This window comes from Xenopus tropicalis, chromosome 8, assembly GCF_000004195.4.
Source record: "Xenopus tropicalis strain Nigerian chromosome 8, UCB_Xtro_10.0, whole genome shotgun sequence".
In the NCBI taxonomy this organism is placed as follows: Eukaryota; Metazoa; Chordata; class Amphibia; order Anura; family Pipidae; genus Xenopus; species Xenopus tropicalis.
The window spans coordinates 48,414,623-48,536,518 of record NC_030684.2 but is presented as its reverse complement, the minus strand read 5'-3'; the positions used below and the strand labels follow the sequence as shown (position 1 = coordinate 48,536,518).

General features: G+C 38.8%; 1 long non-coding RNA gene across 1 annotated transcript; it reads right to left on the bottom strand.

Annotated features, from left to right (window-relative positions):
* Window positions 1–3,322: 3,322 nt before the first annotated feature.
* On the bottom strand, window positions 3,323–95,192 carry LOC108648387. Its single transcript, XR_001925232.2, has 3 exons — window positions 95,171–95,192; window positions 84,171–84,226; window positions 3,323–3,697 (listed from the first exon to the last, which is right to left on the bottom strand). It is a non-coding gene; the product is annotated as an uncharacterized LOC108648387 (long non-coding RNA).
* Window positions 95,193–121,896: the final 26,704 nt, after the last annotated feature.

The window sequence follows — 121,896 nt, the reverse complement described above, 5'->3', positions numbered from 1 at the left end:
CACTTTAGTCTAAATAATATGTAAGAGCTACCCGGATATACACATTCAGCGAGAACAGCATCATTTTCTCTATTGTGTGTGGAACCAAGCGGACCAAAGGGTTTATTTGTATTCATTAGTGAACTTTTTATCATTTGCTTCAAAGCAAAATGATACAAACATCCATTAAATGCCATTAGATCCTTTTTGTTAGGGGGTCATTACACATGAACAGCTAAGATATGTTACTACATTAAATGAAACAGAGGCAGTAATTATGGATATAAATCCTGTGTTTCTTTGTGTTCCAGCACACAGTGGTTGGAAAGAGGATGACGAGGGGAAGAAAAGGAAAATATACTAAATCTTATCTTCATGATAGAATAAAAGCAACCAAGCAAGGAATATGTGGATAATGCTAATGGGAAAATATTCAACATTACTGCTTTTTAAAAATGTTCTCTTACTATTACAAAGACAAAAATATATAAAAAGAGGATTACTCTTTAGAAAATGCATGAATGCGGCAAGCTAACAATGCACGTTTCCAGGGCCGATATGGTTCTGACTGCCGCCCTGAGGTGGCCAAGCCAATGCCGTCCCCTCTTTCCTTAGTTTTTTGCATTGAAGTGGGTCCGGAGGGGGCGGGGGGGCTACATCCTTAGCTCAAAAACACTCTCTGCATTAGAACAGCTGAAATGATTTAAAAATCTTGAAGTTATGTTTTTTGTTTGGAAACTTGCAGGGTGCTGCTGCCTGGGTGAGTTTTTCAACTTGCCAGGCTCCTCCAGCAAGTCAGGTCTGTCAGTCTGCTGGAGTTTGGCACATTGTTTCAAACCCCAGAGCCCCCAGGGCAGAGAATAGAAAAGGACAGGCAGACACTGCTTTTAATAGCAATTATATATACAAATAACTTAAAAACCATTACAAATATGTAATGAATGTATATTGCAAAGCTGCTTAGAATTAAGTTTTCTTTTATTAGGAAAAAAAATAATTTTGGGTTGACATGTCCTTTAATAGTATAACAATGAACTTTTTTTTTTTGCAGGTTTGCACTGAGATGTCGGCTGAATACTGGCACATGGCGTGCATTACAAAAAAAAAAAAATTATATATATATATATTACACTGTGCAAAATTTAAATGAAAAGAAATTGGGATGATTTGCAACTCTTTTAAACACACACATATGCATAATAGTACAAAGACAACATATCAAATGTTGAAACTGAGAAATGTTACCATTTTGAATTCTCTTTTTATTTACATTTTCCAGTGTCCTGACCCTTTTAAAAATGGGGTTGCAATCTGTTTGAAGCACATCCTGCACATTTTGATGAAATATGCAAATCTTGTTGTGTTGGCCCACAAAGGGGAAATTTATCCCAAGAAGTCCAAAAAGATGTAGAGCAAAAAAATACAGGAGTCCCTTTTTTGTATGTACATTTATGTATGTTTTTGTACCATGTTATATGTTAAAGTGCTAGCGAAGTGCAGAGAAAAAAAATTTAATAAATCTTGCATATTTACCTTTTTTCTATTTAAATATAAGGTTCCAAGGCAATGAGGCTTTTCAATTCTAAAAATGCAGCATTGCATATTTTATAGAATACCAACCATAGTCATGTGAAGCGAGGGGGCAAGGACCACTTTAAGCATTCATTCTGAGCTTCTAAAGCAAAACTGAGGATAGCTGTGGAATACTGTGATATTCTGTGGTGCCTGTTGGGGTTCTATTAAATTGAGGTTTACTAGAGAAAGTAGAAACTCACTACAGATCTTCATATTATTGCAAAGGTAAAAATGTCCTTTTCACATATAGGTGTTAGAAGATGCAACATGATGGAGAGAATTGTAGGAAGTGTGGAAGATTCTGGGTCAGTGTTGATAGTAAATTGTTCAACTCAAGGCAATGACTGGATTAGTTAATCAGGGATTAAGTGTAATCTGCAACAGATGCAAGTGGCTTGATTTACTCTGAAGAGGTGGATGGTCTCACATTCTGAGCTTCACATGATATAAAGATCTTACATTGAGCCACTGATGTTTAAGAACGTGTTCTTTTCTAAAATCCAGACAGGGTTGACTTGGGGTTGTAGGGGCTGTGAAAATGAGCCACCAAAGGCCAAATCTGGTCAATCACATTGTTTCCAAAAACATTTGACTTTGGGCTGCCAAGACCTATTTATTATTACACTTATTTAAATGCTGTGGTATGTAAAAGTTTTCAAATTCAGTTTTAGTTATTCATTTTATAGGCCAGCCACGTTAAACCTCCCATTAAGGCAGATACTTTATCTAGTGGCATTTACTATACTGTAATTAAATGGGAGGACAAATTGGGTTGAAAATATACTTTGGCTTTCTCTAAATGCAACCTTCAGGTGCAGGTTTTGTGTCCCAAAATGATTAAGTGTTGGGTAAGCATGAAATGCGTTAGGTGGTATGCATGAGTTTAAGAAGTTTTTAAATGCATTGTAATAAAGAAAAGATCTTTTAACTTTGATACTGGTGCAGATTTATATTTGTTTAGCATTTTCCTTTTTTTGGCCACAAGGGGATATTTTGCACTGATTTTTAATGTACTGTAGATAGAATAACTTTTCCTTGAATTGGCCTTTATTAGAACCCTTAAAGGAGAAGGAAAGGTAAAAGCTAAGTAAGCTTTATCAGAAAGGTTTATTTAAATACAGCCATAATCACTCACAGAAAAAATGCACTATAGTCCTCTATCAAAAGAAACGCAGGATTTATTTTCTTCTTTTGTTTACACATGTTCTTCAGTATCAGACTTCCTCTCAAAAAAATCCTTTATTCCTGGGGCCAGAGTCTGTGCAGCTCTCTCTTCCTTCTCCAGCTCCACCCCCCTATAAGAATTCAGAAGAATTCACTCCCCCTCCCATCAGAATGTGTGATTTAAGGTACACGGGAGCTACCGATACCAAGCTACAATGGCAGCTGCTATCTTAAATAGAGGGAGCTTATAGGCCTCTTTACTCAGGTATAGTAAAGCTTTCTGATGAATAAATATTGCCTTCAGTCTTGCACTACTGACTTTTCTTCTCCTTTAAACCAGAATATGGTGTCTTTGTGCATAACCTTGGATACAAGAAGACTAAGTCCATGATGTACAGTATTCATTAGCATGGGTGTCCATAATGATGATTCAGTTCTTTAGTAATTGTCAAGGCCAGCTTACTGCTCTTTCCAACACTTACACACCTTTACAAAAGCAAGCCCTTATTACTATATATTACTATAATATACTTCCTTATATATATAGAACCTGTGATTCAGCAAGGAATTCTGAAACAATTTTGCTGTGCTTTTGACAAAGGGGTTATGTTTTACCTTTAGATTATGCCACTATATTTCAAAAAGCACCCTAACTCCTTGCATATCTTAGTAGCCAAAAGGCTTGCCACTACATATTTATTTTGAAGGGTTAGAGGTGTGGCCGCACCCAACTGGCATTCACACTGCCCATATGAGGTACATTGACCCTATTCATATATTGACTGAGGTGAAATAACACTGAAAAATTCTCTTTACTGTCAAAAAAATCTGCTTCCAACAGGCAGTTGTTCCAATTAATCGCAAGGCTGCCGCATTTTTGTGTGAGTACTGTATCCCGGTTTGACAGTGTCGTCTTCAAATAGCTGCCAAGTGATGGAAAGAATGTTCTGTGTCAATTCCAGAGCGAATATCAGCAAGTCTGAAATGAAAGCAGGAACACTTTGAAGCTGAAGTGCATGTTCTATTCAGCATGTTACTCTGTAAGTGTGACAACATGGCAAAAGCACAGTAAATGGCCAGGAACTTAATCCAATTCCTTATGGTGTATTAAAGGAGAGCGTGTAAATATTTAATCCTTTTTATTACGCCTTGTAAAATCGTGTGGTGAAGTTAGTGATCAACTGGAATAGCACAGCAACAAAAACTTAGGGGTAGATATATCAATTGAGTATTTTAGTGCTAAAACTTGCACAATTCGAGTTATGGTTCAAAAATGTCTGGTTTTTATTAAGAGCAAAAATCCCAAAAACTCCAATATAGGACGAAAAGCTTGTGACTTTCTATAGAACTCAATGGCAGTTGTCCTAGGCAAAGTCAAGGCATAGTTTCAATTAGAGATATTCGAGTTTGAGAGTTTTATTGGCATTTGTAAACCCAACAATTTGAGGTATTAAAGTTTTTTTAATCACACGAGTTTACCACATTAATAAATAAGTGAGCTTTCGATATGAGAGCTTATTCAATTTAGAAAAACAAACTCGAAATCACAAACTTGAAAATTGCTAAATAAGTCCATAAATGTTGTATATGTGCATATGGGAAATAAGGAGCAATGTTTTATATAGAGTCATTTGGCAAACTTTGATTTACAATTTTCTTTCCAATATTCTACAATGGTGTGCCTTCATTTAAATGGGAAAGTAAGTTGTCTGCTGTTGCTGAAAAGCTCGTAGCTGTGCCTTCATGTGGGGGCTTAGGCTGCTTATGCTGTCCTGAAATAGTGATTCTCAGTAGGGTTATACAGGTTTGCAGACCCAGGGGCAGATTGGGATTCCAAAGGACGTCCAGAAAACCTGGACCTCCAAACTATGTTTTTTTTCCTTTCTTAACCTCTTTATTCTCCTACTCCCTTCTCTTTGACATACTATCATCTATTCTTTTTTAGCCTCTTTGTTCCCACACAGTATTAAGGAATGACCATGAAACAGACCAAATTGTTTGAAGCATGAGGGGCTGCTGACACCTGGGCCCACAGGAAGTTTTCCTGGTATCCCGGTGGGCCAATTCAACACTGGACCCAGGTACTTTTTGCAAATCACCAAGTTGCACAACACAATAAATATATATATATATATATATATATATATATATATATATATATATATTGTATACATACTTTAAAGGGACCAAGAACCTTTCCTGCTGTTCTGGCCATAATAATTGCACAAAGAGCACACAAAACCTGAATAGTAAACTGGCTTGATTTCTGTTGAATACCTTGTCTAAAGCCATCAGAGGCATGGGAATGAGCTAACCCAGGAAAATCAGAATTGGGGGAGAGAGGGAAGAGAGAATAGAGAGAGACATGAATTAGAATGGACACAAACAGAAGGATTCCCCCTAATGAATACTCCTTTTGGTGATTGTCACAGGTAAAATTAATACATTCCAGCACTATGGAGTAGGTTAGTATTTATAAGACTCAACTTATTTCAACTTAGATATAATATGTAAAGGTTGTCCTAAAGATTAGAAAATTCATTTTTAGCTCATACATGCAACAGGGCTACCTGGTCCTGAAAGTGTTTATTAAAGAGGAACTATTCCCTGGTTTCCACTTCAAGCCAATGCAAAATCTGGAAAAGCCAAAGGGGCTTATGTAATAAATAGTACTATGTTTATTACATATGGGGGGAAGTAAGCTAAACATAAAAGTGAAGAGAAAAATGTAATGGTAATGCCATCTGTGTCAGTGTTATACAGTCAGACATCTGCTTCTCTTGTGTCTATACTCTGGAGTATCTGGAATGGTTTCCATCCTTTTATGTATGGGTTGGATGTTGCCACATGCCCTAGATATAAATTGCATGTTTTAGACTAAGCATAAATAATCCCTATCTTTGGGTTGGGGGATATTCACTGTTTACATATACAGTATGTCACTGCTACACTTTTTTTCGTTCTGTTGGAACATGCTGGCTGTAGAATGGAAGAGATATTGTTGACTTTTCACCTTACAAAATAGTCCACCTACAAAGTATTATGGCTTCTTTCTAAATGTGTGTTTTGCTGAATAGTTTTATTTTTGCTCGCACTGCTATTATTTGTTCCTGAGTCAGCAGAATGTTTCCTCCGAAACAGTGTGATCTGTTGATTTTCTTATTTGTCAGGTCAGTGAGTATCTGCTCTTCCCTCTCGCATAATGCATATTGGCCATATCGTTCTTTAGCAATTTTCCTCTTATTAATCTATTCAGATCGGTGTTGAATTATTATGATTTAAAGCTATACTGACTTATTTCCAACCATTTGGTTTTCAAATGGTCAGTGAGAGTCCATAGTATAGCCCTATTCAGAGGAGAGGAGTGTATCTGCATGTACAGCAGACCTATTACTATATAAAATCCACCTACAAGGTAACATGCTCCCATATCTGTTTCTCATACTCCCCCCTGCTGCTGGAGGGTCAGCACATGGTTTATTTGCGCTGGGTTACTATAGGTGGTATGTGGCTGATGTTAGCAGTAGGGGGGGCTTGCTTTAACTTCATGCAGAAGTTACCTTTTCTAGAGCAGTTGTCTAACTCTGTCCATTAGTAGCTCTACTTGTAGTTGCTGCAGGATACCTGAACAGAGCATCAGTACAATGTCAACCATTCTCCATTTAATAACATTTATTCCAGAACTATCAAACCATCTAAGCCATCAGAGTTAATATCTAGGTATGAGCAAACATTTTCAGCTGGTACAGATTTGCAGCAAAATGTAGGGCTTTGCAAGCTTTTTTTTTTTTTTCCCAAGATTCCACACTAAGATTTCCTCTTGTGTGGTGCCTCCTTTAAGACTGGCTCTCCTGCAAAATCCCTGTGCCAAAATTCACTTGCCTTTCACATCCCTCTGTTGAGATTAGCTCACCTGCTATATATGGGGCAGCCTGGTGGCTCTTTTGTCTTGCAGCGCTGGGGTTCTGAGTTTAATCCCAGCCAGGGCTCTAGCTGCATGGCCCATGTATGTTGGCCCATGTATGTTGGCCCATGTATGTTGGCCCATGTATGTTGGCCCATGTATGTTGGCCCATGTATGTTGGCCCATGTATGTTGGCCCATGTATGTTGGCCCATGTATGTTGGCCCATGTATGTTGGCCCATGTATGTTGGCCCATGTATGTTGGCCCATGTATGTTGGCCCATGTATGTTGGCCCATGTATGTTGGCCCATGTATGTTGGCCCATGTATGTTGGCCCATGTATGTTGGCCCATGTATGTTGGCCCATGTATGTTGGCCCATGTATGTTGGCCCATGTATGTTGGCCCATGTATGTTCAGGTTTCCTCCTACACTCCAAAAACATACAGGCAGGTAAATTGGCTTCTTACCATAGTGCGTGTGAATGTGATAGGGATCTTAGATTGTAAGCTCCTCTGGGGCAGTGAATGATGAATAATCTCTGCAAAGCACTGCAGAGATGTGTTGGCACTATATAAGTGACAGGAAATAAATAAATAAAAACATACTTGTGCCACGATTGACCCACTTACCTACCATCCTTGTCTTAAGATTGACTTGACTACCACACATCCCTACATCAAGACTGACGTCTCTGCATCAAGATTCACACATCCAACATGTTCATTTTGTTGCCGTTTGCCAAGTGTCAGTCGGAGAGGCCAGTTTCACTCATCATTATTGATATCTGCTTTCTATATACTGACTAATTAAACGAAAATTTGACCAGACATATCGATAGAGAACAGACATTTGTCTGGAAAATTGTTAGTGGGCTGTCATAAAGCCACCATGTAAGAGGGTCCAGAGATCCAGTGAAGTGATAGGTAATTTGGTCAGCTCAGCATTATTGATCTGTCCTTGACCAATGTTAGATAAAGGATAAAACAGATGTCAACTAAACCCATGTCAGTAGTGATCATATTACAAGCCATTTTGAGTCTTTAAGGTTTATTTACGTAGTGAGCAAGGTGCAATTTTGAGTGCAATTGCCATGTTTTTCCCCATAATGCAGTGTTTTTTTTTCTAGAATGCAAGTGTCAATGACTGCACTTGGTGCAGCTCCACTGCAGGGAAGTCTGGCTGTTTCCTGTGGTTGACATGTCTGTGCCCAATTCTTTAGGTGCAAGTGCAGTGTCTATTGACTCAGGGCACTGTGAAACCCTGGAATTACTGCCTGGTAAGGAAGTAGCAGTAGCTTCAGGGTTCCCCTGGTCAATAAGCAGCTCCTGTTTTGGAATGGGAGGCATGAAGGACACCTATATAGATGTGCAAAGAGTGCTTTTGATACAAGTACCTTTAATGAAAGTGGTTTTAGGCTCAACTCATTGCTGGGTTATGCGAAAGTTGCTTGCTGCAAAGGTATACAATAATTAGCCTTTTTATTTCATGTTACTACCTAGAGAAAAGAAATATTAATGTTTATCAAATTATATACTGAATCATTATGACCCGAATTGCATGACCCGAGTTTGTTAACATTTCTATTCAAATAATGCACAGGGCAGCATCTTGTGGTGTCTAAATGTTATTATATATGAGACATAAACGAAGTAAAATAAGGCGTACTTGGATAATTCAAGTAAATACATATATAAATGATGTAAAGGTGTGTATAAATATATATACATATAGCTTTTGCTCACTTGTAGGCACAGCTAGAAACGATAGATGTGGATCAGATAACAGCTACAGATTCATTTTTTTAAAAAGCGTAGTACAGGGGATCACTAAGTAAAGGCAAGGCGATGGCTTCACAAAAAAGCACATTTTTAATGAGGAGAGCACAGGCAGTTACCAGAGTTTCTCCGATTAGGATTCTAGGAAAGGCAATGGGTTTCTTCAAAGTTTTCTCTTTTAATGAAATACACCACAAGCTGATGTTCACCCACTGGATTTTCAAAGTGCAACTCGGACAGGAGCTGAGGAGACCCAGCCACAAATGGGGGTTGAACTTGTTAAAAAAAAACAGCTATGCTGATGATTTCTATCAGAAATGTTGAAGCCGCATTATCTGGGAGGGTTTTCTGTGAAAAGGGCAAACTTGGAAAGGTATGGATTCGTAGAGAATATCCGCGTTTCGCCATTGCCTGCAATATATGTGGCAATGGTTTAACAATTTTGTTTGACGCTTGACATTTTTGTGGATTTTTTGGCGAAACGAAATGAGATGAGATCACCACTAAAAACCAATGCATATAGGGTATTCCATGAAAAGGCAAAGCTTTTGAAGCAGAGAATACATTTTCATTTTGCAAATGCAAAATGCACATAGATTAAGTAAAGTTGCGGTCAAAATTTGTGTTGATGTATAAATATTCTTATGCCAATGATCCTTTTGTTTTATTTCCAAGTACTTTAAATGCTCCTTTACGTAAGTATTTTGCGTTCAATCGTACACATCGTGGCTGTTCAGACTGCCTGTGAGAAAGACATACCTTTATTGGTTTAGAATGCAGTTGTATCAGACATGCAGCATTCAGTTTGTTTCAGTGTAAATAGCTAGTGATGAGCGAATCTGTCCCGTTTCGCTCTGCCATAAAATTCACTAAGCAGCAAGAAAATTTGCCAAATGGCAAAAAATTTGTGAAACGCATTTGTCGTACGATTTTTTTGAACGCCCGGGTCATTTTTCTGTCAACCCGGGGTTAATTTTTGTCGCCCGCACTTTGAAGCAACTGCGCCTTTTTTTTACATGACCACGCCTTTATCTAACGCGGGTGTGCCTTTTTTTTACGTGACCGTGTCCGTTTTACGTGACCCGCCCTTTACGCGACCATACCCGATTTGACGCGCAACAAAACCTAATTCCGTGCAACAAATTTTTCTGTGGCGAATTTTCACAGAAGTTTCACAAAACAATTCACCAATGCTGAAATTCAGAAATTCGCTGCGAATCCATGCCTGGCGAAAAAATTCGCTAATCACTATAAATAGCCTCTGATTTATTTATTTTTTTTATAGTTTTGAATTATTTACTGTCTCCTAACTCCAGAAGCTACAGTGCTCTGTGAAGCTACAGTTTTATTGGTATTGTAACTTTGTATTACTTATTTTTCTATTCATGTCCTCCTCCTATTTATAAGCCAGCCTCTTATTCAAACCACTCCCTGGATGCTAAGGTAATTCAGACCATAGCAACCAGATACTTGCTGAAACTCCATACTCGAGAGCTCCAAAAAAATTAAAATAAACTACAAATAAAAAATAAATTGCAAACTATTTTAGTATATTACTCTCTACATCATACTAAAAGTTAACTCAAAGCTGAACATCCCCTTTAATATGTCCAGTATCCTGTGCTTTTATTTAAAAAAAAACAAAACAAATTAGATCATGCTATTTTTATACAAGATGCTCATTTTAGCACCACAAAACAGCTAAAATGCAAAGTAGCAAAAATATCACCACTGGGAAAGGTGCTGCACATATGGGAACTGTTATCCAGAATAATTAATCCATGGGGGGCTTGCAGATTAGAGGTATTTCTATACTACAGGAAATCATGCCTTAGGGTTACAATATAAAATATATATTTTACCATTAACACAAATATATGCAGCTTTGTTACCATCAACTATGATGTACAGTGTTTTTTTTGTTACAAAAATCAGCCTCAAATGAGGAATTGTTTGTTTAAATCAGATGCATTGAGGTCATTTATGAATGCAGAAACAAGTGCAGTTGCAATAAAATTGACACATATCTTATTTATGCCATTTATTAAATGAATTTATATAGTTCCATTTAGTTTTCTGCCTCTTTTGCTGAATGTGCATGTGTGCCTATGGCAGCTGTGGAACTCTGAAGCTACCACCAAATGGGGTAATACCAGGGATGCCACAATGGTTTGCACCAATAGGCAAACCAGACTTGCAGCAAAAGAATCATGCACAAATGTTATTTTAACACGGAGCAGTTCAGAAGTCTAAATTTGCAATTTGCTACCATATACACATGCAATTGCTTTTGTTTTCATTTATCAGTTGCGATTTACCCATGTATCTGCAATTCTGCTGGCAACATGGTGATTTTCAACCAAAAATGCCCTTTGCACTTACCTTAGTAAATGGCCCTTTATGTGAAATGGCATTGCCATATTTCTATGGGTTTCCTGGTAAAAGATCCCCTATCTGTGTTTCTAATACGCTACACATTCCCTAGACTGCACATAGACAGCCTTCCAAATAAGTATCCCCATAACAAAGATCAAAGATGCTAAGATGTGTACGAACTAATTATTGTCATTTTCACTTTTTTATCTGTTTCATATTAATGTGATAAGCAGAGGAGCTAGACTGATTTAATAATTGGCTGCTAGAGACTCTAGATGCTGCTACCAACCATATGTTGTAGGCCACATGGGAAAGTTCACTTTCATGTATACAATGTATGTAAATAAGAGCTTAGAATATCAATTTCATTGCATAGAACACAGAATGAAAGAAGTGATTTGTCACAATGAATCCCTATACAAGTCTCAAATTGTGTATCCCCCTTGCTCCTGGGCAAACTCAATGGCTTTTATTGCATAACATGAAACATAAAATCTCAATCTAGGACCATGGCCTTCTTTATTGCTATCTGTAGACCATCCCTAAGCTGCATATTAGGATGCTCTTGCAATTTTTTATTATAAATTAAATATAACAAAAAACACAGGAAAGAATTTGGTGTAAGGTTAAAACAACATCGGTAAATAGTAATGTGTCTTCCAAACATTTTTTGCTTCAATTTGTCATTGCTTTAAGCCTTAATTTAGTTGCAATTAATGGCAAAAAGAGCAGCTAGGTCACCAAGATCACCTAAGCCCTTGCAAGGCTCCGTCCATTTCCCCGTCTGCCTTTTCAGCTGTGTTTCAGCTCCTGTGATTGATCTTATGCTTACAGTGGCACCACTTGCTCTTAAAATGACATTTGAGTCGTTTTCTTAACAAACACAAACTTTTTCATCAAGAAAAAAAACAAACCTTTTTGCTGAGAGCGCTAAAGAATAAATGCCACATTTGCAATTGTTTCTCAAAACTCCTGACCTTTAGATAAATATAGTCAGTGTGTAAAAACATGCAAGCTCTTTGGCTTTCTGACTAAAGCCAACAAAATGTTTATTTATTTTATATTTTTTTTCCAAAAGGTCACTTTACAGAAAAGTTCGCCCATTAATAGAAAACAGAACTGGCGAGTCTGAGTGAATGAATCAAGTTCATTGCATATTTATGCTTACACTGAGGGCTGACATTTTGTTACAGTATAAATACAGGGTTGCAGAATAGGAGGCGATGCACGAATGCAACATTTTTTAATAAGAAAGCAAAAAAAAAAAAAAGTATGCTGCTGCTTTGCAGAGCGATTTGACAAAATTGGGAAACTGGGCAGCAAACTGGAAAATGAGGTTCAATGTTGATAAGTGCAAAGTTATGCATTCTGGTAGAAATAATATAAACGCGAACTATCTACTGAATGGTAGTGTGTTGGGGGTATCCTTAATGGAGAAGGATCTAGGGGTTTTTGTAGATAACAAGTTGTCTAATTCCAGGCAGTGTCATTCTGTGGCTACTAAAGCAAATAAAGTGCTGTCTTGTATAAAAAAGGGCATTGACTCAAGGGATGAGAACATAATTTTGCCTCTTTATAGGTCCCTGGTAAGGCCTCACCCTGAGTATGCAGTGCAGTTTTGGGCTCCAGTCCTTAAGAAGGATATTAATGAGCTGGAGAAAGTGCAGAGACGTGCAACTAAACTGGTAAAGGGGATGGAAGATTTAAACTATGAGGTGAGACTGTCGAGGTTGGGGTTGTTTTCTCTGGAAAAGAGGCGCTTGCGAGGGGACATGATTACTCTGTACAAGTACATTAGAGGGGATTATAGGCAGATGGGGGATGTTCTTTTTTCCCATAAAAACAATCAACGCACCAGAGGTCAACCCTATAGATTAGAGGAACGGAGCTTCCATTTGAAGCAGCGTAGGTGGTTTTTCACGGTGAGAGGAGTGAGGTTGGGGAATGCCCTTCCTAGAGATGTGGTAATGGCAGATTCTGTTAATGCCTTTAAGAGGGGCCTGGATGAGTTCTTGATCAATCAGAATATCCAAGGCTATTGTGATACTAATATCTACAGTTAGTACTAGTGGTTGTATTTATAGTTTATGTATGCGAGTGTATAGATTGGTAGGTGTGGGTTGTGTGTGCTGGGTTTACTTGGATGGGTTGAACTTGATGGACTCTGGTCTTTTTTCAACCCTATGTAACTATGTAACTATGTAAATCTGTTCTATTATTTTCACCTTAAATAAACAACTAGGATTGCCAGCCAGTGGGTGTTCCAGTGGCCTAGCTAGTTCTCCAGCTAAGATGGGACAGGTATTACATGTAGGGATGAGCGAATTTGTCCCATTTCGCTTTGCCATAAAATTCACGAAACGCATTTGTCACATGATTGTCGCCTGTGACCAATTTGACGAGACAGCACCTTTTTTCCCCACACGAATCCGCCAAATTTTTCCACAATGAATTTTCACTGAAGTTTTGTGAAACAATTCGCCAATGGTGAAACGAGAAAATTCGCTGCAAATCCATGCCTGGCGAAATAATTCGCTCATCACTAATTACATATTTATCAGCCACTATACTTTGCTTGCCTTCAATCCTCCTTTTTACTTTCGATCTGCTAATCCCTAATTCTAAAACAGCCAGGGGCTGTAAAAGCAACCCTGTAAACAACTAGCAGCTTCATTTACTAAAATGGGGTAAAATGCTAAATATTGCCTGGCACCCTATGGACCTGCCCCTATGTGTTTGCACAGACAAGGGAACCAGGTTATGACAGGCCACGTGCCTTGGGCCTTATTGTGCATGCATAATTCAGATCTAGAGATGTAGCGAACTGTTCGCCGGCGAACTAATTAGCGCGAACATCGGGTGTTCGCGTTCGCGCAAATTCGCGGACTTTTGGCGATGTTCGCCATTTTGGGTTCGCCGCGGTTTTTTTTGGCGGTTTTTTTTTTTGGCGTTATTTTTTGGCGTTTTTTTTTTTCTTTCGTTATTTTTTGGCGGTTTTTTTTGGCGGTTTTTTTACGAAGTATTTTTCAGAGAAATTTTTGCTTGATCCCCCCTCCTGCATGCCACTGTCCAGGTCGTGGCACCCTTTAAACAACTTTAAAATCAGTTTTCTGGCCAGAAATGGCTTTTCTAGGTTTTAAAATTCGCCTTCCCTTTGAAGTCTATGGGGTTCGCAAAGTTCGCGAATATTCGCGAGTTTTGCCGAAAGTCCGCGAACGGGTCCGCGAACATTTTTGGCGATGTTCGCTACATCCCTATTCAGATCATACATCATGATGCGCAGGTGAGTTTAAATGGATGTCAGGACTATTCCTCTATGCCAGAAGAATGTTCTTATATGTATTTGACACTGTGCCTTTATTCTCCTGTTGCCAAACTTTGCATTACTTGGATTTTGTCTTCTGCTTTCTACTTGCTAATGACTGACCTGATTCCCATTTTCTGAAAGCTGCTGCCTGACCTGACCTAAGCCGGAAATTAAAATACTCAACTTCTGTGTATTTGCAGATAGGTTGCTATATCAGTGTCTTTGATTGTGCGGCTCTGTATTTTATGTACATTGGCTAATGTGAGCAACAGTTCATGTCTTTTGTTACCAAGCATGTTTAAGGGACACTTTTGCTAGGCTTTAATGCCCAGTAGATGGCTGTCAGCAGGTTCCGATCAGAGTTAATCTACATGTTCTAACCAGTTTTCTCTCTACTACAAAATTAGATCTGGCTCCCATTCTAATTCTTGACCTTTGCCTTGAACAATTAGACCATGCTAATTTGCAGTCTGCTTCATGTTACTCTTAGGGGCACATTAACTAATCCACGAACGTCCGAATGCGTTTTTTCGTAATGATCAGTATTTTGCGATTTTTTCGTAAATTGTCGCGATTTTTTCGTAAATTGTCGCAACTTTTTGGCCAGGTTGGAGCTGCAGAGTGCCATTGAGTCGTATGGGAGGCTTCCAAAATCATGCAAAGTCTGAAAGGTTTGCCTGCCGTTTATGAGCGCTCAATACGAAAAAGTCAGACAATACGTGCAAGTCATAACGGCTATGAAAAAGTCACGACAATTTACAAAAAAAGTCGTGACGGCGACGAAAAAAACGCAAAAAATACGAAAAAGTCGCAAAATGTTAGTTTCCAATCCGATTTCTTCCCATTTGGGATTCGGATTCGTGGATTAGTAAATCAGCCCCTTAGTCTAACTGCCCTTACTCTTTGGAACACACTCAAAAATGCAACACAAAGTCTGGAGACCTAAGTTGGCATCAAGATGCCAGACCTGGACTGGGATTCAAAATAGGCCCTAACATTTCGAGTACACAGAGGCCCAAATAGCATCCACCAGCTCCATAAATAGTGAATGTGGTCTATGGTATCTTACAGCAGCAGCCTTAGATAGGCTAAGGCTAATACCACTCAGGGATGATTCTCAGACGCAGGACAAGAATCAGTCCCTCTGTTGGCATCAGCCTCCTGCCTTTCCTGATTCCTGCACTTTTCAGCAGCCCAAGAATCAGCCCCATGTGGCATTAGCCTCAGTGAGAATGGGATCTAAAACCACAAGCTCATATTTCTACCCATACCAATGTCCAAAGTTGCTTTCCTTGTATATATACACACCACTGGGTGTATATACATGTAATATCATTGTTTATATAAACAAGATTACTACTACCTTCTGAGTATTGTTGTTTGTATCTACCTATCTCAGCAGATGCAGATGAGGAAATGAAAAAGTGACTTAAGCAAATCTTTTAAACCCAAACCCCCAGCTCTTATTGGTCAAAGACAAATTTACTGAGGATATAAAGTACAGAACTCTATCCATAGTAAAAGCTGGAAATTATAACAATTAAAATACAGCTTCAATGACTAGTTAGATTCTATCACAAGGGATGAAACGCTCTTAATCTTTTTCAAACTTGCCTTTGGTCATAATAGGTCTCTACAGAATATGACAAGTAAATAACAAAATGAGACTTATAACTGATGGTGCAGGGTAGATTATTTAAATCAGCCTTGGGTTCCATTTAGACAGAGTTGCTGGTTCAGGTACTAGGATCTAGTACTGGTACTGGTACTAGGATCTGTGTGCAGAACAACTGGTTCAACTCTACTAGTGCCTTGTTGATATACTGGAGACCCAATGAGCCAACTATTGTGCTGAAGATTAACAATATTACCTTATTGTAATAGCCCCATAATCTCAGAACCTCTATGTATAATAGTTCCTCCAACATTATGGCAAATATTAAAGCCATATGGAGATGGAGCTAAGGGGGGTGGGGGAACTAAACAGAGTTTTCCTAGTCATGGCTAAAACTAATCCTTACAGTATTACAGTGCATAGAAGTTTAGAGGTCAAATGACTTTCTAAACAGAAATGCTGTGGCAAAAAACATTAATTGCATCTTTCTAAATATAACTCTCCTGATTTTGTTCAAGTATGATCAAGTTATGCTAGTTTGCCTGTAACCAAAATATATTACTCAATGTTTTCTTGAAATTATGCAGATGATTTGCTAAAATTGATTATGCACACTCCTTAATCGAATGGCATTTCTTATATATTCACATATTTATTTTAATCTTTAACAAAGACAAAATATACACTTGAGTTCATTAATTTATTTATTTTTTCCCTTTTGAAACACTCAATTACCAAACAAGGCCACAAAAAAAAAACAAAAACAAAAACAAATAAACTCAGCAAGGTGGAAGAAACTAGAAAGAAATGTTTGAGTTTGATTCTATATCACAATTCGAGTTTTGCACAAAAAAACTCGAATTCAAATTCAGGAGGCCTGAAGACCTATATTGCTTTTAGTAATGTCCTTTGGACTCTTATGGAACCATCGACCCCGCTGGATCTGTGTAACCTGGAGGAACTGTAACATCAAGGACTGCAGTATACCAGCCTACCCGTGGCTTGACTACACATGAACTGTGGGACTCTTTAGGTATGCCCTACCAGTTAAACGGTTATGAAAGTATGTCTTAAAATGGCACAACAGCTGATTGCTGATTAAAATGATTAGATAACCATATTCCTGTTATATATTATATCATATAGATTGTAAGCTCTACGGGGCAGGGACCTCCTTCATCTTGTGTTTCTGACTCTTATTGCAACTGTACCTTGTATTTATTTGTATTTATTGTTGTACTTTGTATTTATCCATTATCTTTAACCCCCTGTTTGTATTAATGTATTCTACTGTACAGCACTGCGTACATAAGTAGCGCTTTATAAATAAAGATATACATACATATATACTGTTTTATTACTTATGGGTCAAGGCGGCCTGTTACACAATTATTTACAAAGATCAATACCAATCCTTATTGGAGAATTCTCTTGCATTTTTGTATTACCAAACCTAAAGCACTGCACCCTTAAAATATTTTAGGCCCCAGGTTTAGCTTGTAAAAGTTCCAAAAGTTCAAAACTGCCTTTAGGGTTCTTAGGGTCACTGATTGCTAAAGTTGCATTAAAGCAGAACAACATTTACATTGCAGTATTCTATGAAAACAACATTGTTAATGACACTAAAATGAGACTTTAACACTATAATAGCATGAATAAAATATGCATGAGGGTAGTATCCATTAAGCTGTACTTAAGTATAAATGTAATAGATTGCATAGTCTTTATACAACCCTTATTTAGCGGTCACAGTTGACACAAATGGACAGAAATTATTTCATCCTTGCTAATGAACATGAGCAAAATAAATCATTTTTAAACTGGGTTTATCCATAGCCCCTAACAAAACATAATTAGGACTGAAATTGATGCAGAAAACATTTCCATTTTCCAAATGATCAGATGTTGTACACAAGGATCCCTTTACAAGCATTAGCCGTATGCATTTGGGCACTGATCAGCTGGACTAGGAAAAAGTTGGAATTTCTCCCATGCTGCAAGCAAAAAGCTCTTGCAAATGCAAAAATAGAATGTGCAGTGTTCTATTGAAAAATTGACTGTTTAGAACTATAAACAAAGACACTGTTTACAGACACAAATTATGAACATGTTCCAAAATCATCAATAAGAAAATGTCTTGCATAAAGAAAGTACAGAGCTGTGGGTGTACTAGACTGTGTAATCACCGCACACTACAAAGTCTACTTTTTCTCCTGTAAAAAGACTTTGTGTTTGCAACATGCTGACTTACAGGCTCTTCTAACACTACCAAAAAATACTGCAGATATCAGATGACCCCCAACAGTAGCTACTACCACAGAGTGGAATGGTTTTCAGGAGGTACAATAAAAATTAGAATAGAGAATGGCCTCAATGACTGGTGTATATGGAACAGAAAAGGTGCAAAGCCTTAAATGCTCCAGGACAAAATGGTTAGAGAGGGCAGCTTGAACTGAAATATGTGATGAGTATATACTCTGTCAGGATTAAAAGGACATGTGTTTGGTGATGATGAAGGTAATGTTGTAGTGAGCCTGCCCCCTCTCTCTGGCAGGGACACTGGGAGAGATCCTAATGGGCCCCAGCCCTGGTGAGCCTCTCTGCACCTGACCTGCTGCCAGCCCAGGATCTGTGGGGTACAAGGAGGGTGTAGCAGAGGTGAGCTAAAATGGGTGAGGGGATGGTGAGAAGAAAGGTACACACAATGATGGGGAGGGGGTGCACGCACTTGTACTAAGATTATGGGTGGGCCTACATACCTCAGTCCGACACTGCCCCTTATATTGTAACTAGTCATGAATGAACCAGTCCTGTTATGCTTGGAAAAAAAATTGCGAAATGTTGTGCGCATAAAAAAAAATGATGCACCCGACAATTTCTTTGGCGCACATTTTTTTTTTTTTTTTTTTTAAACGCTTGCGACAATTTTTTTTCAACAGTGAATTTTTGTGCCCATTTCAAGAACGAAAAACTGCCAATATAGAAACAAATTTGCAGTGAAACCATGCCTGCTGAAAAACATTCACTCATCACTAACTGTAACCTTTCCTTTTTAAATGGTCTCAAAGGTCTTAATGGTTTCCACGGGTCTCAATGAAACCCTTTACATTTTATTATTCATTCTCCATTTCTCTTTTGCCTCCTGCATAATTGCATGACTTTTTTTTTTTAAAGTGAAGAAATTTTCCAAATACAGATACAGGGCTTTCATTGGTTGGGGATACCCTTTGAACATTACTGCTGGCTTCGTCTTTAACTTAGATGCCGCAAGTTGACATTTTTTAATGTTCCTATTTCGCATTGGTGTAACTAAATGTTAGTGGGTCCCACATCAACTTCAATTTAGGGCACCAAAACATGTGTGAGTTGACCTATTTTTCCAAAATATATTGCAATTGCTCATTATTTAGGGCCTTATTGGGCCTTCTACACTCCGCTGCAGATTCTGCTTTCTCTGTAATTACGCCCTTATTGTGCCGGTACTTTTTGGCTGTAAGACCATGGTCTTGTTGAAAACATAAGGTAAGCCATTTTTTTTTTTTTTTTAAACATTTTAAAAATTCCTTCATGTTAACTTTCACATAGCCCTTTAAAGCTGTTTGATTGTTTTGAATACACTCTCTCTAACACACTTATTGAAGGACTTGTTTTCTGTACCATGCAGTGTATGCAGCATGTAAAACTAGTAATGCTTCTATAGGATAATTTTGAAAGCAGGCTTGGATATCAGGATTATTTAGTAATGACAAATGCAAAAAGCATGAAGTTGGAAGACTGACAAACTACCCGGTCTGTGAGTAATTGATAAATTGAACTCATTATGCATAAATGAAAAGTTGTGTGCTGCAGGGACTTTCAGATGCCAGAATTGGCAGCTAGAGATGTAGTGAACTGTTCGCCGGCGAACTAATTCGCGCGAACATCGCGGACTTTTGGCGATGTTCGCCATTTTGGGTTCGCCGTGGTTTTTTTTTGGCGGTTTTTTTTCCGTTATTTTTTTTTTTTTTTTTTCTTTCGTTATTTTTTGGCGGTTTTTTTACAAAGTATTTTTCAGAGAAATTTTTGCTTGATCCCCCTCCTGCATGCCACTTGTCCAGGTCGTGGCACCCTTTAAACAACTTTAAAATCAGTTTTCTGGCCAGAAATGGCTTTTCTAGGTTTTAAAGTTCGCCTTCCCATTGAAGTCTATGGGGTTCGCAAAGTTCGCAAATATTCGCGAGTTTTGCCGAAAGTCCGCGAACGGGTCCGTGAACATTTTTGGCGATGTTCGCTACATCCCTATTGGCAGCCCTATATGGACAGTATGAGTGCATGGCAGTTCAAGCAAAATGCTTTTATATGCTACTGAGGCAAGCACCTTGCCTCAGTAGGCTTTTTCCAGTGGAGTCAAAAAGCTGCTAAAAGGTACTTGTGGGTCCTACAGAGCACAGGTAACGAGTTAAACTTCACATTTCTTAACAGGACATTGGGCCCTTTTACAGCACAGCAGCAGCCATGGCAATTTTTCTGGTGATTCTCTCTATATACTCAGTAATAGGTGTAGGGAGCCATAAGGTTAATATAGCCCCTATGGCTTTAAATTCCTACACTTCCTATCACCTGTTACTAGGCAGAAGTATCTACTTTAGCTTATTATATTTCTGTTATTGGGCCATAGGTATAGTGACCACTTCCTGCACAATGTAGTATAGTGTCTGGAAAGGGGTGGCACTTCCTCTTTGACCTTCCACTTGTAAGTTGCACTGGGAGACCAGCATGCCTAGAGGTAGGAAGGCACGCCAGTCTCTGCCTATGCCAGTCTGCCGGTGCTTCTTACGCCACTGTTGTACCAGGTGGATGTGTTCAACAAACCTGGAGTCAACAAGGTCCAGTTAAGTTATATCCTATCTAGGGTAAGACAGATTAGCTACTATTAAAGCATGTTTAGAGCAGAGCAGCCTGTGCTCCAACATGGATTGATGGCAGGAGGTAGGCTGTTTTTTCTCACTCCAAATACACTGAAGTCAACCGGCTTTTTTCTTCACTCCAAATGCATTGAAGGGACTTGTGTTTTGTTTTGTTTGTCACATTTTTGTCACTTTTTTTTTTTAAATGTGGAATTTCACCGCAAATCCATGCCTGTTGGAAAAATTTACTCATCACTACTGACAATGAATTCAAGCTATATTCTTCTCCCTGATCCATTTCTGCCATAGGGGATCCAGACCACATTCGCTGCCCTAGAAGGTGAACTTTAAAGCCTCCAAGCTATCACCACATTGGTGTCACGGGATCTGTCTCTGCCTTATTACTGTAACATTTATCTACTGTCTACAATACTGCCTCATTGTTCTTGTGAGAATTAACCCTGTGGATTGTCTTGGACAATAAAGCCTTTGTTCTGTTTTATTATTGCAAGAAACTGTGGTGTCCTTTATTTTACTTCTACACAGCAGCAAGAGAGGTGTAGGTAGACAACACCCTCACTTCACCCTCCCACTTAGCAAAGGCCCATCCTGGGTGTTATAGTGCAGTGTAATCCGTATTCTGTCTTATCCAGCCAGACAATGCCTTTCTAGCCAAGACAGGGTTACACAAGCATTTGTAAATCTGTCCTATATTCTTATATGTATTTCACTAATATTCCTTAGTATCTTGGGAGTGTTAGATATTTGCATTGTAGAAGGTGCTAGAGAAGTCAAGCTAACAAATGTACTTTAAACAGGTGGTGGCAAATGTATATATTGTAAGTACTTATCATAATCCCCCGTTGTTACATAGTATTTCATTTGGGCAGCAGAGAAGATTAAAGGGAATTTTTTTCTTAGGAGGAACAATCTCAGAAACCAGCATGGAGATTAAGGAAAGGTTTATGGAAAAGAGTTTTAATGAGAATGAATAAAGTCAGTATTATAACAGCAGAAACAGCAGAGGTGAAATATTAGGTGAGAAGTCAAAACAAACACAAGCAGGAGTTCTACTAGATATGATATTATTGTAAGTGTGGCAGGGGAGCATATAAAACATTGCTGATATATGATAAAGGATAACATTAATACAGATTTACGTTGTGTGTAAACTTGAAAACAATATAAGAATTACGGCAAAATGATGGAATAAATAACTAAGGGAACAGCAAGAGTTTAGATGTTCAAGCACAGCATTATATTAGGTGTGTTAAAAAATATTAAGGTCCTTTAGACCTATTTGGCAGCTTATCTGCCCATGTATGAGGCCGCCAGATGGGTCTCCCCGATCAATATCTGGACGAAAAATTGGTCAGGTGTCTATCGGACAGGTTTGATTTTCCCGTCGGATAGGAGACTGCATTAGCTCATTGATGCTGTCGTTGCTCAAACGGCTCCTATAATAGACATAATCCAGTGTGGTCCTAGGGCAAAATGATCAAATTAGCCCAATATTGCCCACCTTAAGCGGGCATATCAGGAGAAAAATCTGGTCATATGGTCTTTAGGCCACGCACAACAATTGAATACTGTTTAAAGTACTTCACCTTCATTTAAATTATAGATAATAGATAGATGGATAGATAGATAGATGGCTGGATGATAGATAGAAAATTAGTACAGAGACAAAGATAGATGATATATCACCTGGAGTAGCCTTCTGGCATGGAAGGTTCACCTACACTTATCCATTGATTCCAGGGACTCTTCCTTTTGGCTTTTATTTAGGAATAGGAAATAGGAATAGGAATTTTAAAGAAACGTACAACTTGTCATCCTGTGTCCCTGTTTCACAGACTTTACCATCCCAGAACACAGCTAGAAATGTTAACTTATCCAGCACTCAATGAAACACATTCATCCAGTGATATTTCTTTTTATTGGAGCATTTGGGATTATCAGGTTTCATATTCACATCCTTACTTACGTCGATTGCAACATTCTGTAAGAATAAATACTTCCAATATGTAGCAAGAAATAACAGGAAATGTGAATATACTAAACACCTGTTTTATTAACTAAAGCATTACTATATATATTTTCTATAAATCTCATTAAATTATTAGACGCACTCACATTTTTATTTCTACTCAATAGTAGGGATGTAGCGAACTGTTCGCCGGCGAACTAATTCGCGCGAACATCGGGTGTTCGCGAACGCGGAAGTTCGCGAACTTTCGGCGTATGTTCGCCATTTGGGTTCGCCTTAGCTGGCGCGAAATTTTGACCTCTCACCCCAAACCAGCAGATACATGGCAGCCAATCAGGCAGCTCTCCCTCCTGGGCCACCCCCCCCCCCCCCTTGGACCACTCCCTTCCATATATAAACCGAAGCCCAGCAGCCATTTTACATTCTGCCTGTGTGTGCTTGAAGAGATAGTGTAGGGAGAGAGCTGTGATTGATTTGAGGGATAGTTTAAGTAGGTTTTCTGGCTAGTAATCTACTTTCTACTGCTCTGTATTTGTGTGGGGAGAGGACTGAGGAGCTGTGTATTTATTTTGAGGCAGAGTTTAAGTAGGTTTTCTGGCTAGTAATCTACTTTCTACTGCTCTGTATTTGTGTGGGGAGAGGACTGAGGAGCTGTGTATTTATTTTGAGGCAGAGTTTAAGTAGTTTTTCTGGCTAGTAATCTACTTTCTACTGCTCTGTATTTGTGTGGGGAGAGGACTGAGGAGCTGTGTATTTATTTTGAGGCAGAGTTTAAGTAGTTTTTCTGGCTAGTAATCTACTTTCTACTGCTCTGTATTTGTGTGGGGAGAGGACTGAGGAGCTGTGTATTTATTTTGAGGCAGAGTTTAAGTAGTTTTTCTGGCTAGTAATCTACTTTCTACTGCTCTGTATATTTTGTCTAAATAACAATTTGTCTAAATAACAATAATAATTCCGTGTCCAGAAACACAACCTGAGTGACGGTTTTCCACCAGCAATAATATATTCCGTATCCACTACTGTATACGTTGCCCTTGCAGGCCTTGTTGCCCGGTGTCTGCAACCAAGTGCCACCTAGCTGTGTGAGCTTTTTCACAATCTGTCTAAATAATAATAATTCCGTGTCCAGAAACACAACCTGAGTGACTGTTTTCCACCAGCAATAATATATTCCGTATCCACTACTGTATACGTTGCCCTTGCAGGCCTTGTTGCCCGGTGTCTGCAACCAAGTGCCACCTAGCTGTGTGAGCTTTTTCACAATCTGTCTAAATTACAATAATAATTCCGTGTCCAGAAACATCACCCAAGTTGTTGTTTTGTAAAAATAAAAAAAATGCCAGGCAAAGGCAGGCCGCCACGCAGAGGCACTAGGGGCCGTGCTGCTATGATATCCTGTGGCCCTAGGAAATTGCCCAGTTTTCCGAAGGCACTTACCCTGAACTCCCAAAATGCTGAAGAGGTAGTTGACTGGCTTACACAGCACACCCCATCCTCTACTGTTTCTAACTTTGCCACAACATCCTCATCCTCCTCTGCTATGGGCACCCCACGTACCACTTCCTCCGCCACCGCCGCCCCTTCTTCACTGGAGTCAGAGGAGTTATTTACTCATGAGTTTGTTGAACTGAGTGATGCGCAACCATTATTGCCAGAAGAAGATGAAGGAGATGCGAACATTACACCAGATATCATAATTCAGGCAGGCAACACAACAGAGATGGACATAAGGTGTGATGAGGTCCCCGCTGCTGCTGTCTTCTGTGAGCTGTCAGAAGAAATTGATGCATCTGAGGAGAATGATGATGAGGAGAGTGATATTTTGTGGGTGCCCACAAGAAGAGAGCAAGAGGAGGATAGTTCAGATGGAGAGACGGAGAGTCAGAGAGGCAGGAGGAGAATAAGACTTAGAAGAAGCAGGGACAGCTCCCAGGGAACAGTAGGGCAACAACATGAATCGGCACCTGTGGTCAGCCAGCCAACGCACCCGCCAACTTCTACTGTTACTGCTAGAAAGCCCACATCAAAAGGCTTAGCAGTGTGGCATTTTTTTAATGTGTGTGCCTCTAAAAAAAAACGCTGTAATTTGCAATGAGTGCAGTCAGAAACTGAGTCTTGGGAAGCCCAACACCCACTTAGGTACAACTGCTATGCAAAGGCACATGAACGCCAAACACAAAGCACTATGGGAGTAACACCTCAAACGCAGCAGCCAAACGCTAAGCCACCCTCCTTCTGCTCCAGCATCTTACTGCTCTACCTCTGCTGTCCTTGACCCGTCTCAACCACCCTCCACTCCGCCTTCCAGTTCCTGCTCATCTGCCCCCAGCCAAGTTTCTGTGAGGGCCATGTTTGAGCGTAAGAAACCAATGCCTCCGAGTCATCCCCTTGCCCGGCGTCTGACAGCTGGATTGTCTGCGCTCTTAGCCCGCCAGCTTTTACCATACCAGCTGGTGGACTCTGAGGCTTTCCACCAATTTGTAGCAATTGGGACACCGCAGTGGAAGGTACCCAGCCGCAATTTTTTTTCACAGAAGGGAATACCACACCTGTACCAGCATGTGCAGAGCCAAATCACCGCATCTCTGTCATTTAGTGTTGGGGCAAAGGTCCATATGACTACTGACACATGGTCCTCCAAGCATGGTCAGGGCAGGTATGTCACCTACACTGCCCACTGGGTGAACCTGGTGATGGCTGGGAAGCAGGGAATGCGTGGTTCAACAACAGTGGAGTTGGTGTCACCGCCACGGGTTGCATGCGGGTCTGCCACCACCTCTACTCCTCCTTTGCTCTCTAAGTCGTCTTCTAAGTCGTCTTCTAAGTCGTCTTCTAAGTCGTCTTCTAAGTCGTCTTCTAAGTCGTCTTCTAAGTCGTCTTCTAAGTCGTCTTCTAAGTCGTCTTCTAAGTCGTCTTCTAAGTCGTCTTCTAAGTCGTCTTCTAAGTCGTCTTCTAAGTCGTCTTCTAAGTCGTCTTCTAAGTCGTCTTCTAAGTCGTCTTCTAAGTCGTCTTCTAAGTCGTCTTCTAAGTCGTCTTCTAACTTGGCTTCTTCCTCCTCTGCTGCTGTGTCCTCCTCCACACCTGTGCACCCCCAGCTCCACATAGGCTATTCGACGTGGCAGGTACGCCGTTGTCATGCTGTCTTGGGCATGATGTGCCTGGAAAGTAGAAACCATACCGGATCTGTACTCCTGTCATCTCTGCACTCACAGGCCGATCGGTGGCTGACCCCACACCAACTGAAAATTGGAAAAGTGGTGTGTGACAACGGAAGCAATCTGTTGGCAGCACTGAGACTGGGCAATTTAACACATGTGCCCTGCATGGCACATGTTTTAAATTTGATAGCCCAACGGTTTGTCTCGAAGTACCCAGGATTGCAGGACATTCTCAGGCAGTCCAGGAAGGTGTCTGGCCATTTCAGACGTTCCTACACAGCCATGGCACGCCTTGCTGACATTCAGCGGCGGCACAACTTGCCAGTCAGGCGTTTAATTTGCGACAGCCAGACTCGCTGGAATTCCACGCTAATGATGTTTGAACGTCTGCTGCAACAACAAAGAGCCATCAATGAATACCTATTTGAACTGGGTGGTAGGACTGGATCTGCAGAGCTGGGGATTTTTTTCCCCCGTTACTGGGTGCTTATGCGCGACGCCTGCAGGCTGATGCGCCCTTTTGATGAGGTCACAAATATGGTTAGTCGCACTGAAGGCACCATCAGCGACCTAATACCCTTTGCTTTTTTTCTTGAGTGTGCCGTGCAACGAGTGACAGATGACGCTGTAGACCAGCGTGACCAAGAGCCTGATTTCTGGGCGGAATCACCAGAACGTTCCCAGGCACCTGCTGCAACGCAGGGAGAGCTGTCAGAAGTGGAGTCAGAGGAGGAAGGTGGCTTTGTGGAGGCAGAAGACCAACAGGAGCAGGCTTCCCAGGGGGCTTGTGGTCACCTTTTGTGGAGCCCTGGTCTTGTACGTGGCTGGGGGGAGGAGACAGTGGTGGATGAGGACGTAGTCCTTGATAACGAGGAAGGGGAGATGGATACCTCTGCATCCAACCTTGTGAGAATGGGGTCTTTAATGCTGTCATGCCTGTTGAAGGACCCCCGTATCAAGAGGCTTAAGGAGAAGGACCTGTACTGGGTGGCAACGCTACTAGACCCTCGTTACAAGCATAAAGTGGCAGAAATGTTACCAACGTACCACAAGTCCGAAAGGATGCTGAATTTCCAAACCAGCCTGCAAAACATGTTGTACAATTCTTTTAAGGGTGATGTCACTCCACATTCCAGGGGCAGAGGTGCCGGTAATCCTCCCACGAGCACACCTGCAAGGACAATGCACTTTGGCCACTCTGTAACGTCAGACATGCAAAGTTTTTTCAGTCCAATGCAGCGCCAGGACCCTTCTGGATCCACCCTCAGAGAACGCCTCGACCGGCAGGTAGCGGACTACCTGGCATTAACTGCAGATATTGACACTCTGAGGAGCGATGAACCCCTGGACTACTGGGTGCGCAGGCTTGATCTGTGGCCAGAGCTGTCACAATTTGCCATAAATCTGTTGTCTTGCCCTGCCTCAAGTGTCCTCTCAGAAAGGACCATTAATTAGTGCAGCAGGAGGGATTGTAACTGAGAAGAGAACTCGCCTAGGTCACAAAAGTGTTGATTACCTGACCTTTATTAAAATGAATGTGGCATATATCTCGGAGGGTTACTGCGTGCCGGAAGACTTGTTCTGACTGCCCATGCAGCTGTCCTTCTCTGCACGCCGCTTGACACCACACACAGCTGTCCTTTAGCGTCCTCCTCCACCACCGTACAAACTAGGGTGCAAATCCTACTGGCTTAATTGTAAGCCAAACTTTTTGGACAGGTAAATCCTGAATTTTTCTCTCTTCTACTCTTCTGTGCTTGTCACCCTATCTGAGTTCTTTGAAAGGGTTTGGCTGGGGCATGGTTATTATACCATCTAGCTTTGATGTTTTTAATGTCTTCTGTGCTTGTTGTCACCCTATCTGAGTTCTTTGAAAGGGTTTGGCTGGGGCATGGTTATTATACCATCTAGCTTTGATGTTTTTAATGTCTTCTGTGCTTGTCACCCTATCAGTTCTTTGAAAGGGTTTGGCTGGGGCATGGTTATTATACCATCTAGCTTTGATGTTTTTAATGTCTTCTGTGCTTGTCACCCTATCTGAGTTCTTTGAAAGGGTTTGGCTGGGGCATGGTTATTATACCATCTAGCTTTGATGTTTTTAATGTCTTCTGTGCTTGTTGTCACCCTATATGAGTTCTTTGAAAGGGTTTGGCTGGGGCATGGTTATTATACCATCTAGCTTTGATGTTTTTAATGTCTTCTGTGCTTGTCACCCTATCTGAGTTCTTTGAAAGGGTTTGGCTGGGGCATGGTTATTATACCATCTAGCTTTGATGTTTTTAATGTCTTCTGTGCTTGTTGTCACCCTATCTTAGTTCTTTGAAAGGGTTTGCCTGGGGCATGGTTATGATACCATCTATCTAAGATATTTTTTCTGTCTTCTGTGCTTGGTACGCTATCTTTGATTTTTTAAAGGTTCTGCCTCAGGATTGGTTATGATACCATCTATCTAACATATTTTTTCTGTCCTCTGTGCTTCAGTGGCTGCAACAAAAAAACCATAATTTTTTAGGAATGTACACATTCCTGATTTTTCAGGGTTCTGCAACGGCGGCAAAATCGTATCTTTTATAGTCACCACAGGTGATCGAAAAGGTAGGACAAACCTGGGCCCACACTGCAGAATCAGTGTTTTTTGGTTCACGTCACTGTACATTAAATTACCTCTGCCTAACCATGCACGTGCGCACAAGCACGGTGACTGCTAAACATACCACTACAGAAATATTCCCACCGACGGGACGAACGTCCTGGAGGTGACAAGCAACTAGTAAAAACTAATATTCGCACACTTGACAGTATCATTAAAGCTTTTTGCGTTTTTTTTCGTTGCAGTAAACGCGGCGTTTTGTCTTTGCTTGTGAACCGGCCGTAACCTTTACACGACTTGATTGGAATGTAGATGCCGGACTTTTTAAAGCAGTTTATTACATAAGTTTAGGAATGTAGTGTGTTTTCTCCCCTTAACAGCACAAAACGCAACGCTGTGTCAACAACGTATTTTTCAGAGAAATTTTTGCCCTTGATGCCCCTCCTGCATGCCACTGTCCAGGTCGTGGCACCCTTTAAACAACTTTAAAATCAGTTTTCTGGCCAGAGATTGCTTTTCTAGGTTTTAAAGTTCGCCTTCCCATTGAAGTCTATGGGGTTCGCAAAGTTCGCGAACGTTCGCACTTTTCGGCGAAAGTTCGCGAACATTTTTTTTTAGGTTCGCTACATCCCTACTCAATAGTTGAATTCCCCTTTTTCTCTGTAATAATAAAACAGTACCTTGTACAGGTATATGATCCATTATCCAGAATGCATGGGACTAAGGGTGTTCTGGATAAGGGGGTCTTTCCGTAATTTGGATCTCCATACCTTAAGTCTACTAAAAAAATAAATAAAACATTAATTAAATCCAATAGGATTGTTTTGCATCCAATAAGGACTATTTATATCTTAGTTGGGATCAATTACAAGGTACTGTTTTATTACTACAAAGAAAAAAGAAATCAGTTTTAAAATTCTGAATTATTTTATTAAAATGGAGTTTATGGGAGATGGGCTTTTTGTAGTCTCCGGATAAGGGATCCCATACCTGTACTTGATTTCAACTAAGATATAATTAATCTTTATTGGAAGCAAAAAAGTCATTTTATGTTTACCTGATTTTTAGTAAATGTAAGGTATGGAGATCCAAATTCTGGAAAGATCCCTTATCTGGGGAAACCCAAGGTCCTGAGCATTTTGGATAACAGGTCCCATACCTGTAATATGTGCAGCACAAATGCTGTAGAGTTTGTACTGAAAACGGACCCCTTCTCACTAGTGATGGGCGAAATGTTTTGGCAGGCATGTATTCGCTGCGAATTTCAGCGTTTCACCATTGGCGGATTGTTTTCGCGAAACGGATGAAAAAATTAGACGTGGAAAAATTTGCCGCGGGCGACAAAATAGCAGCCGCGGGCGACAAAAGAATAGCCGCGGGCGACTTTTTTTTGCCGCACAACATTTTCGCCGTTTTGCGGATCTTTTGAAAGATTCGTGAATTTTTTGGCGAAGCGAAACGGAACAGATTCGCTCATCACTACTTCTCACTAACTGAGGTTTCTGAATCAGAAGTCATTTGCATTCTTGCAGTTAGAAATCCTGAATGACTGCCAAGGACAATAATTAAATATTTAGTATCCTAAATATGCATGCTTTGAACAAATGTCTTCCTATTATAATTTTAAGCAAGTCATTTTTCTGATCTCCAACTGCATTTGATAAGCTAATTCCAAAGCACAGGCTATGTCATGTTGTCACAATCAGTCCAAATAATTAAGTATTAACAGAGGGTGGAAACTATAGAAGTCTGGCGATTGTATCAATGGAATGATATGTTACTTACATATTTGCAGATTTCAGAGCCAAAATAACTAACCTTTTTCCATCAGAATCAAACTTAAACAGTTGCGTAATCAATAATGCAAGATCATATATAATCATTTAAGGTTATGCCTCTATGTCTGGCACACCCACTGCATACAGATGGAGCAGATACTGTGACAAGCATTTTTTTCTGGATGGCATTAAATCAGTTATATTGCAGGTATAGGACCTGTTATCCAGAATGTTGGGGTCCTGGGGTTTTCCCGATAAGGGATCTTTCCATAATTTGAATTACCATACCATATTTAAACATTAAATAAATCTTTCTTAACCCCTTGGATACTGCGCATTGGATTTTCTGAACTCCGCTTCCTCCTTGGTCTTGACTTCAACCCTTGGTAAGGACATCAGGCCATGACAGTGTAGGGCTGGCAAGACCAGGGCATCTCTTGGTAGCTTCATGCACAGAATGTCTGAATGTCCTATATATATTCATAATAGGTGAGTGCAGAGGATTTCTTGTTGTTGTTATGTATTTTGTGGTCACAGCCTCATTGCACCCCCGCCTAATGGTTTAAAACTTAGTAGTGAGGGCAACTTTCTTTTTTTACTAGCAAATACTTACCTGAATGACCTCCTAGTTGAGACTGCTGATAAGGCTATAAGCCCTATAAATTGTGGCTGACTCATACAACCTACCAGAACATTTCTACTGTATTTACTACAGTGCAATAACCTAACTTGCGACCTGGAGGTGGGCATACAAAGTACTGTTTCTATTTTTGCTGACACTAAATTGTGCAAAACTAAGTTCGATGCAGGATGATGCTACTTTGCAGAGCGATTTGACAAAATTGGAAAACTGGGCAGCAAAATGGAAAATGAAGTTCAGTGAGGACAAGTGCAAAGTTATGCACTTTGGTAGAATTAATATAAACGTGAGCTATCTACTGAATGGTAGTGTGTTGGGGGTATCCTTAATTAAGAAGGATCTGGGGATTTTTGTAGATAACAAGTCGTCTAATTCCAGGCAGTGTCATTCTGTGGCTACTACAGCAAATAAACTGCTGTCTTGTATAAAAAAGGGCATTGACTCAAGGGATGAAAACATAATTTTGCTTCTTTATAGGTCCCTGATAAGGCCTCACCTTGAGTATGCAGTGCAGTTTTGTACTAATATCTACAGTTAGTATTGATGTTTGTATATATAGTTTATGTATGTGAGTATATAGATAGGTCAGTATAGGTTGTGAGTGCTGGGTTTACTTGGAAGGGTTGAACTTGATGGACTCTGGTCTTTTTTCAACCCTATGTAACTACGTAACTAAGTGATATCTATTCTTATATTTTGTATTGAACTGTGAGAAACATTTAACAAGTCTCTGCACAGGACACTGTTGCTTGCAATGTCATGATATTACCTGTAATCACTCTTTATCCTCTTTAAATTCAAAGTGCAAAAAAAATATGCTTTTGTTATTTAATTTGCATGAAGAAGTGAATTACCTATTAGTCATGGGGCTCTTTCTTTCAGATCATCCATAAGCAGCAGTCTTTCTTGTTTTAATACTGAACTTACAAGTATAAATCTTTATAACAGAGCTGCTTTCTTGTAAAATTTACAGATTATTTTCTTCTTCATATGAAATGTTCACAGCATTCAATATTTACTTTTACCTCCTATAGGACGGAGTGTTCCCAACAGAGGAACAACTAGAGGAATGGAAGAGCTGAAAAATAATGGCTGGAGTAATAAAAAATGCTCCTGATGGTGTCTGCACTCCAAGGCTTTAGTATTCTGTGGGGTACACAGCCAAAATCTGAATATTTAGCATGAAATAATCCATGGCCGGCACACCCTTAAAATTCAAAAAAAATTTTTTATTGAAAACTCATTGTTTAAAAACCAACGTTTCGGTCCTCATTAGGACCTTTATTTCATGATATATATATATATATATATATATATATATATATAGCATGAAATAATTTTTTTTTTTTATATATATGTATATATATATATATTTATGAGACAGTGGGAAGGTGGTCCCTGCCCCATAGAGATTACAATCTGAGTGGTTGGGTAACATACAGGCACAAACTGGAAGGTAAGAGTGCACCAGGTATGGGCATTTGACCTTAAGTGCAGGACTAGGCAAAATAATGTTTTAGTGCTCCAGAAGGTAACAGCTGAGCTTTTTCTTAAAGAGAGTTAGTGAGTCAGGGATAGAGTTCCAGAGGTAAGGAGCAGCGAGATAGAAAGGTTTAAGACGAGACAGCGCAGTGGGTGTGGATGGTGTAAAAAGACGGAGGCTCTGAGAGGAGTGGAGGAGACAACCGGGAACAAGCAGGGAGACCAGTGAAGAAATGTAGTGAAGGTCAAATTTTTTTGAAAAATTTAAAAACTTGCCAAACCCAAGATTTATTAAAAAACTTGATCATGTTCAAAGGTGAAAAAAACAAATGCAGCTAAATAACATTCTGTAATACATATGGCAGAACCCCGTGAAAGAAACCCTGCCTTAAAACATGGTGTTATACCTCTAGGGAGAGAATTCTCCAAATAGTTATTTTTGGAATAAAACCCAAATTGTGTCCGTATCTACGTTCATATTTATCTACTGAATTATTTTACAATGTATAGCTAGCTACGTAATCATCAGAACATTATTGCTTTAAATACAATCTACAAAGCTATGTGTTTTTCCATGTCAACAAGGTGCTGAGTTTATTTTTGGTGCATTCTATGACAAAGTTGTGTTGCTCTGACAACAGCAGTAGGCGGTTGCCTAAGAGGAACAGTAGTTAAGCTGCAGACTGATTATAGCATTTCCTTCTAAAATGGAACATATTTGGAACTAAAAGTACTTACAGTAGTTCTAAAATACTTTAGTAAAAAGGTTCCAAATCTGAGGCTCAGTTTTGTAGTGAATTAATGTGTTTCCTGGGATTTTTGTAACACAGAACTGATGGCACCATTTGCATTTAAACAATTGCAAGAGTTATAACTTCATATCATTGAATAGGTTGCTGAGACAAGAGACTGAGACATTCTGTGCTGTGTTCCACAACTTCAGAAATTGACAACATATAACACGGGGAACACAGAAGGTCCATGTATTAAGTTTCTTTCTCAGGGTTCTCAAAATCTTTTGTAGACTATTTATATTTTTGGAAGAAGACCCTCATCATAAAGGGATCATTGGGACCGACCCTAACAGCATGGGGACCCATTTTTAAATCCTGACCCATAGGTTAAGAACCCATTTCAAGGATAAGCAAAAACTGAAATCAACAACATATAACTCCAGAACCAAGTGTATCCATACAGTATGCTTGTTTGTATGAATGATGTAAGCAATTTCCTGTTACAGGTATATGATCCATAATCCAGAAACCTGTTACACAGGAAGCTCCAAATTATGGGATAGTCATCTTCCACAGACTCCATTTTAATCAAATAGTTCCCAATTTTCTCTGTAATAAAACAGAACCATGTATTTGACCCAAACTAAGAATTATTTCATCCTTATTAGAGGCAAAACAATCCTATTGGGTTTATTCAGACTTAAGGTATGGAGATCCAAAGAGCCCTTATCCATGTCCCAAATATCCTGAATGGGTCCCATACCTGTATATTAAATATCATGAATTTCTCATTGAAAGACATCATGCCACATAGGGCTACTGAGTGCACAGAATCCCCCTCTCATCTGAGGGTCTGAATCCTAAGATATTCTGTTTCCATGCTTTACAGACCCCCACACTATTGCCTGCCAGGAACTACACTTCTGTAGTTGCTCCAAGTCAAACTCCCACCCAACTCCTACCCAACGTTTGCTGAACTGCTTCCAATATGTAGTCCTTAAATTAGACATTTTCTTCGCAGAACTTACAGCAGCTACTGCTATGTATCAGAAGCAACAAATCCCTTCTAACCTCACTACTCAACTAAATGCAATAATACATTCATCAATTTTTTCAAGGTAAGAAAATGCCTATAAAGTTAAAATCATTGTAATAACAGTACATTCATATGGTCGTGAATTACATGGACCACAGATCAGCTTTATACCTTGAAGAGACAATACATTTTACATAACAGTGTTGTTCCACCCAAATGTTACAGGACTACAATTCCATAATCCAACATATTTTCAAGTTTCATGCCAACAGCTCTAGTCCACCAAAATCAAGGATGTTTTCTTAAAGTAATTTCATCTAATACAATTTTCACCAGCTTTTCATGGCAGCCAGCACAATGAATGCAAGAAGATCATAGAAGATCCTCCAATAAGCAAAGTACATGTATGCAGTATGCATTATACATATTTATTCTAGCCCAAACACCTCAACAGCACTATGTCTTTCCTATAAATGCCTGATGTCAGAGTAATATCAGCAAGGAACAGTGGAAGTTATTCTCATTATTTTAGATAATAGTAGAATGATTTCTACTGAAGAATCTTTAGATGCTACTTTGAAATGCTAGTAAGGACTTCCAAGGGTTTCAAGGACTGTATATATTCATATTAAAATCAATGACCAGTGCCAAACCATAAACACAACTATAAGAGGGATAAAACCAGGTTATAGAGATACAACACCCAGAAGCAAGCATCTTGAAAATACAAGTAGGGGAAGAAATGTCTCCACATACTACATGCTGCCACAGGGCACACATTATGGATACATCTCCCTGCGTCTGTTGGCTTTAATGACACTTGTGGAGGTTTCTCATAAGGAACATATCCTCAACTAGTTCCACAGGTAGCGTGATTCATCCTGGTAGGGAATTCACACTTATATTTATAAGTGAGAATTATATATTTTTTTATTACTATGGAAAGCCTTATAAGTGTGTTTTTATGCCTGCATATGATCATAATGTTATTAAAAAGTCATAGCAGCATTATGTAGTTTTCAAGCTGTATCTTGTTTGGACACACTGCTTTTCCTTGTTTCTTTGGAACACAACAGGGTATTTACTATTGGCTATAATGGGATCTGACTGGGATGCACATGGAGAATGGGGTATTGCAATAAAAGCCTCAGTGCTCGAAGAGCAAGCCTGGAATTGTCTGTTTGTATTAATATTCCTCATCCAAAAAAAACTGGACACATTCTAATTGTATTAAATAAACCAAAGCCATTTTTAGTATTCCTCTGCTTGTTGTCTTTATTTGTCGTATTTCACACAAACTTCTTCTAACACATTAACTATCATATCTTCCCCATGATATTAAATATAGAATTCCTTTTCTGCTTTTAAATATCGAATTCTACCTTCTCTGCTCCCCTAATGTTTTCTTTCCATTTGTGAAATCTTGCTGTTGCTTAAATTACTAACATTATTGCCGACAGATATATCCAATAACTATCATTCACACCTAATCTCCTTACTGGCGCTTATACTATCTTAGGCTCATAATCATGCCTCCTACCTACAGTATATGTTAAATGCCTATTTTGTCTGTAAATAAACTTATTTGATATTTGCATTTCTACAAACCCGTAACTTAAACCATTCTCTCCTCAAAAGATGCTGTTTCACTATCTACCATTTTTAATTTCGGACAAGTGGGTGTCAGCATGTATAATCTTCATACATGAGGCTGATAACCCAAGACATAAAAATATTTAAGGAATAGTGTTGGTATCTTTTTACTTTCACATTCATCTTCTATATATATGTAAACACAGTTACATGCATGGATTCTGTTATCCAGAGTGCTTGGACCTGGGTTTTTACAGATAGAGTGTCTTTCTGTAATTTGGAAAGTTAAGCAAAAAGCCAGACCAACAAACTAATGGGAGGAGCATAGCAGGCTAAGCAGCATAGTCATCCAATATGTTGCTGTAGCATCAGAAAAACTTAAGAGAATTTTCAGCAAACATCATATTTGTGTTTTTCAAACCCAGCAACAGAATTTGGTGGACAGAAGTTGGTGCACCATAAAGTAATATAGTCTATGCTGTAGTAAAGAGTGCCCAGGTGTACACATTGGGGAGACAAAACAACCACACAGAGAATGGCCCAGAATAGAAGGGCCAACTCCTCATCTACATCTCAAGAAAAATGGACACTTGAGGACAGCAACATGAAGTTGGATCGAGAAGACTGTTGATGGTTTGAAAAAGGGTGAGAAAGAGTCCATCTTTGTCAAACTGGAAAAACCGTCCCTGAACAGAGGACAGGGCCTGCGACACTGCTCATCAGCAACATACAACTCATAACAATTCACACTTCTGGTCTTGAACATTAAAAGATTAACACCTAGCTCAATGAGAATCATGGTACCATTGTGACTGGATAGCACTTATCACAATTATCTGAGTTTAGGCCAGCGCCTAACTGAATAAGTTCAATGGAACCACTGTGATTGGATGTCTGTGACTGCACTTATCCTTAAGTAAACTTGTATTATGAGAATTATATGCTAATGCTGGTCTAACTAAATGGTGGCATTAAAAATGTTAGCTGCTATTGGCTCCTACACATTGAGTGAAATTGCTCTGGAATTCTGAAAGAAAATGTTGCATTGTGGGTAAAAAAAGTACCTTTTACACTGCACTTTGTAAGATTATTTACAAACATAGTGCAGTGTAAAAGGTACAATTTGTGCCCCAAATTTCATATCATCTGCCTTACACAGGTGACCACCTCATAAAAACCTGGTAATTTTTTACAAATATGATAGAAACGAAATAAGTCCCCACAATGTTGAACTTGTGTGCCTTAGTTTTATAGGAAACTGCATTTTCTTTAGATTCGGTACAAGCAATCTTTCATCGCAATTACTTTCATCACTTTACTTCACACCCACAGTTTTCCCTCCAACTGTTTGCCGATATGTTTTGCTGCAGTTTGTTGAAGTCAATAGGAAGATTTAATTTCTTTCGCTAACCGCTTGTAAAGCCATTGATTTCACTGGTACACAGGCAGCAACAAGAAGTGCACTTTTGATGAACTAATTAGAAATGTAAACAAAGAATGAATTAAAATCGGAACCAGAGAGGAGTGAGTTCAGGTCATCTGAGCAAAAAAGTTTGTTCCTTTTAAAGATAAAATCATTATCTAGTCCCTTGGTGAAACCAATTACAGACCTTTTAGTGGGTGTGGACAACGTACCAAAGTTTATATAATATAAAAAAAAAAAATGATTTTTGGGTTCCCCATACATAAACTTATTACTAATTTACTTGCATTGAAAACTTTGACCCAAGAAATACTGCAGAAGTTTGTGCTTCTTTCCCTGTCCCTTGTGTATCATTGATCTTCTGACAGTTGCTACGAAGGAATTTTTGGCTTCGTGATTCACTGCCCAAAACAGTCGCCTTACAACAGAAGCTTCGCTGATAAACAAAGACGTTTTATCCTGTGGGTCAGTGGAGCACACCATCCAAAATTCCTTCTAACTAAGCAGCATGGCTGCCAGGAGATCATCGGAAATGACTTCCAAGGCACAGGGGACAAACTTTTGTTGGTATTTCCTAAACACCGCAAAATTTTCAATTCAGGTAAATTGTTGAAAAGTTTATTTATATGTGGGGAACCCAAAAAATGTTTTTTGACTATAGATCCCATTTAAATGTTTAATTTTAATTCATACAAACCCTGAACCTATTATAAAGTTCTAGGTATTATATAGTAACATGGATAAAGTAACCATATACCCAGTAACTATAGCAAAACCAATGCAAGGTTTTCATTCACAAGTACAGGCCAATTAAAGATTCGCTGTGAAATTCTGCATTCCCTGACTGACTTTTTCTTTCATTATCCCAGTTGCTTCTCAGTCTTCTATATGTCCACACAACCCCCTCCTAGAAAGTGGTACCTACTCCGTAGATCCATAGGTCATTCCAAACGCATCCCCTCGCAAATGGAATGCTATTTCATCTCCTTGTTCCAATCCTTCTGGGCTGTAAATATAAAGCAGTATGGACCTTCTATAATTAAAGGTGTTCAACTTAGACAGGATGGCACCACTGCCTCTAAGGGCTGTAGCAAGATGACTTGACAAATTGCTTATGACTAATTTAGCCTTTTATATCCAGTAGAACATGGTGCTGATTCACCCACACATATTCAAGAATATAAGTTCAAGATCTATAGGAATAATATACAAGCCATGACAGAGATACATGTGTTTCTTGAGTACAGTATCTCTTTTTGTAGTAAGATATGAGCTGAACCATTAGCAGCACATGGTCCTATATACCTGACTCATTGGGGGTCACAGATTTGCCATATTTACGCCTAATTCCTTAAGCTTCTCGCATTTCAGGATTAGATATCCACCACGTTATGAAAACTGGTCAGATCCCTATGACCTTTGCCATGGCACATGATATTACTAGGCTTCACACACAGGATTTATTGTTTAAAAATTAGTAAAAGTAGAATTATGATGTTTGATTCTGACATTTGATAATGCTTTAATAAGGTCAGCGTGCTTAAGAAGCAGCTCATGTCTTATGTCTTAAAAGATTCACAGAAAGATCAATAATCGCTTATAAGGATTTCATTCCAATTAATCTTCTTGTGTTTATATTACTCTAGCTTGGATAAGCCTTGGACGCATTATTGGCAAGAGTTGAGGGGGGATGGTAACATTTAGATGAAGTATAAACAAACCCATACTAACTTTATACATTATTAATTTATAATCATTTATATTTTTTATACATTATATGATTCTAATCTCATATGGAAGATAATGACACAGAAATACATAAACCCCCTTTGCAATGGGTTGCAATGGCAATGCTGTATATGAAAATGCTTGAAATGATTACAAATAAGCAAAATAATTTAATAATCTCATTTTTTTTGGACCCATGTCTTTATAAAAAGAAGTCTGTGTAATTAAGAGCCTTCATGGGCACATAATGTTTTTGACTTATAATTCCCCATCAAAGGTCACTTTTGGATGTGCGTCATCTTGCATAATGGAAATGCTTCCATGCTTAATAAAGAAAAAGCAGAGAAATCAGTTCCACAATGGAAACTGCAGATGATTACATTTGAGCAGAGAATTCTCCAAATCAGATCAGAAAATGTATTAATGACAGCTGAAATTCTGAAAGGAATATACGAGTGCCTGGAAATACAGTTTATTGAATGGACGGCTATTTAATTAATACTGTGCGGTGCAGGGAGTTTATGGGAAAATTAGCAAAGTTGGATTTAAGTGAATAAATGGAAAGTAGAATTTACAAGATGATGGGAATAAGGTTTTATAGTGACAGTCAGAGAATTTGATGGCGATGCTGTTTTATGTTAACTGTAACTATAATTGAGGAAATGTTCTGGAATACTGTACAGGTATAGGATCTATTATCCAGAATGCCTGGGGTCTGGATAATGGTTCTGTAATTTGGATCTCCATACCTTAAGTCTACTAAAAATCATTTAAACATGAAATAAGCCCAATAGGATTGCTTTGCCACCAATATGGATTTATGCATATTCTTTACCATCAGGCACAACCAACTGTTTTATTATTACAGAGAAAAAGAAAACACTTTTTAAAAATTAAAATTATTTGTTCATTAACTATGGGAGAATCTGGAACCTCCTGGATAATGGGTTTCTGGATATGGGATCCCATACCTGTATATGTGTTTGAATACAGGAAAGCCATAAGGGGCCCTTTATAATTGTGGGGCATTAAGGGACATATTTATCAAAGTGTCAAACTGTAAAATTCCACCACTATACTTATTCATATAGGATTTTTAGAGGTGCATTTATCAATGGGTAAAAGCTAGAATTAGAGAGTCGTACACAGAGCAGGCAGAGTTCTAATTGAGGGATAGTCTTGCATGAATAGGACCGCTGGCTTTGCACAAGCCCCTGAGGCCTATTTAGCAAAATTTGAGTTTTAGTGAAAACAACCTGACAAAACGTGCGCAACTTTTTAAATGTTTTCCTCCAAAGCTAGCTTATTTAAGAGGAAGCGCGTACAGAATAGACAATTTTGTATTTCTTGCAAATAGAAGTTTCACGCTAGGAAGAATAATACAGTTATATTAATTTCCATTAAGACTGAAAAACTCAAACACGAACTGGGAAATGAAATAAATAAGGAATAATAAAAAAGGAATATTGCCAGCTTTTACTTGCCAGATTTTGTCTGATTACGTTTCACGTTTTTTTTCCGAAATAACTCCCATCTATTCAAGATTTCATAAAATACTGGTGCAATTATTCACATTCGTGTTTTTGCCACAGGTTTTCTTAAATCAAGAGAAAAACCACAAACTAGATTTATAATAAATAACTCCCTATGTCCACGCTGGGGACACGTGGGAAAGGTAAGAAAGATGCAGTACTATTTCCCCCTTTGCCATGTATTTTTTTTCCTAAAGGGATCACTGGGCAGGGGAAAACAACAGTGATCAAATTCAGCCATGATTCGAGGCCAAATGTCCCCCCTCTTACCTTTATAGCACCAAAGGGGGTCTGAATCGATAATGCAGAGAACGGGAAATTCAGCTCTTAAACATTTGTCATGGCAGCTGCATCCCAGATCCACCATCTAACATATTAGGATCAGTAAACTTTCCTTATACGTAAATTATGAGTGTTAAAGAATTTACCAATTCTGTTGAAAAAACACTTCAAGGTCCATTTATTAACATTCTCATTTTAGTGGTTTTACAGGTTTTTGAAACCACAAATAAATGTATTCTCTAAAATCATGAATGCCAAGTGATTACATCAGCAAAAATTCTAAAAAAAAGTGGAAAATGCAAAAAACACACATTTGATTTATTGCACAAATGGAAGCATCAAAAAAAAAAAAAAAACCTCTAAAAGACAAAACAAAGAAAGATTAGCCAACTGAAAATTGATGAAAAAAAATACAACCTTTAGTAAATGGGCCCCTTAATTACACATGTAAAAGAACCCATTAATAGGAATACTTCACTTTGTCAGTCATCTTTTAGCTATCTTACATATAGAGGTTACTGTGTAATTCTGGCTTCATTATATAACACTGTACTGTAATCATATTTGAGCAGGGAGGACACATTTGTAACATTCTAGGAAAACCGTGTTTAATGCTTCCATCTCCAGATCAACAGCAGTGGAAAAGCCATTGGAAAGCAACAATTTCCATAGACTTTAATGAGGGTGCTTTTGATACATTGACAAGGGCTTTTATCAACTCGTCAGGTGATAGCAGCCTGAAAAAGCACAAGTAAGGGTTCTAGGCTGCTATTGCCTGGGGACGTGTGTTCTTGTCATATGACTTAAATGAAAGTGTATTGGGGGCTGATTTGGGTGCCCAAAGAAGCCTTGTTTGCCATTGTCCTTATAGTGAGACAAGCAAAGCAGAAAAGCAGACCGTTAGATTGAAAATTTCCTTGCAAGATGCAATTAGATTAAATGCTGTTATGTAAACAAAGTAGCCCTGTGAGTCTTGGTAATCACTAGCAGATAAGAGGCTAAAGAACAGCATGGCCCAGAAATAGAATAAAGAGCCGGAGAAGAGAACAGCAGTAGATGAGAGTTTGAGAGAAACATGATAAGTCTGAGCTTTCTGCCTTTCATCCACCGCTGCTCTCCTCTGAAAATATATGGGCAGCCAGGGTATCAAGGACACCTTTTTTAGTGCATCATTACACAGCGTACTAAATGGCCATACATCCTTCAAATAACTCACAGCCACAAAACAGATACACGGTGTATCTTGATTGGATATTTTTTGATAGGTGAAGTTTATATAACAAAAAAAAACTCCTCGGTTCATTGTCAGGTAACTTCTGTCAGCCAGGATCAAGGACTAGAGCTATGGAAGCTGCTAATTTTGCTTCAGAGGCAGTTAGGCCCATGACAAATAGCATTCCTTTGATTTACTATCCAATTCGTGTGAAAAATAAGCCTTCCCAGATGATATATTAGGCTTGTTTGCAGGTTACAGTTGAGGCAATACATACAAGTGGATCTGTATATAATTTTGGCCTTTCTTTCCAATGAATATTTAATTGTGAGTGCTGTGTATTTTTATGCCCACTAAAATATGTAGGTGATTTTTTTTTTCACCTTACAGTTGATAAAAGTAACGACATAATCACCACTGGATTATTTAACATAAATCCAAAAATAAGGATATTTCCTTTTTCTGCAGTATCAGCTACTATTCTACAATGCAGAAACATGATTTTATTAAGAAGATGGACAGTGTTTATGCAGCTGCAATAGTATCGGTTTGGGCATGCATTACGCTGTAATTGCCAAATGTTCCTCTAAAGGGATGAGAGTATAATCCACTGGGTCTAGGGTTGCCACCCCGTTTTCCCAATTTGGAAAACCAGGCAGGATTCTCCAAAATCGGCGATCACTACTTCATAGCCCCACCCCATGATTTTACATTCCCGCCCAGCAACCCTAAGTGGGCCCTATTTAGTATTTGGCAGTACAATGTAATGAAAGGCACTAAGTTTGCCCAGGAGCACTAACCCATAGCAACCAATAAGATGCTAGATTTCAAACCGGTGACCAGAAAATTCTACCTGCTGATTGGCTGTTATAGGTTTTTGCTCCTGTGCAAACTTAGTGCCTTTTAATACATTCCACCCCCCCCCCCCGTGTCTTATCTATGTTATGCCTATAAACACAGGCAAAATTTAATAAAGGTTTGGGTAGGGTAAAAGGCACCTCTCGCCCTAAAATTGTCTTCCCGACCTGAGGCGCAGGCTAATAGAGCCCTACAAGCCCCTCTCAGAACAGATGGCAATGTATAGTGAGTGCTTCTTGTGGCGCCTTATTAAGTGCATGACATCACACGCATGAGCAACATGGATACCCACACCAGGACCTCCTTCCTAGTGTGTGTGGCCTACTGTTGAGGGGGGCAATTTTATTTTTTTAAACAAAATATGGTTTCCCCCAACCAGACCATGGGCCCTTTTAGCCCACATCTGTGGCACTTTATTCATACTGTTATTCTTAAATGACACTATAGATGGAGTTAGCCCCAGGGCTGGAACCAAGTGCAGACATTATAAGCATGTTCCTAGAGTACGATGATGTGGGTCCTAGGCACGTACCTCTTGCCTGCGTACTGTGACGTCTGCCCCTTCTATAGCTCCTTGCCAGCCCAAATCATCAGCATCAACAGTATCATACAAGATACAGTTGCAATAAGTTAAGAATCAAAGACACAAGAGGATGGAGGTCCCTGCCCCGTAGAGTTTAGCATCTAGACACTAGGCTCAAAATGCTTGCCAATGAGCCTGATGGTACAGATTCATTAACACTAACTTTTTCCCAGTTCTTTGGTAAATTCAATTCAAACAGATAATACTTCCTGTTCTGTAATCCTGTGTGCAGAGCTGGAAACATTACACTACTTAGAGTTCCCTTAGTGTGTTACTCCTACACATACACAACAGACTAGTGGATTAAACACATCCTATTTAGCAGGCACCAGCTATTCAGAAAACAGAGACTTGTACAGGTATACGACCTGTTAACTGGTAACCTGTTATCCAGAAAGCTCTGCATTACGGGAACATCATCTCCCATAGACTGCACTCAATCAAATTTTAGAAAAATATTTCCTTTTTCTCTGTAATAACAAGAAAACTTTGTACTTGATTCCAACTAAGATATAATTAATCCTTAATGAAAGAAAAAATTCTATTGGGCTTATTTCATGTTTAAATGATTTTTAGTGGATATAAATTATGGAGATCTAAATTATAGAAAGACCCTTATCCAGAAATCCCCAAGCTTCAAGCATTCTGGATAACAGGTCCCATACCTGGACAGGTAAATTCTACCTGCTGCTTTGTTGCTATGGGTTACTGCTCCTGGGCAAATGTTTAGCCTTTTATTACATATGAGGGTTGTGAATAAGAAAACCATTGTATATAGCCTTTTACTATCATCAAATACACCAAACTGCCAATTCCCAAATAATTTTAATCCCAGATAAGAATGAATATAGATTATACTTTATTTATATGATTTTTGTGATATCTACCACAAAATTTGTCCGAGTGCCTGTAACACATGTATGGGTATGTATGCAAATGACAAACAGATGCCAGTAATCGTTCCTGCTATAAGTATCTGTATAGTACTCGTTTTATAGTCTCCCACAAAAACAGTTCTTGCATTATACATTATGCCAGGCTTATTACCACAATTTATCAAAAAGGGAAAACAAATTTTTTTTTTTTAAATTCTCTTCTCAAAATCCAGTAAACATAGGACATGTCAGATTTACTTTTAGTATAAGATAATGAAATAAGATAAAGTGCAATGCATGAAACCCAAGCCCTTAACTCAATCAATTCTAATAAAAGTTAAATTTTTTTGACAAATGCAATTCTGACTTTATTTTGCTAGCCTGTATGTCAGCTCATGTCTAACTGGAATATAAGTTGCTACCATGTAGTCCATGTAGAGCAAATAGGTAGGGTACAAACGTTTTGTACATTCCGTGCCTCCAAAAATGCCCCCAGTAGGGATGTAGCGAACTGTTGGCCGGCGAACTAATTCGCACCATTTGGCGCCAAATTTTGACCTCTCACCCCAGACCAGCAGATACATGGCAGCTCTCCCTCCTGGGCCACCCCCCACCCCTTGGACCACTCCCTTCCATATATAAACCGAAGCCCAGCAGCCATTTTACATTCTGCCTGTGTGTGCTTGAAGAGATAGTGTAGGGAGAGAAGCTGTGTATTGATTTGAGGGAGAGTTTAAGTAGGTTTTCTGGCTAGTAATCTACTTTCTACTGCTCTGTATTTGTGTGGGGAGAGGAGCTGTGTATTGATTTGAGGGAGAGTTTAAGTAGGTTTTCTGGCTAGTAATCTACTTTCTACTGCTCTGTATGTAGCTGCTGTGGGCAGCTGTTCTGCTGATCTCATCTGCTGACTGCTGCAGCTCCGTCTGTGTGTGTTGGAGACAGGCGTGCTGCTCATAGTAGTGCACCAAACACGTTACACATAGTAGTGACATTGCATTGCAATAAAATCACCTGAGTGACGTTTTTCCACCAGCAATAATATATTCCGTATCCACTACTGTATACGTTGCCCTTGCAGGCCTTGTTGCCCGGTGTCTGCAACCAAGTGTCATCTAGCTGTGTGAGCTTTTTCACAATTTGTCTAAATAACAATAATAATTCCGTGTCCAGAAACATCACCTGAGTGACGTTTTTCCACCAGCAATAATATATTCCGTATCCACTATTGGATACGTTGCCCTTGCAGGCCTTGTTGCCCGGTGTCTGCAACCAAGTGCCACCTAGCTGTGTGAGCTTTTTCACAATTTGTCTAAATAACAATAATAATTCCGTGTCCAGAAACATCACCCAAGTTGTTGTTGTTTTGTAAAAATAAAAAAAATGCCAGGCAAAGGCAGGCCGCCACGCAGAGGCACTAGGGGCCGTGCTGCTATGATATCCTGTGGCCCTAGGAAATTGCCCAGTGTTCCGAAGGCACTTACCCTGAACTCCCAAAATGCTGAAGAGGTAGTTGACTGGCTTACACAGCACACCCCATCCTCTACCGTTTCTAACTTTGCCACAACATCCTCATCCTCCTCTACTATGGACACCCCACCTACCACTTCCTCCACCACCGCCGCCCCTTCTTCACTGGAGTCAGAGGAGTTATTTACTCATGAGTTTGTTGAAATGAGTGATGCGCAACCATTATTGCCAGAAGAAGATGAAGGAGATGAGGACGTTACACCAGATATAACTCAGGCAGGCAACACAACAGAGATGGACATAAGGTGTGATGAGGTCCCCGCTGCTGCTGCCTTCTGTGAGCTGTCAGAAGAAATTGATGCATCTGAGGAGAATGATGATGAGGAGATTGATGTTTTGTGGGTGCCCACAAGAAGAGAGCAAGAGGAGGATAGTTCAGATGGAGAGACGGAGAGTCAGAGAGGCAGGAGGAGAATAAGACTTAGAAGAAGCAGGGACAGCTCGCACGGAACAGTAGGGCAACAACATGAATCAGCACCTGTGGTCAGCCAGCCAACGCACCCGCCAGCTTCTACTGTTACCGCTAGAAAGCCCGCATCAAAAGGCTCAGCAGTGTGGCATTTTTTTAATGTTTGTGCCTCTGACAAAAGGGCTGTAATTTGCAATGAGTGCAGTCAGAAACTGAGTCTTGGGAAGCCCAACACCCACATAGGTACAACTGCTATGCGAAGGCACATGAACGCCAAACACAAAGCACTATGGGAGCAACACCTCAAAGGCAGCAGCCAAACTCAAAGCCACCCTCCTTCTGGTCCAGCATCTTACTGCTCTACCTCTGCTGTCCTTGACCCGTCTCAACCACCCTCCACTCCGCCTTCCACATTGACCACAAGTTCTTGCTCATCTGCCCCCAGCCAAGTTTCTTTAAGGGCCATGTTTGAGCGTAAAAAGCCAATGCCTCCGAGTCACCCCCTTGCCCGGCGTCTGACAGCTGGCTTGTCTGCGCTCTTAGCCCGCCAGCTTTTACCATACCAGCTGGTGGACTCTGAGGCCTTCCACAAATTTGTAGCAATTGGGACACCGCAGTGGAAGGTACCCAGCCGCAATTTTTTTTCCCAGAAGGGAATACCACACCTGTACCAGCATGTGCAGAGCCAAGTCACTGAATCTGTCATTTAGTGTTGGGGCAAAGGTCCATATGACTACTGACACATGGTCCTCCAAGCATGGTCAGGGCAGGTATGTCACCTACACTGCCCACTGGGTGAATCTGGATATGGCTGGGAAGCAGGGAATGTGTGGTTCAACAACAGTGGAGTTGGTGTCACCGCCACGGGTTGCATGCGGGTCTGCCACCACCTCTACTCCTCCTTTGCTCTCTAACTCGTCTTCTAAGTCGCCTTCTAAGTCGCCTTCTAAGTCGCCTTCTAAGTCGCCTTCTAAGTCGCCTTCTAAGTCGCCTTCTAAGTCGCCTTCTAAGTCGCCTTCTAAGTCGCCTTCTAAGTCGCCTTCTAAGTCGCCTTCTAAGTCGCCTTCTAAGTCGCCTTCTAAGTCGCCTTCTAAGTCGCCTTCTAAGTCGCCTTCTAAGTCGCCTTCTAAGTCGCCTTCTAAGTCGCCTTCTAAGTCGCCTTCTAAGTCGCCTTCTAAGTCGCCTTCTAAGTCGCCTTCTAAGTCGCCTTCTAAGTCGGCTTCTAAGTCGGCTTCTAAGTCGGCTTCTAAGTCGGCTTCTAAGTCGGCTTCTAAGTCGGCTTCTAAGTCGGCTTCTAAGTCGGCTTCTAAGTCGGCTTCTAAGTCGGCTTCTAACTTGGCTTCTTCCTCCTCTGCTGCTGTGTCCTCCTCCACACCTGTGCACCCCCAGCTTCCCATAGGCTATTCGACGTGCCAGGTACGCCGTTGTCATGCTGTCTTGGGCATGACGTGCCTGGAAAGCAAAAACCATACTGGATCTGCACTCCTGTCATCTCTGCACTCACAGGCCGATCGGTGGCTGACCCCACACCAACTGAAAATTGGAAAAGTGGTGTGTGACAATGGAAGCAATCTGTTGGCAGCACTTAGACTGGGCAATTTAACACATGTGCCCTGCATGGCACATGTTCTAAATTTAATAGTCCAACGGTTTGTCTCGAAGTACCCAGGATTGCAGGACATTCTCAGGCAGTCCAGGAAGGTGTCTGGCCATTTCAGACGTTCCTACACAGCCATGGCACGCCTTGCTGACATTCAGTGGCGGCACAACTTGCCAGTCAGGCGTTTAATTTGTGACAGCCAGACTCGCTGGAATTCCACGCTAATGATGTTTGAACGTCTGCTGCAACAACAAAGCCATTAACGAATATCTATTTGAACTGGGTGGTAGGACTGGATCTGCAGAGCTGGGGATTTTTTTCCCCCATTACTGGGTGCTTATGCGTGATGCCTGCAGGCTCATGCGCCCTTTTGACGAGGTCACAAATATGGTTAGTCACACTGAAGGCACCATCAGCGACCTAGTACCCTTTGTGTTCTTCCTGGAGCGTGCCGTGTGACGAGTGACAGATGAGGCTGTAGACCAGCGTGACCAGGAGCAGGAAGAGTATGATTTGTGGGCGGAATCACCAGAATGAGCCCAGGCACCTGCTGCAATGCAGGGAGAGGTGTCAGAAGTGGAGTCAGAGGAGGAAGGTGGCTTTGTGGAGGAGGAAGACCAACAGGAGCAGGCTTCCCAGGGGGCTTGTGGTCACCTTTTGGGGACCCCTGGTCTTGTACGTGGCTGGGGGGAGGAGACGGTGGTGGATGAGGACATAGTCCTTGATAATGAGGAAGGGGAGATGGATACCTCTGCATCCAACCTTGTGAGAATGGGGTGTTTCATGCTGTCATGCCTGTTGAAGGACCCCCGTATCAAGAGGCTTAAGGAGAAGGACCTGTACTGGGTGGCAATGCTACTAGACCCTCGTTACAAGCATAAAGTGGCAGAAATGTTACCAACGTACCACAAGTCCGAAAGGATGCTGCATTTCCAAACCAGCCTGCAAAACATGTTGTACAATGCTTTTAAGGGTGATGTCACTCCACATTCCAGGGGCAGAGCTGCCGGTAATCCTCCCACGAGCACACCTGCAAGGACAATGCACTTTGGCCATTCTGTAACATCAGACATGCAAAGTTTTTTCAGTCCAAGGCAGCGCCAGAACCCTTCTGGATCCACCCTCAGAGAACGCCTCGACCGGCAGGTAGCGGACTACCTGGCATTAACTGCAGATATCGACACTCTGAGGAGCGATGAACCCCTGGACTACTGGGTGCGCAGGCTTGATCTGTGGCCAGAGCTGTCACAATTTGCCATAAACCTCTTGTCTTGCCCCGCCTCAAGTGTCCTCTCAGAAAGGACCTTCAGTGCAGCAGGAGGGATTTTAACTGAGAAGAGAACTCGCCTAGGTCACAAAAGTGTGGATTACCTGACCTTTATTAAAATGAATGAGGCATGGATCTCGGAGGGTTACTGCACGCCGGAAGACTTGTTCTGACTGCCCATGCAGCTGTCCTTCTCTGCAAGTCGCTTGACACCACTCACAGCTGTCCTTTAGCGTCCTCCTCCGCCACCGTACAAACTAGGGTGCAAATCCTACTGGTTTGAGGCATGGATCTCAGAGGGTTACTGCACGCTGGAAGACTTGTTCTGACTCCCCATGCAGCTGACCTTCTCTGCACGCCGCATGACTCCACACACAGCTGTCCTTTAGCGTCCTCCTTTTTGAACAGGTAAATCCTGAGTTTTTCTGGCCTCTGTGCTTCAGTGGCTGCGACAACAAAAAAACAAATATTTTCAACATTTATCTAACATATATTTGTCCAAGCTTTTACATTCCCTATCTGATCCCCCATGTCCCTCTATGAGGGGGTGGCCATATTTGTGCAGTAGATGTCTGTTAGCATTAGAAGCTGTAACTGACAGGCTGAGAAGGGACAGTCAGGCTGGCGTTGGAGTTTTCCAATGTGCAGCTATCGAAATTCGAGTCGCTGTTAAAACATGGTTGATCAGTGCTTGGTACGCTATCTTAGTTTATTTTAAAGGTTCTGCCTGCGGTATGGTTGTGATACCATGTATCTAACATATTTTTTCTGTCCTCTGTGCTTCAGTGCCTGCAACAAAAAAACGATTATTTTCAGCATTTCTATGCCATATTTTTTCTGGCCTCTGTGCTTCAGTGGCTGCGACAAAAAAAACAATTTTTCAGGAATGTACACATGCCTGATTTTTCAGGGTTCTGCAACAGCGGCAAAATTGTATCTTTTATGGTCACCGCAGGTGATCAATAAAGTAGTCCAAAACTGGGCCCGCACTGCAGAATCAGTGTTTTTTGGTTCACTTCACTGACATTGAATTACCTCTGCCTGACCGTGCACGTGCACACAAGCACGGTGACTGCTAAACACAGCACTACAGAAATATTCCCACCGACAGGACGAAGGTGACAAGCAACTAGTAAAAACTATTATTCGCTCACTTGACGGTATCATTAAAGCTTTTTGCGTTTTTTTTTTCGTTGCAGTAAACGCGGTGTTTTGTCTTTGCATGTGAACCGGCCCTAACCTTTACACGACTTGATTGGCATGTAGACGCCGGACGTTTTAAAGCAGTTTATTACATAAGTTTAGGAATGTAGTGTGATTTGTGCCCTTTACAGCACAAAACGCAACGCTGTGCAACAACGTATTTTTCAGAGACATTTTTGCCCTTGATCCCCCTCCGGCATGTCACTGTCCAGGTCTTTGCACCCTTTAAACAACTTTAAAATCAGTTTTCTGGGCAGAAATGGCTTTTCTAGGTTTTAAAGTTCGCCTTCCCATTGAAGTCTATGGGGTTCACAAAGTTCGCGAACGTTCGCACTTTTTGGCGGAAGTTCGCGAACGGGTTCGCGGACTTTTTTTGCGAGGTTCGCTACATCTCTAGCCCCCAGTAGATCCTCATCTTTTCTGCTGATTCACTGCACATGCTCTGTGATGCTGTCACTTACTGAGCTTGGAGACAGACAATTTATTGTATACATACAACATAAAAGTCATAATAAAAGGCCAATTAGCAATTAATACAGATGCTTCTTACATGGCAGCTCAGAAACCAGTGCAATTGGCACCAGGATGTAATAAACAGCCCTATAGCATTAACTTCCATGATATGTGAACCTCAATTTCTGTATGGTGATTTGCAACAACCCCTCAGCTTTGCTTCTTAACAGCTGCCCAGAGCATACTGATCATGTTCAGTGTCAGTGACACTCCTTACAAGATCCAAGATGGTGACCTCCTATGCACAACTTTGAAAGCCTGAATCATGAATTTCTTGATCTAAAATAAAAGGAACTGTTTTAAATTGGAATGTAATTGCTCCATATTCTGCATGTTTCAATCTACTGAGCAAAAACCATAGAAATAGAGGGGAAATAAAGTCAAGTGATTGATCATTTCTATAGACGGTTCTAGACTATAATGTCTAGGAGATTGAAACACACTGTCCTTCCTTGCTGAACACAGAGAAGGTGGTAAGCAGTTATTTTGTACGATTAAAGATGTTTAATGATTTTACTGAACTGCAAGGCTATAGCTGTGTTCTTCCAATGTATTCTTACTGGGTTCAATGTGCTTAGTATCATTAAAAGAATTCTAAAAGCAGCTGTTGATCTCCATATGTGCAAAAAATACTGACACAGATACAAAATTCCATGTATTACCAAGGAGACCAGAAGTAAAATGATTCAGTTTGTCACGAAAAAACTTTTGTGTGGGTTGCACCATTCATAATGAGTCAAAGATTTTCACTCAGCTGTTTAGTATTGCATTAGGACAGATTTTGTCTATTATGCAGTGAACTTTTGTCACTTTTGAGTAGTTGAAGCATCAGTACACATTCTGAATTAATCTCAAAATGTAATCTGTTTCCTCATATTATATTTGTCATATAATCAGAGTTAGTTTTTAAAGTTCTTCATAAAATGTTCCATCTATTATTGCAGGACCCCTTATACCTCGTGTTTGGGAGCCCTTTTAGTTCTCAGACTTCACTTGCAGAGAACCATTTTATTACTATTATATTTTATTATTTATTTTATTGTTCCTTATGTAAAGGGGAACAATTGCAGTTGGTGCTGGGTATTCTTCTCTCCTCTTGGTTCCTTATCTTTCCCCTCTGGCTTTTTTTTTTTTTTTCAATTCTTTATTTTGTTATTTTGATGAAAAGGGGAGGGGGGTACAGAAAGGAAGGGGAGTGGGGTGGAGGGTTATTCTTTGAAATAAGGCCTATGAGATCAAGCTATAACAGCAAAATCGGACATTTATTAGGAAAAAAGTTATTTCTATACATTGCAATAAGAGGTATATGCATATGTTTGAGAGAGAGAGAGAGAGAGAGAGAGAGAGAGAGAGAGAGAGAGAGAGAGAGAGAGAGAGAGAGAGAGAGAGAGAGAGAGAGAGAGAGAGAGAGAGAGAGAGAGAGAGAGAGAGAGAGAGAGAGAGAGAGAGAGAGAGAGAGAGAGAGAGAGAGAGAGAGAGAGAGAGAGAGAGAGAGAGAGAGAGAGAGAGAGAGAGAGAGAGAGAGAGAGAGAGAGAGAGAAGCACCTAGATAAAGAGACTATGAAAAACCAAAAGTGTGTTACAACATTCATTGCAACTATTGCATGACCAAACCAAAAGAAGAAAGAGGAACTGCGCCATTAAAACTAGTTAAACATAGCAGCATTCCAAATTGGATAACTTTTTAAAAAACGTTATTCTTCATCTGCAGGAACCTTATTTTGATGTTTACTGAATCAAACTTTTTATTTTGTAAATATTTTATTCATTTATTTTTTTGGAAGAAATTGTTTGCTGTGTTCCATAAAATAAACAAAACTTTCATTTCCTGGTCTGGATTTCTAATACAAGTATGGGACCTGTTATCCAGAATGCTTGGGGGACCTCGGGTTTTCCAGATAAGGGGTCTTTCTGTAATTCGGACCTCCTACCTTAAGTCTGTAAAAGCAATAATTAAACAGTGATTAAACCCATTAGAATTGATTTGCCACCAATAAGGATTCATTATATCTTAGTTGGGATCAAGTACAAGGTACTGTTTAATGATTACAGAGAAAATGGAAATCATTTTTAAAAAATGTGAATTTGATTAAAATGGAGTCTATGGGAGATGACCTTTACATAATTGGGAACTTTCTGGATAAGTGGCCCGATACCTGTACCAATACACCTTTGGCACACACTTATAGGCATACAGAACAATCTTATCATCATTATATTTTTTATACTTATTATCCTCATCATACGTATTGAGGGGTCTTCATTATGCTTTTTATTAGTAGTAGAGTTTGGGAGTCCTTATAGTTCTCAGACTAGGAATACAGAACAATCTGTTAATCATCAGCATTATCATTAACATGGGCATGTTGTAAATACTCTGCCTGTTTCCCACAACATCGGGATGGGATCAACACTGATCCTTTTTGTTCATGAAATTTTTTTGTATACTCCCCCAATAATAATTTGACCCTAACATTTCATCTGAATCAAGTGGCCTTGTCATGATGTAAGGACCTGAGAGAATGGCTTGAACCTAGGAAATCTGAAGAACACTGATGAGGATGTAAGCAGAATGGCTGCAGATGCACCAGTAAAGTCCATAGAAAGTTAAATTAAGTGACCAATGCAATAGCAAATTTTGATGCAGGTGTATACAAAAAAAGATCATGAAAACATCTTGTCAAACCTAACCCCTCTATGCAGTTGGGAGCCATCAACATTACTTTCTAACAGTCAGGGTTTAGCAGACTTGCACACATGCAATGGTATTAGGGTCAGAAAAATGATGACTTTAAGATGTATGTTTTGGCCCTGATGTACAGTATGGGGTTTGTACTTTGTTTGCTATGCATATCTGTCAGTTTTTGGAATACTCCTCCAATGGTCACTGGGCTGTGCCTACATTGAGATTAGTAGCATACTACAGTTTTAAAAGCAGTTTTCACTGTTTTTCATTGCTCATTGTTCTTACTAGAACCTTTCTGGCTTACTCTGAATATCTTTAGTCAGATAAATCCATATAACCCATTAGCCATTGCTGGCTCAGCCATATCATACAAAAGAACAGGCCATGTGTTAAATATAAATCAATTCAAGGCAGTTTGCTTTACTCTATATAAAGGCAATACACATAGTTTTGCATGTCAAATACATTCGTACAGCACATAAATAACTGCCCCAGATATCCATAGTATGGCCATTCATGTACAGTCCAGAATGCTTACGACTGGGTTTTTTTGGACAAGGGGTCTTTCTATGATTTGGATCACTGTATTTTAAGTAAAAAAAAAAAATCTATGATCTCTAGGAGATGGCCTTCCCAAAATTCAAAGCTTTCTAAATAAAGGCTTTCTAGATAACATATCCTATACTTATATATACATGTCCAGATACATTTTAAAATTGGTGTTTACTTGAAAATCCTGCACACATCATTATGTTTATATAGTACATTGGCTATTACTGAAGTTCATTATTTGTGTTATTATGTGTAATCATTTTTGCCTAATGACTCCAGGTACGATATTCTGAGGATTTCCTGCCCCTCCCTACTTTCTTACCAAAGGTATATGTCCTGCTTAGTTTATTTTTGCTTGTGTAATCTGAACATAAAATATGTTTGTATTTACATTCTGGTACAAATGTCTATTATATTAAATACTGTAAACGTATTCTTCCATTTGTATGGAATGCGATTAAAGAAATTTTGCATATACTAAATATGTTGGTACCATACTTCAGTCTAAGGATCAATACTTTACCTAATCAATAGTGATTAACTTGCCACCTTAGCTGAGCATGACGGCACTGTGCAATGACCAGGAGCTAAGTAATTAAAAGCATTCTCTTTGGTTTGGAACAAATCTCTTGACCCCATTGACAGCTGGAGACATTGGAGAGGGAAGACGGTAGAGATGGAAAGTCATTTTGGCATTTTACTGGCAATAGATTAGGCAATAGATGCCACTTAGAACACTATTTATTCTTTAGAAAGTTTCCCATACCTAAGTAAACAGCCCTAGAAGGTCCCTCTGTTAGTTTAAGATAGCAGCTGCCATTTTATCTTGGTCTCTGTAGCTTCCTGCTGTAGCTCTAGCCGTTGGTAGCTCAGATCACACATTCTGATGGGAGAAGGGAGTGAGCTCTTGTAAACAGTGATGAGCAAATTCTTTCGCCAGGCATGGATTCACAGTGAATTTCCACATCTTGCCATTGCGAATTGTTTTGCGAAACTTCTGTGAAAATTCGGCATGGAAAAATTTGTTGCGCATCAAAACATTGTCGCGCATCAAAATAGTTGCTGTCATGATAAAATTGCTCATTGCGTCAAGAAAGGGCCCGGTCACGTCAAGAAAGGGTGCAGTCAAGTAAAAAAAAAAAAAAAGGGGGCACAATCAAGTCAAAAAAGCGCAGGCGACAAAAAAAAAAAAAGACACAGGTGACCAAAAAAGACATGGACAACAAAAAAATGGTGCAACAAACGCTTTTCATGAATTTTCTTGCCATTTCACAAATTTTATGGCAAAGCGACAGGGACAGATTCGCTCATCATTACTTATGAGTTCTTATGGAAGGGGGGAACAGGAGAAGGGAAAGAGGAGAGAGCTGCACAGACTCCAACCCAGGGGGAATGAAGGCTTTTTCTGAGAGGGGAAGTCTGATACCAAAGAACATGTCTACGTAAAAGGAATCCTGTGTTTCTTTTGATAGATGATCAGAAAATCACAATATTGAATTTTGATAAATAGGCCTCCCTGAAAAAAAGACAAAGTAAAATACCAGCCAGTGCAGTATCAGTATCTTCACAAACTTGTAGAGATACAAAATTTTCAAGAAGGAATGGCACACAATGTTGAGCAACATCTGCTGCAGCCAGTTAGATCATTTGGAGGCTTTGTGGAACATCATGCAGACATTGAGATAGGAAAAAGCAGTTGTTGAAATGTTTTGCTTGTTCCACCTAGACTCCAAATAAACCAGCTAACTGCAAAAGTTGTCACACAACTTCAGCATTGTGTGGCTTTCCTCTTAAATTTTTTGTATCTCTTCAAGTTTGTCCAGAAGGAATGTCAAAACTGATACTGCACTGACAGGTATTTTACTCAAAAGAGCTGATTCATCAACGTTCAAATTCAAATTTTTTCCACAATTTGAAATATTTTGCACTAAACCTCCAAAAATTCAAGTTATGGTTTAAAAACTCAAATGTCTGATTATTATGTGCAAAAAACCTCCCAAAAGCTCAAATTTAAAACTTCAGTACCTAAAAACTTGCAAGTTTATGTAGAAGTCAGTCGGAGTTGTAGGCAAAGGCATAATAATTTGTCATAATCAGTCAATTTGATTAAGATTTTTGAGTTTGTAATCTCAAATTCGAGGTATTCCAGTTTGTTTCCCATATTAAGCAAGCATTCGATTTTTTATGTTGGGTTGAAAAACCCAACATATTGTTCTTCGACTTCCAGCTTATTCTTCCGCTTTTTCTTTTTTTTATTCTTCGCGTCACCCATTTTCTAAACGCTACTCCTCCTACAGTTTTAGGGGTACAACACCCAAACTCTCCACACTTCTTTGCCCTATAGCGGAGCAGGTTGCTTGTGCTTTTCTAAGCAATCCAACCTCTCTTCTTTTTGTGGTGCCCCCCTGAACACCACAATTTTCCCATTGACTTTTCACACTGCTGCCACTCTTACAGCTTTGAAGCTACACCCCCCAAACTTGAACAACAATCATGGGATCATCCCGAATGAAACAGCAACATTTGTTGGATGACCCAAAGTGGGAGGGGCCAACAGCCAATCAAATTTCACCCATTGACTTTAATGGGGAAATTTAAACTCTCTGCCAATCTTACAGCTTTGAGTCTACACTCCCCAAACTTGAATCACAGTCATGGGCTCAGCCTGAATGGAAATATGATGATTGTTGGATGCCCAAAAGTGGGCGGAGCCGTGAACAGCCAATGATATTTTACGTATTGACATGGCGGAAATCCAACCTGCTGCCATTCTTACAGTAATAACACCAGGTTCCCCAAACTTTGCAGAGTTAGGCACCAGGTAACTGTGGTTCAAGGTTAGAAAAAGTGGGCCGAGCCACCAACAGCCAATCAGATTTTACCTATTGACTTTCAATGGGGAAATTCAACCTGCTGCTACTCACAGTATTAACACCAGGGTCCCCAAACTTTCCACAGTTAGTCATTGGGTATTTTCTATTTAAAGTTAAAGTGGGTGGAGCCACCAACAGCCAATTATTTACTTTAAATGGTGATGTGTAAAATGCTGTCAGTCCCGCAATGTTTATGCCTGAGTCCCCAAAGTTTGCTGCAGTTCAAATATAGGAAAACTGGGTTGGGCCACTAGCAGCCAATAAGGTTTCATCCATTGGATTTTATTGGTTTAAATTTTAAATGTTGTCATTCTCACACTATTCATGCGAGGGTGCCCACTGTGTCACTGGGTGACTTCGACTCAAAGTGGGCACACCCACCAACTACCAATCACAATTTACTTTTATTGGTTTAAATTTAAACTGCTGCCATTCTTTAACTACTAATCCTAGGATCCCTAAACTTTGCAGTGTTAGTCACTGGGTAACTGCAGTTCCAGGTTAGAAAAAGTGGGCAGAGCCACTAACCGCCAATCAGACGTCATTTGTTGACTTTCAGTGGGGAAATTTAAATTGCTGCCATTCAGACACTATTAAAACCAGAGTCCCCAAATTTTGCACAGTGGTTTTTACTATATAACTGTGGTCCAAGGTTAGAAAAAGTGAGCGGAGCCAACAACAGATCAGATTTATTGAGTGACTTTACGTTTTTCAAACCAACATAAAGTTTGTTCTCAAACTTCCCTTTCTAGTTTATAAATGCAAGTTTATTCAAATACTCCATTTTTCGCTCATCACTAGTGCCACTAGACACTAGAGTCATAAGATGGAAAACCAGATCAATGAACAGAGAAGGCCATTTATTTGATGCATGGTATATACTGTATTATTGCTAATTTTAGAGCCACAACCTAAAGTCCTGTATTTCTGGAATGTAACAATTATCACCTCTGCTTACTGCTTGGGTATGAATATGTGAGGGATTGGGTAATTAGCAGAAGGTAATAAATATTTTAAAAGATCAGCATTGCCATACAATGTTCCTGATCTGTTAGTGATTCACCTTGCCTTAGGCATCACAAAGATAATTTGCTGACAAAGTATAGGATTTCTCCACCGCATCTGGTGGGGTTATTATATTTGCACACCTCCTTGGTAAATTCCTCTGTTAAAAGGTATGATTTTTCCACAGTTCTATAAAAAAATGAATAAAGGGATCTTTGTCTAAGAGCTGTCTAAAATTTGGAAAAAAAAGATTCAAGCGCTCTCTGGTTCAATATTTTAAACTATTCAATTCTCTGTATGACAACAATCTGCGAATAAGGTGCTCCCTAAGAACGTTTTTATGGGTGAGATGTACATTACACACCATGCCTATTTACATATGTAAAAATTAAATAATGTCTGAGTAGTGGGAATGACAAACCTGAGGGAGAGGGAATGATGTTTCCATGTCTGTAAGTAATTTCCTTCTGCCCCCACCATACACACTTCTTATCTGATACATTAGCAAGGTAGAAATAAATATAAAAACAGGATTTATAGAAGCCTGTATTACTGATCTGTATTATTCATTGTCCATGTATTACCGTATCTGAATTACATATGCTTTTGTTATTACTTTTCTAGTTGGTTAAAATTATTCCGTACACTGCTCACAAACCGTTCTAAAACTCCACTGGAAGAATACATTCCTTTAGTGCTACTTTACAAATATAATACAATGTGCAAATTGCAAACTCCATACACAAATGCCCATGGTTTGTGAAAAAAGTTTGATGAAGCTGCTTGCTGGTTACACAGAAACATTATGCAATGATGTAAAACTGCTTTCCCAACAAACATGATTAATTTCCCAAATATTTCAGACAGTCAAGCAGCTAGTGAACTGTAAAATCATTGGCTAATTCATAAAATAAATAACTAAGACATATATGTTGTGGACACGGTGTAAATCTATACTGACATACTGTATAACATTAAGCAATAAAATTAATGACATGTAGTTCTTGTGAATACATTGTATATGTAAAGAAATGACAGAATCATTCAACCCTGCTGCCAGAGGTTAGAAGAAATAAAATTCATGTACCGAAGGAAATCACATTTTTAGTTTAAAAAACGTTTTCAGGTTTTGACAAACAATGTGATGTAGTCAATAAATTGTAAGGGAATGGATGCTATCATAAAGTGAAATGCAGTAAGTTTTTCTCACTAGGGTATTAGGGAAGGTATTGAATGTATCCATACTTGCCAAAAAGAGACCAGGGTATCTATTTGAAAACAGATGAAATGAATTCTGTAAGATACTTATATTTTTAAAAGGCCTTAAGGAAATATTTCTTCAAGATGGATCATGTTATATTTGCAGACAATAAAGTTAATTGATGAAGCAATGCCAGTAAGGAACAGAAATGGCCAGGAAGGTTCTGTACCATTTCAAAGTGAGCATAAATTAATGGGAGGACAGCGCAAACCTTACTGAAACATTGTCCATAGATGGGCAACGAAACTAATGAATAGTATGAGTAATGATGAGAAATATTTTTCACCAGGCATGGATTCGCTGTGAATTGGCATGTTTTGCTATTGGCTGATTTTTTTGTGAAATGGGTGCAAAAATTTTCAGTGGAAAAAGAGAGTTGGGTGTGGTCACAAAAATTGCGCCATCATGAAAAAAAAAGTCATGTTTTGCTCATTTTTCATCATTTCACAAATTTTTCGGCAAATTAAAATGGGACAGATTCGCTCTTCACTAGGTATGAGTGGTATCAGTTACCATGCCCAAATATATAATTATATATACAAGTAAATGGTGCCTTATATACCATAAGATCTTTCAAAGAACACAAAACTTCATTTGAAATTAGAAAAAGGAGGTTCTTTTGTAAAAAAATATTTTACTTTACTGTAAAAGCTGTAAATTTGTGGAATTCTCTTACTGAAGAGGTTGAGAGCCAAGAATGGGCTAAATGCCTTTTTAGTATGTTGGAAATGACTAGAGTGCATATTGCTATCTATACTCTTAGGGGCTGATTTATCAATGTTCATATTTTCATTTTTACAGTGATTCAACTTCTTTTGCCATAAAAATCATGAATTTGATTTATGGTTTTAAAAAATTGAATTTTCAATATCTATTAAGCACAAAGTGCAAAAAAGATTGAATGTAAAACTTTGGCATTTGAAAGCTTGGGAGGTCACATAGAAGACAATAGGAGCTGTTCCAGACAAAATTTAAACTATTTAATTGGAAAAAATTTGAACTTGTAGACAAAAAAATTAATAAAATATGAATGTAATGTATTCAAGGTTTTTTTCACAGGCTGATTTTATATTTAGATGTTTTAATGAATAAGCAAATATTCCAGTTTTAACATTGAGTTTATTCTAATTAGAAAATAATGTGAAAATTTCCCAAATATTGGCGGATTTTTTGCTGCAGAAAATTTAGTCGTGCATCCAAAAATTGCCGCGCGGCGAATGTATTGCCAAAAAGAATAGTCTCTAACCAAAAGAATTGTCTCTCCTGTCAAAAATTGTCTCTCATCAAAAGAATTGTCGCAAGTCAGACATTGTTGCGGGCCAAAAGAATTGTTATGCGTCAAACACATTGTTGCATGTATCGTGGCGCACAATCTTTTTTTTTACGTGCGATATTTTCTCCGTTTTGCGAATTTTTCGCCATTTTGAGAATCTTTTGATAGAATTGCAAACTTTTCGGCGAAGCGAAACAGGACAGATTCGCTCATCACTATATGGCAACTGTGGAAAAAAATGGGATCACAAAAACAATTAAAAGTAAGGAAGAGCGAATCTGTTCTGTTTTACTTTGCAGAAAAATTTGCAAAACTGTAAAAAGTTCACGAATTACAGCTTTTTTCATTAATCTGCTAGTTTTGGACACATCCATGACTTTTTTGAAGCAACTGCAACTTATTTGACACAACCACAACTTTTTTGCCGGGACCGTGATTTTTCCTCACTCGGTGCATTTGACTGGCCAAATTTTTGCAGCTGTTTCATAAAAAAATTCCACAAAGGGCGAACTGTGGAATTTAGCAACAAATCCATGCCTGCCGCACAAAAATTCACTCATCACTAAATCAAAAGTAATCACTAATTTAAATACAAACAACTTGAATGCTGAAAAATGGTTCCAATGTAGAGAAAATTTAACTTTTTTATTTTTGTGACCAGGATTTGACAAATCTCATAAAGCAGTGGTTTTTTCCACAATTTTTTTTTTTTTTTTTTTTTTGCCATGACTGAGGGAAATTGTGATTTTTTCTCTTACAATTCCTCTTAAAAACTGCAAAATCATAATCGCCAATTTTAATAAATTACCTCCAAGGTGTTTTGATCTCCTCTGACACGGTTATCAAACAAATGGTAGTATTGGTAGTCACAAGAGTAGCATATAATAACATTCAAAATGCCAAAAGTAGCTGTTACCATAATAGCCCACAAATGGGAAGAATCTCTTCAAATAGCAAATTTTACGATCAAATTTCATCTCTCCAATCCAAACAACGGAAAGGGAAATATGTTGTACTGTGCAAATGTGAATCAATAATATGAGAGAAACTAAATGAGTATTGATTTTTTTTAAAGTGAAAGATAAATTATGGTTAGAATTCAGAAGCTTTGGGGGCAGGGTGAAGATAATGCCCTTGGACCCATTTAAAAAAGCACCTGGAAGAATTCTGAGAAATTTTACAAAGTAAAATTACAAATTTTTATAGATGTCTGTTAAAAAATCGTGAAAGTGAAAAAATTCAAGAAATGGGGAAAAATTCCCGAAATGCAGGCACCACTTATTTTGACACATGTGACTTTATGAGATTGTGCCCTTTTTTGATGCAACCGCGTTCTTTTTTGACACGTCCATGCCTTTTTGACACAACCCCTAATTTTTCAGAGCAAAATTTTGCAGAAGTTTTGAGTAGTGATGAGCAAACCTGTCCCGTTACGCTTTCCCGAAAATGAAAAACAAAACATTCGCGAAATGGTGAAAAATCAGCGAAATGTGTTTGTCGCACAACTTTTTCGGCGCCAGTGTCTTTTTTGGTTGCACATGTCTTTGTTGTCGCCCACATCTTTATTTCATAACACGTGTTAAATTTTTCGGCAGTGAATTTTTGCGGACATTTCGGGAAACAATTCACCAATGGCGAAATGCGGAAATTCACTGCAAATTCATGCGTGGCGAAAAAATTTGCTCATCACTAGTAATAAGCCTATGGAGGGATTGCCTTGCCTGCAACCCAGCATGACACAAGAAACTTTTAAACAGAATACCTAATAAAATATATTGGAAGAGGGAAAATATACATCTCAGGGTTCAAATATAGACTTTAATAAACAGACTTCTCTAGAGGCATACGCTGGCATGTCTATGAAGCACAACAAAATAAAAAACATGGTAGTGTAAATAGTAATAAATATGTTGCCTTATTCCTTCTTTATCTGGTATTGAAAAATCCTATTACTTGTATGTATACGGCACCATTGTCCCCTGCAGTGCTTTACAGAACAAGGGGAAACAAACACAGAATCAAGTTTCTGGGTAAGGCATTTATTGCTGGTTCTGTACCTTGTACCTGTAACGAGACTCCACTTTGGGTCCTATGTCAAGAGCCAATATATTTGAAGGGAGAGAGATTTTTTTCTCTCTATGGTTAACCCCAGTGACATTTATATTTTCAAGGATACCATTTAGTCTAAAAGCGGTCTACTTAAATATGAGTCTTCATCTTTCTGCTGTGCTAGCAAAGAAATGATCTATGTTATATTAAAAAGGCTAGTTTGTGGGTAAAATAGGAAAACAATGCATAATTCCCTTCAGGTATAATAACAGAACCCCGTCATTTGTTTCCTTAAAGCAGCACATCAATAAATGCTGTAGGCTGACTTGCTAAACCAGCCTTACCTTTTTCTACTTTATATTAGTCAAAAAAATTTGTCGCATGTGCGTTTGATGTGCATCATTTTTTTGCCACGGTTGACAGTTTTTTGTCAAATGCTAAATTTTACACAGCGAATTTTGTCGCCTGTTTTGCAAAATAATCCGCCAATGACAAACACTGAAATTTGCTGCAAATCCATGCCTGCCGAATTAATTCACCCATCACTACTTATAAACCAGGCTTAGTGATGTCATCAGTTATAATCGGTGCTTAATGATTTAATTTCTGTCACATGATTCACAGAAACTTGTGTATTCTAATAAATACTGTACCACTTATTTTCAAATATGAGGATATCAGAAGTCACCCCGGAGTTCAATGACCTGTATAAATGCACTCTCTTTGGCCTTGTGCTTTTATATTGTCATGGAGATTTTCTGTGGCTTTAATAAACTTATATTTTACAATACAGGGCACATTATTTGAGATATATATATGACCGTAATTGTGACCTTTCTCAAGGGAAAGAGAAACAAGTGATGACATGAAATATATATATACTTCATATATTCTAGAATTAGTGTCCAATTCATTTAGTATAAGTTAGCTGCAGTTGTGAATGCAAGTTGCTAAGGGAACACTAGAATTACTACCAAGTCTGGGCTGAGGATAATTTTAGTGTTCTCTACATGTATGCATATAACGGAGCATGATTTAACATGGGCTGGGTACAGTAGGTGCATTGTCGTTGCTGAAAGTTGCTAAGGAGAATGTATGGGGTGTCACTTGTGTCTATGGTTATATGGCTTATTTGCCAAGGGCTACGCACCCTTCTTTGAAAAGTGTAATATATGCTCTGTATCCTGCAAGGCACAGATCAGTTCTTACAGGCACAAGGGTGCAACTTGTTACATTACATTCTAAGCATGCAAACAGTTGTGCCAGGTACAACTTTAGTAGAAGGAAGTCATGGTGCTTTGCAGCCATATTTGGCTCTTTTCCCCTTGCAACTTTTGTGTAAACAAGGCTTTATACAGTGTCAACTCTGGGGCTGCTGCTGCCTTATTCAGGTGATGCCCCCTCTCTCGCTCTGCACTTACAACTTTAGTGTTGGAGGGGGTCGGGGGGCATTTTGCTGGTATGTGGTATCATTTAAAGATCCGTTTTCCAACATAATTTGCAGTTTAGTCCAAATGTCTTAGTAAATTGCTACCTGGTTGCTAGGGCAATTTGGCAATCAATAAGAAAGGACCTGAAAAGGAAAAGTAATAAAAAATCATCAAAACTTCAAAGTTAATCGTTTCTTTGGTTGCCAGGGTCATTGACCCCTTAACCAGATAGAATAGAAAAGCTAGTGATTCAAAAAGCATACAAAAAAAAAAAAAGACAAACTGACCAGTTAGAATAGAATCCATATATCCATATAAAACTGCTAAAATGTAATAAAACGTTGGATATGTCATTTAATTCAGGCCCAAATCTTATATTTTGATATATACTTTATAACCTAGGAAACAATATGCTACTAAAACTCCTCATTCTCTGGATTTTGCATGCTTTCTACCCTGAATCTCAATGTTAGGTTATACAGGTATGTCAGCTCTATCATATACTGTAGCTTTTTCCTCCACAGGGCATATATAATTATGTTTCATTATTTATAGTGCGCCGACACAACCCACGGCACTTTCCAGGTGGGATAATAAAAAATGTATCATTGTTTCTTTGCAGTGTATACAATTAAGTGCCATTTAATCAATCACTTGTGCCTTTGACATTAAGATCTCCCCATTAGTTGTTAATTATTTATATAGGAGCTCTTTGATCACAGCTCTTAGAAAGCTGTAGGGAAGGAGTTCTTATCTCACGTTGCCACTAAAAGCACCAGAACTGACCATTATGGCCTTACTCGTGTCTCTGATGGGGGCAGCGCCTCCGCTTGCTAGCAGTGTTCATGCAGTGTATTAGTATTGACTTTAGCTAAAAGGAATACTGTTATTAAAATTGAATTGGTTGAACAATATGTAATTATTTGAAAGGTAGGCATCGGCCTGTGGCAGGGAATAGAAGGCATTCACTAGATCAGGTAACAAATGGGTTGCTTAAGGGGTCTCAACTTGGGGCACTTGTATTTAAGATTAGTACATGCTGTACAATGGGTGAACTGGAAGGAAAGGTTTACCTGTGCTTATAACTTGAAAACACACAGCGGAGTAAGTATTCTAGTCATGTACATAAAGCTGAAGCTTGCTCTTAAATACAAACAAAATCATAGTGATGTATCAATAATATGTAAAAATGTTAAAGGAACAGTAACACCAAAAAATGAAAGTGTATAAAAGTAACTAAAATATAATGTGCTGCTGCCCTGCACTGGTAAAAGTTGTGTGTTTACTTCAGAAAGTCTACTATAATTTATATAAATAAGCTGCTGTGTAGCCATGGAGGCAGCCATTGAAAGGAGAAAAGGCACAGACACATAGCAGATAACAGATAAAACACTATTGTATTCTACAGAACTTCTGTTATCTGCTATGTAACCTGTGCCTTTTCTCCTTTTTTCCAGCTTGAATGGCTGCCCCCGTGGCTACACAGCAGCTTATTATATAAATTATAGTAGTGTTACTGTAGCAAACACACCAGTTTTACCAGTGCAGGGCAACAGTGCATTATATTTTTATTACTTTAAAGCTCTTTCATTTTTTGGTGTTACTGTTCCTTTAATGATAAATGTGCAGAGTATGCAGCTGATGACACAATTTGTGAAACAAAGACATAATATCATCCCACCATTGTAGAGACAAGGACTCTAGAGATGTGCTGCACCTGACCTAACTCACCAGCTCTGGTGTCACAAAGGGGGCAGGGCGGAGCAGGCACACACCTATAAATAGAGGTTACAGGAGGTGGAAGCCTGGCATAGTAAGGTCATGGGCAGAGAGAACAGAGAAGAGCTAAGCTCAAACCCACACATCACTAAAGGACTCCATGTTCCTGCAACTGGGAATGAAAACATTAAACACAGTTTTTCTGTAACAGAACAATGAAACAGCAATATGTACTCCCTCTGCATCTTTAATTATAGTGTAGTATAGGGATGCTAAAACCAGCACAATTTCCACTATTATGCCTAGATACATAGTTACGCTATTTTCATTGTTCTAAGTGTGAAGGTATTTTGGGAGATTTGTAGCTTATAGGCTTGTTACATGTGGTAGATTCTTGGCCTGTGGATAGACAAGAATTCCCCCCTACGGTTGAACACAGTAGATTTTGGCTCCGAAATGCGCAATTATGCATTTTGGTGCAGAAATCTGCTTTGTGTGCCTGAACCTGGGCCAACACAGTGGCTCTGGGTACAGACACAAGAGTAGGGAGAATCCACAGGCTGAGAATTCACCACATGCCTCCTAAGTCTATACTTGTGCCATCACCCTTATAAATTACATGCTGCCAGTTATCTTCTTAACAGGCCATAGGTTTATGTATATAATGGGGTCACTACAAATGGGGGAGGCGTCATGATCATTCAACATATTAAAGCAACTTTTCTCAACAAACGGGGCACACCTACTCAATCCTACCTTGAACGCCATTCAGACACACAAAGTACAGAGCAGCAGGACATGCATCAGAGCACCGTCCTTATCGTCTGCCCTAAGGCCCTGGAATCACTAGTGTATATCGCGCCATTTGTTTGATATTGTGGTATCTTTATCATTACCTGCACCACAACGAAACTGACCTATACATATTTCCTTGAGTCTATGTTTATTTTAATAGAGGACTTTATTTTATTATGAGTTTTTTCAGTTCTGTCTTTTCATTATTCTTGGGACTCTCGCGTTGCTCGTGTGTATGATGCACATAATATTTTAAACCGAGAGCACTCTAAAGCAAATGAGCCATTTTACAAAATGTTAAAGTCTTTCACTGGCCTGTCGTGGCAATAAAACACACCCTACCTTGAAATGATAAAACTTTTTTTTAAAATGGAATAAAATAAATTTTATCCTCACATAATTAATCTTTTCCACTATAGCGAGCTCTGCCATTGTAGTGTTTAATGCCTTGAGCATTTGTATCCGGAACATTCAGAATTTCAGCTGAAACATTTTGCTGCTGATGTTCAATAAACGGTACATTTTTTTTATCCTTCTAATTGTTAAGATTTGAGGAGCACGGTAATAATTTATACATAAATGTCAAGTGATCTCTCCATATCTTAAAGTACACACAGTGACTTAATCTGCAAATATCACAGTATAAATATAGATACAGGGGTTACGCATAAGTTTATTTTTTTTACCTGACTCATGGTCTGCCCAGTACAGAATTCATCTCAATAGGAAAAGGATGTGACACCTAAATGTTTTGTGCTCCATCCAGTGCCTCAGTTGGAGTGAAAAAAGTTAAGGGATGCGAACTGAGAACAGCGCAACATGCCAAAAGAAGCTCCTCCCACAATTATAAGCCCACCCACTATAATAAGCCTCATCTACCAACATTTCCTGGTTTAACTCACTTTAAAGGAAAGCCATTTTGCAATTTCTATGCACTAAATAGGTTAAAGCCCAGCATGCATAGATATAATAAAGTATGTGACCTGTAGGGACCCCAAAATAAAAAATATTGTATAATACTTCGCTTGCAGCAATCGTTTCTCCCCTTTTATCTTCTATAAGCTCTTTTTTCATTTTATTTGCATGCAGAAGTAGAGAGAAACTAAAGAAAGCTCCAGTATTACAACAAAAAGATCTGGGATTCAAAATTCTTGCATCCCCCCCGAGGGAATGCTACTGTATTTCAGAAATAAAGAAGTAAAGGGATGACATTCCTGTGTATCCCTCCCCAATCCCAGCACTGGCTCCGTCCATGGACAGATTGTAATGGAGGCTTGGGATGGCCAAGTCTTTCTAAACCAGGGATCCCCAACCTTTTTTTACCCATAAGCCACATTCAGATGGAAAAAGTTTTGGGGAGCAACACAAGCATGAAAAAGGTTCATGGGGGTGCCAATATGAGCTATAATTGGCTACATAATAGTAGTAACTTGTTTCCTTACCAGAAATTAAAAAATAAGCACCTACTTTGAGGCCACTGGGAGCAACATCCAACGGGTTGGGGAGCAACATGTCGATCACAAGCCACTGGCTGGGGAACACTGCTCTAAACTAACACCAATGAGTTTTCTACAGCAACAGAATGATGTTATAATTTGGCATTGCATTTATCCTGCCATAGTTTTTGGATCTACTATACATGAAATTGGCACAGTATTAATACTACCATGTGTTCTGGGGTATTATATATGGAATTAATACTGTGTATGCTAGGATATCATCTATGAAACTGGCTCAATACAACATTTATCCTGAAAGGTGTTCTGCAAAGTATTTTGTATGACATTATCACTGCATTTATCTTCCATGTGTTCTGGGGTATTATGCATAGCACTGGCTATTAAACTATGGAATATGTGTAGAGAAATTCTCAACACAACAATTATCCTTAGCTTATATCTGCAGATATAGGTGCAACCATCAGCATCTCATAGTCAAGTAAAGAGGAAATGCTATAAGTACAGCAGAAGACTAGACAAAACAATCACCACAGTCTAAAACAACTAAAACAACATTTTCCATGGATTTTGCTACCTTTTTTTAGTTACATGACACAAATACTAAGAATAACCACTGACTTACAGTCCGTGATTTTAGTGCCTTTACTACACACACACTTAAGCAGTGTGCTGTTCTACTGAAAAAAAACAACATAAAAAGACCATCAAGCTGACACTAATGCTACCACAATGAGTTGTACTGAGAAAATTAGCTTTTAGGGGGTCAGGGTTGTCAATACAATTAAAACGGAGGCATCAAGCATTAATAATTCATTAAACCCTGGCAGACTATGTTGACTATAAGGAAATATATATATATACACACACATGCAGATTATTGGAGGGTACTGCATGAAAAATTTATTGAATTTTACTGGAAATTGATGTTGGGATGAAGATTTACAGGATAAATAAACACCATGCATAGCTGCACTGGCCTTGCTCTATAGTCAAAAGTAGACTGTAGGCCTCATTCTTTAGGATCTGGAGTGCAAGTGCAAATGCACTAAGGGCAGCACTTTCTCCCAGGGGTGTTCTGATTTTTACAGTTAGTGCCAGATCAAACATTTGAATGACTTGCAAGGTCCACAGTGGTTAGAGAATAGAAAGGACTACCCCTACGAGCCTCCCCTAAAGCAACATTGCTCAAATGCTCAGTTGAACTTTCCTATCTCTCTAAGGCCAGCAGCCCAGTTAGAGTGTAAAGGAAATGGCTAATGCAAATTTCACCTGATCTGTGTAAATCTAGCTCCATGTTTTTTGTTATTGTAACTGGAGCTGGAACAGTTTTTCTAGGGCAGACCAATTAAACAGCAGCACCTCCTCCCTCCTTGGGTTTGATTATAGAATAATATGATATCAGATCATAATGTTCTCTGCAAAATAACAGCATTTACAACCTCAGTCACAATTGTTATCTCCCATAAATGGATGAAACTTGTGGCATGCATTGATGACATTCATTAAAAGTACACAGACGCACCTTGCACTTCCCTATAGCTGTAATTGGCACCAGTGCCTCCGCCCCACTCCTTTTGAAGTGCATCTATTGAAGTAGGGGAACCCTAGAGGTACCACCACTGTTAAGCTGGCAGTAACTCCAGGGTTATCTCTTAAACTGCACTTTGCACACTGTACTTGTGGTCATAAGTTTGCCCTGTACTGCTGGTACCTTTTGGTAAGCAGCATTTTCATTGGTGAATTCTTTTGCACCTGCAATACTTGGTCATCTAAAAGGTCCTAGTTGGACTGTTATATGGGTGGTATTGATCCCTTAGAATATCTGTCTATTTTTAAATGATTTTGGCAGCATTTGGAAGCATGACAGTATTTGGGGTCTTGGAAGGATCTTAAACACTGGGGGAAGATGATATCATTAAGAAAACAGTAATTATAACCAATGACGCATGATAGACTATAAAGCTGCCCTATTCACCAGCAGATGCAATAAAGTCTCCCTTTCTCTCCTTGTTATAAAACCCAAAACCTGCAGCTCAGTTTTGTTAGGTAAAAGAAAATCTGGAGGCCACTGAAGTAGAGATTTCTGTTAAGACTAATAATGTTCTAGTTCCGTGTTTGCAGAACAATGCTCCAAGCACAGCCTACTTGTACTGTTGTTACATCTCTAAAACAAATGTTGGTTATTGCTGTGTCCCAGCCATATGTTATGATTTATTGAAGATACTTCTGAATAAGTAAGCGGGTTTTTTTTAACAGAAAAAAGAAAACATTGTTTTCAAGCATTTTCAGTACTTTTTTAAATATATTTATACTGTACTGAGTGAACATTTAGTCTCCCAGAGGAGCACTTTGCAAGACAAAAAAATTGCACACATCTGTGTATGAATACATTGTTATATACAGATTAGATCTAAGCAGCATGTAGTGTAAAGGGACAGAGACACTTATTAAAGACTGCACTCATTAATAAAAGGCAGAAAAGAGCAAATTTAAGATTTTAGGCCTCATTTACAACTGTAGTGATCAACTTTGGTTGCACAAAAACGGACAATTTGTTTAATGCCATTAGTTAAGGATGCTTGTGTCCAAAGATGCTCCCTGCACTTCCCTAGTGTTACTTAAAGCACCAGCAATGTGTTTATCCTGCCTCTTCTAAATCCTGTGCAAGACTGCCTATTGATACAGGGGCTACCATCACCTTCAAGATGGTGGAAATTCCAGGTTTACCTCTGCAGGCTATGTCATTAGGTGCAGTAGATTAGCACCCATTAAATCCCATGCAAAAGTTCTAATAATGCAGATTTGTGCAAATGACACAATCCCCAATGTCCCAATGTATTCTGGGATTATTATCAAAGTGAGGGTTATTCGTGTATTTATGTATACTGCCATGCATTCTTGCCTTTATTAAAAGTACTGAAACTCAAAATTCAATCCATGTAAGTATATATTTATATCTTTAAGCTTAGATATTGTTAATGCAGCTTTTCTATACAAGCCCAACTGGGGGGGGTTCATTCCAGAAAAGGAGGTATTTTTCCCATTAAGTATCAGGTATAAAGGGAGTAAGAATCTTCCTACCATAGTTATTTACCCTTTCACATTCTCTTCTGTTTACTTTCCCCTTTACTCGTTGTTTCTACTTTTCTCTCCCTACTTTGGCATTCTTGTTTATTCGACCCTTTCTGCTTGTGCAGGTAGGGGATCTGTAATCGGGAAACTTAACCAGAAAGCTCCTAATTACAGGAAGGCCATCTTCCACAGAGTCCCTTTTAATCAAATAGTTGAAATTTTTAAAAATTATTCTTTTTCTCTGTAATAATAAAGCATTACCTTGTACTTGATCCCAACTATGATGTCATTAATCCTTATTGGAGACAAAACAATTGTATTGGGTTTATTTAATGTTTAGTTTCTAGATTTGGGTACTGAGATCCAAATTACGGAAAGATTGCTTATCTTGAAAACCCCAGGTCCTAAGTATTCTGGATAAGAGGTTCCATACTTCCTTTTCTCTTCTTATGTTTTCCCCTCTCTTAAGCCGGCAATACAAGCACCAATATTTTAAGAAACCACGTTTCGTACAATATTCAGTACATGTATGGCGGCTCGACGTGGCAACCGATATTGCAAAAGGCTGTGGATATTCGACTTGTCAGTCGGCTAGGTAAAAAGATTTTGATTGGATGCCATTGAAGGCGTCTGAGCAAAATCTCAGGGCTGAATCGGCAGAAGGAGGTAGAATTTCTATTGTTTCTGCCTCCATATCTAACAATTCAGCCCTGAATGTCAGTGGAGGGTGGGAATGATCTTTCGTGTTTCCAATGGTTGCACAAAAGATCGAAAATTGCTTTCCTTTACTCTTCTCTGCTACTTTTCATTGCCACCTTTCCCTTCTGTTTTTTCTCTCTGCTACGTGGGATGAGGGTGTTGCTTGTTTAATCCCCCTGCAGTTTTCAGCTGTAATATAGTGACAGTTATCTTGTGCACATAGCAATAAAGCATCATTAGCCATCAATGACATGTGAAGTGGGGCTCTTTCAGCACAATGAGTGTAATAACAGCACCTCCAGAGCCCAACAGGCACATGTCCTAGGAGACCATAGCCAGTTATGTGACTGATGAACCGTATTAAGGCCTTTGTGTGATATATATTACTGCATCAGGCACAGATGAAACATTTGGAACACACATGCACTAATACAGCCAATGCATTGGCGCAATGGAACCCTATAATTACTGACAGCCTGGACCTGCCAGTAATTTCAAGGTTCCATTTGCACTTTGTGTACAACATACCTGTATTCTGCTGAAATTCTAGGAAAAAAAAAAAGAACATGGCAAATTGTGTCCAGAATGTACACTTTGCTTCATGTATACTGTGTGGAATAGCTGCATCACACACACACATATGTATCTGTTTCTATTTAACTTCTGATGTATGATCTTTAGAGAGTGGAATACAGTATCAGGGAAGAAATAAATTCATTACCCATTAATGAGGTTATGATTTTTGCAGCTAGCAAATAAATAATAAAGATGCGATCGCACCAGAAAGAGATTTGATAGCAACCAATTGCCAATAATATTGTTCCATCAATCAAGGATGAACTACTAGACAGTAATGTTTTATTGAATAGAGTTGAACACAGTCTGTGACAAGGTATTGATAATGCATTTTGCTGGGATACACTTCCCATCATTTATTAATGTGACACAGTTACTGCTCTACAAGGGATACCAATTCATCAAGGAGTATTATTAAAATCGTCTGCAATATAAACAGATTAACTCTGTGGCCTTCTATATCTTGAGATATAGCACAGTACAATTATAAAAATTTATTACAAAAAATTGAATACCTGTATCGGATTTATTATCTGTAATTCTGTAGACTGATTTCTAGATAAGGGACGTCTAATTTGGAGCCAACAAAACTATACCACAGCTAAGTTACCATCAAGTATAAGGTACTATCCAAGAACTGCACAGGAGAAGCAAATAAGAACTTAAATACAACACTATAGAAATGTCATTGCTATGTTAGAGCTTTTTAGAAATCAGGTACCTGGTTTATACAGTAAGTATAGAATACTGATTGATTAGGAGTCAAACAGTCATAGTAACCAAAAAGGGCCAAATGTAATTCATGGCTTACTGAAAACCCACAGGATGTTAACCCTACATAAAAATGGCAAATGTGATCTTTTTAAGAGAGTATGTAAAAATATTAATAAATTATTAAACATGCAGCATTTAATTAGTCTTAACAAATAAATGATACCTAACTGCCCCATCCCAGATATACTTACTCCCCCCAACACTTCCAAAAGGCTAAAGTTGCCTGAGCACAAAGGGCAGGTTTAAGTCATGCTGGACTGGGGGAAATAAGACTTCTATAGGCTAGGGTAGTTTACATTTGTACCTTATCCCATACAAGGACGGTGCTAACAAGTCTCTCTCTCTCAGCAACGGATGTTTAAGAGTAATAATAAAAATAATACCACCTTTGGTATACTTATAGGAATGTGTTGGCAAAACTTTGAATCTGTTTATTAGTGCAACATGCATTGGTAATTTGGCCCAAATGATGTGCAAAATAGGGGTGTACCTAAGGCACCTATCTCCGCCTTCTGTATGCAGCTCTGCAGAACAGAATGAGCTGCCGCAGCATCCCCCCTAACCCCCAACAGGGGTATACATCATTCACACCAGTCCCTGCCCCAGAGGAGCTTACAATCTAAGATTCCTACACACACTATGGCCAATTTAGTCAGAATCAATTAACCTGTGTATGTTTTTGGAATGTGGGAGGAAACCCACACAGACACAGGGAGAAAATATGAAACTCCTTGCATATAGTGCCCTGGCTGAGATTGAATTCAGGACCTTGGTGCTGCAAGGCAGAAGTGCTAACAACTGAGCCACTATGTTACCCTTTGCTTCATATCCTTGGAGTCTATGTGCTGCACTGCTGGGGTTAGGAACAAATGTAACTCGAGCAAAATCTACTTTGCCCTTGGTATAGTATGTTGCACCTTGGCTCATTTTTAATAAATGAGCTCAATAAATACAATGTACAATGTATTTTTCACTTTTACATTTATTTGTATGGTAACAAAACAATTTTTTTTTTAAAAATATTTGCTGCTCCTTGTTTTAAGGAAGAAATCATAAAAATCCTCTGTATGCCAACAACTAATGCAACTACATACATCTGGGCAGGAAGATAAGGTCAATATTAAAAAAAACACTTGACAAACCTATGCTGCTTTTGGAACAGATAGCCCCAAACCTTTGGCGGAGGGGAATTGGCAATTTGAAATGCAGAGATAAAAATAGTTATTTTGGTTTATTGACCTACTTGCTGTTCATCATCGGTCATTGAGAACTCAATTCCAGCCTGCTCTCTGTGATCATTTAACAGAAGCAATACACTGGATTGGTTTTTCTTCCCTTATTTTGATAGCAGTTGACCTTGAGAGAATGTTTGCAGACTAAGTTAGCTTTCTTCCTATACAGATTTCTTAAAGGGACACAAGCACAATTTATCAGTTTGGTTTCAAAAAATCACCTCATCTATTACCTATTTGGAAATCATGGCATTTAAAAATGGAGAGCTAATAGGTATATATATTCTACTGTATATCCAAGAACCAAAATAGAACAACTTAAATATTCATAAGGAAAGGCAAAAATAAAACCCAATAATGATCAGTTATCACTGAATGGAAGAAAGAGCAATCTTTACAAAAGGTGTTTTTCATCTCCATTAGGACCCCATGTCGATAGAAGATTTATACTTATCTTGAAAGTAGTGCTGTTTCGACAGAACAATTAATCTGCAATCAAGTGAATATACTGGGGTCTCCCAATGGTTACGATCTAATGAAAACAGCATCTGCACATTGATCCTTTCAAGGATCAATTATTTGTGAGGCATATTTTTTTTCATTAATTCAGTGTTGGGGTTTTATTTTCACCTTTTGTAATTCTAATTTTCTAGTTATATTCTGCTCCATTTTTCTCTTATCAGAAAAACTACTAGGCCTTGCAATCAATAATACCCCTGCCACAGCATTACCCTAATCAGGGATGTCAACAAAATACGTTCCTTCATCACTTTCATTTGTTAGCTCTCATAACTAGTTCACTGGAGTCAGTCCTTGTCTGGGTTTGAACCATAGCGATACAAATTTCACCATGAGATTTCGGTTAATCTAAACTACCGTATACTGTATACTCAAGTATGAGCCGATCCGAATATAAGCCGAGGTACCTAATTTTACCCAAGAAAACTGGAAAAACTTGTTGACTCGAGTATAAGCCTAGGGTGGGAAATGCAGCCGCTACTGCTAAGTTTCATCAAAATAAATACCAATACAATTACATTAAATGAGGCATCAGTGGGGTATATGTTTTTAAATATTTATTTCAAATAGAAACTGTAAACTAGCTCTGTAAGTGGAGGGTCAACAAAAACAATTGTTTTATCAACAATGATACCTTAAGAGTACTTAATCAGCAACCAAGCTAAAACACAAAGAGTTAAAATCATTCAAAACTATATATAGTTTATATAGAATATAAAGTGAAATGTCTAGTGCAGAATGGGACAGGTGAGGATGGTAGATGAAGATGAATTTGGGAGAGGGCCAAGGAACTGAAGGGTCTGGTTGCGAGTGGCCTAATTTGCACACAAAGGACAGAGGGTGCTAGTTTGGAGGGACCCGACTCGAGTATAAGCCGAGGGTGACTTTTTGAACACATTTTGGGTGCTGAAAAACTAGGCTTATACTCGAGTATATACAGTATTTAGTTTTTTTCTACTACTGTGTTTTTAATTATGTATTTGTATAACTCCTGCAGTTACTCCTTAACTTCACTTATTCACTAATTTGTCATTTAATATTCTTATTACTCTTGCCTACAGTATATATGGTATATCCTGTGTCCCTCACAGAGCTACCTCTTTTTAAAATAACCAAAATAATCAACTGCTATCTCCCATCTTAAACCCCTTTCTCTGCTCCAGAGGAATTTAGGGATGGCATTCCAAATATAAAGAGCTGCAATACAGAAAGGTTTGTAAAGGAAAATGGCAGTAGTATTGGGGGGTGCAACCAAACGTTGCTCTGGAGGGGCAGAGGAGCCAGCCAGAAAGATATGGAGACACAAAAGAGATGTAGGGAGCTGCAGAGGAATGAAGGTATTTAAAGGTTATGAGGAGTTGGTAAGATATTCTTTGTTTAATGGGAAGTCATTAAAAGTCATTAAACTTCAGCAGGGAAGGGGCCTGTACGCTCTTGGATTAGAGAAGGGGAATTCTGGCAGCAGTATTTAATATAGACTGTAGGGGGGAGAGATGGGAATCAAGGTTGGCCAGTTAGTAGCAGGTAACAGTAGTCTACTCAGGATAGTATGAGAGCATGCATGAGGGTCTTAGCTGTTATGCCTTCTATCTACTGTATGTCACTTTATGTTACATGTAATCTCTGTAACTACATGTATTTTGTTATTCTGCATATTTATTTATGTTGCAATGTTTGTTCCATGCACTATAGAAGTTTACAGTGCCGAGTACACAGTAGTGCAATATAAATGACGATACATCCACACACATATAGGGCAGCAAGTGGTGCTGGTTTTATGATTCTTACAGAGCTAGGGTCCTCTGTGCAATTCTAGCGAGGAAACTATATGCAGGGAGCTTGTATGTTCTCCACATGCTTACGTATGAGCCTCGAGGTACTTGGAAGGGAGGTTAATTGGTTCCCTGATGAAACTGACCATGATGTGTGTGAGTGTGATAAAGACCTTAGATTGTAAGCTCCAAGCTCTTCAGAATATGTCAGCACTAAATGAATAAAAACACTTAATAAATACATACAGCTCCAGTACAAAACTCTTTTGCCCATTGTAAGACAAACTTGCATTTTTGTACAGCTTGTTCATGGAATACCATGCTGACAGCCTGTAATATACAAAATAGAGGCCGCTAGCGATGCACAACTTTTTCCCCAGGCATGGTGGCAAAAATCTGTTTCACCCTAATGCATTTGGCATGAGAAAAAAATGACTGCCCATTGACTTCAAAGTATTTTGTGTATAAAAACACAGCAAACCCCCCCCCAAAAAAACACTTATTGACTTGTATGTATTTTACGTAAATTATGCTCATTGCAAATTTTTCACCGTTTCACAATTTTTCTGCAGTTTTTAAATTATATATATAATTTTATATATATATATATATATATATATATAAAATATATATAAATTTTAATATATATATAAAATATATATAAATTTTAATATATATATATATAAAATATATATAAATTTTAATATATATATATATATATAGTCTTTAAGGAAGCCGGCACTCACGTCTAAAGATCACTGGACGCCCGGGTGCAGTATTATAAATTCAGAAAGTCTTTGAGAAAGGCTGTGGAGACAGCCGAAACGTCAGTGTTATGTTGTGAACAATAAATCAACTTTTTTCAAGTAAGTCCTGCGAGTGCGGTATCCTTCTCTTGGCATATATATATATATATATATATATATATATATATATATATATATATATATATATATATTCTTTATTGGCTCTAGTAGGGGCTCAGTAGTGCTGTTTCTTTAAACTGGCAATGGTGTGTGAAAATCTTCATTCAAGGCTAAGGTGATGCCCATATGTTAAAAATAAACCTAATGCAACAATTGCAGTAATATACTGCCTGATATTTTAGCTCTTGAGTATTACTTGTTGGGTTTTTTTCAACTCAATCTACATTCACAATCATGAACACGTCTATCCGTAATTATGCATCTTTGTACTATGCTGGGCATGTTCATTACTTTTTCATTCGCGGTTCTGGAGCCTGAATGCAAAAGCCATATTCTCCATGGAAATACGCAATGAGTGTCATAGAAACACAACAGAAAATCAGCTAAAGGGGATTGGGCCAGAATCCAACACAGGTTTGATCTTCAACTCTCAGAACAAGAATCCTTCATTTCTGCCTGTGCTTCTGAATTTTACCAGCCTTGTTCCCCAGCTGCAGATCATGAAACAGAGAGCTGCTGGTTAGGAGGGTGCTTCTCCAGCTTTTGGGAATATTTATAGTTTTCTATTGGAGAGAAATGAACTAAGCAGTTTTATAGGCTTAGCTTTGGCTTTTAAACTTTGTCAAGGTATAGTTATATGTGCCCCTAAGGAGATGAGCTTGCTGGAATTGCTTAAGAAAGGGTTTCTGGCATTCTCTGTTTCTTTATTCTGCTCTTCATCATGTGTAGAAATGTGTAAAAGCTCATATTAAGAATTTCTCTAGTTCTTTGTCAAAAGTATCCCATGAAGCATAATGAGCTCATAAGAAAATAGGTTGAATCGAACTTTAGGATCAATTCATACGTAGTCACTATTTTCAAATAGTGGGGCATTTTCTCTGTACCTGTTATCCAGAATGATCAGGGGCTGGGGTTTTCTGGATAAGGGAGTCCTTTCCATTATTTGGATCACCGTACTTTAAAACTACAAAAAATAAAACATTATACCAAATAGGATTGGTTTGCCTCCAGTAAGGATTAAATATATCATAGTTGGAGTCAAGTACAAGGTACTGTTTTATTATTACAGAAAATATTACAATAAAAACATGAATTACTTGATTAAAATGGTGTTAAAGGAGGAAAGGTAAAATCTAAGTAAGATTTATCAGAAAGGTCTATGTAAATACAGCCATAGGCACTCACAGAAAAGCTCACAGAAAAGCTGCACTGACTTCTCTGTCAAAAGAACACAGGATGTCTTTTTAGTGTACACTTTCCGTATCTCATAAAAATCCTTCATTCCTGGGGCCAATCTGCACAGCTCTTTCCTCTCTCCCTTCTGCTGCTCCCCCCACCCATAAGAATGCACAAGAATTCGCTCCCCCTCCCATCAGAATGTGTGATCTATGCTACAAGCACCAGGAAGCTACAGAAACCAAGCTAAAATGGCAGCTGTTATCTTAAACAGAGAAAGATTCTAGGGCTCCTTACTCAGGTATGGTAAAGCTTTCTGCAGAATAAATATAGCGTTCTAGCTTGCACTAAAGTGGCGAATCTATTGGAAGTGAAATGCCAAAATGACTTTCCTTTACCTTTAACGCTCATGATACATAATACAATAACATCCTTTATTACTAATCCATTATTTTTTTATTTACAAAAATTGCAAGTATTGTCAGACAGAGCAACACACAGCTTCCGAGTGTATCTATTAGTATTATCCCATTGTTATTAGATAAAAAATCAGACAGGTTAAATAAGGCAGGTGTTTATATTGTCTTGCTAATACTCCATCACATGCCTTAGTTTATGTCCAACAACATTCCATGTATAAAATCTTCAAAGAAAACCGGTACAGATGGTGAGCTGTGCATGAGTGGTTTTATGTGAGTCAATACAAGCTTTGAACAGCCTTATCATTACTGAGGGCCTTAGCCACTGTCCTTTTAATTGGGTCAGAAGGTTAATTGTGTGGTTGATATTCATTGAACCTAACAGTCTTTCTTCTGCCACAATAGTTTTTTTCAGATTAATCAACAAAATGATCATAAACATGATGGGCGCTTCAGTACAAATCGGTCACAGACACTTCTCTAATTTTGTATAAGGAGTCAGTGTTAACCCTCACTAAATAAAAAACACTATGTAACAATTGATAGGAAGCTTTTCTTTTTTTCCCTTCTCTCCTGTATTTCTTTTTTCTCCACTCACGGTGCCGATCAACTGTCCCACCACTATGAACCATCTTTCCTACAGCGATATGACAGATCCACATACCTTATTTATTTCTACACATGGTGTAATAGTGTGCTAAGTACTGCTTACAGGACCCATAACATATGGGTCTCTTTGTGCGTATGGGTGCACCATCCGTGACAACCTGTGTAAGAATTACATATGACACTTTTTTATAAACACTTTATTTTTGATGCCCTATACAACACACACGGTGCAATAGTGTGCGTAATACTGTCCAATGGACCTTAACAATAGAGGTTCCTCGTGACTTATGATTGCACCATCCGTGCGTTACAACCTGGGCTTGATTCTGCCATAATATTTATCTCTCTTGAGAAATTTTCCCTCCTTTGGTACCTGCGTCCAAGATACGTTGAGAATGACATGATACCTTGTAATCTCCCTACTCTGGCATACCAGTAACCCCGCTGCCTTTTACATCATTGGTCTGTCTCCCATAGTATTGAGTCCTTTGCCACCTGACAGCACCTGCAACGGAGAGTCGCGTCTATTATGTTCTTGGCGATGGCCGAGTACTACTGATCGGCTTTCCACGCTAGCGAACCCACTAATCGGTGCCGTTGCTTTTGCTCTGTATGGAGCGCAGAGTCCCCTCCCACGGCCATACCATCGCACCGTCATCTTCCCTTTCTCATTACCTCACTCTGTCCTCTCTACTTTGTCTCTCCTCAGTTACTATTTTCCATCTTTCTCTTTGACTACTTTTCTTCCCAACTGCCTCTTCTATTCCCCTTGTCCTAGCTTTACTACAAATAAGCGGACCGATTCCCCATAAGGCACACCATATAATGCATTATTTGACAGCCACGTCAGTCATGTCAGGCAATACGTGCTGCACAGGACAGTCATGTTACTCATTTTCAGCAACTCCTTGTTGTATATTTGCCCTACTGTCCCTCATTATTTCTTATTCCTTGGGCCAGTTCGATTTTGTACATTTATAAACTTATAACTTGGGGATGTCTTTGTGACATGTGCGAGTTGCAGTTCAGCACTAGATACATATGCGGGCTTTTTTAATACACACCCACTTTTCCTTTCCCCTGACAGTCCTTTTGTTTGTGTTCTATGCCTAATCCATATTATCTTATTTTTTTGTTGATTCAATGTGTTGAGAGCATTTTTTTTCACACTGTATGCTAATATATTCACACCTATGACGTCATTGTTTGGCGCCAAATTCGTTTTTTTCAGTGCACCATTGTTTGTTTCACATTGTCTTTGAGAAAGGCTGTGGATGCAGCCGAAACATTAGATGTTGATTTGAATAAAACCTCTACATTTTCTGTAAGACCTGTGAGTGCGGACTCTCTCTACAGCTACTCCATCTATTATTTTGGGACTGCACCCAGGCTCCCTTGGACCTACTTATACGTGAGTGCCTGTCTTCTTGCAACATACTAACTATATATATATACATACACACACGCAAAAGAAAGTGTTTTTATTGAAAAAATTACTATAAATAATAGTAATGTTTTATCGCTATATATATATATATATATATATCTAACAGCTTAGGATCAAGTAAATTCAGATTATGTACTAATATCATTGGTTCCTATCCAAAGCAAGACAAATGCAAGACAAGTGCAAGAGAGCAAGGGGGAGGGGGGGCTAACAAATAGCAAAACTTGAATTGGACTGCAAGGGCATGCCTTGTGGCATAAGTCACAGTTTCTCATTCATCAGTAGATTAGTTTGTGTTGGTCATTTAGTTGTCCTTAAAGTTATATGAATAATTTATATTAAAGGCTGAGGGAATTGTGTTGCTTTAGGACCATTACATTTTACATCCTTTAGGGTTTTGGACCATGAGGTAATATGCAATTATTGATTGTTTCACACTACTACCTGCTATTAACTAGATTGCTGTTAAAAACCAACAAGAACCTCCCCACAGTACAGCACTAGAGAAACTCGCCCAGCAACAAAGTAATTAACAGACCCTAAAATATATATCGATCCATGGAGCTTGAAGTCAATAAAGGAACAAGATAGGCAGTTTTCCAGTCCATAGCAATTTACAAACAGAGCCTAAAGCTGGCGAGGAATAAAGGAACAAAACGTGCAATCTTTCAGTAGTCACTAAAGCACAGCACTTGAAATAAAGGGGCATCTGGAGCAGCAGCTGGCTCGATTTAACCATGAAAGTACTTGGATTCCCTATCCCAAATATGGTATTAGATTTCCAGCCACTAAAATGCAATGCAGTGCTAATTCTGTGTCTTGATTTAGTTACTGTTAGCAGCAGAAGAAAAGTGCAAATCTAGGCTGCTGCCTGAATCAAGGCCATAAACTGGGGACATGCAAGGATTAAAGGACTTTGCTACATGAAATTCTATGCCTGGGCTTCCTATATAACTGCAGTTGGCTAGATTAAAGGGAAAATGTATGCCCTCGTGACATGAGCTCATTCAATTGAGCTTAAGCAGAAAAAGGCACATATACATTATTTGGACTTCTGGATATAAATATTAATGTATTTTTTTTTTACACAAACTTACTACAGAATGAACAGATACGATATTACCTTTATGAACCATATCTAGTACAAATAAATCTAATTTATTTATACTAGATATACCATGACCTGGATGAATGAAAATCTTCATAGACCTTTATGAACCATTTCCCAACATCCCTTAGGTTTATAGTGTAACATAACCCTCCCTCCCCTTGCTCTTTTGTGAAGTGATAAATTCTGGGATTGAAGTCCCTGTTTTCCATATTGTGTGGTGGTAAGATTCTCTGGAAAGCAAAGGGACTTCAAGTCCCAGAATCCATCATATAACTCTTAAACAAGGTGAGGGGACAGTTACATTACACTGGGGCTTAATAGGGGGTGTAATCATCTTTGCAAACAAAGATAGCGCTGAATGAGCTCATATCAAAAGGGGTATATTTTCCCTTTAATAATGAGGTAGTCCTTGGTTTCTGTCACAAAGTAATAACCGGTGCAAAGTTTTCTCTAGGTCTAGCATAGGTCAGATATTTGCTTTTTAACAGCAGATGCGTTAATGGCTACAGTCTACAAGAGATGCAAAAAGGCAGATTCACAACAGCACAATGAAATGACCTGTGCACTTTATTATATCACAGTAAAATGTTTAGGAGTGACCTGGTTATAGCTAGTAACAGCTGAAAGCACTGCATTGGAGATGCTGACAAGGTTACAGATGGATACAATACTAAAACCTGGAAGTCAAAATAGGCCCTGGCAACCCAAGAACACAGAAGCCAAACAGCCCCCCACAGGTCCCCTAAATACTGAGGCATTTTACAGCAGCCCCACTGGCATTTACCAGAAGCCACAGATTACCAATACGGGCTGGCCAAAACATATGGCCAAGAGGTGCAGAGTATGTAATGAGAAAGTGGGAATTTTGCACTGGAGCAGTGTGTTGCTCCTTTAAATGTTGGGCTTGATTCATTTTATTAGTACTCTAGAAAATATAAAGTAGTAATAGCATTACATAGGAGACGAGGTTGAAAGAAAGACATGATTAGTGATGTGTGACGCACACAAAACACATTAAAGTCAAAGGCTGTTTTTTTGTGCTATCCCACAACTTTTTGTGCAGCCATTGGAATCTATTGGCATTTTTATATGGTGAAACCTGGTGAAAAAATTTGCTCATCACGATGATCACACAACCTCCCATTTGCAAGCATTTTTAGTTTGCCTCAGAGAGAAAAACCATTTTCCAGATGCCCAAACGGCAAGTGGACCAGCCCTGGATCAGTAATGTTTTAGGAGGTATTTGCAGTAACCATGTATTTTTTTCAATTGCTAAAAAGGCTTACAAAGCTCTTTGAAAGTATTATATGTCTTTTTAGGCTTTCTCTTATTCACCTCTCAGTTAATCACCCTAGCAACAAGAAGGCCTATTCATTTTTAAAAACAAGATTTGTACTTTTACTATTATGTGCTATTTTTCCTTCTATTCAAGGACTTCCCTTTTCCATTTTCCAGGCTGTATGGCCATTCACAGAAGCAACCAGAGAGTCATTTGCAGTCCAAAGTGCAGATTCAAAGAATAACAAGTTAAGCCATTCAGGAAATAAATGAGACAATATTGTTATTAAATGGTTTGAAAAGCTTGGCGTTTGTTTATGAATGAAACAGAATAATCCCTGCCATCTGCCTACAAAGGGACCTTATTCTGTACAATTATTTGCAACCAGACGTTTGCCAGGGAGGTGGCCAGGACTGTACTGGGATTCAAAATAGGCCCTGGCTATTCAAGTACACAGAGACCTTAACAGCCCCCACCAGCCCAATAAATAGAGACTGTCTATGGAATCTTACAGCAGCCTCTCTGGCATTCGCCAGTGTCAACAGATTGCCAATGTGAGCCTGAAGGTGGCCAAAATAAAATTATATATAACATTCTTGGTCTGAGTTCAGCACACTGAGCAAGTTTTCCTAAGGGCAATAACCCATAGAAACCAGTCATCAATTAACTTTAATCAGTCTACTCCAGGTAGAATGGAAGAAAATATTAAATGATTGCTTGCCATTGAATATTGCAAAAGAGTAACATTAGCAGCTCTTTGTAAATGAGTAAATAAGTAGCAAATTTATCAAGGTGTGCATTTTATTCTATGCTTCTTGATCACCAAATTTAATGCTATTATTTTACTCTGCTACGCACCTTGTGGTATCCATTAAAGTCAATGGGAAAAATCCAAGCAGCAAGTTCCAGTCTTTCTGGAAAAAAAACAAGAAAGCAATGGATGAAGGCCATATTAGCAAGTAGCATTTTCAAAGGCCTGCTTCCTTAATGCTGGATTTTTATACCAAGGTACATTAAAAATCAATACACAGCTTGGGAAGTATGTTTATTATGCTGTAATGTCTGGTAATGTATGGTGTATTGGGACAGTTTTTTTATACAATGTGATAAATAGGCCCCATCGTTACCATCTGACGATCAGCAAGCATCAGCTCCGTTCAGTGTTCATTAAGAAAGAAAGGGTGTGATTTTGTTAATGAGTAGAAGGATAAGCAAAGAAACGAAACCAGCGAAATTTGCATTTCGTGCATGGTAAATATTCTGTGCCAGAATTTCACCATGTATTTTGTTTAGTTGAAAAAAATGGTGTTTTATTATGGGGAGAAAAGCCACCAGAAAAAGATTTAACACCCAACGGCTCAAATACATTTGGTGTGAGAAAAAAACTTCCATTGATTCCAATGCATTTGGCGCAAGAAAAAGTGCCCACTGACTCAAGTGTATTTGGCACAAGAAAAAATGGCCATCGACTTCAATGCAATTGGTGGCAGACAAAGTGCCCATTGTTTTTGTATTTGACACAACAAAGAATGCCCATTGACCTTAATGCATTTAATGTTAAAAAATGATGCAGTGAATAAACCCACTCCAAAGCTATTATTGTGCCATTCATAGTAAACTTATCCATTCCATACTGACAAAAAGCTAAAATTCAATAAAAAGAACCCAAAGTTGTTTCATCACATTTGGGAACTTGCATAAAAGGGGCCAACATTAAATAACCACAGCTAAAATGCTCTGTGTGGCTTTGATTAGGTCTGGGCCAACTGTATTCTGCAGTGTTATTTTAATCAAATACTTTGAAAATCTGTATCCTGTTCTCCCTTACAGACGGATGCTGAAAAGACTGACACTTTTAAGGTTAATCAGCATTCACTGAGAACAAAATGATTGTCAGCTTGACTGACATATTGACAATGCTACATTATTACAGACACTTAATTTTGTGGCAGTTGGCATGCATTATAGCTTGCTCTAAATAGAATTTTACTTTACCGACTGCAAGCTAAGCACCAATTACATGGATGTGAGAGTTGTAGCTATAAGGATTGTTGCTTTAGTCTCCCAAAAACCAAGAGAAGCATGAGTTTGAAACCCCTGACCTTGAGGAACAAATGATTGGGTATACAGGACTGAGGCAAATTTAACACCACCCAGATGTCATATTATTGGTTTAAGCCAGATGGGAGATGTAGTCTGTTGACCAAAGAGATGGATCCAACATTGTTTTTCCTTCCAATGTCCGTTAACCAAAATATGCAAGAGTATTCTCCAATGGAAATCCTTCTCTCTTTACAACTGACTCCATATTGGTTTAGATTATCATTGCTGAAGGAGTCAAATTCTCTCAACAGCATTTATTTTATGATATATTTTCACCCTTCCAGTATAATAATAATATGTAATACGTATATTGAATAAAAGAGGACTAGCAACAGCTGGTAAGATGATTATCATTGGACAGTTCTATTTGGAATGCCTACTTTGGAGAGCTAGGAGCAGAAAACAAGCCAGTTTTAGGGAAAGTGCATGTCCCCCCCCCCCTCCCCCTCTGATCTGATGATCAAATGTCCAGCCTATAATGAATAATACCTAATAACCTGTGGTTGTAAACCAATGTAACCATTCTTTCATTCTGTTCTATATGACTTTGCTAGATTTAATTAAGGTTAATGTTAAGAAAGATGGGCCTGGAATGAATTATCACATTGCAAATTGAACAGTGAGTGAATAATGGAAGATGACTGTGGTCATAATCTGGTCAAAGGAATGTAAATGAAATCATTAACAGTTTAATTAGCACAGAACACTTATTGTCATTGATTCCCAAGATAGCAAGATGACCCAGAATAAGACAGAGGCTCCAAACAAATTAACCTGAAAGTGCATCATTCTAAAGACTGTAAATACTGCAATTATCCAGTCAGTGTCAGTAATTTTACTGCAGATTAAAGTATTTCCAGTATAAAAATATATTATATAAATCAATATCCTTCTCAATTAAAATAATACTATTACAATGAAAAATGGGTATATGCATAGTCATACATGAACCTCATGCAGCATGTATTCATCCTGGACAGGATATAGAAAAAAGGTGGCTATTTTGGTCTGTGATGTTGAAAAATGTGAAAGGGGATGTTCATTTCACCTATACCTAACTGACTTATTTCCAAGCAACTTTTTGAATTCTTAGCTAAAATGCTGTCTTGTTAGGGGTGACCGACCCTGGCAATCAAAAATTGCCACTGGGTGAAAGCTGCTATTTGTATTAGGAAAATGTGATGGTGCTGGCAAACTGAGGGGATACTGTATATAGTTACATAGGGTTGAAAAAAAGACCAGAGTCCATCAAGTTCAACCCTTCCAAGCAAACCCAGCACCCACAACCTATACTTACCAATCTATACTATCACATACATACACTATATATACAACCACTAATACTAACTGTAAATATTAGTATCACAATAGCCTTGGATACTATGCTTGTTCAAGGACAAATGCGGTACAAATGATGCCATTTGGGAGGGGGAGATGTGCCCCACTGATATACATTGTAGGAAAATTGAGGCTTTACATGTCCTTTAAAGCAGCCATAGATGGAAGTGTATAAACAGCTTTTGGGATAAAAAAGGACTGAATAACACATACTTATACATAAACTATAACAACATCTTTAATCTTTAAGTATGTGGACTATTCCAAGCCTGGAATTAGACTATGCACCTGTCTAGTATGTAACCATTTTGGAGAAGGGGGACCAGTTCCAGTAATATTTTATTGCGGTATGCACCGCTCGTCATTGGCTCATGATCTACTACTGTGCCAGCTGGTCTATATCCACCACCAACTCTACTAGACAAGGCTGGTTATGGTATGGAGATGGCTGCTGCATAGATGAAACCATAAAAAGCTAATATAAAGATGTAAACCTTTTGCACATAATTATATGAAATATATTCTTCCATTTACAGCAGTATCAATCTATCAAACAAACTCTCCATGGGCTCAAATAGCGTCAGAGGTTTTTTGTTGTATTCTAAAATAAAATATTTGTCTTATAATAATTATTCTTTGAATTTTTTTATTCAGCTGTATCCGTTGCTATGGCTACTAGTCCAGGTTATTTTTGTATCCTATTTTTATTTCTGTAGATTTCAAATTTGTTTATTGAAGCTCTGTAAAGTTAACATGCACTGATTCCTAATTATTAAGTTTATCAAGTTCAAACCTGTCAGATGACTCAATTCATATACTGTATATATACACATGCATACATATACCCACCTATCAATACACTCACATATGAAAATATTTATATGCATATAGAATCTATACTAAACTAAAGGTAGATCTAAAGGTTTCTATAGCCTGGGATATTGTGCTTGTCCAGGGGTGCCTCTGGTTTGCTGAACTTTTGTGTCTATGTCTTTTAATGTACTTCTGAAGAGTAACCATGTCCTCTTCCCAAGCACATTTTCTTCAGAGAAATCAAACCCAGTCTTGATAGTCTTTCCTCAAGTTTAAATCGTCCATCCCCTTTACCAGTTTAGTTGCACATCTCTGCACTCTCTCCAGCTCATGAAAATCCTTCTTAAGGGCCGGAGTACAAAACTGCACTATATAGTCAAGGTGAGGCCTTACCAGGGACCTATAAAGATGCATAATTATGATTTAATATCTTGGGTTAATAATTCTTTTTACCCAAAACTTTACTTTATTTGCTTTAGTAGAGCAGGGGTGTCCAACTCAATTGCACAGGGGGCCAAAATCCAAAACACACTTTAGGTCGCGGGCCGAACAGGATAAACATTTATTGAACACACTAAAACTAAACTTTTAAAACTTTGTCTTTTCAGCAATAATATGTAATATATATATATATATACACCACTGCCCATAGTTATATAGATCTCTTAATGATATTAGACTCAAGTATATTAATAGGGTCTGGGTGAGAGGAGACTACTAGAAAGAAGGTATGATCCTCCAAAGTGCAATAGTGCAAAACGCTCTGTCGCTACTTTGCTCGTGCGAATAGAGCCCTCAGGGGAGCTACACAATATAAAACTAAAGTCCCGGCCGGGAACTTACTTGAAATAGAAGTGGTTCCGTGCCGCTAGCTCACGCCGTTTGTTTGGCGGCATCACTACTGCAGCACTTCCTGCTTTTATGGATCCTTTTTCAGACCACTTCTTCTTGGCGTGTTAATCACAACCAATAATATATAAAATGATCTCGCCGGATATAATTACACGCCGGGCCGGATGTGGCCCGCGGGCCTTGAGTTTGACACATATGGCCTAGAGTTACACATCTGGTTGTACACAAAAAAACACAATTTCTTTCTAATCTAAGTATACCTCCAACATGTTACCATTTAGTGTATAACTCTCCATTATTTGCATAACTTTATATATATACTACATATATATGTGAGTATCCCCCACTGACATGTGTGATCCCCAGCCAATGTACTGGGGATGTAATGTCCCCTTGCAAGCATCTTCATTCCAGATAAAATAATCCCAACCTTGACAACCTAAGTTTTAACTGCATGATAGAAGTCTTTTTTATGAGTCACTTTTTTAGATATCTTATTAAATAGTATCTCTGTCCTGTTGTGCCAGGTTAGTCATGGGGGACTTGAGGATACAGGGAAAGGGAGGCACAACACTTGAACAGGCTTTGATAATATTTATTGCAAGCTTTACTTTAAGGGGCACATTTACTAATCCACGAACGTCCGAAAAACATCAGAATGCGTTTTTTTCATAATGATCGTTTTGTGATTTTTTCGTAAATTGACGCGACTTTTTCGTAGCCGTTACGACTTTTTCGTAAATTGTCGCGACTTTTCCGTAGCATTATGACTTGCGCGAATTTTCGCGACTTTTTCATAGCCTTCGCGCCGAGTACGAAAGTTTTGGATTCATTGAAGCTTCAGTATCGTGACTTTCCTTGGGCCAGGTTGGAGCTGCAGAGTGCCATTGAGCCCTATGGGAGACTTTCCTTGGGCCGGGTTGGAGCTGCAGAGTGCCATTGAGTCCTATGGGAGACTTTCCTTGGGCCAGGTTGGAGCTGCAGAGTGCCATTGAGCCCTATGGGAGACTTTCCTTGGGCCAGGTTGGAGCTGCAGAGTGCCATTGAGCCCTATGGGAGACTTTCCTTGGGCCAGGTTGGAGCTGCAGAGTGCCATTGAGCCCTATGGGAGACTTTCCTTGGGCCAGGTTGGAGCTGCAGATTGCCATTGAGCCCTATGGGGAGACTTTCCTTGGGCCGGGTTGGAGCTGCAGAGTGCCATTGAGTCCTATGGGAGACTTTCCTTGGGCCAGGTTGGAGCTGCAGCGTGCCATTGAGCCCTATGGGAGACTTTCCTTGGGCCGGGTTGGAGCTGCAGAGTGCCATTGAGTCCTATGGGAGGCTTCCAAAATCATGCAAAGTCTGAAAGTTTTGCCCGCCGTTTACAAGCATTCAATACGAAAAAGTCGCGTCAATATACGAGCAAATCGTAATGGCTACGAAAATGTCGCGACAATACGCGCAAGTCGTTTCCAATTCGAATTTTTCACATTCGGATTCGTGGATTAGTAAATGTGCCCCTATGTCTTGTGACCTGTTTCACTCAATATGCAGGTAGCATCTACTGGTCTGCTGTTTTAAACAAATATATATAGCTGGAGGCTATGGTTTATTAGACCTAGAACTAACTTTGGATCTGTTATATGGCAATTATCAAAGCAGAAATGTTCCCAAATCCTACTACAAGAGATGAGGGAGGAAAAACTTTGCTCAAGTGAACCTTAAGTTCAAGGGTTACCCCATATATAATAGCTGTATAGTTACAACAAATGCAGAAAGTTCAGTTGCTGCACTGTTTATCATCAAATAAAAATAACCGAAAGCAAAAGGGATCTAAAATCACTTCTTACCCGACAATATAATTAGTTATATTTTGTATTTCGAAGATCTTCAGTTTGTATCTATTAATTAATTGCTGGGAAGTTTAAGATATAAAATCACTCTAATTTAGGAGGAAGCTATTTAATTTTGCTTTTCTAATTAGCAAGAAAAACAAAGATATCATTTTAGTTGCCGATGGGAAAAGCAATTTTAATTTAACTCAGTTTCCTACAGCATATTAAGTACATCCAAAAAAGATGAATGCACATGAAAAACACCAGCAACACAAGAGCTTGTTCGTTGTTCCGGTGCTGTGGTACAAGATGACTTTCCCTCCCAATCTTCCACACTTTGCTGCAGATTTACTGTGATCCTACCAAGAACAAATACAGATTGAACTACTCAAATGTATAAAAAAATATAAATAAAAATAGAGCAGAGACAATTTGTCAAGCAGTTCTCATCAAATGGTGGCTGATATTTTATCACAGGAGTTTTCCAGCTGAGCCACAGAGCTATCAATGCCAATAGATCTCTAAGGGGACGGTCCAGGCATTGCTTGGAGTCTATTAGTCTGCTCAGAAAGGGACTTTAAAGAATCATGAGTATAGGGTATAGCAAAGCATTGCCAATAAACAATTAAAATGTTCAGAAAACACAGGGAATGGTTATTATTGCATTAATTAGAATACTTTGTAATTATCCAACAATACAGGGTTTAACATTTCTAACAAAGAATTCATGCCTTTGTACTTCTGCTTCTCAAAACTGGACATGGCAGATCCAATATGTATGTGGGTGAGTATGTGTGTGGGATGTATATATATTTTCAAAACATTAAAAAAATGACCCTCAGAACTTTCAGTCTCTATGGTAACTGAAGAGCAGAGCTGGTATGTAACAGGAAAACTGATGGATTATAAGAATAAAACTGGCATTAGACAATAGTATTTGCATTTTTACTAGAGAAAATTATTAAAAAATGAACAATGTACATTACAAGAGACCCGATCCCCAGCTTTAAAGGGGCTTGTTTACTAACCATTTTTGTATTTTAAACTCTATTCGGATTTTTTTCAAAAAAATGCTGCAACTTTTCCAAGATTTACTGTACCTTAAACGGCTTAAACTCTGAATTTGACAATTCGGTTAAACTTGCTAAGTTTTTTATGTAGAGGTCAATGGCAAAGGTCCCTTCCCTTGAAGTTTACTTTTGTCTCGAAACTTTAGAGATTTTGCTGGGTTTTGTCCCAAAATCAAGACTTTTCTGAATTGTCACAGCAACAATTCTAAAAAGTCTCTATTTTCACGACAATTCAAAAAAGTCAAGTTTTTTTGTGACATTTCCTTGCAACTTTTTTTAGTAGATATTAGACATTCGGGAAAACGAGTTTAGTCAAATTTGAAAAATGAGCGAATTTTAGTAAATCTGCCCCTAATAGTACACAGAATAAAACAGTACTTATGGTAAATGGGTAAAATCCCATTAATGTTTATAGAATACACAATGAAAAATTTACTGTATGTATAACTTTATAAAGCGCCACAAGGGTACGCAGCACTGTACAATCTTACAATATGCAAAATTTCACACAGGGAGGACAAGTGTTATAATACAATATATAAATATATATATTAGGGTGATTTGCTTCTGTATGTAAAAAATTGTGCAAGATAAATGCAGCAAACAAAAAATTTTTAGGTGATTTTTAGAAATGCCATAAAAACTTTGCCGTTTGGTACATTTTTCTGGGGGTCTGTGGGGGGGTAACAGCCTTTAATACGCTGAAACCGATTTGGCAGGCGAGAAAAATCAATATGCACTATTTTCATTTGAGGTTTGTATATACCACATACTTTGATAGATATATATATATATATATATATATATATATATAGCAAGACAATGAGCCGCATGTTAGAAAACTTTGTTAGAAAACAAAAATTTTTATTAATGAAAACGATCGTTTTCATTAATAAAAATTTTTGTTTTCTAACAAAGTCCCTGCGTCTGTGGCTCATTGTCTTGCTATATACATGGTTTTTGCAAGCACCTGGGGCATTTGATTACTATTAGGGTGTGCTCTGTTCTTTTCTGTATATATATATATATATATGCATATTGGGCATCTGTTAATTAGATCTCTGGCATTTATATTTAAGGTGATGTGTCACTGTATGCAAGATTTTGTGAGATAAATGGGGCAAATTGCAACATTTTTAGGTGATTTTCAGAATTGCCATCAACACTGGTGGTTTGGGGTATAAAGAAATATTGATCAATTTTGGATTTGTCTGCATGTGTACTTTCCAAAAATATATTGTTTCCAGGGGTCACCTTACTTGCAGCTGTTACCACACAAAATTGTCAGTGTGCTTGTGAATTGTGTAAATGTAAGCCATGAAATCAGTGTGCACAAGGTATATTTTGGGGTCTCTAAATGCCATGTACTTTGATAAGCCTATGTACATTGGGCATCAGACTGTTCAGTGGACCCTCAGGGAAATGTGTACTGTCAGAAAATATATAGTTTTCTGGGGTGAGTTCTTTTTTGTAGCTTTATCCCTCATATAATGATGTAAATGTGTTGATTTTGCAGAAACGGAAATGACAGAAATAATAGATCATATAAGTTAATTCCCGCCCCCCTTCGCCAAATATCTGCTGGAGGAATTGTAGAGGCACTGGAAACTTTCTACAGATCTGGTGGTCCTGTCCCAAATGAAAGCCTCTTTGGAACCAAATCACACTGCGCTGAAGTGCATCATGAAAGCGCTGAGGGACTGTGGAGCTAGCCAGGGCTTATTTCCCTCCAGTGCATGAGGAGTTAACCTGCTCAGCTACTGGGTGGGAAAGAAAGATTCACTGCTTGCTCCCCCCCCTCCCCTTTATCTGCCAGCTATCACAGCAGCGTCTCACCTCCTTTGCAGCACGGAGCGGCATCTCCCTCCCCCCCCCCCCCCCGTCTAAGCGCATTTAGCTAGAGAACTATAGGCCCGTAATTTCACTTAATTCATATGTTTATGTTTCCTTTCAGGTTCTGATTCTTCAAAAAAAGAAAAAATATTTTTTTTTATTAAAATATCTGATATACGATATATATATATATATATATATATATATATATAGTTGGTCTGTCACAGCAAAGGGCGGGGGATGGTCCTTGGCCATTTAATTTCGGGTGTTTGGTGGTTTCCACATGCCCACTGCATTTGCAGTGGCCGGCATTCGTTATAATAACAAAAAAGTTTGTTGTGAAGTTGGGAAAATTTGAAATACATGGCAAGGACTATTTCTGATGTTGGATTCTTTAATAAAGCTGTGGCCGAACCCCACCCACAAAAAATTGATATCAGCGTGTTTCTCGTGTCATGTGTTTATATTGGGAAGAGAAGGTTGGAAGGGAGGGAACAAGTCTCCGCAGTCTTATAGGGATGAGTACATTTTTCCGCCAGGCACAGATTCCCTGTGTAATTCCACATTTCACCTTGTGATTCTTTTTTTAATTTCTGTGCAAATTAAGCATGTTAAAGTTGCAGTTGTGTAACATGCAGTTTTGGTGCAGTGAAATGGGACAGATTTGCTCATCACTACCAGCTTATTTTCACTGTAACCAGGATCAACATTCCAAAAACACCTGCCTTGGTTTGACTAGGAATATTAATCACAATCCCACTGATACAATATAGATGTGCACAACTGTACCTTCTACAACATATCCTGTTTGTAGCTAGAAGGTCTGCAGATGAGCAAATCCGACCCATATGACTTTGCTGAAAAAATTGCAAAACTGCCAAAAATTGGCAAAATGGGGGAAAAAACTTTGACATACAACTTTCTTAGATGACTGCAACTTCTTTCCTCACTCATCGAATTTTCATGTCGGCAAATTTTTGCAGCCAATGTCAAAATGTGGAATTTTACACTAAATCCTGCTGAAAAAATGTTCTCATTGCTAATTCCCTCCATACAAGCCATAAAACAAACAAGTAGTAATAAGAATTGAAGCAAGCATCAAAGTATCAAAGTGACCTTGGGAAGTATATTATGCCCTCTGACATGATTAACTCATATGTGCTCATTGCACAATACCTCCTGCTCATGACTTTCCCAGAGTCTCTTCTAATTCTTCCTCTCTCTCTACTTTTTATCCTTTCCATCTCCTCCAGGTACTCCCTTCTTTTCTCTCTTGTCTACTTTGGTTTGTTACTGGCAAAGTACTGTATAGTATTTTATACCATTGCTATTTTGTTTTCTTTAAAGTGAAACTTCAATAAAAATAAAGCTATATACATAAATGTTGTGCATTTAGAAGTAAAATAAATATACAGCCATATACACAAGAACACCAGAGAAACAGTTTACTCACATATGATTTTGATGAAAAGGGACATAAAGGAAATAGTTGCCTGGCTTTTACTAATGTTTTGTACTTTTCAAACAGCAGTGCAGGCAAGCTTGACTTGGGTGAGGGTTTCATTGGTAATGCACTATAATTTATGGTTTTAAAATAAATGACTGCAGCTTTGCACACTGCAAGTATTACACATTATACTACCTGCAATGGAGTGAATTTAACTAAAAAAAGTTTGTATTCATTTTTCTGCCCAGTAATTCATGAATTCAGTATTTCAGTGTGTAAATAACTAATGTGTATGATCTGTGTGTGTATATATATATATATATATATATATATATATATATATATATATGGTATATATGTGTTAAAAGTGAAAACAGTATTAGCTTTGGTTAACAAACTGAGGCCTACTTTGTTTGAAGCATGTGGCTCAGTTGTGCTGGGAGTATGTTTTAAATGGTGCTGAAACAATTGCTTATAGAAAGCTATGTTTGCCACAAGTGTATATAAAAGTGTGTGCATAAAACTACTTTGTTTCTATACAGAACATTGCAATTGTTTGTATAAAGTAAAGTTGAATAAAGCACTTACCTGGAGCTCTCAGAGAAGCCATTTCCTAAAGGGGTGGGCAGCCTCTCTGAATGAATATTTATAGGTAGATGCTGACCACCGGGGGCAGCATGGAGCAGTTTGGAGGCTATAAAAGCTGCAGACTGGACACTTTTGGGAGTTTGTGTCAAGCCTTTGTAAGAGGCAGTTATGTAGCTTCAGGAGTGTGTTTGTAGGATTATGGTTGGCCCCTGTTGGTAAAAGTCTGTATTGCACAGACTTTTTTGTTTTTTTTTCTGCATTTGATAATAAAGCACAATATTTCCACTGAAGATCTGTCTGGCTACTGAACACGCACGTGCCCAGTGACACTACTGAAATCTTTACATAGCTAATCAATACTGCTGTTATCTAATTTTAACTTCACATTTAATGCCTGCTTCTGTTATCAATGGTCTAAATAAATTTGTAATCCATCATTCCTTTTGTTGTATGATCCATCATGACTTTCACCTGCTCAATCATAAAGAGAGCAGTTTTGTTTTCTGTTCCAGGCATGGGAGCCAAGAACTTCTTTGCATCCTTTATTTAAAACACTTGTTCTGGATATTCAGTGTATTAAAGGGGACCTGTCACACTTAATAATTCCAATTATATATATATAAATCTTGAAAAGGACCGACACTCCAATTTGCAATAAATTAAATGTAGTTTTTGTGCTAAGTTGGAATGGGGGTCCTTTTGAAGACTTCTGTATGTCATTTTGACCTGCAACCACAGCTGATTAACCAGTTCATATTTGAGTGCAGCTGTCCCCATAAATAGAGCACTACCTATGAACGGCAGCACTGTATTCATCAGGACCTGCAGGGGGAAGTAAATTGGGCTAAGCAAACTGGATTTCTTTAACTGGTGAGGGGTGTAGGACACAGCCAAACCATGGACAGAATTGTTCCCTGAATGAACAATTCTGCACCCATTTGTACTCTTGCACTTTGGCCATGGTCATTATAAATGACCCCCTTATACCTCACATGGTTCATAATATCACTTCATGATCCTAATCACACTTTTTCCAATGGAAATTTTGAGGCTTTATTTGAAAGGGCAAAAAATGTTGCACCAGAGTTTTTCTAAACATTTTGCAAAACATTTTGAAATGGGCCATAATCAACTGCAAGTGTGTTTCACTAAACATAGTGTGACTGGTCATTTATCAACACTGGGCACATTTGCCATGGGGCAGTAACCCATGGCAACCAGAAATTGTTGCATTCATTGTTCTACTTGCAGCTGGCTGAAATGGCTGGCTGATGGAAAATCATGGCTGGCTAATTTTCACTCTGAGCATTTGAATATTTCACAGCAAACAACATGTCTAAATATTTCTAGAATTTCATTCATTATAAAAATGTAAATCTTTATAGAATACAATGTTTATGGTTCAAATGCCATCTGTTAAAGTTCATATGGGTGTAGATTCCATGAGCTCGAATCCCGAATGGGAAAAATTCAGATTGGAAACGAAAATTTCTTCCGAAAAAATCGTATTAGTCATGATAATGTATTGGCGATCCGAAAGTCACAAAATTTTCGTACCAAACGATTGTAAACAGCGGCAAAACCGATCCGATTTTTTCGCGCTAAAAATATGGAAAAGTCACGCAAGTGCCAAAAAAGTTGTGCAAGCATCGAAAAAGTCACGCAAGGTACGAAAAAGTCACAGAAAATACGATTGGACCAATTGAGCGAACAGTAGGAGCGTTCATGGATAAGTAAATGTGCCCCCAGGTGTCTGTGCACCTTCCTAAAGTATAAATTTGAATAGTAAAGAATAAAACAGCTCCAAGCAGTAATTAACAAATTGCATGTCTTTTTCACTTAGCAGTGTAAATGTAAATCTTTATAGATAGTTATTATATCATTAACAGTAAATATAAAATATCGAAATTTCTGTTTCTTGGAAAAAAAATCCATCTTGAAACAATGTCAGCCCAGTTATTTCTTGTGGAAGCAGATAAAGCAATGCAACGTTTTTGGGCCAAAATTAATTAGTATAATGGAAAAAAACAAGGATGTTCTTTTAGGAAATGATGTGCTTCTGTAACTCAGTAATGTTTTGTTTCTGAGGCTGCAAACATCTCCAGACACCTTGGCAATCTTTCTTTCCACAGTTGGGTTCACAATATTAAGACAGAAGAGAATTATTCCATAAACAGATTTACTAGAGGCTCAAAAACAATACTTAACTCCCAGCAAGATGTTTGGATTATCAAATGTATTAGATGCATAAAGCTGCTATGGTTCTGTTGTGACTCATTTCTTTTTTTTTCTAAATCTTAAGGGCTTATTTGTTATGGATTGAACTGGGAAATCCAGAAGGACTTACAGCAGTTTTGGGTTATTTTACAATCATTGGATCGTTGCTGCTGCCCTGGGGGGTGTGCATATGCAGTAGAGCAATACTTTTGTTTATCGTGTCTATGTTTGGCTTTTACTTTACTGTGCAAGACTACAGCAGATGCAAGGGATCCCTGGGAGAGTCAAATAGATGATGGTCCGGTGTTTACTAGGGTAGTCTAACAAATCGCCTTCCTCCTTAAAGATTATGGTGTTTCTTCTACTTCTTCTACTAAAACATTCCCGATTGTCAGGAAAGTCTTTAATGAAGTGAAATATTAATCAAAGTTGAGCTTTAAGCAGTAATGCCGTTCTGCCCTATGCAGTAGCAGTGCTCAATGTTATTCACCAGTGCTGATGAGCATTATCACCTCTTCAAATTCTTGCTCCCCATGTCAAACTGCATGCAGAGAGAAAGGATTTGGACTTTTTTCAGCAATCTGTAAGTTTCCAAATGCAAACAAAACTTACAGCCAATCAGTATTCAATGTCATAAACAAATAAATTAGCTTGAAAAAAAGTTGATATCCTGTTATATGCATAGCATTGCCTCACTAAACATGAAAATGAGGAAAAAACCATCTGTTTGGAAAAGTCCCTTCGGCAAGCTAACAACGTATTTCTTGGAATCAGTTTCTAATTGAGGTTTGCAGTGACCAACTGTCTCTCTAATGACTGTCCTTGGCAAGCGTCTGTCTCAGCTTTTATCAGCATCTTTCACACAGACTTATTTACCTGAAGCAGAAACATGGTTCCCATAAACCCATAGCTCAGCCCAACGGGTCATCTCCTTTGCGAACATGAATATCACAATATCACAACAGAGGGAAAGTTAAATTCTGTCATAGAGCCAGCTGGTGTTGACAAGGGGTAAAGTTGGTTGGTTCAACTTCCTTTCAATGTCCATTCTTAGCTAATCATTTTCTGTTTTGGAATTGGAGTTTTGGTTATTCCCATTTGCTATGCAAGGCGCTTTAGCTACCTGTGTATTATTATATTGCTCTGCTAATTTAGAACTTCAGTTTTAAAAAGATTGTGAATGTCTTGTAGTCATAATGCTGGTTGCTCAGATGTCAAACCAGTCTCCTGGGGGTGGGAACATTTTGGTTACACTATCACAGGGATTGGTTGAAGGCTTAAGGTTTATCCACTCTCCCATGGTTTGGGGTCGAAGAGGACAGTTATCCATTTAAAGAATACAGCTTTTCTCTAATGTAATTGGGATAACATTTAATAACTATGATATGTGTTTATAGCATTGAGTGGAAATTCAGATAAAGTGACATCTATTTTTCAGCATTGCCCTTGTCAAGGCAATTACATGATAAATCCTGTCTCCTGTAAAGAAAAAAATATTATTATTATTATTATTATTATCATCATCACACAAATGTGTCCCTTTCTCTCTATGCCTTTCTCTGCTTTAACACACCCATTACTGAGCACAAAGTAAGCAAAACTGACTCTGGCAGAAAATGCCATTTTATAAGAGCATTAGCAATGCCCTTTTCCTCCCTTCCTCATAGGAACAATTTATATAGCAGGAATACATTCATCCCTTCAGTGCAATATAAGAGGTGCTAAAGCATTGAACTGAGTTGCATGTCTGATATCAGCTCATTGGCAAAGGTCCCCTAATTGATTATTCATAACATTTTTAAAAAATAAATACACTGTAAGTAATTGGCTAGCATCTACATCATTTCCTGCTACAATGTCCTTAGGAGTTTGAATTGTGCTTTGGCTGTTACCTATGTAAAATGTTACCAGTCAGCATATTTTCAACCACAATTTTCATCTTTTCATTACTTGCATTACCACAGTTAACACATTTCTGTGTTCTGCAAAGACCTTACATTTTATACCAAAGATTTTGTAAGTGCAGTAATACAGAAAAGCAATATGACAACAAGTAATAGCAGCAAAAGATTTATAATTAAGAGAGAGAGAGAGGTACGCAGACAAGTACAGTGAAAAGGGCTGGGCTTGAGTGAAAAGTTGCATATTAAACATATTTTTTTTTAAAATATATCATTTTTTAAGACCCACTGGGCAGGGAACCATTACTTTACACCTACAGTAAAGGGAAACTATGCCTTCATCCTTTTGTAAAAGGATGACTTTTTACAAAATAATACCAAACCAACATATCAGTAAATATTGCCTTATTACATGTTTTACCTTAACCCACCATTTTCTGATGGTCTGTGTCACCCACTGATCACATGACAGGAAAAAGGTTCTGACTGTAACAGGAAGTATGGGAGTAAAAGACACAGCTCTGTCCATTTTATGTCTTTGTAGTAAACACAGTGACCTATATGAGCTAGAGGGTTGGACTTAAAATGGCAGTTTTCTTTATGGGATTATCCCATTGCCCTTAGTTATATATTTTATGTACAATAATTAAGGTGCAGGTTTTTTTGTTCCTTTATGTGCTCATTTTATCCTTTATTTATAGAGCACCAGCATATTCTACATTATATATCATTCCACCATGATTTCCAAAGGAGTGCCTTAATTACTGATATATATAGGTATATTATCCGGAATTCTCGGGATCTCGGGTGTTCTGTATAATTTGGATCTCCATACCTTAAAGTGGACCTGTCACCCAGGCATAAAAATCTGTATAATAAAAGCCTCTTGCAAATTTAATATGAACCCCAAACTCATTTTTTTTATTTACACATCCATACCCGTTATAAAAGCATTTAAAAATCCCAACTGTCAATCATATATTGCTTGCCCCGCCTCTATGCCTTAGGCATAGAGGTGGGGCTGGCAGTTACTTTCACTTTCAATTCAGAACTTCTTAGATGTTGCTGCCCTCCTCACATTCCCCCTCCCTTCTCACAATGTAATTTTGTAACCAGTGCATGGACATGGGCATCAGGTCCCCCATATTGGCACAGAAATAAGATTTTGACAGGATGCAAAGCTTCCCTTAATAACAGTGTCCACAAAATGGTGCCGGCCTGCTTGCTGCAATTCCTGTGAATTCCATGGATGAAGAAAATAAGATTAAACTAATTTACTGTATATGGTGTAAGTGAAGTTTACTTTGCTTGACAAACACAATTGAAAACAATCTGGAATTATTTCTTAGGGTGACAGGTCCCCTTTAAGTCTCCTAAAAATCATTTAAACATTAAATAAACCCAATAGGATTGTTTTGCCTCCTACAAAGACTATTTATAGCATAGTTAGGATCAGATACAATGTACTGTTTTGTTATTACAGAGGAAAAGGAAATCATTCTTAAAAAATTGAATTATTTGATTAAAATAGAGTCTATAACAGATGGCTTTCCTGTAATTTGGAGCTTTCTGTAAAACAGGTTTCCAGATAACGTATAATTCCATATCTGCAGATGTATACATTTTTATATATAGTTGCACAGCAGCTCTGTGAGGATGTGTTCACTGAAGCAAGAAAAGCCAGCACAAGTTTTGCTCTTGATGAATCATCAACTGTGAGGGGCTGTGAGAAGCTCTCCATTTATATGGTATAGGGATGCCACCTTTGGGATTTAATGAGGCAGGCGTTCACGGCATCACGGACCTGGGGGTGACATCACGGGGGGTATGATGTGGCAATCTAATAGAATTTGGAAAACTGGGCAGGCAGTTTTGACCTCCAAGGGTAACAACTACATCATACAAATAAACGATCACAGAAAGAATAATTATTTGATTAAAATGGAGCCGATGGGAGATGGCCTTTCTGTGATTTGGAGCTTTATGGATAATAGATCCTATATCTGTATATATTTCATCTGGAATTATATGCAAAAAATGACTAGCAACTATATTGCATATATGATTTTTATTTTTAAGAAGGTATGGTGCTGTCTGTGTGTTTCATATAAATTCCAACTGTATGTATAAATATACTGTATATATGCTTTATAAAAAATACATTTTACTGAGAGTTGTTACATGAACTTGCCACAAAAACTAAAAGCCATATTCCCCAGTGTTAGTCTGAGGTCATTAATCTTGTTTAACTTCAGGTATGTTTTCTAATTGAGAGAAAGTCCTATGGGTTAAGTATGCACGAGGAAGGCGAGAGCTGTAGGGATTGCTATATTGCTGAACATGCAAATGTACAGTTTGGTTCCCTGCGGTTCATTCTGACGGGGTGTCCGTGCATAACTAGCAATTGTGCGTGCCCACATTGTTATTCATTTCTATGTCCCAATCTCCTGAGATGTCCTACCCCGAGAATCCATTAACAACCCGCTTTTTCGCAGTGTATGGAAAGTACAGTTTGATTTAGACCACATCTCAGCAATTCCCTACAAACTCTTTTACACATTTGCAGAGGCCAAGAGGCTCGGAATTATATTTATTTGCAGTAAATCATAATAGAAATCTCTCTGCTGCATTTCCAAGTGGTTTATCCTTTTTCTTTTTTTCATAAATACAGACGGTAACCACCAAAAAATTTGATTTTAAAAAATGTTTTAAGGTTTTCCTTCACAGCATTTGAAGGAGACTTTACTATTTTAAACAGTATTGTAAGGCAGACAAACGCAAATTTCTATATACTGCAGAAAAAAGTATTCAATGCAGTGTGCACTTTCAGATGAAATCACATGTTTCTTACCCACAATTTAAAGTTTTCCCCATAATTCCAGCACAATAGTAGTTGGCAGGGGAATTGCACCTGACAAAATTGCCTCAGCAGTAGCTGGTACATCTAAATTTGAGCAGGGGCACTTGTATTTTGGCATGAATTGGATGCTTCTGTACTGCGGTGACTGATGCAGGTATCTGTGGGGACCCTGAAACTACCAGTAACTTTGAAGGTGGTAATAGCTAAAGGTCTCAGCTGCACAGCTGCACTGTTGCCTCAGCTCCAACTACACAGTGGTTGGCACAGGATATGGTGCTTAAAGGGTTACACACGATAAATGTAAACAAGGCACCTGGGCCAGATGGAATACACCCTCGGGTACTGAGAGAGCTAGGGGCAGAATTACAGTGGCCCTTGTTTCTGATATTCTCAGACTCTCTTTCATCAGGTATGGTACCTAGGGATTGGAAGAAGGCGAATGTCATTCCCATATTTAAAAAGGGAGTAAGATCTCAGCCTGGCAATTATAGGCCTGTAAGTTTGACATCCGTGGTGGGCAAGTTATTTGAAGGCTTGTTAAGGGATCACATTCAAAATTATGTAGTGGAGAATGCCATTATGAGCAGTAATCAGCATGGCTTTGTGAAGGACAGGTCATGTCAGACCAATTTAATTGCTTTTTATGATGAGGTAAGTAAGAAGCTGGACAGTGGGGATGCAGTAGATATAATCTATTTGGATTTTGCCAAAGCATTTGATACCGTTCCCCACAAACGACTGCTTTCTAAACTAAGGTCTATTGGTCTTAGTGAAGTCGTTTGCACATGGATAGAAAACTGGCTACAGGATCGGGTACAGAGGGTGGTTGTTAATGGTACATTCTCTACTTGGAATAAGGTCCTCAGTGGGGTCCCTCAGGGTTCTGTACTGGGTCCACTTTTGTTTAACTTGTTCATAAATGACTTAGGGGAGGGTATTATGAGTAATGTATCAGTGTTTGCAGATGACACAAAACTCTGCAGACCAGTCAATTCTATCCAGGATGTGACATCCCTGCAGCAGGATCTTGACCAACTGGCAATCTGGGCAGCTAAGTGGCAGATGAGATTTAATGTGGATAAATGTAAGGTCATGCACCTGGGATGTAAAAATATGCAAGCCCCGTATACCCTTAATGGGACTGCACTAGGCAAATCCCTAATGGAGAAGGACCTTGGAGTCCTTGTAGATAATAAACTTGGCTGTAGCAAGCAATGCCAGGCAGCAGCTGCAAGGGCAAACAAGGTTTTGAGCTGTATTAAAAGGGGTATAGATTCACGGGAGGAGGGGGTTATTCTTCCCCTTTACAGAGCGCTGGTAAGGCCCCATCTAGAATATGCTGTTCAGTTTTGGTCTCCAGTGCTCAAACGGGACATTATTGAGTTAGAGAGGGTCCAGAGAAGGGCAACTAAGCTGGTAAAGGGTATGGAAAGTCTCAGTTATGAAGAAAGACTGGCCAAGTTGGGTCTGTTTACACTGGAGAAGAGGCGCTTAAGAGGTGACATGATAACTATGTATAAATATATAAAGGGATCATATAATAACCTTTCTAATGTTTTATTTACCAGTAGGTCCTTCCAACGGACACGAGGGCACCCACTTAGTTTAGAAGAAGGGAGGTTCCATTTAAACATTCGGAAAGGATTTTTTACAGTGAGAGCTGTGAAGTTCTGGAATTCCCTCCCCGAATCAGTCGTGCTGGCTGATACATTATATAACTTTAAGAAGGGGCTGGATGGATTCTTAGCAAGTGAGGGAATACAGGGTTATGGGAGATAGCTCTTAGTACTAGTTGATCCAGGGACTGGTCCGATTGCCATCTTGGAGTCAGGAAGGATTTTTTTCCCCTCTGCAGCAAATTAGAGAGGCTTCAGATGGGGTTTTTTGCCTTCCTCTGGATCAACTAGTAGTTAGGCAGGTTATATATAGGCATTATGGTTGAACTTGATGGACGTATGTCTTTTTTCAACCCAACTTACTATGTTACTATGTTACTATGTCTCCCCTGTGTCAGTAGGATCACTGTGCTCAGTTTGAAGCACTTGGTAGAGTTGCGTCTAACACAACAATATGGAAGTACAATTATTATTATTATTAACATTTATTTATAAAGCGCCAACATATTCCGCAGCGCTGTACAATAAGTTGGTTTCATACATTGGACATACAGGTGCTGATTTACGTACATTTTGCGAATTTTTTGTATTTTTGCGATTTTATTTGTCGCCGTTATGACTTTATCGTAAATTGTCGCTACTTTTTCGTAGCTGTTACGACTTGCGGGAAAAGTCGCGACTTTTTCGTAGTTGTTACGATTTGCTCGTACATTGTCGCAACTTTTATGTATTGAGCGCTTGTAACCGGCGGGCAAAACTTTCAGACTTTGCATGATTTTGGAAGCCTCCCATAGGACTCAATGGCACTCTGCAGCTCCAACCTGGCCCAAGGAAAGTCTCCCATAGGGCTCAATGGCACTCTGCAGCTCCAACCTGGCCCAAGGAAAGTCTCCCATAGGGCTCAATGGCACTCTGCAGCTCCAACCCGGCCCAAGGAAAGTCTCCCATAGGACTCAATGGCACTCTGCAGCTCCAACCTGGCCCAAGAAAAGTCACGATACTGAAGCTTGAATGAATCTGAAACTTTCGTACTCGGCGCGAAGGCTACAAAAAAGTCGCGACAATTCGTGCAAGTCGTAACGCTACGAAAAAGTTGCGACATTTTGCGAAACAGTCGTAATGGCTACAAAAAAGTCGCAACAATTTCCGAAAAAATCGCAAAATACAGATCATTATGAAAAAAACGCATTCGGACGCCTTCGGACCGTTCGTGGATTAGTAAATCAGCCCACAGAGTAACAAAAAAAAAAAAGCTTACAATCTACAAGAGTGCCTTTTAACACACGTTCCCTTTGAAAAGGGATTGGGATTAATTAGAAGCGACAGCAAAATTCACAAAATGCTGAAAAATTTGTGTAACGCGTGTGTCGCGTGCAACTTTTTATTCCATGACTGCGCCTATTTTGATGTGCCCTCTACTTTTTTTGTCACACAGTCATTTTTTGCTGAAGTTTTACTTAACAATTCGCCAATGGTTAAATGTTGTAATTCATTGTGAATCCATGCCTTGTGAAAAAAATTGCTCATCCCTATTTACGACTTATGACTTAATAATTAGGCTATAAGGAGCATGTTTCCAGGTTCTAGACCCTATCCCTCACAGCTTATTTAGCATCCATTTTATCTGTTATCCAACCACTCTATGTACACTTGCATTCAAGCACACTCTGGGAACCTACAGTATCCATAATGCTGTCAAGCTTGAATGTCCTCACTGACTATGGCAACAGAGCTGACTAGATGGAGTAGATCCAGAAGGTAAAGGGGATTGCATAGGAGATGGAGGTGTTACTTTTGGAGGTGTTAAAATCAGGACTTTGTATTGAGGAACTTATACAGCAGCCTTTTGCAAAAACCATGAACTGGGATTTAGTTTAAGCCTTTACAAATTAATGGTATTGCTTGTTCAGCACAAAATGTAAGTAACATGTTAGCAATATATAAATGAATGGTATAATAAAATATACGTTTGTAGCATTTATTGTTATAGGTCTCTGTAGTGGGTGGAATGGAGGAATAAAGCCTGAAAAATCTGGTCTCACCTTTCTTGTTAGATTTAGCCGTGTGCCATATGATTTGCTACACAGAGGACACAAATTGATTAGCTTATCACTTCTGTGCCTCATTATCATAATTGAGCGATTGAAAACATGTTGATGTAGCACAAGGCGTCAGCATCTGCTATAACCTTTTCTAAAGATAGTAGGGAATTTTAATTGAGCTACCAAAGGAACACAACACCTAGCAATATCTAGCGAAGCAAGAAGTTTCAGTCTATTGGAGCTGTGCACATATCTTTTTGGTACAGAAGACAGCTGTGCTGGGGAACTCATAAGCATTCAAAGCAAGCAGTCTGGAATCAAGCTCAGTACAGGAGAATGTCACGGTTCAATGCATCGTCTGCAAACCATGGGCTAAAAGTTAAGCAAATGCAAACTTACATTAAATTTTATTGACTTTTCAGATATTTACATTGACGTGTGGAAGCTGACCTGAGGTTTTCAGCTGAGATAATCACATGGAATCTTTCAAGTTCAAGCGTGCATTTTTGGATGTTATTAAATGAGGATTTATTCCAGTTCTGTGGTTGTGCAGATTTGGCTGTTGTGCTGTTCTGGACTTCTGGACTGTCATCCTATTCCACTCTGGCTTATTTGGGATATAGAATATATAGAATATAAAGCTCACCTGCCATTGAGAAAATGGCTGCTTACCAAGGCTAAAATGGCAAGCTTTGCCATTAAGGAAAAGAAAATAATAAGTAGTAGATGTTCTTTACCATACATGTTATATACAGTAATATGATATAAGGGTTTAGGATTTCTCCCAATAACTCCATCAAATAATTCACGTTTTTAAAATTGATTTCCTTTTTCTCTGTAATAATAAAACAATACCTTGTATTTGATGGTAACTAAGCAGCACAAATCTATATTGGAGGCATATTGGGCTTATTTCATGTTTAAATTCTGTTTTAGTAGACTTAAGGTATGCTTATCTAAACTATGAAAGACCAAAGGCCCTGAGCACTCTGGATAACTGGTCCCATACCTGCATTACATTTTGCAGTGGTACTGGAACCTGGAACCAAACCCAAGACTAATATTGCATGATAAACAATACAATTTCAGCCCTAGTATCCTTATAACTTAGATTGGGTTGACATCTTAAAGACCTCTCTTCTGTAATTCAAATTATATCTCAGCAATAAAATTGATCACATTTATTACCCCTATCTTTAATAGCTACTGCCTTTCACTGTGCACACAGGGTGAAAAAATGTTCAAATGTTGGCTGGATGACTTTTTGTGTCACTAGGCCCGTTGCTTGCTCACACTATTTATGGCTAGTTCTTTAGCAGCAGATCAGGGTAACTTTTTAAGATAAATGCATGTAATATATGGGCCAGTAATAACTAAAAGTTGAGAAACTGAGTCAGTGGATAGCTGGCAAAAGTTGCCACAGCAACAGTACAGATGGGGTCTCTGGACTAGACTACTGGAACCAGGAACATAGAATAAGAATCAGCAGTAAGAAGCTGAAAGTCAAGGCAGGCAGCACAGTATCTCAGTCACAGGGGTTATCAGGAAAGCAAGTCACGAGGTCAATAGGAAGTCAAGAGGGTTCACTATGCACTGAGAAAAGGGTCTGGTCTCTATTTATGTAAGTGTAACTAAACCTAATAATGCAGTTGTAACCCGCAATGAACATGCAGTCATCAATCCTACAATTAAATAAAAATATGATTTATAATGATAATAGAGGGCAGGGAGTAACCATACTAAAGTGCATTTTTGTGATACCCATGTAATGCTCTCTGCTTGTATGTTTAGTATTTAACTCCTTCAGGTTTTTGACTGATGTTTTTCCATTTAAGATGGCCTTTCCCTAACTCGGAGCTTTGTGGATAATATTAATAGTACTATACATTCGAAGTATCTGTCCATTAAAGAGACTCTACTGTTTTTTTCACTACTATTTTGCATTATACTATTTAATATTAACTTGTATTTGTTTATAGATTATCCCATCAATAACTTATAGATATCTATAGATTCTGAATTCTACCATTATATTTATTTAAAAACTAAAACGTAAAAAAATCCCTGTAAAATAACATTACTAAATAGGTTCCAGACACCACTGAAACCTGCCTGAACAGTATTCTTGTACTTCACCTTGATGCAGTCTGCCCCTGTAGAATGACTGAGGTCCAAACCTGACCTGAATGAGTCTATGGCAGTGGAATGTATAAAGATGAGTCCATGTTGTGTGAGTTCAAACAACTAGGCTGCTGTATTGGAACTTCCATTCCCTCTCAAGCAAGAAAAGGCTGGATATGTAAAGTATATCTCACTTTCAAATGAATAAATCATAAAGTAATGCAGTTACAGTGCAGCGTGGTAAAGGTTCTGTCTCAAATGTGGACGAATTTGGAGACTATTTTTTTATTTATTCAGTTCTAAAAGCGGAGATCTCAGAGCATTTCTGTTCTGACATGTTTCTGAAATTATACAGCTAATGCTCTTCATAAACTGTTTATTTGATGTTAATTAGTCTAAATATGTATGAAATGGCAGTGTGTGAGTAGATTGTGCTTTAGCAGCTGGATGAGTTATGCTTCAAGACCTTTGGATTTTAGCATTAACTTGTAAAGTATCTGTGAAAATCAGCAAAGCAAAAAAGTAAAAATGAAGCTCATCATTATGTACTGTATGTAATAAGTATTTGTCTTCTCATGCCCATAATAAAATGAATATCCTATATCTTCCTAATTTACACAATTTAGGGGTTCTTGTTGCTTGCCATTTGCAAACAGTAGCAAGTTTTGCACCAGTGTTGCACTATGCCTGGATAGGAGGCACATGCTGAATATTACAGTGCATTTAACCTGCGTGAAGGTGCTCTCCTCTTATTCTATAATGTACCAAAAGGCCAAGCGGTGAGCCATTGGGGTTTGATACATCGTGTTTGTGAGAAGTAAGGCTGAGCGTTTGAACATTCATGTTTGGATTTCAGTGATATCAGTCTTGGCAAAACAAATTGTTGGGGGGAAATGTGTCAGATTGTGGCAATTCTTTGCATTTGAAAGTTTGCCACCAAAACAAAATGAGTCCCAATCTGTGCTAAAATTTTGCCATGCATTTTGTTTTGCAGAAAAAGAATTGCATTTTCATGTGAGACAAGAAAAACACCCATTGACTCTGATGCTTTTGGAGAGAAAAAAAACATTGAGAAAAACACATACTGACTTCAATGCTAAAAAACGAGAAACAATGCAAGAAAAAATTGGCCGTTGACTCCAACTGACAGCTCCCATTCCACTAAAAAAAAAATGTGCAAAATGCTAATTATTCCGGAGAAGCAAAATGGGTCCATTCGCTCATCACTAGCTTCAATATTTTTACTATTAAAATCATGAGATATATTATTCTGTATTTGCATTACTGAACCCTTTCTTTATGGCACATTGGGCACTATGATTATATAATTTGAAATCATAACTTTTCAGAAAAATTGTAGATGTTAATTGTGTTAAGTCATTTTAATTATTTTTTCTTATTTACAAAACATCTAGATTTAATTATTCCCAAAGGAATTATGACATGTGCAAACTCCAACTTGCTTTATATAAATCATATTGGCTGTATAGAGAATATGTAAAAATATGTTGAAAACAGCAGCATTTTAGCAATGTCAGGTACATGAAAAGAAGTATCATCTTACTTAGGAACACCAGCAAAGGCTGGAACCAGTATAATACAGCATTTACAGCATTTATATCCATTGTATATTTATTTATTACCTTTAAAAAAACATATTGCATTCAAAATAAACAGTTACACTGGCCTTGCCAAAAGTCTTGGAACAATAGAAAGATACATTTCATATAGGTGCCTATTCCTATGGAAGTTGATCTGATCATGTTGGAAACAAGACCTATACAATTGTCTATGACCTGAATAAGACATATAAGACGGCCTAGAAATGTACTAAATGAAATAAAGGTTTGGCGATAGTCATCTGTGTACCAACATCCGGATGTAAGCACTGAGCCCACATGCCATGTAGAACGGGGCTAATGATGCGCTGGCATTAGGAAAATTATACCTCTCAGAAAGACCCAAACTAAAGGGATTATCCACTGTCTAAGGCTGGATTTTGATTGTTAAATACTTGTTTATTATTCATCATCAGCTTGAGTACCTAACTGGCCTTACTGCTGCTTCCCCTATCTTTTGATTGGACCTTCCTCTGGGGCTAGTCCAAACTCTGCTTTAGGGCCTTTAGATGCATAAATACTTCTTAAAACAAGTTAATGAATGAATGTAACTAAAAATATATGTCCTAACATGTGCCTAGGATGGGTGGTATCTACAGTATATACAGTAAGAAGCAGAGCACTGATCATTTTTTGGCTCTGCCTTGCCATCCCAGGAAAACAATGGTACTCTTTTCTAGCTGGGCTTAGGAAAAGTAAGGTATTTATAATCCTTCAGGTCTTTATGACTCATAATCCATACTGTTATGTTTATCAGACAGGAGAGTTTAGAGGTCAGGGATATGATTTGTTTTGTTGCAATTAGTGCAAGAGATAGGTGTCATTTTAAGACATAAGTTCTTAACAGTTAGCAGTACCAACAGGCAGGATACCCCAGAGTACCCCACAGATAGTCCATGTGTAGCCAAGCACTGATAGATAGAGATGTAGCGAACCTCACAAAAAAAGTTCGCGAACCCGTTTGCGAACTTCTGCCAAAAAGTGCGAACTTTTGCGAACTTTGCGAACCCCATAGACTTCAATGAGAAGGCGAACTTTAAAACCAAGAAAAGCCATTTCTGGCCAGAAAACTGATTTTAAAGTTGTTTAAAGGGTGCCACGACCTGGACAGGGGCATGCAGGAGGGGGATCAAGGGCAAAAATTTCTCTGAAAAATACGTTGTTGACACAGTGTTGCGTTTTGTGCTGGAAAGGGCAGATATCACACTACATTTCTAAACTTGTGTAATAAACTGCTTTATAATGTCTGGCATCTACATAAATTACAGTAGCAAAGTAAAAAAACACAAATAAAAAAAAATTATGTGAATGTGTGGTTGGTGCTTAGTGCACTACTATGAGCAGCACACCTGTCTCCAACACACACAGACGGAGCTGCAGTACACAATGAAAAGAAGAGTAACAGTAATCAGAAAATAAAAGCAGTCCTTACAAGGACTATTGGGTTACAGCAGATGAGATCAGCAGGAGAGCTGCGCCCAGCAGCTACATACAGAGCAGTAGAAAGTAGATTACTAGTCAGCAAAGCTACCTAAACTGTCCCTCAAACCCCTGCACAGCTCTCTTCCTATGCTAACTCATCAAGCACACACAGGCAGAATGTAAAATGGCTGCTGGGCTTCGGTTTATATATGGAAGGGAGTGGTCCGGGGGTGGTCCAGGAGGGAGAGCTGCCTGATTGGCTGCCATGTATCTGCTGGCTCTGGGGTGAGAGGTCATAATTTGGCTCCAGCTAAGGCGAACCCAAAATTGCGAACTTCGCTAAAAGTTCGCGAACTTGCGAACTTGCGAACACCCGATTTTCGTGCGAATTAGTTCTCCGGCGAACAGTTCGCTACATCTCTACTGATAGACTGGTGTACTACAGTCATTGATATTATTGTTCCTCCAGGTTACACAGATCCATGTTGTTCCATCCATCCCTGCATGGATGTTAACTGTTCATTTTAAAATGCAATAACAGCTTAGCACTGGGTGGAGCAATGAGAAAGGTTGTGACACAGGAAGTGGAAGTGAAGGGGAGGGACACACTGTGTAGAGAGAGAGCAGCCATGAATAAAGCGGAGTTCTACCCTGCTATCTAAGATCTCCATGTGGATTTTCTAGTTCTGCTACACCCGTGTACCTGGTTATCACAACTGGCGACGAGGATTCATATCAGCAACAGGTATCACAGTAATACAACTCACAATCCAGAGATCTGTCAGCTGCAGTACCACCGCCAACTCAAACACCAACAGTTCCAGAGAATTCACAGACTGGAATAGCACAACTCTATCCAAAGAGAGCAAATCGAAGACTGCCGGGCCATCTCAAAGATTTTATTTTTCAGTAAAGCATGAGGCATTCTGCCTCCCATACCTTTATGTATTTATGTACTCTGTTGCAGTTCACTTTGTTGCTTTGAAAGGTGGGCAGGGATGTAATGTTGTTCCATCCATTCCTGCATGAATGGTAACTGTTCATTTTAAAATGCATTAGCAGCTTAGCACTGGGTGGAGTAATGAGAAAGGTTGGGACACAGGAAGTGGAAGTGAAGGGGAGGGACACACTATGTAGAGAGAGAGCAGCCATGAATAAAGTTGAGTTCTACCCTGCTATCTAAGATCTCCATGTGGATTTTCTAGTTCTGCTACACCCGTGTACCTGGTTATCACACTTATCATTAGTCAAAAATAATGCTCCTTCCTTAAGGTGGTTTAAAATTCCAATCCTGTGGTCCAGGAACCATTGTCCCCAGTTGCTTCCCAGTCCTCTCTCTGCTAACAGCCCTCTTATAACATACTCCCTAACTTATCCTTTGTTTTTACACACCTCTCCCTCAGTAATAAAATACAATTTCCTCCCTTTTTTTGAATCCCATGCGTGAAGCAATAAACAAGATATTGGAAGGCAATACTTACAGTGAGGGATGTGGCTTCCATATTGAAAGGACTCAGCAGACAGAATGGCACCAGTGCCCTTTACAGGCTTTAACAATCTTACTATCCAAAGCATGGAACAGCTTAACCCCTTTGGGGAAGATTTATCAAAGTGTAAAATTAGAGCTCAACACAGAAACATTCACCCACTCTCTATTCATTCCTATGGATTTTTAGAAGCATATTTATCAAATGGTGAATTGTAACTTTCACTCACTTATAAATATGCTTCTAAAAATCCAATAGGAATGGGTAGAGAATGGATGAACGTTTCTGTGTTGAGCTCTAATTTTACACTTTAATTAATCTGCCCCTTAATATCCTGTAACACATGGCACTGAATCTGCCACATATAATAAAGTTACACTGCGAACACAAGATAACCAGGAACAGTATCCAAGCCCATGCCTGAGCTACACAGCTAAATAAGAGAAATTACTGGACTCATTTTAATCCTGTCTTGAAAGCTATATATTAAAAGTGTGTTTTTCAAGAGTTTTCTGATTAGTTTTCAAATTTGCTGATTCTATTTAGCTTATGGCACAGAGGGTTTTAATATGGAACAGGTTCTACCTGCAGGGAAGAAACAATGATATGAATTATTCTGTTTTCTATTGACAGACAGATAGATCATTTTTGTATCTCTCATTTTAATGGTAACAGGGTTTAGTAGTATGAGTACATTAAAGCAATGAATCTAGTAGATACTTTGAATATCTTTCTATGTGTTTCGCCATCTCGGGATGGATGCAAGCATTGATTTTCTTTTTAATGCAGAATTTAATATATCTGCACCGTGTTCACAGGCACGCTGGGAAGCTATCCTCACTCCTGTTATTTATTTATTAAAGGAATATTTTTACTGTAACAAAATTACTGCATATTGGGTTTGAAGGAATTTATTGGTTTATTTGTTCCAAGCACGGTGTATTTTGTCATCCTGACTGTTTAACCTTCCTCAAACCACTTTCCTTTGCACTCACCATCTGCTTTCTGATAAGGGCAAGTAACTGATATTGGAAAATGTTGCATTTGTGTTGAATATCAGCACATTAGCAATATCCAGACACATATCCCTTTGCCCTTACTGTGAATGCCCAAATGACTAATGAGTTTCTGCAGGAATATCAAACTGCTGGAAGTCTCAGTAGTTCTTATTCTGTTGTATTCAACAGCTGAAAAGCAAGATATCTGGGGTTTTATGACCTAGAAGTTGCAATTGGCCTTTGTATAAATATTTTACACATTAATAATTATTCAGTAATAGTGATGAGCAAATCTGCCCTGTTTCGCTTCACCGTAAAATTTGCAAAACAACAAGAAAATTTGCGAAACAGCAAAATAATCCACAAAACCCAACTTTTTTGTCTCCTGTGTCTTTTTTTTTGTCATTCGCATTGGGTTTTTTTGTCGCCCGTATCTTTTTTAGCCACGCCTATTTTGCTGCAACTACACCTATTTTGACTTTTTTTTTTTATGTGCGACTTTGCACAATTTTTCTGTGGCTAATTTTAGCGGAAGTTTCGAGAAACAATTTGCCAATGGCAAAATGTGCAAATCCATGCCTGGTGAAAAAATTTGCTCATCACTATTCAGTAATAATAATGTCAGTATTTAAACTAAGATTTGCAAACCTCTTTGTATGGCAGATTGAGCTACTGTACATATCTGTTATGGAATGAGATGAAAAACTTTATCATGGTTTGAGTGAATGTCTACTTGAGTGACACAACAATTGAGAGGAAGTGTCAAGAGATGATTTCAAAGGTTGTAGAATTGTGAAGGAGGGAATATTGTGAAGGCAACTACTGGTGGACAAGTGGTGAGAACAAGGCTTAGCAGAAATATTTTCATCTCAAGGAGTACCCACGTATTGCGAATTTACCACCTTTTCACAAATTTTTTCGCAGGTTCAAAAATTTTTAGGCAAAGCGCAACGGAACAGACTCACTCATCTCTACCTGTGGCTTATGTCACAACCAATGGCCATACTGAGATGAACAATGGAGTTTCAGGGGCCACTGTTCATAGTATTTAGAATAGGGACTAAGGGCCGTGGCAGACGGGGATATTAGTTGCCGCGCAACAAACCTCCCTTGTCGCAGGCGACTAAAGCTAGAATATAAATCGCCGGTGGGATGGCACACGTGGCGCCGAAATCGCTGAAGTTTTCTCTCAAGGCAACTTCGGCGATTTTGGCAAATTGCCACACTGCGTATGCCATCCCACCGGCGATTTACATTCTAGCCGGTGGGATGGCATTTCAGGGAGATAATCTCCCCATCTGTCACAGCCCTAAGAAGGCAGTCGGCTGGTAAACAGATAGGGGGCATGAGCTTGGCAATGAGCTGTATTCAACATAACAGAAAAGGCAGACACAGGATAGGTTAATAGAAGGTAGGCACTGGCACAACAGGGGTTGAAACCACACAGGCCAAGGAAGAGGACTAGGGCTCGTAAAGATCAATAAAGGGCAAGCAGGCAAGGATGAAATAGTTAGGATATACTACAAACACAGTGACCGGTAGGAATGAGGCACTAGGAAACAGCCAAAAGCATTGGCATCAGTGGGTTTTCCAAGGTTTTTTTTGCACTCTTGAATCATCACAATGTCTTCATGGCACTAGTAATGTTAATGAGGGGCACTAAGGCAATGCCACCCTTACAGGCTGACACTCTTCTGCATACCTTAATACGATTAACACATCTCTTATTAGGGAATTAAACGTGCCCTTGTTGTATTTGTGAATTAACAACACCCAGAAGTACCCAAGGCCTCTATGTTTCTACATACATAGCAATTTGCATATAATCAGCTCTCTTAAAGAGAATAAAATCCATAGCTCGCCAAAGGTGGATGTTTGTATAAGTTCATTCTCATATAATCAAATCTCTTCTGAATGCATAATACCTTTTCTCAGACTCCATCTGCATTCCATGAAATATATCGTAAATTGAAAGTAGCCCATGAAATATAATTTTGCATAAATCTTGCTAGAGGTGACAAAAGGTAAGCCACGGAATGATTTAACAAATGTTTTATTTAAAGACAGGCATGAAGAGCCTGTAGGAATAATTGCCAGTTTGTCAGCTAAATCACTTTAGCCTGTGGAAGAGCTTTTTGTCATTATATTAGATGATTCCCGATGTCAGCACAGGGCGACTTGCTGAATAAATGTACAACAGTTCCTCTGCATTTTGACAATACATATTTGCATGTTAGTGGCTTTAGAAAAGACTGAATCTGGCTGTAATACCAGTCTTAGGAACGCAATCATTTAGTGACAATAGCATGTGCTTGATACTTGCTGAACACAAATAAATATACTGTTCTAGTCAACTACAATATTGCTATTTGGGGATTATATTAAATGTACTAAGAATAAAAAAGCGACTCCTACGCAAAAGATATGATTGTTGAAACAATTTACAATTTGCCAACTGATTTTAAGGTGAATATTGCTCCAAGGAATAAACCAATTTACCACACTATCCCCCATATGTAATAAAAGGCACAGGAGCAGTAACCTATAGCAACCAATAAAAGGTGTTAGCTTTTAACCAGATGGCCAGTAAATTTTACCAGCTGGTTGCTATGGGTTACTACTCCTGGGCAAGCTTAGTGCCTTTTATTACATAATCCCCTATATTGGAACAAGTATCTAGTAGGAAGTCTATATATTCAGCACATGGAGCAAAACCATGCAAAATGAATAGAATGTTGATAAAGGTTCCTGGCACCTCTGTCAATAATAAAGCTGTATATTAAACATAACCAGTAGATACTACTGTATCTCACAAAATATTGCCCTTATGGGTCGGAACCTTTATCAGTACATGGCGATGCCCTATGTGCCATATATGTTCCCTTTCCTTCCTTGCAAGATACTTGTTCCAGCCCTTACCTGTGTCAGGTTTTGATTTCAAGGAAGCTGTTAGCTTTACAAAGTGAAAAGGTGCTAATTCCTGGCCTTTTTTTTGCACTACTTTTTGCACCATTTGTTATTATAGATATCCAAAAACAATTAACAACAATACAACAAATTAAACTCATTGAAAACATTTCAGAAGGCACCAACCTTTTGGACCCATATTTACATGTATGGGTACTGACAACTTTCTATCGCCTAGTCCTCCACGAGAAGATCATTTTTTGTGCCCTTTGTCTTTGACCACCCTACAAGTCAAACTTGTCAAGCCAGGGTTGAAATTCATGTACTGGACTGCAGATTAAATCACATCTGGTCATATTACCCACAGTATATAGATATATATATATACCTTGACATCTGGGGATACATTTGTGTGCACATTTTGACAGAGTTGCAAGTTCCAGAATATCAGTTACTGATTTTTTTCTTGTGCAGACCCAAGTATCATGTCCTTCCTATGTCAATGTTATTACCCTTCCCTCTGTCTTAAGGCATATAGTTCTACATGTTATAACTATACATTTACATAAAGCCTACTTCTCCCAGAATAAAAATGATAACTGCACCATTCTGTGGAAATACATTCCAATAACGAGCATTATAAAAGTAGTTTTTACAATTGCTTATTAGTCTAAAATTGGTTCTGTTCAAAGTGAAAACACAGCCCCCTCTTTGACATGACCTCTTTCAGTTGGGCATATCTAACTTCACAGATTGAAAAGAACCATAATAGTCTGTTTGTGTGAACACACAAGTTAAGCCCTCACAAGTTAAAGTGCCCATACATTGTAAGATCCCCTCTCTTGTCGAGATCAACAGATCAAGCCGATTTTCTCCCGATATGCCCATTTACAGGTGGCGCATAGGCACCATCGGTTCAATTCATTGTTGCGGTCCACGATCCGATGGGCAAACTTGCCCAATTGAGATCTGGACTATTTTAGGCCAGATGACGGTTGGGGAGGCCCGTTAGTCCCTATACATGGGCAGATAAGCTGCCAAATTGGTCTAAAGGATTGATATCGCCAGCTGAAATTGGCATTGTTGTAGAAATATCAGGGGAATAAATCAGTTGGGCACCAGTGGTTCTTAAAAAGTTAACAGGACCTTTATTTACTACAGAAGCAAGCATAGTGATGCAAAGCTATCTTTTAAAATATATATGCAACTTCTTGTTGTAATATTAGCAGAAGACAACAGAAAATTCAGAAATAATTCACTATTATGGATCTCACTTGGGCCACTGAGCTGCCTGTGCTCACAAGCCCTGCCTGCCTTACACCCCTGGGGGGTACAATGACAGTGTTGGACTATCAATGACTATTCCTCATTCATGAGATCCTGGTGTCCCAGCTTAATGCATAAAGTGACGCCCAGTCCAGCCTCTGGGCTCTCAGTACTTCTCAGACAGAGTACCAAAAGCCAAGCACACGGTGACCCTTTTTTATCATCTAGGGGGAAGGGACATCCCACCATATCACAGAAATAAGGAGGAACACCTCCCTCCTAGAGGGCAAGGGTCACCCCTATCTCACACCCTGTCAGTAAGAAAACATCTCTACATATATAAGATACATTTAATTTACATTTATTTTTGGAAGTTCAGATATTGCTGATTATCTCTTTATGCACCTTTTCTAGATAAGCCCAACAGAATGTCAAAAAGGGGGTTATATTTTTCCTTTCATGTGAAAGAAGCTTTGTCTTTCTTCTGACTACAAAGGGCTTGATTTTCAAAGAAAAAAATCTGAAGTAAATCAATACTGTTCATGATCAGTAATGGCAAAATGTAAAGAGTATGTATTAAAGAGTAAATCAAAGCTACTCTTCACAAATCACAGCAAATTTGACTCCCAAAAGGAGACATTTTTGAGTTCATGTGAGGATACTTATTATTAATGTCATATGAATTTAGAGCAAGCAAAGACCTAAAGATAGAATAACATGAAGCTACTGAAATTCTGTCACTTACAGTACATTAAAAAAGAGAAAAACAATGACATTTTCTAAGCTTTCTCTTTAGTTTTACTGTATGGGCACTTTATACATACTGAATAAATATATATGTCTGAACTGTGGAGCAAATGCAATGAAAACAGACAAAGCTTATTTGCACATAGTCTGCAGATGCAGAACAACATGGAGAAATAATATCAAGGGTAAATAACAAATGGTGAAACATACTGCCTCCCGAAACACATATAGAAATATTTTTAGAGAAATGTTTTGCAAGACTTTTCCTAAGAGTATAACAAATGAATTATTTTTAGAAAATGATGTTCAGCTAAAAACTTCTTTTTATAGTATTGTTGGAAAATATTTTAACTTTTTATTATTTTCTTGCTATCAATGAATATTTATCCTGTTTGGACACTTTGGGTTTGGTTCACCTTTACTGAAGCTTATAGTATGTTATAGAATGCCCTATTCCTGGCATCTTTGCAATTGGTTTTTATTCTTTTTTTATAGTTTTTGGAATTATTTTCCTTAGTCTTCTGCCTCTTTCATGCTTCCAAATGTGGGTCACTGACCCAGGTAACAAAAAAGATATTGCTCTTTGAGGCTACAATTTTATTCTTGCTGTTTCTTTTTTTTACCTATTTTTTATGCAGGCCCTTTCCTATCCTTATTCCTGTCTCTCCTTCAAACCACTGCTTAGTTGCTAGGGAAAATAAGACCATAGCAACCAGACAGCTGCTGTTATATCAAACTGGAGAGCTACTCAACAAAAAGCTTTATAACTGACAAGGAGAGGCCAAAGATCAGAAACAGGATTGGATGTATCCAGCAGAGAAGCAGAACAGACTGGTGTGGGATGAAAGCAGGTGAAAAAGCAGGACAGGCTGGAGCAGAATGCATTGGTTATAGAGAAGCAGGACCAGGCAAGGCAAGACCTGAGAAAAGCTAGTGTCATGGACAAACCTCAGTGCTCAAGCACTGTGAAATGTGTTTAGGTAGGGTGCACCTGACACTGATTGGTTGATAGGCTGCAGGGATGTAATGGAAAAGGCAGGTCAAAGGATCAGTTTTACCAGGAACCTGTTGAGTGCCCTCTTGGCCAAAAGCATAAGGAAAAGCAGCAAGTAACCATGGAGGTTCTTGGTCTGAATTCCATCAGAGCCTTACTAATTCACATGGCTGGTAGGAAGCAAATAGACCAATATGTTTAATCAAACAGGCAAGTAGATATTTAATTAGCAACTTAGTCATTGTTATTTGTAGACAGTACTTGTCTGACTGTAGAGTTCTATACCAGTATGTTTTAGCGCAACCTTTGCTTTAATCCTTATTCAACACAACTCACAGAACTCATCATAAGGGCCAAGCTTTTTGCCAGACTCAATACTTTTCTGTGTGTTGTAGATTTATCAATAAATTGCCATTCCACTGTTAAGTAACACATAACATTCAACACATTAGATCTGTGTATATCATTATAAGGGTAACAAAACCTAAGAAATAGGATGCTATTTTATCCCATTTTTTCTAACCCCCATTCTGGGCTCTATGGGGGAAGCAACAGACAAGGTATGGACAGAAAACACAGCAGGAGATCCCATATTGAAAGGTCTTAGATTCAGCAGAAAGAATGGCACCAGGCTATAAACAGATAACTAGCCAGTAAAGAATAAGTGAACCCTTTGTATTCTGTATATGACAGTGATGACAATGATCAAAGATTTTGGGGGAATACCTGTGTCAGTATGAACAGTATGATATTGGTGTGGCAGTATGACACTACTAGAAAAACTCGAGACACCAAGGGCATGAACTGTTTATCTGGCACAGAAGGCCTGAGAGTATAAAAACTAGAAGCGAGAGACTATTTCAAAGCTTCTTCCCAAGAGCACTTAGACTGGTTTCCAATGAGCCCAATCAAACATTTTAGTATTCGTCTCTTCTTATATACCCATTTATCTATTCTTGTATAGAGGGTAAAATACTAAATGAGTATTACTATCCTGTGCTACACAAATAATTCCTATGTGCTGTAGTGCAAATGGCAATACCTTTCTACTTGACTTGTTTTTCTGCACTGTTTTCTTCTTTATTATTCATTAATCCGCATTTTAGTGTTTTCACTGCTTCACGAAAGTTGGAAGGGGGTGAGTAATGATTTGGATTAGTGATGAATAAATCTGAGATTGCCACCCGGTAGCCATCATAAAATTAAAAACAAAATCAAATCCTTCATAAACACCTTCCATCATTTTATTCAATTTGAAGCTTATTCTACAGACAATTTAGGATTTTTCAGTGGTGAAGCAAAAAGCAGCATGTCTTCTGATTGTAAAATGATTGCCTCCAATTCTATGTCCTTCAGATTCATATTGCTCATAGTGACAAGCGAGTTTTTTCGCCAGGCATGGATTCGCTGCAAAATTCCGCATTTCGCCATTGCCAATTTTTTTTTCAAAACTGGAGGAAAAAGTCACGGCCACATCAAAAAGGTCAAAAAGATCACAGTCACACAAAAAAAATTCACAGTCGCTCCAAATAATTTGTGCGGTAACCGCATTTTCCAATTTTTTTCTGTTTCTGCTTGTTTATGAAAATGTTTGTTATTACAGGGATACAGATAGTGAGAAGATCATTGTCTCCTTGAACAAAACAGCATTGTTATAATGCCCCTTATCAACTTACATAGTTCCTGAATTACAAGAACTGCCTTATTTATTCTCACTGAGATTTTAAGTTTTAAGGAAAATTGTTGGAAACAATGGAGGCTCCTAATCTCCTCTAGAATGAAATACAAATCACTAACACTCACTCTTCCCTGTATCTCAACTCTGATCTCAAAATAAACTTCTTCATGCAACCTACGCTCTGCCTCTGACCTTCACCTCTCTTCTCCTATCATCACTTTATCCTATTCCCGACTGCAATACTTCTCCCAGGCCTCTGCCTGTCTCTGGAATTTCTGCCTTGGCCCATCAGACTCTCCACTTTCTTCCAAATGCTCCCTAAAGACCCATCTCTTTAGGTAAGCATATTCAATATATCTCAGTTGATCATACATTTATTTAAGCATCATAAATCATCAATCTGTTTCCATATTCCTTGTGTTTCGTATGTATCCTTAACCCCTTTAGACTGCAAGCTGTTGCAAGTAGAAGCCTCTGATCCTATTCTTAAGCTGGCCATACACGTGGCGATCTGACAATGTTTCGTGCGACCATCGGTCGCACGAAACATCGTCAGATCCGCCACACACAGTCAGGGCTGAAACAGCAGATAAGGAGGTAGAAACAATAGGATTTCTACCTCCTTCTGCCGATTCAGCCCTGACGGCAGATTTTGGTCAGGCGCCTTCTATGGTGCCCGATCAAAATTTTCTAACCTGGCCGATCGGCGAGTTGTCTGATATCAGCAGCTTCCTGCGATATCGGTCGACTCGCCGACATGCCATACACGCACCGAATATCGTACGAAACGAGGTTTTGTACTATAGTATCGGTGCGTGTATGGCCAGCTTTACTCTGTAAACCCTTGTTCT